The sequence below is a fragment of the Sylvia atricapilla genome, chromosome 14 (genome assembly GCF_009819655.1).
Source record: "Sylvia atricapilla isolate bSylAtr1 chromosome 14, bSylAtr1.pri, whole genome shotgun sequence".
NCBI lineage: Eukaryota > Metazoa > Chordata > Aves > Passeriformes > Sylviidae > Sylvia > Sylvia atricapilla.
This window is the reverse complement of record NC_089153.1, coordinates 9477569-9621747: the sequence shown is the minus strand read 5'-3', so window position 1 is coordinate 9621747 and position 144179 is coordinate 9477569. Positions and strand designations below refer to the sequence as shown.

At 41.8% G+C, this 144179-nt stretch overlaps 1 protein-coding gene across 4 annotated transcripts; it reads left to right on the top strand.

Annotated features, from left to right (window-relative positions):
- The first annotated feature begins 32928 nt into the window (after positions 1-32928).
- Positions 32929-75580, top strand: MACROH2A1 (macroH2A.1 histone). 4 transcript variants are annotated; one of them, XM_066329052.1, is made up of 9 exons: positions 32929-33048; positions 40694-40894; positions 53397-53503; positions 54947-55144; positions 56961-57068; positions 63746-63836; positions 67593-67682; positions 70701-70875; positions 74849-75580. In XM_066329052.1, the coding sequence occupies exons 2-9, from the start codon at positions 40723-40725 to the stop codon at positions 75012-75014; spliced, it is 1107 nt and encodes a 368-aa protein (XP_066185149.1). In that variant the 5' UTR covers positions 32929-33048; positions 40694-40722; the 3' UTR covers positions 75015-75580. The 4 variants fall into 4 exon arrangements, with proteins under 4 accessions (XP_066185149.1, XP_066185147.1, XP_066185148.1 ...); XM_066329050.1 differs by lacking the exon at positions 63746-63836 and adding an exon at positions 62181-62280; XM_066329051.1 differs by having other exon boundaries at positions 56958-57068.
- The last annotated feature ends 68599 nt before the right edge of the window (positions 75581-144179 follow it).

Genomic DNA, 144179 nt, shown 5'->3' with positions numbered 1-144179 from the left:
GCTGACCCTGGTTAATGTGAGCATAAATACAAGGTTAATACCCAAAGGAAGGTTGATGAAGGAAAAAGTGAAGAAAAGTAATCAGGATGAGGAAAGTAATTCAAACAATTCCTTGAAAAATATGCACCTTTGGCTTGTATCCTGACAACAAAGGGTGAGGATTACCATGAAATAGGAGAGTAGCATGTGTTATGTTACTTACTCTTCAAGAACTAAATCAGCAATGCACAGAAGATGTTAAATCTCTTAACAAAACTAACTCAGCCCCTATTTTAAATCGAACTGTGTGCCCCAGCTCCAAGCAGAGTATGCAGGCTTCTCTGTGGCTTTGCTCTGTGGATAAATGATGTTTTCTTGCAGTCTTAACTTCTTGCAGTCTTGCTGGGTTACAGCTCAGCTTACCCTCAGGGATTTCCAAACTCACCACACAGAAATGGAGCTCCTGCTGCCTGAAGCACTTGTGGAGCCAAGTGCATCCCAGTGCAGCACCTGTGGGTGCAGCTACAGGGTGACCCCCCACACCTCCCCATGCAGCAGCCTCCAGACACGGCACAGAGAGCACAGCTATTTATCACACTGGTTTGGAGAAAGCCACTATTGTCCCCAGGGTGTCTCCACCGGGAGCAGGGAACGAGGAGTGCAGAGCTGCTGTGATTTCACTGTCAGGACAGGTATAGCCAAAGATCTGTCAAAAGGCCAGGCAGCTCCACAGGAATTATTTGTTATCTCTATTCACTTTCTTGTCTTTTTTTTTGTTCCCCAATATTATGCTTGTGTTTTTTAAGGGAGGGAAATTCCTGCTCCCTCCCCTCCACATATTCAAGAAAAGCATAATCTGTCCCAAAGCCTTAATAAAGTTTTACAGATACTTCAGGCCAGTTTTGGCTCTCAAATCCATCAAGGTAAATTTGGAAGGAGCAGACTTCAGAGGAGCTGCTCCAGCTTCCTTGAAAGCAGATTTGCCCTCTCTCTGCTCAGTGCAATAGAATAAAACCAGTGAGAACCACATCTTTGATATTCCCTTTGCAGGCTGGATCTCCTCAGCTGACCCCCAGTTTGCTTCATTAGCTGTGACCTTCAATCAGCTTCTCAGCTCTATTTCACATCCCAGACATGGGAGGAACTGCAGGGCATGAAGAGCAGGCAGCACAAGCACAAGGTTGGGCTGCAGAGGAGACTCCAGACCCTCCTGGGAGCTTCTCCCCACGCTCCAGCAGGATGCCAGGAGGGCTGCAAGGCTCACCAAGAGCAGATCCCCAGCTGCCTCCCAGCCCTCAGGGCAGGATGCAGGGTGTCTGCAGGGAGCCCTTTGACATGGCCACAGCCTGTTTGTGGCAGGGACTCAATTCAGTGTGTGGTTCAGGATTGCTGCTCACTCTGGAAACATCCCACAGCATCTGCTCCACTCTGCAGGTCTTTCCACGTAGGGACAAAGCAGATCTACTCCTGAGGGATCAAGATAGGAGAAGCAGCTTTTTTCCCATAAAAATAAACATTCCTAGACCCTCATGGCTAGTGTAGGAGAGGATGCATGTGTGCTCATCCCCACTCCTGATTCACAGTGCTGTGGGCGAGCATTAGGAAGGGTAATTCTTTTTCCAGGACAGAGACTTTCAGCACAAACAATAGGTGAGGACATGAATACTTCTAACACTGCCTATAAATTCTTGCTGAATGTGCAACAGTGATAGTTAAGAATGAGCTTGGTTGGCCATAGGAACATATTTCAAGTCGCTTCAGACAAAATGCAATGAAAATTAATGCAATATATGTTCTCAACCTTCTGTAAGGCAGTAGTCTCATCAAACAGAGATTCTGCTCCTCTGGCCTCTTTGGAGGCAACAGACTATATAGAAAAAATAAAACCGCTGGAGTCATAATTTCTTTAGGGTTTAGGTTCCCTCTATCCATTGCAGCCCCTCTGATTCAGCACTGTGTCACCTTTTCTGCTTTTAGACTGGGTTTGCTCTACTTCCTTCTAACCACATCAGCTTGGGAGCATGAAAAGGAGGGAATCTAAGTCAGAAAAAATCCTGTTTAAGGCAAAAGTCCAACTCAAGGCAAGTTCCCTGGTGCCCAGCCAAGCCTTGTGCTGTTCTCCTGGCTATTCTCTCCCTCCTTGTTTCTGATGGATCAGCGTTGCAGCAGCAGCAGCACATCTTTGCATGGTCTGTGAAATGAGCCTCATCAGGTCTTACCAAGTCATCCAACCACCCCACAGTGCATTAAAACATATCACATCACTTAAAATCTGTAGCTGTAGACAAAGAGCCTGCCTAAACCCACTCTTCCCGCGAAGAAAACCAGACGCATTTGCAAGACCTTCAATTACCCCTTAAGCCTCCTCCTCTTCCCTGCTCCACTCATCCCTGAAGTCCCTGGAAAACAGATGGTCCTTGCAGCTTGCCTGTGAGTTTTATAAACCTGATGGATCAAATGAGAGGAAGTACATTGCAGAAAGCAGGACTGTGATCAGGGTGCCCTCTCACCTACTCCCCGAGTCACCACGGATTTTGGTCTGAGCCCCTCCAATGCCCTCTGCTGCTGCAGGTCCCTGGAGAGAAGAGCTCCCTTTTCCCCTCCCTCTCTTTATTACCCAGGTCACGAAACAGTGAAGGCTTTGCAAGCTCTGCTCCAGACCTGGAATTTCACCCAGAAACCTAACGGCAGCTGTGCTGATCACAGAGCTCTGCCTGAAATTCTGCTTAAGGAGGGGGCAGCTGCAGGCTGTGAGGGTTCCCTGAGCTGTTCATTCCCCAGGAACTGCAGCATGGACACCTTGGAGACAAAGGACCACACTCACATCCCTGAGTATTGGCAACTGGGAGTTATGTCCAAGATGTACCTGCTGCATCCTGGATAACTCCTGAGAAGGAAGAAGGCTCAACTCCTCTCCTGCAGATGCCCCAGGGAAACATATTCACTTCTTTATTTGACTCATTGGATACATACATAGTCCTGACATATTTCTTCATGGAATAGCCTGATTTTATTCTTAGGTTTTGTCTCCAGGAACTCATCATGATCATTAGGCAGATCTCCTCTAAAACCACCCATCTGCATGTTGCTCATACCCAGTAACAGGGAAAAGCCACTGCATGCACAGATGTGGGACCACTGACGGGAGCAATGGAGCAGCTCAGGAACAAGCACTGCAGACATTGACATCTAACTCTCATCTGTAAAGATTCATGGATTAAACATATGCCACAAATATGAACATCTTCAGCCCAGAGTAATGACAAAACTTATAATCAGCTCATAAAGGGGACTTTCATCAGCTCTTCATGTGGCTTTGCTGGATGTGAGACTGATGCAAAATGACTCATTCAGGAGCAGCGCCTCAGGTGCAGCAATGGTGGAGCAGAAGGAAGAAAGAGGATGGATTTTTCTAGTTTACATGTAAATCTCAGTTTGTTACAGAATATCAAATATCTCTTACAGATTTATCTTCCTAATGCAGCTCCTGGAAGAAAGCCCATTTCCAGTTTAACCCAATGGGCACTGAGAGGTTCCTGTGTTGGGTAATGAACCCTTGATTGCTTTTTTACAGGATAGGGATGTCTGTGCAACTCTCAGGTCACCAGATTCTGCATAAGGACATAAAATCTCAGCCGAGCTCTATTTCCTTCCTGGTTCTGTGGTAACAGAAGGGAGAAACAGCAGTGATCTCCAAACCCTCTTTGAACAGAGGGCTCAGACACTGTACTTTAATGAGCTGCTATCACCCTGACTGGAGAGCTGAAGTATTTCAAGACATCTCTCAGCAGCTGCATTGCAAAAGTTAATGATCTGTTCATTGCAAGAGCACATACAGATTCAGGCTGAATGATATGGAGTCAGCCTTCTTGCCTTGTATCTTTTGATTTTAACCTTTTCCTGGTATTTGACCTCAGAAATGTGATCAAGGAAAGTCACCAGCATAAAGACAGAGACTGGGATTGCAGTGAGGCGGTGAACTGCACATTTATGGAGTCCAAGTAGAATGGATGTAGTTATGGATGTCATCACAAAAGAGTCTTCTTGCTTCAAACTTGGCACTGATTTTCCTCAATCCTAGGCTTGATAGATCAATGCAGCTAAAGAAAGGTGACTGATGTAAAAAAACAAAAATTGTATGTGATAATAAAAGCTAGACTAACAAGACCTGAACTAGCTTTGTTTCCATGAGTGGACAGTGCTACAAACCGAAGCAATACAAAAAAACTCACTAGGCCTGAGACGGGAGTTTATAAGAAAAGAATTGTTTTAAAACACTTAAGTGTTAGCAGAGGAAACAGGACTGGGCTCATATCTTCAAATTTACCTAAAAGAAAACTTGAACTTGCAGTCAGGAAGTTATTAAGAGAAAAGTTTGTTATATAAAAGAACACCATCTGAGTCAAAGGTACTTAGATGCACAGAACACAAGATCATCTTCATCAAAAGCTGTTTTGCTAATGTACAAGTATTTCAGTTTGTTGAAGTAATTTTGAAGTGTTTATATAAGAAGAAGAATCACAGTGAACTGCTTTGAAGTCACCTCTAAGCACCGAGAACTGAGCACTTGAGCCTCTGAGCTGGCAAACAAGGAAACTTCAGGAAAGAGAAGTTTGGAGTAGCAAGGACATTTCTCCATAGAGGGAAAATTAAGCAGCTAGGACAAGAAATGGGAAAGGCTCTTGGGCATGTCTATGAAAACAGCTTCTTCACAGATCTACGTCCTTGAGGACAAATAACTTTCAAGTACTCTTGCAAGGATCTGAACAGAGGAATATAGGAAAATAAGAATTTGGAATACAGGAAAATGAGAACTATTAAGATGGTTATGACAAGCTAGAGAACTTGGCACAAACACAGCTTTTCTCAGCAAAATCTGAAGTACTCCTTTGTTGAGTGAGTTTTTGTAGGAGGTGAAGCTCCAAGCATACCGAGACAGGGCAGTTGCTATTGGCTTCCCAGTAGATGATCGTGCAGACCCTGATCCAAGGCCTGTTAAAGCCATGAGGAAGTCCTTCAGGAGGCAGTAAATCTGGCATGTGATGCTTAAATTACTTGCATTTTAACTGATATTCTGTGGGAAGTTCAGGAATAAAAAAATTGCTAAAGGGAGACTTTTATTTTCTTGCATGAGGTAAAACGAATGCGTGGTGCAATATTTTAAAATATTTATTTTTAAAATGTCACACTTTAGTTCTTGAGAAAGGCTTGCTTTTCCAGAATATCACGTGTCATGCAATTCGTTGTGAAACATGTTTCATTTTTAGACAGAAAACCCTTTTACTGACAGATTCACATGGGTAGAAAATTTTGTTTCCCTGGATGCAGGGACTCCAGAAAGTATCAACAACCAGAACCCAGAGCATTTAGAGAGCTCTTTCTGTTGGGTGCTCTGGCGAATAGTCAGCTTTCCAAACCATTCACAATGGCTGAAATCCACAAGAAAATACATACAAAACATGTTCTCCTGAGGTTTGTATCCTGTTGATCAGCATGGCACAATGATAAGGACATGGTTTCATGCCCACATGCAGAAGAAAAAATGTGTCACCCTCCCTACAGTAATCAGCCATCTCTCATCCCCAGCTCCCACATTTAACATGTCCCCAGTAACACGGAGATTTTGAGTGAGTCACAACTGTCATGGAATCATAGACTCATAAAATAGTTTGAGTTTGAATGGACCTTTAAAGGTCATTTAGTCCAGGTTTCCTGCAGAGAGTCTTCAACTACACCAGGTTTCTCAGAGCCCCATCCAAAGAGACCTTGAATGTTCCGAGGGATGTGGTGTCTGTCCCCTCCCTGGGCAACCTCCTCCATTTTGCCTTGTACTGAACACTGCTGTCAATATTGACATCCTCCAAGAGTTCATCTCAGATGTGGAAGCAAAGGAAAAAAAAGGAACATTAAATAAGCATTTATGGCTTCAAGCTGAATCTCCTGCCAGGTGCATGCAGCCAGGGGCTGAGGTTTGCACAGTGTCTCTGAACCAGACCTGCCAAAAGGATAAACAAAGGCTTAGTGCACCTGATCCTGCAAAGTGGCCAGAGCTCAGGTCCCAGCTCTGCAAGGCAGTGAAATGAAGACTTAACTGTAAGCACATCAATAGTCTCTCCACTTAGTTGAAGCTCTTTTCCAGAACATATTTAAAATGAGATTGGACAGAAAACCAGAAATTAAAAAATAAAAAAAAAAAAAAGAAAAAAGAAAAAAAAGAAAAAACCCTAAGCTCAATTCCCACAGAAAGTGGGAAACAGCAAAAGAAGATTGATATATGTTTATCATTTCTAAAAGGTGCATTTGAATTGGTGACTGGCTTGGAGAAAGATCTCATCGGGGTCTGAGCTGACAACGTGCTGTGTTTCTGCCAAGCCCCCCAGTGCCTGAGGAACTATAGCTGCTTTTTTTCTGGGCCAGGGAGGAGAGGGGGAAAGAAGAAAGCATTTTTTATTGGGGGCAGGAGGGATGGGGGGTGGTGTAGGCTTTTACAGGTCAGCAGAAAGAAATATTTCCCAAGTGTTGCAAGATTTTTTCTCAATGTACTTGGTCCCTGGAAGTTCATGTGCTGTTGTCCTTGCTGCACCCTTTGAGCCACTTCCCAGTTGGTTTTGCCTTCAGGAGCACCCTGGAAGCTTTCACATATGAACAGGGCCAGGGCTTCCTCCAAAAGGAGCCACGGAATTTAATTAACTCTACTCCATGTTTGCAGTCCTGTGATTTCTCTTACCTTTAACGTGAACTCACATATGGATTAAAGTGAAATAAACCCTACAGTTTGAGTTCAATTCAAAGCTGATTAGAAACATGTATTACCTTTCCTTGACCCGGCAGTGGGAAGGGAAGTTATTACAGTTCTTTAGTGAGTTTGTAAACTCTTTACTGCTGTGGCAGTTTTAATCCTGCTGAGAGAAAATTTGATCTCGACAATAAATTGCTCCCATTTTATTCTAATATTTTACAATCACAGGTTTAGATAGCAAACAAGCATCAAGTTTTTTTGGAATCAACAAGTGAGAGTATTACCAGAATCTTCATGGCATTTTTAGGTTAAACAATAAACAGCCATAATAAGATGAAATGAATGCTTCGGATCATGCAGGTTCTAATATGCTGATGCAGAAAGATTTGGAATTTTTAATGGTTTTATTCCACCATGACTCAGAAAAAAGGTGCATATCTGAACTAAAGTAACTGATCCTGCATTTCCAGACAAAACAGCAGATCTTCACCGTTCTTTGGAAATCTGTAAACATTTTGGGGTCACACAGGAAAAAAAAGTCACAAATGAGAGATGCAAAAATACTGGCAGTGAAAATGTGAGTCTACTCCAAAGGAGTCCAGAGCAAACTGCCAGCAGTTGAAATGCTCTAACGAGCCCTAATGGCTGTTTGCATGTCAGCTAAATGGAACCGGAACCTGGCCCTGGCCTGACTGATGGGGGTGATTACACGTTATAAAAGCAGAATTGGATTTTCTAGCTCTTGAGCTCTTCAGATGAAGGCAGGATGTCTTCCTGGAAGACGTGCTTTGGCAAAACAGAAGTTACGAGGTTGCAAACAGAAATGAGCTGGGCAACGTTTATTGGCCAGTGATAGATGAGTGGTACCTCGTCTAATGTGCTTCCAGCTTCCAGTGCCATGAATCTCCCAAGAAAAACCCAAGAAGAATCTCACCCAGGAAGTCTAAATCAGATCTCTAAGGTCTTTGCTTAAATTAGGCAAACAAAATACTTTGTACAGGACTGATGTCTCCCAAGTGTTTGCATTTATGCATTCGCATGGCGATAAGGCACAGATCTCCCATGCAGTGTAAGGTTTCCAACTTTTCCTTTTAATTTAACAGGATGAGCTGGTTCTGTGTATTCTGACAGAGGACAGACCTCAGGCAGCCCAGCATGTCACTGTCCCCAAGAAAGGAGCTGGCACTGTTGGGGTAGAAGAACTGGATACAGAGTGAAATGCCACCTGTGAAGCATTTTTCCATAGTTCCTTAAAAATAATTGAACAAAGAAGGTAAGAAAGGGAGAAAGACATTTTTCCTCTACTCTTAATTTGCTTGCCAAGCTGGATGCTGTGTAAGCAACCTGAGCACTCAGGCTCTTGGAAGGGCACAGTCCACTAGCAGGACTTTCTATCGCACCTGGGCACCAAACATCCACAGTTTCTAGATCCATTTGCTACATTATTAAAACTGAAATATTAAACACTCCAGGGTATTCAGCTGGAAAGTGGGTTTTATTATTCTAAATGAGCTTTAGACCTACCAGGCAAAAATGCTCAATAATATTCCCTTTTAACTCAAATAAATTATTTGTTCTACACAGAAGAATCAACATAATATTATTCACAGGAACATAATCATGCCATCCCTTTTACTATCTCTGGCTTTTCACATGGCAAGGATAAAAAAGGAAAAGTCTGGATGCTGAAGTCAAACCAGATAGAAGATTATCCAGTGTAAACAGAGTATAAGGGAAGAACTTTTTTGATTTGTTTTCTCTGCTGGCATCCATTCCTCCTGACACATAAAATTAAAGAGAATGATAGCCTGTTTTCATGGGTGAACAAAGAAATAACTGCAAAACAGAAATAATATCAAAAGTGTGCAAGAATGTCTGTAATGGGTCACAAAGATGAACCAGCTGACAGTGCCTTATGGAAAAGAAATGAGGAAGAGGATGAATAGTTCTTCCAGTTCTTCCATGCTGGCATGTAGGGACTGCCAGACCTGAGGTTCCAGGTTGGAGCAGCATGTTTGCCACCAGCCAGCTAAGCTCCAGGACTGCTTCCAGGATTTTGTTACACATCTATTTGTTCAGGAGTGATTGCCCTGTCACTTCCCTGAGCACTCCCTCCTTTTGTCTGAGGACAGAAAGGACAAATCACTCCTTGCTCAATATACCCACATACAGTTTTACCAATCCCTGTGTTTCTGTTTAGATTCTTTTTATGGCAGTGATTACATATTCCCTGTTCTCTGCATCACTCCCAGACAATCCCCAGTTTGAAAGGTCTCCTTGAAGAGGGGTTACCAGCCTCCACCCCTGAGTACTGCTGAAGCAGGAGGGATTCAACAGCCTCTCCTCACCCATTCCCCTCAGTTTCCCATGCAAGAGGTGATGTGTCTTCGTAAATCTTATTTTACAAACTTCAGAAGACTTGAAAGTCTGAAGGACGAATTATTTTCCCAATCAATAGATGATGTGAGGCTGAAGAGGGTCAATGTGCATTTCCCCACAAGCATCCCTGATGCTCCCAGCACCCTGGGCCATACCAGAGGCTCAGTCCTTGTCCCTTGGCTGTTGTCCTCTCTTCCCAGTCCTCCAGCCCAGGTCCCCCCTGGCATTGCTCTACTGAGTCTGGCTGAGCAGAGGGTTTGCATGCTCTTTCTCCAACATTACTGTAACCAGCTGACTACCCTCCCCTCAGCCCCAATTTAATTTTATACCATTAAACAACAAGGTACAGTCCAGAACATTTAAAGCCTTTGAGTGGTCAATGTAACCTACAGCAGCCAAAAGCTCCTGATCCCCAGCCAAAGCTAACTCATTAGGTACCAGAGAAACAGCCGTGGCAACACTGTTTTTCTTTCAGTGCTGACTGCAGTGGGGATATTATATGAGGAATGTTCAAATGGAATATAATTTTTACTTGGCCAGTAATAATTCTGTGAGGTTTACAGTCGCTCGGGTCTTGCAGGTCAGGAGTTATTAAATGAAGTTATGAATTTTGCATACCTACCAACATAGGAAATGGGCAGTGACCTCCTACACCACTGAGACACACTCAGGTCTGTGGGGCCCCATGGGATCCACCCAAAGGTACCCAGCCACTTTCCCCCATTTCTCATCAGTCCTGGATAACTGGGGAGGCCCCAGCTGACTGTAAGCGAGTAGATGTGAGATTCAGCCACAATTCCTGGCTCCAAGGGTGCTGGGCAGTGCGACAGCAGGGTGGGGTGAGGATGGAGATGGGGATGTGGATGGGAGCATATCCTTCCCTGCACTGCTCCCTCCCTGCTCCTGGCCTCCCCGCTTATAACTCAACATTTCAGCCAGCCTTTCAGGGTCACTTTTGTTCTCTTTCTGCCTCTAAAAACCTTCCAGGGAAATGCTGTGCTAACAGGCTGGCCGGTGCTGTGCTGAGCACAGGGAGGGAGCAGAGGGGGAACACACAGACACCAAAACCCAGAGGTCACCGCACCGATGGGAAGCACAGAACAGGCTTTGTGCGGATTTGCCCTGCCAGCTCCCTTCATTCTTGACTTGAAACACTTGCTGATAATCCACTCCTTGACCTCTCCTACACAGGATGCAGTGTCACTATATGGAAGCCATATGGAACAAAGGGATCACTCTCAATACACGCTGAGCATAAAAAATAAGAGTTTACAATGGCACTGTCACCACAGCAGCTGGGTCAGCTGTTTGCCAGCGTGCCCTCATGTTGGCAGCTGGAAACTCGTGTGCCTGGTATGACAAAGCACAGACTACCAGGCTTCAGTAAGAGCAATTTCTGCCAGGGAATGTGTTTGAACCTCTAACTGAGCTAGCTCCTGAATTTATTGTCCAGATTTTTTTTTCCTCCCATTGAGTAATCATTAAACCTGTGAAATGTTTTCTAGAACATGAGAAACAGATACGAGCCTTGATGGTCCTGTTCCTTTGAAGGAGGATACCTGGTTCCCATTAATAACCTCTGTATTATGGGATGGAGCTATGGACAATTTGCTTTCTAGTGATTACAGATTGGAGTACAAAGCTCAGGAATAATCAGAAAATGCCTTGAGTTTCTGCTCCAAATGCTTTAAATGTGCATACATATCTCATGTCTAAAATTTAGATTTGCCAATAGAATTTAATAAACTTTAAACAACTCCCACTGGGATAAATGATCTACTTGTGCTTTGAGAAGAAGAAGGGAAAAAATCAACTAAAAAGTTGAATTACTTTGCAAAGAAACAGTAAGACTTTGCCCCCTCAATACAGAAATAAGTACAAGGCTTCAAATAAGCCTTAGAGGGATGGAGCTACAGGTAAGGTTTTGACCTTCTTGTTCCATATTTCTTCCCTAATCTGTCTCCAATAGCAGAAAAGATGTTCTGGCAGATGAAAAAGCCACATGATGACCAAATCTGAGCCGAGGTTTCCACGTCTCTTTTATCAACAAGGTGCTAGTCATGCCCTGCCCTGCATTCCCAGCGCTTCTGGAGCAGATGGCTGGAGCTGGATTACAACCAGCGTCTTGTCTCTACCTTCCTTTGCCTTTCGGGAAGGTTTTATTGGAAATCTCATCTGCTCCCATTGGTTTGGTCCTGTGCCAGGTCTAAATGAGAAATGGCCCATTTCCCGCTTCATTTCCCCTTCAAAATTCATGGGGAGTGCTTGCCAGTTTTCAAACCAAGCCCTGACCAAAAAGCCCAGCACAGGCTAAATCCACAAACCAAAGGAAACCCAGTTACTCAGCCCAGTGCTGCTGCACTGGCACCACTGCAGGGAAAACAAGTTTTGTTTGTTTTCAGTATCTGTTGCAGAAACCCCTCTGCCCACACGAGAAAGCAACACATTTTGCTGATCATCTGGATGCCTGATAATAAGAAATTTCTCATCATATGGCAGAGCAAAAGCAGAGGTTTCTTCAGCATGACAAGCTAAACTCTTCTCCAATTTTCAGCCAAGGAAGGAGGGTGGTTGGTTTGGAGTCAATTATTTAATTATTAGGTTTGAGAGTTCAGTATCCTTTATGAAAATGATAGAGAAAAATGTGATGGGTTTTAAGATAGAGATTGAGTGGCCTTCCTTGCACACAGATCCCAGTTTGCTACTCCACACTTTTGGGTGGTGAAAAAAGAGAGTAAAATGTGTCTTTTCTTGTATGCTAGCAGCTGACCTCAGAGTAGCCTGAGGGCATTTTAAACCTACCTCTGCCTTTATTATGTGTGTCATATGCCCCTATTCATCCTTTGTAGTTTAAAGCAAAAATGACCTTTTATAGCTATCTAAAGCGCAATTTTGCTTATGTTCTCCACTCTCACCATTTGTTTCCAGTTAAATATCAAACATATGTGCACCCATTTTTAACAAAAAATGTTTAATATTAGAGAGCATGCCCTCATATAAGACTGGGAAAGTCTTTCAGGGAAATAAGCCTTTCAAATAAAAAGGCATATTAGTAAATTTTAAAGTGATTTTAACTGTATATTTTCAAGCATTAAAGGAAACAAATCCAGCAAGCCATAAAGTGACAAGTGGGAGGTGGGGAAAGATATACGGTACTAGTTTGAAAGAGAAATTAGACCTGGAACAGGGTGGAAAAATCCACCTACCCTGGAGCTATTTGAATTCACAGGTTTGGAGGAAGGGAAGTTGGAGAGAGGGAGGGAGGGCTGAAGCCTGGATGGGTGTACCAGCTCCATGCCTCACTCCCTGGCAGACACAGGCTGCTGATGGTCAGAATCACACCATGGAGAAGGTGGCAACATCCAGGCTCATTTTATATCTCACAGCTAAGAGGCAAACAGCAAAGCTCAGGTTTTTCAAAGCCAGCTTTCAGCTGGAATGTTGTGTGCTGTTGCTCCATGAAGCTATTAATCAGCTCAGTACAAACTTTGCTCTCGTTCCTCCCCTGACTCTGCAGCACTGGTGGTGCAGGGCTGCATTAAACGTTCCGCATCTCCTAATATTTCTTGGCACTGCACGTATTCAAAGTAGAGAACTAAATTACCTGGCTTCCATGATCTGCAACAGCCATCTCCTCTGATGGTTAATGCTGAAATTAAAGTATTTCCATGTGGCTGCTTGAATTTCTTCTGCTGCAGGAAAGGACTTTCTCTGCTGAGACATGCCTGCAAATTACATTTCCATTTGGCAGCAAAGATGGTTTGCACAGATTTACTCTATTCTGGGACTATTTCATTTGCAGTTTGGAGGAGAACTGGTACCTCTGGTGTTTTGCAAACTAGGGTTGTGTCTGCTGGTGCAGTCCAGGAAGATGTAACCGGTTATCACTCCATTAGACTGCTGCAGCAATACCTGAAACCCTGAATAATCTGAAGTCATTTTCCTTAATGACTACTGATGGGAAATGGTCCTGTTTTCATCCACTTAGCTTTGACCATGCAACTGAGCCCAGAGATCTGCAGGAATTAGAGCTTTGAGAGCTTGGGGAAATGATTCTCTTGCTCCCTCACTTTGTTTCTTTTTCAAGCCTGACTGCCAGCTTGCTCATCACAGCAACCCCCAGAGTTGGCTGCTGGCTTCCCTGAAGTCCATGAAATACCGGCTCCTCAGCTTTGGGCAAAGGAAAGAACATTTCTCTCTCTTTTAATACACTTATTTTTCATGAATAGCTGAAGTGGGAATGGAGCATTATTACATTTTGAGAAGAGTATCAAGGCAGTAGAAGATTTATTCCTGGATATTCCACTCTTGCTGAGTGACTCTTGGCCAAGGTCTTACAGTTGGGAGGCTTCTGAGCCCAGGGCAGACAGCAAGTTTTGTGTTTGGGGAGCCTTTGCATACCCCTGGAATGGGTCATGTCAAGCACAGAGGTCACAACTGCCACAGGACTGGTTAAAGGAGCAGCTCCACCACATCACCACAGCACGAGGGATGTGCATTCCCAAAGCTGGGTGAGGAAGGGAAATCAGTGGGGTTTTTCCATGCCAATCAACCTGGCCTGCCACTGCAAGTAGGTCCATTGCATCATGAATTTTAAGGTCAGAAAGCACTGCTTTCATCAAGGTGTGTTTTTTTCCTCTATTCACCTACTTAGTTGAATTATGAAGCCTATCACCACCACCACAGTTCAGCAAAGGGTCATCAGCTCCTCAATTAGGACTTGTTTTGATTGTGTTCACTCACAAAAGAGCAGCACAGCCATTTGGAGACCTTCCAGCCTGATCCATCTCCCAGAAAGTCAGTGGAACTCAGGTTGGGCCTTCCTGCTTTCATCTGGAAGGAAAATAATGCAAAGGCAGGCTAGAGAACAGGAGCAGTAGAGTAGGCCACTTCATTGTAAAGGCAACTCAAATCACAATCCAAGGGAATTCAACAGTGATTTTTAAACTCAGTGCATTAAATCAGGACAACCTAATAAAACCAGTTTTCCACCCTTAGTGTTGAAAAAGAACAATGGAATTATCACTGCTTGCTGGACCTGTTGCCCAGCTCAGTAGGATTTCCCATCCTTCGCTGAGAACAAATAGAGAGCTGACAGAATGTCAGTGTGTGGTACTAGGCAATGAGAATCATTTAGATTCCAAACCATCCCATCCTAATCCTTGCCTCCCCACCAGCCGAGCTATTCATGGGATAACCAGAAACACCTGGGTACAAGGAATTTCCTGCTGCAATTCAGCCTTAATTTCCTCAGATAGTAAAAACCTAAGGCCCGCAAAGGTGAAAGAAACCAGCAGTCAATCAAGTAAATCACCACCACCACCACTGCAGCAGTGATAGTACATTCTAAATTAAATTTTAATTCCCACCTGATGGTTCACCGGGAGTTACTTATATACAAACCATTCATCTGACCCACCTTTGTGTTTCAGGCAATTTGTTAGGGTCCCATTAGTTATTAACACCCTCCTAAGTTTCAGAATGCCTTTTTTTATTTTATTTTTCTGTGATCGTGATCAGAATCAAAATCAGAAGCAAAGAGGGCAATGTCTACAGGTATTTGCTGCACATTAAGTCTGCACAGACAATCTTACTGTGGAAAGCAATGAACAACAAAGCCAAGAAAACTCTCAAGTTCAAGCACAAAGTATAAACAAGACAGGTTTGGGATCTTTCATTTTTTATTCATTTTGGGGTTACAAAGAGTTTATGATCCTTACTGGGATCATGACTAAGTGACAAAGGTCACCCTCTCCCTGCGGTCAACAGTCTTAGCAGCAAAATTATCTGAGAGTTCAGCACAAACACACAGAGAAGCTGTGGCTGCCCCATCCCTAGAAATGTTCAAGGCCAGGCTGGACAGGGTTTTGGGTAACCAGGTCTAGTGGAAGGTGTCTCTGCCCATGGCAGAGGGGTTTAAAAGAGATGGTCTTTAAGGTCCCTTCCAACCCAAACCATTCCGTGATTCCTCAAAGAAGGCCAGACAATAATTAGAAAATAATTAGGGCTGAGGCATGTGGCCAGAGCTGAGTGGAGAAAGGCAAGAGGGGGCATTTCAAACCAGCACTTTCAGTCTCTCATCATCTGGATTAATTAATAAAATAAATAAAAGTAAACTAAGTCCTTAAAGCCATATTAGTGGAATTTCCATTTTTACATACTCAGCACAGCATCTGCAGTCATTTCTGTTTGCAATTCTGCCAGATCTGTCAAAGTAATGCACACAATTAAAATATGTTTTTGGCAAAATTTATTGCAAAAAAAAAAAGCTTAAAAGGAAAATAAAAGTGAATTCAGTATAAGAGCCATCCAAAATTGCTGACATTCCTTTTTCCTTCTCAGTGAATTTAAATATGAATAGTCACAAATGCCTGGATTCTTTATCCTAGGAAGATGCTTTGCAAGGCAGCTTCTGACACAGGACAAGGGAGTTGCTGTGCTCACCAGGCAGGGGCTGTGTTAACAGACAGCTGCCAATACCAAAGGAGTGAGACCTTCCCAGAGAAGGTGCTGCTAGGTTTTATTGATGGGACCCATGAGACAGAAGTTTCAACAACATCTACTGGTGCTCCAGCACCCCAAGCACTGGGAAATGTCACACTGCACTTGTGTGGTAGGAGGGCCTTTGCCTTCTGGTGAGAAATCAGACTTCCTCTGTCAGCTTTGAAACTCTTTAGAGCTGAAAAATGCTGTGGGGATCAATGTGAATGCAGTAGCATCTTTAGGAAGGTATTTGCTCTGATATGTTGCAATGTGGCTTGTAAAGGAAATCTATTTTAAAACAGTCCTATCATTTGTGTCTGAAGAGCCACAGTGTGGCAACTGGAATGGGTCTTTTTAGTGGGTCACAGTAAGAGACTTTACACACCAGTTGCCTCTCACATCAAGATCAGTGCAATGCAACAGATCTTTCCAAACTCTCAGACAAAGCAGCAAAGTAAGTGTCAGTGATAGTCAGTGTCAAGCCAAAAATGAAAAAAAAAAAGAAAAAGATAAAAACCTGCAACAAAGCTGTATGAAATTCTGTCATTGCAAACTAGGATACAGAATGGGATGTTACAGCAACAACTGAATGATGTTCTGCCAGTGCGAAATTCATGTTGAAAAACAGGAATCTTGCACTCATAAGGAGAAAAAAAGCAGATACTACGTTCAGGTCTTTATCCTTTCTGGTTTCTGTCATGCTAAAAAGCTGACCACAGCCAGCAAAGGCACTCAGAGTCCTTGTCACCATTACATCTCATAGAAACTGCTGGGACCTTCTCAAAGAGGAAGATGAGTAGACGTCTCTGTAGAGCCCAGCTCCTCGTGGGTCAATAAACTCCTTGGGACCCTGTTGAAGTGAAGCTAAAGGGAGACTTTTCAAGCTACCTGGGCAGCATTTCAAATCCATTTGGTCCCTATTTCTCGAGAAATAAGGTCAGATAAGCCCTGTCTGGAAGGGGAGAAGTTCTGCAAGAAAGAACATTTTCCACAGACAAATTCCAGCCTCTGATGTACCCATTTCCCAGCAGAGAGGGATTCTTTTCCTGCTATAATCACACACACACACACAGACAACTGTGTCCAGCGAACAGTCTCTGAGAAGGGAAGGGTGACGGGTGGACTGAACAAGGACTGCATCAGGAATAACAAACACAGTCATATGGAAACAATTAGAGCTGTTTCTCAAGGGAGGAGATCTCTCTCTGCTTCTTCAGGCTTTTCTTTATATTCCTCCCTTGGAGTTAGCCTGAGCAGTTTTTAATTCATAAACTATATGATGTAGGTGGGATTTTCCAGCCTCCTGCCTGTTTATAGCAATCAGGATTGCCTCTGTCAGGATATCATGTCTATTTAAAAATGTTTATCACTCACTACTTCAACCAAATTTCAAAGCATATCTGTGTTGCCCAGCAACAGAGAAAGCTGCTCCTGTTTCCTGTACAGAAAATTAGGAGATTAATCACCTAATGTCATCCTGTTCACTGATAATTAGGCAAATTGCTTTCAAGGAAATGCCTTATATTAAGGCTACAGGAAAGAATTTTACTTCCACGTGTATGATCAGATTGTGGCTTCTCCTCTGTGGCTTGTGGGGGAACTTTAAAACTTAATGTGTGATAAAAAGGGATTCTCCTAAGTCCTGTTCACTCAGGACAGTCACAGAGCTTAATTCCAACCATATCATGAGAGAGAGGGAGAAACCACACTCAGATCTCTAGAAATTGATCTCAACACACCAACCACAATGTGAGTCCATCAGAACTTGTGCAGATATTTTCTCTGCTTCCCATGGCCAGCAGACCTGTCTGAGTCCACAGTCCTGCTTCTGGCCACAGCTCAATGGCACACCAGTAATGCTCTCTGAGGTCTGCCCTCTCACGTGGCCCTGTTGGCCTTAATTCAGGTGGATTGATCCTACATGTCACTGGATGAGACAGCTATTCACTGTCTCGGGTGGCACTGATGATCCCAATGAAGCCTGGTCCCACTGTGCAAAGGATGATCAGAACTCCAGCGCTGTTCTCAGTGCCTGGGAGAGAAAGCCACGGGCATCCTGAACAGTTTAGTCTTCATAAAATGAGAGCAATTAATTTTAATCCCCACTAGATGGTGCAGGAAGTCAATAAATGTCAATCGTCTGCTAACACTGGACTTGTCTTTCAAGTGCTTCCATATTCTCCTGAAGTACCTCATCAGATGGTTTCTTTCATTCTTTCATGAAGCCCTAAGCAGGGTTTGAACCAGAATCTGAACAGCACCTGAACTCCCTGCTGTGCACCAGAAAGAGTTTCTAAACACATTTTGGGCATAGTTCTGTGTTTGTACAACATATTATTATTTTGAAAAATAATAAAAACAATATTATTATTAATAATAATAATACCCATATAGGAGTTGCTTGCAAGATTTAACAGAAATCTAGTTGTGCTGACACTTAGAAATCCTCTATGGGATTTAATAGGCAACTGCATCCTTTTTCTATATTCAGGTGGTTTAACGTATCAGAGAACAAGATCTGTTGTCTTATAATTAGATTGTAAATGTACAGACTGTACAGCCTCTTGTACAAACGCTCTAATTCATGATTAAAGATCTCCAAGATGCTGAAATAACATAAAAATATACATAAAGATAATAAAATCCTGATGGATTTCGTAATTATTTCTGTCTTGCAAGATTATAATAACTTCATACCTTCAGTTCAGTATTTAGAATCTCAGGCCATAAACCAGAGGGCTCTTGCAGGATCAATATGCAAGTTATTTAGGAGACTGTTTGATGCACATATGATTTTCTGTAACACTGACACATGGCAGCACAAAGATCTAAACGCAACAACCAAACATGCACACGTTGGGGTAAGGATGAAAGAGAGAATGAGCATGGCAGATGTTAGCTGGATCACATAATGCTTGGCTGGAAGGCACTCAGATACTCTCTAGTGATGAAGGTGGAATAACATCCTGTACGGACGAGAAAGCAATTTACCCAAGGAACTTGCAAGCAAATAAAAAAATACTGTACCATACTCATTAAATGAGCCCTCTCTCTCTTCAGTCCTAAATTCTGCCATGAGGCAGTGCTCTGAAACATTTAAATCTGTATGGATCAGATGAATTTCCAGCTCTGAATATAAATCAAATCCAAAGAGATAATGAGCCAAACAGACATTAATTACTTTATGCTGTCATTTATTTTGTGACATTTAATTAATGTCATAAAAATACATAATATACATTTTCAATAAAGAATTTAAAGTACCATAATCAAAGATCACATGACCCTAGTTTCATTATGAAAAGTACCTGGATTCAATAAAAGGAGGACATAGCTTTATCCAAGACATAAATTTGGTTCAGGCAGCAATATTGAGAAAGGTTAAATGGTAAAGAAAACTAATCTCTTAAAGCAATATGAATCATAGAAAAAGAGGTGGTGGTAAAGTGATAATAAAAGTCAGAGCTATAATTTTGTTCTCACAGAAGCAATGCCTGCTAGGGAATGTACAGCACTGCTGGTGCCTTCAGAGCAGGAACCAGCAGGGAGAGTAGGGACAAAATATGCAGTGTTAGGAGTCACACCTGGGAAAGGATGATGGGGGGGAATTTGGAAACAGGTTAGACTGCTTAACAGGGCTGCTTTGGAACCTTCAAAGTGCCACTGGGGTTAAATACCGTGGCCACATTGTCTCCTGGTGTCAAAGGGTGCAGAACTATCTGTGTGGAGCTGAGCCAGTTTACCCCAAATGGACAACTTGGTGCCATATATTTCCAATTAGTGTAATTGCTTATTTATATTTTTGAATCCAGTTTAATCAAAGACAATTTAAAACTTCTTTACTCTTCACTGTATATTCTCTTTGTTGTCAGCCTGAAAATGCAACCACACCAAAGGAAGTTGTTTTCATTGCCATTTGTCCTAGAGCTTTAGACTTTGATGAGTTCTGAACTTTGAGTCCAGCTGAGGAGATCCACCTCTCAGTCAGCACATCTGGCCAGTCACTAAGATTTGTTAGCATCCATTTAGAGATATGTAGAGTCTTCACGTTGTTCTGGTTTGCTTCTCACTTGTTTCCAATATTTAATGTAAACCCTGGCATGTTTTGGGTTGATGTTTTTTAATTGTCTCTTTGGAGGGGCAAATTTGGTCTGACTTATTTTGGTTTACTTTAGCCTTCCTGAGCCCAAACTAGAAAATCACAATGATGTGTGGCAAGGCTGTCAAGCCACAATGATTAAAAAGGCTGTGTTTTGAAACCATTGCTTCCTGAAAGGTGGAACTGCAATAAGTCTTCTCAGATTCACTCTCTCATTAGGAAAATAAAGCCTGGTTTCCCTCCTGTCATCAGAGAAAGACTCTGATTCTGAAAGCCAGTGCTTGTGAAAGTATGAAAAGAAGACTTGGACTAATTCTGCTTCTTTAACAAACCAGTTTGTCCCTGTATTTTTCTGACACCTATCCAAAAATCTTTGCTGCACATTCATTATCCTGCCATCAGCTGCCTGAAACCATAACAAGTGTCTCTGGCACCAGCTCTGTCTCCTATCCAAACCTCTTTGATGAAAACTTTAGATGCACAGGCTGGAATTGAGTTGGCTCATGAGGAAAGGCTGATACTTCCCAGAAACAAAAATCCCAGCTCTGTTACTCACCAGCTGGATGTGGATAGCATCAGCTCATATTCCTAATAATTTCATATATGGGCATCAACCAAACCATGAAATGGATGAAATTTGAAACCTCCTGCAGTGAAGCTTCTCTGGACTGAAAAAGAGAAAGAGCTGAGTGGGTCCCAAGTTTTTTAAGCTCTTGATCAAACCAGGGATCTCCTGGCATGCTGGCTGTGCATGGGACAGGACTTTCTGTCATGCCACTTGCCCCCTCATCAACCCTTAAACTTGCAGCAAAATATTGGATATATCCATAATTTCTCTAACCCTCTTACTATTTCTTGCCAGACCCTGTAGAAACTGTTCTGATATCCCTTCATTTCCATTTCCCTGGCAGCTCTGTAGCTACATTCAGGATTTATTTCTTCTTCAAAGTACAAACTAAGTCTTACACAATTACGCTACATCACTGCCCTGTGCAGAGGTTGTCTTCACATTCTGCTACATTCTCTGCAGTTTTTCTATTATTATTATTATTAACACTGATTTTTTGTTTAATTACATTAATTCATCTTTTATAGCTGAAAGCTTTTCTGATAACTAAAATATCGATATTGGGGTTGCACACTTAAATGTTTTAATGTAGTTCCATGTGTCCTGTATGCCTTCTGGAGAAACAGATTTAGCCCTGCTAATACTGTCTGGATAATGGAGTCCAGGAGCCAGGGAGAATGAGCTTCTTCAGCATGTTTTACACAATTTAGAGCACTGACAAACAGCATTACAAGGCAAAATAATAAATACTTCATGTGATACACCACAAGTACTTCCTAATGAGAGATACACATCTTTAGGATGCATATTTGACAGAGGCCTTTATTTGATAAAATCACCAACCTCTTTTGTGATGAACCCTCCTGCAGCCTCAATGGATCAAACCTGCTTATTCCAGTTGTAGTGTTCTATCCCTTTGCTTCCCAAGCTATAATAATCCTCTCCTCAAACCAGTCAATAGCAATTCTTACACACTGCAAACTGACCATAACCTCCTCATTTTAATTCAGTAATTACCTCAGTCAGAGAGCAATACTGGGGTGCCCTTTGCCTTTTGAACAACTGCTTTCACAGTTGTGGAGCTGTTTCCCAGATTGAAAGAAAGGAGTGTGGCAAAGCAGAGCTGTGTGTGTATCACAGCCACCTCCAGCAGAGCCATCTGCAGGGGAGCTGCACAGGGACATGGCACAGCCACAGCAACCACGCTGCTCTTTGCAGCAGGGGGGGACATTTCAGCCTGAAGAGAATAACCTGAAAAAAGCAAAAGACCTTGGTGATGGGCCACCATAGGTATCCTGAACTCTTAAAGGTACGTGATATGAGAGCAGGAACTCCTGCAGAACTCCTGCACAGAAACAATGGTCTTTAACAAAAAATACTGGGTTTCCTACAAACCAAAGTGATGATCTCATATAATCCTTTTTCACAACCACTTCCCCAGCTTAGATTCCTCCCTCCTTATCCCCTCTGACTGATAGAAGTCAGCAAAGATGTGATAATAATAAAGCCCCCACTCTCTGCTTTGTCTTCGGACTGAGGTGATGGCAAGGATCTCTACAGAAAACAAAGCCTCGCTGCTGATGAAGTCATTTTAAAACCATCTGTCGTAATTTACTGACTAATGAAGTGAAGGCTTGCTCTCCCCAGCCTCACTGCAATTTGCCTTTTTTTGGCACATATATAAAACAACACTTGCCTCCTCTAGCAGTCTCTGTGACAGCCTGGAGGTGACTGTCCAAACAATCCTCAACCCTGGCAAATGTCAAATCACCAAACTTTGTTTGACCCTCACTGAAAGACATTACAATAGAGTTAATTTTGCAATACTCTAACAGCGATTTTTCTCCCAGCGGCTGTGTGTTGGCAGTAAAGGACAAGATCACACAGAATACACAGCAAATCCAAGTAAAACTGGAGTTCATTGCAGAATTGATTGATTGAGGTTCAGATGCAACTCAAAAGGTGAAATCATGTGTTACCTCACCATCACCTCTTTTATCTTGTAGAGCAATTCACTGTCCTTGACTTTGAATCCTTCCCTTCTTCTCTTTTTTTTTTTTTTTTTTTTTTTAATGCTTGTTCATTTCTTTTGATGTCTGAAATAAAAATCATTGTGCTGGAAATACTGCAGTTAATGTGTGGGAATCCAAGCAGCATATTACTTGTGGAATCCCATCTGATTTCAAGTGCATCCCATTGACCTCATACCTTATACTTTGGCAGCTAGATTTTGTTTAGAAACTGAGGAAAGAAAAATAATATAGAATCATAAAACAATTTAGGTTGGAAAAGACCATTAAGACCATCGAGTCCAACAGAAATATGAGAAGAGTTTATTTAATTAAAAAAGAAATAGCCTGATCTTGCCAAAATTTTCCACTTCTAGTTTAGAGGTTTATAGCTTGCCAGTAGCTCGGTCTTCATTCTTTGCATTTTTCTTCCCTTATGTCTGTAATTCCCTTCCCTCCTGGCAGCTAACACGATGTTGGGACTGTAAGCACCGAAGTACACAAGTATGCTGACATCAGGCATGAAGCATTGCACCACGAGGCTGGAAAGCCTGTTTATAGTGTATCATTTCAAGAGTGGAATGCCATGTATTTTCTTTGCTTTTTGTAGCTTTCTTTAAAAAGTCTTTGTGGAGTGAGCTGCTGATTCAGCATTGCCTCCTGGTGAGCCACAAGAGGGTGATGATGTGAAACTGAAACACGAGACCCAGCACTGGAACACATCCTCGGATCAGCAGAGTCAGCCTTCTGCTATGGCAGAAAGCACATCAAGGCCTTTGGATTGCTGAGGTTCTCTAAGGCGGCAAGCAAAACGCCGTTAATTTTTGCAGTTGGCGAGACAGCAGGAATCAGGCAGGGCTGGCTGTCTGAGCCCACCCAGGCAGGGATGACCTGCCCCCTGGAAGGCTTCCCGGTGTTATTTACGACGGCCTTCGTGGCCACAGCCGCTCTCCTTCTCCAGCATCAGTTGCCAACTTTCCTTTTTTTGGCACTTAGTAAGGAGAAAATTATTCTTTTTGCCAGGTGAAATGTATTCACTGAACTCAGGGTATTTGGTAGTAAATTCTGGCTCTGGTTTTGTTTAATGCTACTTGGGTCTAGTGCAGTTTGTCCATCTGCTCCCTAGTGCTGCATCTATCATGGGTGCTGAGATGCTCATTTTGTAGCTCCTGCTACTCCTTTCTCTCTCCTAAGGCATTCTGCTGACTGATTTGAGAATACAAGCATGTTTTCGGATGCAAGGATCTGACAAACATTTCAATGCTTTCAAATGTCTGGACATTTTCTAGAAGGTTTTTCCAGCCTGTGTCATCTGCTTTGAACATGATCTTTATGGTGCTTTGCACCTCTCCTGTGAGTCCTTTGTCCCAGGTTCAGTGTCACTAGTTCAGGACAGAACTGATTTAGATGAAAGCAGTAGTTTTTCTGTCGCCTCTACAAGCGAAATTTCAGTGTATAATTTGCTTCAGTGTTTTGCCTGCAATTCACATTGTCTCTGCAGCAGTCGAGTTGTGTCATCATGTGATTTCAATGGCTGCCAATTCTCTTTCTTCTGCTGCATAGCTCAGAGGAAGTCAAGGTAACCTGGCAGTCCCTGATCTGCCCATCTGGTTTGCTTTCCTTTTCCTCTTTGCATATTCCTGCCTGATTTGTGTCCAGTAGGACTCTAGATTTTATAGACTCCATTTACATGAGGTTCGGCAAACCATTCCCGGCCCAAAGGATGCAAAATTTCACCTTTAAATCACCACAGCATAGTGTAACAATTTCTTTTCAATAAAAAATTGTGGCATAAGGTCTTCCCTGGATGCCAGTACCACTTACAACTCGATTAACCGTCATTGTTTTTCTTCAGTGCCTTACACACCGCTGACACTGATTCCTGGATAACAGCAAAAGCTGCCTTCAGGAAAGAATAGCTTATCATAGCAGCATTTATGAAGGAGTTCCTGTCTTTAACCTCAAACCAGAACTCACAGTGCAAGATAAAGTGATGCCAGACCGCACAGCTCATCTCTAAGACTGAGGTATAAGCCTTGGCTCCAGTCCCAGGCAGATGCCAGCCATAGCCATATCCTGCTCAGAAGGGTTGGCCAGCTCCAGTCTCTCTTGCTTTGGCTGTTGTTCAGCACGAGGTTCATAATAAAGCTCAGTGACAGATGCAATAAACCTTGCTCTCATCTACCTCCCATTGCTACCAGTGCAGTGTTATGATTTTTGTCAGATACTTCTTGACCCTTCCATCTCTTTCAGTGCTTAATGCAGCTTCTAGTGAAGCACTGGCATCAAATCCTACACTGATCTTATCCTAATCCTACTTTTTTTGCCATTAAGGCAAAAAAATAAAAGAGTTTGAATTGGGAATTCAGTTAATCTGAATGCTCCTTCTCTCCTCATGTCTGTTCAGGTACACATAAAAATGACAGATTTTTTTTTTTAATTTATGCATAATGACAATTATTTAGCACTCCTCCACATTACTCCAAATTTAAAGCAAGCAAGTTAATAAACTTGTGCTAATAAAAGGTGCCCATGCCACCTTTGCAGAAGCAAAGTGGTCTACATATAAACAGTCTGACAAGCAACAAAACTTTATCGACCCAATGCCCTTCCAGAAGTGACCATAAGAGGCATTTCCAGTAGCACAGTTTCAGATAAACCTTAATCTAAGTCTAGAACTGCTGTTTAAATGCAATTTAAACTCCACCTGCTGGCTGAGCTCCTTAATGGCATCATGTCTGCACACACAGATGGTAAAGGGGCTTAAGGATGTTCCCCTTCCAGTGCTAAGGGGCTTAAGAAAGATCTATGATACATCCCATTAAGAAAAATACCAGGCAAGACTTTCTAAAGTGATTAATGATCTCTATGGCTCTGTTTAATAGAAACATGTCTAAAAGATCTGATTTGCAAAATCACTAATCACATTTGAACATGTTGGCAAAAATAACCCTGAAATACTCTGAAACGCAAATGGGTCTGAGGAGAAGCAACAAATGTCCTCTCAGATAAAAAAAAATGGAATGTATTTCATAAAGAAGGGTTGAAATAGGGGTTTGAGTGACCAGATGTTTTGTTTCCCATATCCAGTTTCCAGAGATACATTTCAGGTAACTGTAGAACACTGGCTGCACATACATACACACAGAGAACACAATGCACACACGTGACAATGAGAGATTTGTGCACAGAGTTCACATTTAATTCCATTGGGACTCCTATACGCCTGCGTTTTTACAAAACCATACACTGAAAGAAAATCAGGATTTTGTTTTCCTCTTTTATTTTAGTACCTGAAAACCAACTTCAGTGGCAAAACAATCTGTAGAGCAGTTTAATATGAGGTGCATTCTGGAAAAATGTTGGGCATCAGTAAATTTTTTCATGTCTGATAGGGGTAATTTAGCATAAAACAATGTACCTTCTATTTTCCTTAAACTAGCCAGACTTTAGAAAAATTTTATGGCACTAATGAGACAGAAATCTCTGAGAATTCAGTGCATGGCATACAGGGAAATCAAAAATTAATTTAAGAGGCATATTTCCAAGCTATGAGGGTTATTGACAATAATCAGTACAATCAGGAAGTCATCAAACACTGACTATTCTCCTTCCAAAACAGTGCATAGAAAGATATTAATTTTGTTTCATATTCGTATTTCATATTAATTTATTATCCAATAAACAGTTTATGTGATTGTGTTTATATTGCATGAATTGTTTGGAAAGTATTCACCATAACTATCACCCAGAGAATGTTTTACTTTCCGTAGCTCAATTTGTGGGGCAGGTCAACTGACACTTGAGACTAATTCTGCTTGCCTGGTTAATCCACAAGCTTCAGAATGACCCTCTAAGCACTTCCAAACAAATACCCTGGCACATTTCTCACTGATATTCACCCCAGTGCTTTCCATAAGCCATTTTTTATGGATAAAAATGTCATCAGATGAATTAGTAAGAAGCAAGTAGAAAAGAATAACATATCCTGACATGAATTGTAGGGTGTTATGTAAACACACACACACACATATACAAAATAATATATATGTTACAGGCACCTGCTGATCCTTATTGTGCCTAGTGACAGAAACCAAACATGACAGAAGGATGTTCAGCTGGTAATACCCTGTTAGCTTGATGCTGCTTACCCCTTCAAATATAGTACATGTGAGGACAACCATAGTGCAAAGCCTGTTAGGAAAAAAAACAAAAAAAAATGGAAAGCAAAACCCAGCAATAATCATAAGGTTTCTCATTAATGTGTGTAAACTCTTTAACAGTACAGGTTCTAAGTAAATGCCCAGAAACCAAGACTTTAGTTAGAAATATTTAGTTATGGTTGATACCCTCAGCATCTGCACCCTATCAGCCCACCCAGCCTGTCTGGAATTAGCAGGAGCAGTGGAGGCCTGGCCAGCCAGGTAAGGCAGCACTGCAGATTTCAGCTGCCCAGAGCCTGGGGCTGCAGTACAGGTGATTCCCATAGAGGGAGATGTTGCTTTGTTTCCTCCTTATTTTAAAGTTTTCCTGTCCATATCATGGGAAAAATTTCATGTGCTTCAGTCACGGCACAGACACTTCCCAATGTGAAGATTTTTAAGATGAGCAAAGCATTCACCAGAACTTGTCAGTCATGTTTATTACTGAATTAATTCTTTCCTTTGTCCTGCCATATGGCTTTTTGAAGCCAGCATTACTGAATTTAGAATTCCTGATTGTTTTCTTAACCTGTCCAAAGGAGCCCATGAGGACGCTCAGAGGGCTGGAGCCTCTCTGCTACAGAGACAGGTTGAGAGAGCAGGGAATGTTTAACCTGGAGAAGAGAAGGCTCTGGGGAGACCACATTGGGGACTTATTACAAAGTCAGATGTCCTTATTACAAAAGCCGATGTCCTATCCCTAGTGATAGGACAAGTGAGAATGATTTTAAACTAAAAGGAAGGAGACTTCGATTGGATGTTAGGAGGAGATTTTTCCCTGTTAGGGTGGTAAGCCCATGGCACAGATTGCCCAGAGAAGCTGGGATTGCCCATCCATGGACGTGCTCATCCAGGCTGGATGGGATTTTGAGCAACCTGGTCCTAGTGGCAGCTGTCCCTACCCATGGCAGAGGGTTGGAACAAGAGAGCTTTCAGGTTTCTTCCAACCCAAACCATTCTGTGATTCTGATTCCTAAAGGGGGATGGAGATGGAAACTGTTCTTACAAAGCAATCAAGCAGATACTGCACCCTTTGGATCCTTCAGCAAAAGCCAGGCTGACCACATCACTTGACACTTTTGACAGGAACATACTTCTCTGTCCATCCCAAATAGCTGGTACCATCACTTCCTCATTCTGCACCTCCACACAGAGAATACACTTCAAACTAAACAGAAGGAATGATGGGCTGTCTCTGATATAATGAATTTATGAAGCTCAGGTTAAACTGACATCATCACCCTCTGGTAACCTGTGGTTTGCTATGACAGCACATGATCTTTGCATCTGCAAGAGAAGATTTGTTTAATTTAAGAAGTAGGGTTTGTCTCATGAGATGGGTGTGAAATTGGTATTATGGTGGACTCTCATTCTCTTGCCTCCTTCATGAGCCATATTCTATATAATGTCTGCTGTCCAGCACAGGAGCTTTTTTAATTAATATTCCTCAGAGAGGTGATCTGATTTTGCTTTTGCAGGCAAAGAAATGGGTCTGCTTTAAAAATAACCTCTTGTATGAAATGATGCATCATAGCAATCCCATGCAGAACAGCAGCTAGGAAAATATTCCATAGCAACAGCCACATCTTAATAGAAGATCATCTCCTGGACATCTCCCTCTGCATTTCTGCAATTATCAACTATGTCTCCTACCATCTGCAATTATATAAAATCCCTCTGGCAAGTACAGCTATTGCTTACATGGAAAATTAATGTAGTGGAGCAACGGGACCTAATAACTAAATATAAGAAATGTGAGTTATTACCACATTACTCTCTGCCAAGCTTTACACCAGCTACCAGGAACCATTGAGCTGATCATCATGTGAAGTAATTTTGAATTATTTGACTTAATAATATAAATCATAGCTCTTGGATTTAATATTTTCTTTGCACTATAATGCAGAACTTTCCCCTGCCACTTGACATTAAAAATGTAGCAATGCAAGAGGCCGTTTTGAATACCAGAAAGGAAAGAACTGCTCTGCTCAAAGGTGGGAATCAGGTTATGCTGGGAGCAGCTGTGACCACAGGAGGAACAGACAAGTGCCCCTGTTCCCTGGGTGGTTCAGGGTGCATTGGGCTTGTTTCAAAGCACACTTCCTCCACATTGCTGGGAAAGAGGCATTTATGTTTCCTGATGCCCCTGTGTCATACTGCTGTTGGGCTATTTGTTTTATAAAACAAAAAGCACTTAGACTCTATTTAGAAGAAGCAGGTTTTGAAATGTGTTGTATCGCAGGTTAATATTATTATTATTTAATATTATAAACCTACAGATTAATAATGATTATACAAACTTTGGCTTTTTCTTTTGTTCCAGCATCCATTAACTGTACGAATAACTTCCTAATCTGAGTTTAAAAAGTGCAGTTATCATAGCGGCTCTCATTTTCTAGTTTAAAAATGTAAGATCTTTGCCTTCTTTTTTTAAAAAGTGACATTTTATTTTAAGTATTTCGAAAGCAATTAGACATTTTCTGACAGTGGATATAAACACTGATAAAAAATTTCCATAACTGACATTTTTCTAGAAGAAAGCAATGACAAATGGCATATGTTTGAAAAAGTTGCACAAATATCATCTTGGGGAAAACAGTAAGAGCCCTCCTGCCTAGAAAGCTTTGGAACAAAGTAAATTACTGGTACGAATTTATCTGTCTACCTGCCTGAGAAAGAAATCCCAGACATCCACTTTTTGTGCCCTGGAAGTATTAATCTCACCATAACATATCAGCATCAGTCAGCACTTCTGCCACAGAACAACATGCCTGGAAATTAATAGAGTCACCAGTGCCTTGACAATGCCGACGCAAGAGGAAATGTTCTGAAGAGGGAGGATATCCCAATTGTCATGACTTGGATGTCAAAGCAAAGATTGACTGTTTGAAAATGGAATTAATCCTGTTCACCTCCGGCTGATAAAGAAAGGCTGAGTGTAAAACAGCAGCTCAGTTCAACAGTCAGCTGTCAGGTTTTGAACTGGGCTGAAACCAAACTGCAATCCTCTGGTAGTCTAGATAAAGGAGATAAAAAGAGATCATTAAGAGCAATTGTTCTGACCCTGAACCATACACACTGTGTTTCCAGCACCAGTTTGTGGGCAACCTTAGTTGCAGCACTTCCTGATTTTGATGGGCCAATTTTGAAAACAGGGAAGCTGAGTATCTTCAGAGAGGCTGGAAAATAGAGCAAAGTGAAAGCAAAGGCCTGGCCCACACACATTCAGTCCTGTGGTGTTATTCCTTGGGATGGTAACGACACCAGAGGATTAGAGCAATCTGCTGGAAGGCCAGGTCAGCCCTCTGGAAATCACAGCTAATACTGCCCAGGACAAGCAGTAGGTCTGTGGGTTGCATGAGGAGCATGATGAGCACTGAGTGGATTTAGGACAAGGTCACTGTGCCCCTCTGATGCTGAAGGCAAGAATGTCACTAGCATGATGCACAGCACAGGTATATTTATCTGTGTCACTGTAACCTGAAGTTAAGAAGCATGGATTAGTCACGTGGTCTGCAAAGAGAGAGGAGGCTGAGCAGCCAAAGGAGGTTCAGATCACCCCTTCTGAGAAGCAGGTCATGTCTGAGGAATCTGTACCTCCTTTTGACCATGTGAAGGTCTGAAGGAAAACGGTAGGGATCTGCTGGTTAGGCACACAACATCCTGAAGGAATATTTCAGCGACCTGCAGGACATGCATTCTCAATAACCAATAAACACACAACAGCAAAGAAATATCAGTGACAAAAGAGATGATGCATTTAGAATTAGGATAGCTATCCCAAAGTGAAAATGCTTATCTACGTTTAAGAGGATTACCCCCAGCCACAGCCCTCCTCACACTGCCCTGCCCTCTCCCAGTGATATTTCCTTCTCCATCACCTCTGCTGCATAAACAAGTGTTTGTGTTCTCAATCACTCAGAACTTTCTTCTGCAAATAGTCCCTTGAGGTTGTTAGAATTGATTATAGAATCAGAGTGTCAAAATAAAATTAGAGTAAATAAATGTAAGAATATGAACTGCATATATTGGAAATAAAGACAGTGTAACCCTGGAAAGGTGCCTTTTATCATTCTATATATAAATAAATACATCATGACTGCCAAAGAGAACAAAATCTAAGCCAAGGTTTGTTTTAGTGAGGTAGTTCACGTAGTGTAGTTTCACAGGCTTTTGTAGAAACTTCTAGACTGTCATGCCATATTGTGTGCTCTCAAAATGGACACTCTTTGTAGACCCAGCAGATGTTCAATATGATAAATCTGTGCCTTGGTGGGAGGTGAGCCAGTCAATGTTAACATTACATATTATCAACAGCAGTCTTCATGCTAGCATCCTATTCCATGGACAAACTGTTCAGGCCCTCTGCAAACTCAGGCAGCTCCCACTCCAGAAATTCTCACCAACTGAGAAGGCTTTGAAAGTTAAAACTGAAAGTTCTGAAGGCTTTCTTCAAAAGCATAAAATCCATAGACTCCCATTCAAACCAGACAAAATGAACAATGATAGCAGAATAGCACAGAAAGTGACCTTTGGTTTGTAAGGGATCTTAAAGATCATCTAGTTACAACTAGTTACAACTCCCTACCCCTTGCAGCCTTCCATCAATCCCATTAGACAACGTTGTGCATTGTTTAATTTTACATGGGCCTTTGCAGCTCATTGTCAACAGAGATATTTGGGGGAGGGTTGGTTTTGTGGTTTGGTGGTTTGGGTTTGTTTTTTGTTTTGTTGGATTTATTTAAGTAAAGCTTGTGTGGGTGTCAGGACAACAGACTGTGAAGAGCCAAGCACTAGAGGACCAGTTCTGTTGGGTACTCTGCACAGCCTACAGAAAAGGTTTCTGTGTGGGCAGCTCTACCAGCAAGGCAAAAGGGAGTGGGGAAACGTGGAGGAGGAAGAGGAGGTGGGAAGGAGATGATGTGTGTGGATAGGAACACAGGGAAAGCAGAGTGTGTCCTCAGCTGCAGAAGAAGAGCCGCGGCAGATGGCCTAGTGAGGACAGTATCCATATCCCTGGGTTAAGGGCAATCAGGGACTACAGGGTACTGACTCAGCAGGGAGACTCTGTTAGGCAAAACTGCCCCACTGCATGGCAGCTATGGTACAATTAGCACTCAGGAATGCAGTCAGGACCAGGCTGCATTTGACTCTGTAGTGCACTCAGAAGTAATGAGACATGTCTCATGGGAGGCACTGAGTTTAGCTATGTTAAAAACTAGACCAGCTCTGGCCATTTATATGGATGAGAGTACCACAATTATAATGCCTAAAACACTTTTTGAGGAGATATCTCTCTGACCAGCCACACATTTTACATAGGCAGTCCCCACACCCATTTTCTTTTTCTTTTAAACCCCCTTCTTCGTTTCTGCTTTCTATTTTGCATTAGTAAGGCCTTGTGATGATACACTGATACTCAGAAAAATAAGGAGAACTGGAGCTCAGGGTGGTTGATGAGAACAGGAGAGCAACTCATAATCTAGTAGTAATGGCAATGTGCCACTTGTCACCTGGTACAGTTCTACCCATGAAAGAACAGCAAGGCACACTGAGGAGGAGGCTGTGGGCTGACATTCTGCTTTAGGTACTGGAGAAATAGGATGCTCCATTCAAATGGCTGTGGCCTATGAGTCTTGGGAGCATCAGCAAGCCAGGAATCTTCCAGGACATCGAAAACTCCAGCTGCTTCTAGTCCCACCATTGTAAACACAGTCTGTTGTGACTTGCCTGTCCTGCAGCCAAGATCTGCTGCGGCCGCTCTTCTTTTCCACTGGCAGCCGGTGGGACAGACAACTGGGGGAGGCAGGAGAGGTGGGAAAGGGACCGAACCCTCAGTCTGGCACAGGGCTGAGGGTAAGGGGCAGCGGCAACCCAGTGCTACCAACCTGCCAAGGTGAGCTCAAGGACTTCCGTGTGGCCCACGCACAAGCGCCTCCAAAGGCTCCATCTGGGGCCTTGGTAAAATGGCACTGAGCCATTTTTGTATAGCACGAGAAAAAAAGCGCGTGCCCCACGGAACAACCCAGCTGCTCATTCTCTTCCCTCCATGAACTTCGTTCTTGGGAGGAGCCCAGAGCGAACCCCTCGCTCTGACCTCCCCGTCCTGAGCATTTGGGAGCGAACACGTTTGCACACAATGGCCGGGCCGGCGGCAGCTGCGGAGGCCGCGGTGCCAAAGCCCAGCCCCACGCAGGGACCGGGCTTTTCAACAGCCGGGCCGGGCCAGCTGCCGCCTGGGGCCCGGGCGGGCGGGAGGAGAGGCACGGGGCCCCTGGGAACCTCCGGCATCGCGGCACCGGCGGCCCAGCCGTGAGGGGACCCGTGAGGCGATAGTGAAGGATCGTTGTGAGACGGTGCGGGAGTCGCGAAGCAGCGCGCCGCGCGGGACGGTGAGACGGCCCCGCCGCGAGGGGCGGGCGGTGGATGTGACGCGCGGGCGCGCGGGGCATTGTGGGAGCTCCGCCAGCCCGTCCAGCCGATCCCGGTGGCCCCGCGGGCGGAGCGGAGCGGCGGGAGCGGCAGCGGGGACGGCAGCGGGGACGGGAGCGGGGCCGCCGCCGGCCCACCGGAGACATCTTGCCCGCGCCGTAAGTCGCCGCCGTGCTCCGCCCGCCCCGCGGGAAGGAGGGGGCGCGGGGGGCTCTGTCGCGGCGCGGTGACACCCGGCGGCGCTGGGGGGGCCCCGAGCCGGCCGGGCGCGCCGTGGGACGGAGGGGTGCCGGTCCCCTCCTCTGACCAAACCGGGAGTCAGCTCAGCTGCTTCTTGCCGTGCCTCGGGTGAAGCCGGGAGATCCACCCGCGCCCCGCGAAATGGTGGCAGCGGGGTTGTATTTCCATGGAATCCGCCGTGGAATGACGGTGTGGGGCTGGCAGGAGCCCGGCGGGGGTGCGGGAGCGGCCGGGGCCGTGGAGCCGCGGTCCCCCGCCTCCCCGCTGCTCCACGCACGGACCGGCTCCGTCCGCGCCGTCCCCACCGCGGGTCGCCGAGCAGGGGAGGATAATCGAGGGAGACCGCGAAAAGCACACGGCAAAAACCAGCAGGACGCGTTTTCCCTGTGTTTCACTTCGGGGTGAAGAACCCGTGGTGTAAAAGTTACCTGCCTCGCGTGAGCGACTAAATTAAAAAAAAAAAAAAGCCCAACGATGTATTTTAAAGCATGAGCAGAGGCTTCCGAGAGTAGTAAAAAATAAATGTCTGTCTGGAAACGGGGCTCCTTATTCTTTTAGGACTGTCACTTGTGGTGGAGGCTGCAATATGTCTGCCTGCAGGGTTTGAGCAGCCCCGGTGTGGCTGTGCTCGGAGGGGACCGCGGGTACTGCAGGGCGCAGGTGAAGGGATGCGGGTCCTGAGGCTCCGGCGCCGGGGCTCGGGCTGTTTGTGCCTGGGGGAGACAGCGAGGGCAGCGGGCTCTTTGTGGGAGCTGCGTCTCCCTGCAAGCCTTTCCTTTTTATCTTCCCGTAATCTTTAAAAGTAAGTTGTAGAAGGCCGATAAAATTGTGTCTGAAGCCCGCAGTTGGAACTGGCTCCTGTGAAAGCAGGGTGATGTAAAGCTGAGGTTGATTCATTTGTAGAGATGAAAGGAGGCTTGTTGTTGAAATATACTTGGATGAAACTTGTTATTTATCTCTTGACCATGCAAGTGAACAACCATTTTTTTTTCCTCAGGACTGTGTGGCTGTCACTTAGCAACAGGTCTGTAGAGAACTTGGCAGATCCACTGCCTCCCCCATTCTGAAGAGTAAAAGAAATAAATGAGTGAAGGAGCAAGAGTGCAATTAATAAAAACAGTACCTGGGTTCTCAGGGACAGCCCAGAGTTGAAAGACTTGTGTTGGAACAAGACAATTACAGTTGCTTTGAAAATTATGTTTTAATGCAGTTGGGTATGAAAGATTTTGTATGAAGTAGTCCCTAGAAAACTACCCAGTGTGTTTGGGAATTTGGGGCTATTATTTTAAGTGTTGTGAAAGAAAGGAGTTATGTTGTTTACTTAGTAATGATTTTAGGTTATTTTTATTGCATTATGTTCCATAACCTTTCACACTGAAATCTAGGCCTTTTGGGTTTCTAAAGAGCAGCTTTGCTTTGCTCTGTGTTCTGTACCCTTCTGAGTGCCAGTAAAGCCAAATGTTGACAGTGTAGATTAAGCCACAACTGATCTAAAAACTAGTGGCAAGATTAGAATTTGGCTTAATGACAGTAAAGTCACTAAAGTGCCTAAGCACTACTTATTTTGTAGATCAGCATGAGCAAATAGAGAAGTCCACCACTGCAAGCTGAGTCTTAAACCAGTGTGTTTAAATTTGTTCTTAGGAGTTGCCTAGTTCTGCCAATACATAGCAATGAGCTTTGATAAAAGATATTCTCTTGATAAGGTAGGTGATATAATGACACTCTGGAAGAACGGTCATGAACCTTTGCTCTCAGAGAAGTGCAGAAATATTTTTGTGCAACTCTGTCAGCTAGGATCAAGGCCTGCTGCCTCTTCCACAGAAGAGGTAGTCCTTCCCCAGCAAGGGTATAAAATAGGGATAAAGGAGCAGAGATCTGGAACTGATGCCACAAGAGGAGAAAAAACCCTCCAGATAGATCTTCCACTGGGAGAGGAAATGTTGGTCCTGTGGATAGTGCTGAGCATTAGGTTTTGTCATCTCAAGAGGTAAAATTGGAAAAGAAAAATGCAGCACTTGTGGAAAGACTGCAGCGCTGGCTAGCTTGGTAGGGAAAGATGCTGTGAGCACATAAAGGAGCTACAGTTCCTTACCCAGACCCATTCTAAAGACAGGATAGTCAGAATTCAGCCCGTGGTCCTTGTTCCAGGAGTGATGCAAGAATCGCACCATTCATGACCTTCTTGATGGGTCAAGTTCTTGCAATCCCATCTCTCAGCAGTATAATATCTATTTTAAGTTTTGTTCTGCATCTGGATTTTGCCTTGGAAGCATCCACATGAATTCTTTATGATGTTTTTATTTTCTTACAAAAATGTCAAGGGACAAAGTTGTTTTCAAAATGTTATTTAAAACAGTTTTTCTGCATTGAATTCACAAACAGTCCAGTGACTTAAGGCCCTCTAGAAATTTTTATGCTTTCTATCTAGTATACAAAAAAATCTATAATGTATAAATGGTTATTTCAGGCCAGTTCTCCCAGCAATGGTCAGTGAAGACAATTGTATTTACGTTTTCCTGACTATTGGTGGCAGGATGCCCAGCAGAAAGTCTTGTCACACTCCCAGCACTGTTCTTAGTGGAGGTTTGCACATTAAGGGGTATTTGTTTTGGTGTTTCAGACCCACTGTGAGTGGGAGGGACTTCTGCCAGTTGAATACAATTGTGCAACAGTGTTTTGTTTAGCACACAGATTTTGTGAAAATGTTAGTCCTCCTTTTCCCATCCTTTATGTTACTGCTATAGGAATTTTAATTGTGTTAATCTTCAACAGAAGGTACACTTAGTGTTCATTCCTAGAACAGGGAGTCTTCTCTTGGTTTTCCAAATGAAAATAAGTGTATGGTGCTGCCTTCTCACATGAGAAGTTAATGGAGTTTTGAGAGAACTGATTTACAACTGGTTTCACTCTTCTGCCTGTTTCAGACCTCAAAGCATTACTGCTTTGACAAACAACTTGAGCTAAAGTTTGAAATCACATCAGGTCAAATGATAACTGAGTGATTGGCTCTTTTTAGTAGTGTTTTACCTGGAAACCACAGTCCCAGGCAGAGACACTGTTGTGCCAGGCAAGTATTATCAGAGATTATTCTATACCATTTTATAGCCTCTGATTAGTAGCCTCTGATTAGCTAAGAACAGCAAGTTCATTGTCACAGCAAAGTCAAATGCACCTTTTCAGCAAGAGTTCAGAGAGTGGCTATTATGGGACATAAATAGATTTAAGAGAGAATGGCTGCACTTACATTGTTAATCTTTTGAAACAATGGAAAGAAAACAGTATTGCAGTTAAGCTCTTGTGATACAGAAATGAACTTTCCAGCTTAGTCTTTGTACTGAAAGAAAAGAAAAATAATTACTACATCTTAGTATTTTTCCTATTGTAGTAATGATCTTCTGGATTCCACTGCTTACTGATATGATGATGTAGGTCTAAATTGAATCATCTCTTTGCTGAGTGCAGTTAATACACCAGTGTAAGCCCACGATCAGAGCAGCCTCTGTCTGACAGCAGTAAGATTCATAGTAATTTGTTTAGTCATTAAGAACCAGTACCTGAAAACTGTTAATAACAGACTGGGTTTTATTACTGCTGTTTGATCGAAGTGTCAGATCAACTGAACTAATGAAGTGCTGGTATTTGGAATTTGGGTATCGCTTTACCAGGATGTTCAGGCTGTACTTTAAGAATTATGTGATGTTAAACCTTTCAGAAAAACAGATGCCTATGTGCCTTTGAGGAAGATGGTATTTGAAAGTGTGGTTCAGCAGAGTATCTGTCTTCACACAGGCAAATATGGCCAAATCAGAGTTACTCCAACCAATTTCAAAGAGAAAAAAGTTAATTATGGTGATTTCATCACTACACCTTAAGGTTGTTTTTTAGGAAATGTGTTTCTGGCTTGCAAAGACATGACAGCAGAGGAGTCTTGTAGCTTGAATCTTTGCTGTGACCCAATTAATACACCATCAAATCTTGTTTATGCATTTGGAGAACTTAGAAAACAGTATGAATCTTGCCACAGTCTTTAAGGAGCTTGAAAAGGCTGTGAATCAAGTGCTAAATTCTGTATATAGGGCAATCTGTGTCCAAGCACAGCAGAGCCACTGAAGACTAGAACGTTAAATTTCATTTGGAGTCAAAGGTGGACTTAGATACTTGACTCCTCAGTGATATCCCCTGATTATCACAGTGATAATTTTATGAACTCTCACATTGAAACAAAATCATTTAATTGTCAAATCTTTGGAGACTTTGCAATGTATTTGGTGAAGTCCTCAATAATTCCATTGCAGGGCAGAAGAAAGAAAGGGAAGTACTAGTCCATTGACTGTGATTTATTTAAAAACACATTTACTTACTTTTATTACACTGCTCAAATCTTGTCTGAACTATGATGCGTGAGATAAGGTTGCCTTCGGTTGCCTCTGATCTGTAGGCTCCCAGTGACTCAGCAAACAGCTCTAGTTCATTAGTGTTGGCAGCATTCCAGAGTTTCTGGTGTTACAAAGATAAACCATTTTGGAACATGCAAGGCACACGGCTTTCTTTGGTTTTTGATCTGTTGCCATGCTCTTTGCATTTCACCTCAGTACATTTTCTTGTGGCTTTTGCAAGTGAAATCTCTTTCCCTTCCCTTTTTCAGTGGAGAACTAGAAATAAGGAAGAGACATTTGAGAGTTGATTGGGCCATCCTGCAGCTCAAAGGCAGGACAAACAGGTTCTGCAAAGTAATGATCCTGAATGCACAGCTAAGCTCTGAAAAAGGTTTCCATGCCAGGCTCTGACTTTCACCTTCCAAATTAGGTGGCTGGTAGCAGTAAAAGTGGTACTTGAAACCTAATTGAAGTTTTCTTTCCTCTGCCCCAACATCTAAACAATCTCAGCATCCAGTGATTCACTACATGCAGGAATGGGATCCTTGGGATGGGAAGGTCTGAGACTCATCTGTATCACACTTCACCTTTGATACTAAAAGTTTCAGAAGTTCTTGGTTTAGTCATTATGCAACCCCATGCAGCAGCACCTTTCAGATTCAGGCAAACTTCCTCCTCAGAAATAAACTTACAGCTAAAAAGGCCTTTATTGTTCCATATAAGGGGATCAGGTGAATTGTCAGGATAGGTCCAGGGTATCCTAAATATTAATGTGAGTAATGTGACCAAGTGCATAAAATAATGAGAGAAATTACTTGTAGAATTTGCAGAGGTGATAAAACAAGCTTATGAAAGAAAAAAAAGACACCATTTTATATATGGGTTGGTGTTACTCTGTATTACTGCCTACTTTACTACTGCTTTGGTGCAAATTTACAGCAGCTGATAGCTGATAGCTAAGATGTCACTATCCCAAAGAAAGAAAACATTAGGAAGTCAGGATTTCCTTATTCTCTTCCAGCTGTTCTGATATCCCATGAACACACTATGTGATTAATAAAAGTTTACTGCTTAAGGCTTGCAGGCTTTCTTTAGAAAAATTATGTTTTTCATCATTGACCTCTTAGTTACAAACCAAATATATTGCAGGGCAGCACAGATATTTCTTATGCCCCTTTCCGTGGTGTTTGATTCAATGAACCTCTTAACATTTGAGGTTAAACATCCTTAGTATTGTTAATGAAAATGGATTATGAAATATGAAAATAATTCCTGGCAGAAGGTCCATAGACAAGTCAAGGCCCCACCCAGCCTTTCTATTAACAAAGACAGAGCTAACTAGATGAGAAAACGCAATTAAATGGATATTTTTAAAATCATTGGTGAGCTGCATTTGGGTCATTTCTCAAGGCAAGAAAATTTGCTTTTGTCCTCTTCTTCACAGATTAATGATTGTTACAGAGCTGAGTCCATGGCAGAAGAAGGAGCCATTTTGATGGCTTTCCCTTCCAAAGATTCCTATCTGTTTCTGGACATGAGTTTCCTAAATATAGTTTGACTTTCACCTGATCTACAAAGATGGGATTATTTTGTTTAACTTTAAAAAACAGTAAACCCATTGCATTTAATTTACTTAATGTGCTGTGCAGGTGTAGATTCTGATGGATGGAATGTGGAAGTGGAAAAGAAAAGAAACCTCTGATACTCGTGTTCTGACTGGTCTTTGTTTGGCAGTTATGTAGCCTGAATCTTACTGACTCATTGGGGATTGAAGGACTGCAGGATGTGTCAGCACAGAACAGAAATTGCAAAACCTAGAAGTGGGATTGATGAATCTGTTTTGCCTAATTTTGAGATTGCTCCATTGTGGATTCAGGCATGTGGGAAATTACACTTAGGTTCATAAGGGTAAGGAGAGAATTCAGAAGGAACAAGCAAAAGTAGGGGAAGTAGAGGAATGGTGTGATGGGAAATCAGGATCAAAGGGGGTTTCATTGTGGAGTGTATAAACACATCAGTGAATTGGCATGTGTGCTAGGTAGGATTTGTGCCTCAAGGGAAAGAAGTGGGATGCACAGAGGTGTCTGTGTATCACTGATGCATTCTGCTGGTTTCCCTGGAGTTCAGACATGAGGGAGGGGAGAGGTGGGGAGTTGGGCACTGTCTCCTTTCCTCTGAGGTGATTTCAAAACCCAGTGAGTTGCCTAAACCTCAAAGACACCTTGAGAGCCTGTGAACCCTCCACCTCTTTGGATTTGTCAGTTTCTATTTACAGCCTGAGCAGAAATCAAAGAGAGGACAGAATATGTTTGACAGCTGTATCAGCAGTAGGTTCCCTCAGTGAGATAAACTGAGATACAGTTGTCAGATACATGCTGAGTGTTCAGATCACTGTGCTGGTAGGGAAAGGTGGCAGATAGAGGATCATCAGGTTCCTGGAGGGAATGTTGAAGCAATATGGGCTTCAGTGTGGAGATGAGTTTCTGTAGATTCAAATCTCAAGGGGGTCATTTCAGATCTTTCTAAAAATAGAGCACTTACTGTACAGGAGATGTATTTTCCCATTCAGGACTTTGTTCCGTCAATTCTCACACATCTGGAAAAATCGAGTTTTTTGAAGGAGGTGAATACACTTTATGAAAGCTTTAGTGGATATAGTTTCTCCTAATTTGGAATGAAATTATGCCTGAACATAACTGCCCTACTACAGCTGTTCAAATGCCCTTTCAAAAGGGCATTTTTGAATGGGGATCAGGGGGTTGTGTCAGTCTTCTTGCAGAAATATCTTCTGCTTCAATGCAGAAGTTCTGTTTTAAGTCTGGTACTTAGCACTCTTTGCTCCATTAGTTTAATCTGTTTGGGTTAAAATGGGTTTAATCTGTTAGGAATTTCAGGGAAGTAGATTTTTAGGAACTAACTTGTTTTATATATTTTCTATATAAATTTATGCCAAATTACAATGGGAAGTAAACATTCTGTGGGAAATTATTTCAGGTTCTTGTTGTGTGTACTCTAAAAAGGCAACTTGTCTGTATGTTTTAGACACTCCAATGCATTGCCTACCCCAAAATGCTGCTTTGCCTTGGAATTCAGTGTGTGGTCTTGTAGTACCAGTCCTTATTAATAACCTTTTATCGTTTGTTCCTTTTTTTTTTTTTTTTTTTCTTCTTCTTCCTAAATATAGAGTGCTGTTTCAGAGCTGATACAGACAAGATGTCCAGCAGGGGTGGAAAGAAGAAGTCAACCAAGACCTCCCGCTCAGCAAAGGCTGGGGTCATATTCCCTGTTGGAAGAATGCTCCGGTACATTAAGAAAGGTCACCCCAAGTACAGAATTGGTGTTGGTGCTCCTGTGTACATGGCTGCTGTACTGGAATATCTCACTGGTAGGTTTTGCTAAATTATGTGAAATAGTAGCCTCGGAGCCTTGATGACTTCTGTTCATTCCAGCATGGAATTTGCTTTCACCACTTGTAAACACACTCCTTCCACATAGACAGGCTTCCCACTGCTATCAGAGTGTGTGGACTATGTTGTTGCAGTCCTTGCTTTGATTTTGTGCCTGATGACTTTGTTTGGGTTATAATTGTCTGTTAAACATATACATTAATTCTAAATAGAGAGCTTGTCCATGTTTACACAGGGCTGAGACTGCTTGCAGCCTTGTTTAAACATTTTTGTTCAATTACAGATTTCTTTTCAGACTACACATGCTGTTGGCAATTTGTTTGATTGAGTCTGTGTACACATGGGCGCTGTTCATCTGCCCTGCATCTATGCAGTTTATTTGCTTACAGTTGTAGTTCTTGGTCAGTTCTCTTCATCACAGTTAATGGGAATACCTTCAATAACTATCTCATCCTCAACTTCTTGCAGGACAAAAGTACTACTTTTCCTCCATTTAGAAAGAAGCTTCAAAGGGAGAAAATGCTTTGCCCAATGACATAAACAACCATGAGGCATGCGAGTAAAGATCTTTACATAGCTGTTTTGTTCTCAGACAAAACTTAAGACATTGCAAGTTTACTCCCCCAAACAACATTGCAAAAGCAGTCTTTTTACAGAAGACTCCAATTGTAATAGCATCAGCATATGGGTTTTTTGCAATAATGATTTTCTTAAAATAAAAAAAAAATGGTTAAGAAGCTTCAGTCACCTTTATCTGGACAGGTTGACATCTAAGTATATACCTGTGGTGTAGGGATCTAGCAAAAAGCACAAGTGCCAAACAGATGAGTGTTTGGAGCCAGATTTCTATTAGCATGACTAAGGAAAAGCTTGAATTGGATCTTACTTCTCAAAGCAGTGTTTCTTTTTCCAGTCCATCTGCTTGTGTTGGTGTTCTTGCCCTAGGTTCAAGTGTTTCAATGGATAGGACACTTTAAGCTGTATTGGTGTGCTCTAAAAGGTACAGGTTTTTCTTTGACTCAAGCACAAAGTCATAAAGCATTGACTTTTCTGGGAGTATTTAAAACTGAAGCAACATGACCTTACCACAATTTTAGATGTGTTTTATAATGGCTCTTGACATTGCAGGACAGAAGATTTCTCCCTATAAAGTTTCTTCTTCCCCTAAAGACAAAGATTGGTAATCTTACCAAATAATAAACAGAGTGCTTGTTTTCTGTAGGGCCTTCATACCATCAAATATATTTTTTTCCCTTTCACTTGTTGACATTCAGTTTTCTTTATTTGGGCCTTTTCTTTTAAACTTCATAGATGGCCTTAAAAAATTAACATTTCCTTTAGCTAGGTTCCTGCTTAAAGCAATAACAACTCAAATAAAAGGCTCCTTAGGGTGAAGGGTGCTTTGAATGCTGTCCTTTTAAAGAAACAGAGCAATACAGGTGAGCTTAAGGCTCTGCTAATGAGCAGCACATGTTACTGGTCGACTAAGTGTTGAAGGAGGCAGTGATAGTTCAGGCAGTTAAGAATAGGCTGGGGAAGTAAAGCTGTTTCTTTGACTGCTGTGCATCTTGGGAACCAATCTGAGGACATTACCAACAAGAAGAAAAAGTCCTAAGGAAAAGTAACATACATCACTTTAGGAAAAATAAAAGGTAGGAGGAAAGAATAGCTAAAGGAAAAAGTACTTTCCTTCTTTATCACTTTAAACTATTTTTAGGCAGTTTTGCTGTGTTTTTTCTGTCTCCTCTGAAGGCTAGGTAAATAATCCTAGTAACTTGTAGCTCAGGGTTTTCTTTCATTCCTGTACGTAGATACATCTCAAAAGCACAGATATAATTTCTTTCCAGAGTTAGTAGTGGTTTTATCATAGAGTGTTTTGGGTTGGAAGGGACCTTGAAGTTCATCTTGTTCTAATCCCCCATCCATGGACAGGGATACCTCCCATTAGACCAGGTTGCTCCAAACCACATCCAGTCTGGTGGCCTTGAACCGTCTTGGCCATTTCCAGGGATAGGGCAGCCACAGCTTCTCTGGGCAGCTGTGCCAGTGCCCCAGCACACTCACAGGGAAAAATTTCTTCCTAATATTTAATCTAAATCTACCCTGCTTCAGTTTGAAGTGATTCCCCCTTGTAGTCCCATCACTACACGTCCTTTCCTCTCCAGCTTTCATGTAGACCCCTTACTGTTTCAATCTGGTGGGTTTTTTTCCTTTCTCTATGTTTTTCACACTCTGTATAGTATAATTTTTTGGCCTTTAGTGCTCAGTATGTTTTCTGAACTTGAGGTCATTCATCTTTTTCAGTGTAATTCAGAAACAGCCCCTTGAAATTGAATGCTTTGAAATTTTTTGGTTTGTATTCTTTTTACCTCTTGGCAGTTACTGCTTCACAAAACCAGAGAAATCCTGACTTCTCTCCAGGAGAGTTTTTAAAGATCCTCATGTCAGCACATGGTCTGAGACCAAATCAAAGCATTTCAACCATTTCAAAGTAAAACCAGGAACGTGACATAATAGGAAGGAGACCATGTGAAATGGCATGCTAATAAATTGGCTAAATCAAAAAGCAATCCTCTGCATCCAGGAAGGAGAAGTATAAAATATCAAAAGCAGTCATAGGAAAGAGAAACTTCAGAAACAAAAATGGGAGGGGAAATGACAGAGACATGACCTAATAGAAAGGAACCTACTAAGGTTTAAAAACTGGTTCATCAGTGTGTTGAATATGGAACCAACTTTAATCCTTTAGAAGGTGAGGTGCTAAATTTTGCTGGCCTTTGCTGATGTTTAACTTCGATGTAAATCTGAAATTAGCCCACAATGTGCTCAGATCTGGGATTTTTTGTTCAGTTTGAGATTCGAACTTCTGAAATGCTTCCAGCTGTTCAGACTTGAAGTTCTGTTCTGGATTAATCTGGAGTTATGACTTACCCACTTTGTACTTTGAAAGTAGCTTATTTTTATCATGTATGTACAACTCCTAATTGGAAAGTAAGGGTACATTCCATGATTTCTCATGTCCTTAGATTTCAATATACTTCACATTCAAACAAGCTGCAGAGTGAGTGTCCTCCTTTTCTTACTTACTCACTAAAGGTTCTTTTTACCTAGAAGTAACATTAGAACATAGTTCTCTCATCAGCACAAGCAGTGTATCCAGTTAGGTTTCTGAAGCCAAGTTGCTTTTTGTTTCCTGTTTTTTATCTGTGGAAATAATGTGTTATGTTCACTGTAAATAGGATGCAAGTGTGTCTTTTTTGGGTAAATGTGCAGAAAGTACCTTTGAGTGTTGCCAGTATTGAAGCAGGTGGATATACTTCCTTTCTTTACTCTGGAGGAATAGTGTGGATGCCAAAGAACTATAAATGCACAGTTCTTGTTTCTTTTCCTTCTTTGCAGCAGCAGTTCATGCAGTGCTTCCTGCCTTGCACAAGCAGAGGCAGCACAAGCAGAAATTATTTTAAGCATTATTAAGTTTTCAGTTGGCACGTTCAGTGTTGGTAATTCCTTTTGTTTTCTTTCCTTATTGCACTTACTTTCCAATGGTTTCTTGCCTATTTGTCTTCCCTAACATGGACTTCAAGAAACTGCAATCCTCGCCTTAATTTCTCTGCAAGTAGTGCATCAGTATCAGTTTAGGTCAAAAAAGAGCTCTAGGTCAGTCAGGAGAATGGCCACAGACTTCACTGGGGGCATTGCAGCCACTTACGTGAATTTTGGTGGTTAGTATTTGTCAGAACTGGTCCTGCCATGCATCTCATCAGGTATGGTCTTTTCAAATGCAGAGTTTGCACAGGTTACAATATGTAGTCCAGCCTTTCTTACTAACAGAAAAAGATAACTCCTTTGCCCTTGAAAAACAGAAATCTCTTGAGCATATTTAAAGGCAGAAAGAGCCAGGCCTGCAAGTGATTTCTGCTCCCTCTTCCCCCATCATCTGTTCTACACTGTAAATAATTTTCAATTGCCAAAATGTCATAGCAAATGAGGAGAAGGAGAAGTTTATAAAACAGCAGGAGCAAAGGAATAGAGAAGAAATGAGACTCTGATTTATATTTCTTACATGCATATGAAGGTAGGAAAAAATGTTAAATACCTGTTTTCTCCACTAGATCTTTTTCTCAGCTGTGTTTTTGGGTGGGTTTTTTTTTGCACAGGGGTACTGTTGATCATATATTTTCTTGATGTGTAAAATAAGCACTTCTTGAACTCCACAGTTAGAATTGCATCTGAGACATGGCTGTGTTTACCCGAGTTTTTGTTCTCAGTCTTTCTGATATCACCAAAATCAAATAATGGGGGTGCTGGAGCTTGGTTAGTTGCATTTTTATCTTGATTATCCAGCTGTTGATTGGCTGCAAAAGGGAAGTCCTTCCTGAGAGCAGTAGATTTAACTGCTCACTTCAGATGCTAACTTTGCAATGTGCAAGCTGAGCAAATTGAACTGCTGTTCACCTCTTGTGTTCTGCTCACTGACCAAAATCTTCACAGGGTCACAGAGGAAAACAATGATTTGCCCTCTCTGTCAAAGCAGATGTTCCACTGAACTCCTGCTTGGAAGCAGAGGGGAGTTCAGGGGTCCACAGTAAAAAAGCATTAGGTTAAAAGCAGATTCAAGTTCCAGGCAGTCTGATAGTCCCATAAATAACCATCCTTAGAGAGTAATGAAATTTAAGAAGATAATTAATTGACAATATCTTTTTGATAGCATTGAAATGTGCATTCACTACCAAGATACATTTCTTCTATTTGTACAGGCAACTTTAGAAACACTACTTCATTTTATGATGGTACCACAAACTCTGTCCCAAAAACACCTGAAGTAAATTAGTGGCATGTAGGACCTGTGCCTTCTCTGAGCAAGCATGAAAATACCTCTTTGTATGTAGTGTGCTTTTAATATGGATTAAAACTGCACCCAAAATGCAGCAGGGCTGTTTATGATAATACCTCACAAGCAAAGATATTTTGCCTATATCAGTAAAACTTCTTTGTAACATTCCTTTTACGTGAGACTTGTGTCATGCTCTCAAGTGAAGTATCATTATCACAGTTTAAAATTGCTCTACTTGTAAGAAGTGCATCTTTAGATATAAAACTTTGCACTGTTATCAACTGAATGACCAACCTTCTGAATTATAGAAGTATGAATCAGTGTATTTCAAATGTATATAAATGAGGAGTTTTCTTTCACTGATAAGCCCTTCCTTGGCTCCAGCCCTGTAACCATTAATGTACTGTCTTATTGTGTAGTCCCATAAACTTCCATGAATCTCTGAGTTACAAAAGCTCACTCAATGCAAAATTACTGACTTGATTACAGTCCTAATGTATTCTCCAAGCTGCACAGGTCGGGTTTGATGAAAAATTGTAAGAGCCAACAAGAGTGTTTTCTTGTAATAAAAGCTCTAACAGTGCATACTGCTATCTCAGCATAGTTCAGAGAGGTAAATATGCAGCATTGTGACATGTGTCTCCTATTGCAATAATGTACAAAATGGTGGATGGGGCTGGTTTAGTTTTTATGGCATGGTTAGTGAATATTTCCTCCCTTGAAAATGTTAAATTTTTTTGCTACATTTCGGTTATATATTAATATCCTTGTATCTAGCATGAAACACTTACTATTCTAGTAAGTCATTTCATCTGTTTATTTGGCTAAGTTGCAATAGAGTAATGACTTTGTCTATATAATGCTGCTCAGTTTAATAGGTATCAGCCTTTGTTTGGAAGAATGGAGTGTAAGAGAAGTGTAAAACAAAAATGTGGCTGATTTTGCTACAGACTATTTTTTCCTACCCATACCTTTGTCTTAACTGGAATTCCTTGTTGAGAAGAATAAAATAATTCTAAAGCTTAAGTATTTTCTTCTTTGGGCCTTTATCCTTGGAATGGCAGTTGTAGCACAACTGAGTAGAAGCAGGAAGACATCCTGACTCCACAGTGTTTTTACCAAGCAATATCTTTCAGATATTCTCAAATTTTAGAAGTTCCTGCATCAAGTATTGTAAGCATGATTTTTTTTTCACCTTTTTTCCATAAGGATTATTTAGAATGCATTAGTTCAGATAATGTTCTGCCTTTGGTCTTCAGTATTTTTCCAAAGTATATTTTTCCCTGAATTACCTTTAGAAATTAAATTCCATGTGGATTCTTCAGTGCTGTCGATGAAATGCTCCATCCTCAGTATAAACTTCACTGGGGAAAAATAAATTTAGGGGATATATAGTGAAATACAATATTTCTAAAGCAAACAGGAGGTACTTTTCTCCCAGATTGCAAAAATGTCTGTGGTATAGCAAGCCTTGTTAGTGCAAGATGTTATGGATACTAAAAAAGGTGTTAAACCTTTCTGAATTGGTTCATAAAACAATTAAACGCATCCATGGAAGTGAAATCTGTTGAGGAACTAAACAAAACCACAGCATTTCTAACTTGGGGAGCCACTCAACTGCACATGGCTGAAATCAGAGGGAATGTTCTAGAGAAATAGCGTTTTAGGTTTGCTTGTTCCTTTGATGCTGCAGCCCACCTGCCCTTGGCCAGGCTGGGCGTGGGCTTTGCTCCAAGGAAGTTACAGCGAGTCTTCTCGATTTCTTTAATGCTTAGAAATGCAGCATTAAAGACTAAGCCAGGCCTGGGTCTCAGGATGTGAGTAGTCTCCTGTGTTCTTTAACAGCCAGACCAAAGCATACATGGAACCATTTAGATTGGAAAAGCCCTCCAAGATCATCAGGTCCAACTGTTAACCTGGTGCTGCCAAGTCCAACACTAAACCATGTCCCCAAGTGCCACATGCTGCGCTTGATCAGGTAACGTCTGGCAGCAGTTACTTTATCATGTTTGAATGCATTTCTAGAACATATGTAAGCTGTTACGAGGGAGAAAAAAGTGTACTGCCAGGTAGAAGAAGCTCCACTGAAAAAAGAATAAAGGCTGATTTGAGTTAGATCAGGATTCTTGTGAAGAAGAGCTAGGCTACCTCTTTAAATTAGTACTGAGGGTATGGCCACTGTAGCAAATCACCTCTGAGTTGAAATTCAGGTTTCCCTGACAATTGAACTCTCATATCTTTTACAGAGCAATAGTAAACAAGAAATTAAAATCTAAAAAAGAAAAAAAAAAGGAAGGAAGTTAAATAACATTGGATCTGTTACAAAAAAATAATGGATGATATTAAAGTGTAGAAAAAAAGCTGAAAAGACGTGTAAGTCAGAAGGCTCTAAGTGGAAGTGGCTTTTGTGGCCTAAATTTGTGTTTTATGTAAACAGCAGTCTGTCATCTGCCTCAGAGAAATGCAAAACTTAAAATAACTTGGCAAAGTTAACAGTTTTCCCTTTAAGGGGCCTAGTTTTGATACAGCTCAGACACTTGGGACTGAAAGGATTGGGGTTTTTATCACATCCTAAGAGAACGATTGCCCTGCTGAGAGTTAAGGTTTCATCACAGCTTGTTCAAAGCAGTAAAGTTTCTTGAACTGATTTTCACTGCATCAGATTTCCATGACTTTGAAGCAAGGCTGAGAACTGTTTTATTGCAATGAGAGGGAAAGTGTTGTTAAATGATTCTACCTTCACTCTTGCAACTGCAGATTCCAGGGGGATTGGGTGGAATACACAGAGAGAAGAATGCAGGAAACTCTTAACAGCCTTGGTTGATTGGGTTAAAACCTTCCGGAATCATGTAAAATGAATCTCAAGTCAATAAAATGCTGATGGGAGAGATGATTAATTTGAAGTGCAATAAGCAGATTCCTTGTCATGTAGTTGGCTTGGTAGCAAATACATATTTTTCTCAGTAGAATTGTATCAACATCCATTTTTCTTTGATTTCTGGATATTGTTTTCAGTTTTCTTTTAGGAGTGGCTTCACAATTTTTTTAGAAACCCGTGACTTGTTTCTGTTGGAATTTCCTTCTTCAGAAATTGGCCTTGTGTCAGCACATCACCTGTTAGTTGTTAAAAGTTTAATTTTCAAAGATATGATTTCACCTCCCTGAAGACAAGGTAGACAAATAGATTCAGTGCAGCAACTATAATTTAGCTTGAGATGTAAACCAAAAAAAACAAGCAGAGAAAAAAAAAAAAACATTTTGGGGATAAAGTCAGACCAATTGAATTGACTATTTACATTGAGAAAGTATTGCAGCCTGGAATGCATGATAAGCTAAAGGCTTTGTCATTTAGGCATGAGAGGAGTTTTAGTCAGTCATGACCAGTAATATTTTGTGCACTCTTCAGGAGTGGGAGGAGAATGTATTTGCTTTTGTAGCATCCAGGTCTGCAGTTTCTGCTGTGCCTGCCTTGTTCTGGCCTAATAGTAATTAGTTTCATTTTTACCACGTGTTGTGTTCTGTTCCAGAATTTGCAAGTGTTGTGAAATACCAATGTAACAGATACTCAGGGCAGAGAGCAGCCCCCTGTGAAGCAGGAAAATGCAAGTAGTGAAATTGGGAATTTGGTAGGTTGTCTAAGAGATGATCAGAGTTTCTGAAAGAAAGGATGAGGAAAACTGAAATCTGAATACTAAAAACTTCATTCAGGATTCAGATTTCAGTGGAGATTTCTGACACTTTTTGGTTGTATTTGAGTAGGAAATGTCTTGAGAACAGCTTTTCCTGTGGTCTTATCTCAAGGTTAAATATGAAGATACACAAGTTTGCTTTTCTCCTTTAAAAATACTTAACTGAACTTTTAAAAAGCTCAGCTGAAGAAAAGCAGTTTTGGTCCAAGTGCTGAGAACAGGCTTAGATCAGTTTTCACTACCCATATCCTGGCTGTAACTATTACAAAGAAGTTTTTCAAGTGATCTAAATAAAAACTGCCTTGGAGATAAATTTTAAGGAAAATTTCCTAACTTTTATGGTTTCCCACTCAATGCTTCTACTTTAATAATGAATGAAAAGAAAAATATTAATCATGACCATGTCTTTTAAATCAAATTGATATGCTCATGGTATAGTCAGATTTCTGAGGTATCCATGCCTTTTTTACTATTGAACAGCTGTCCATACATGAATATATCACATGCTGACATAACATTCCCAATTAATTTTCTTTTCCTCATTAGAAAGCTCTCAGGCTTTTTCTGGTTTGTTTTATATCTGTATTTAAAGAGTATGTGTTGGTTTGCATTTTTGTTTGAAATTATTCAAAACCACAGAAAAAGTCATTTGTGCAGATGGAGTTTCTCTTCATACTAAGCTGATTTCAGTATATAGTAATTGAAGGATACCTTCCAAACCATATAATACTGAAAAACTTGGGATTTTTCATAATTTTTTAAAAAACAGAGCTCTTCATATTCTGTAGTTCTGTAAAGTGAGTCTTGTAGTTGCCTGCTGCCTGAGTGGTGGTGATGTAATTATTCTCTAGGGGGGAAATGCCTTGAGTAAATATGTGAAATGAATGGAATAGACATTATGCAACTTCCATCCTTTTTGTGAGGCCTCATTTTTGTAAAACATTTTTGTTTTGGTCTTCTGGCTGGATAAATACAAGCTGAGTGGAACCTGATGTCATGGAAGCTCTTAACACTTTCTTTTGCCTCAATAATTCTAAGTAAAGGTTTCTCTCTTGACCCTGCTTAGTTGCTGGAGTTGATTTTTGAATGTCTTATTTTTTCCTACTGTGGGAAGATTACTTTTAATGAGGCAGAACTCCTCAATTGACTCAAACCTTTGAACATGGTAGAATGACACTTCCAAAGATGGATTGACCTAGGAGTTCAAGTCCAGTCTCAATTTTAAATACTTTTTCCCCACCTACTCCTTTTTCCAGGTAAATCCACAGTTACTACTCTGAAAATTTGAATCAGCTCCCTTACAGAGCGATCTAGATTTTCCTCTAATTTAAAATCGGTTTGAAAAAAGGGCAAAACGCCATTTAAATCTTCAGAATTAAAGCAGCACAAAACAGGTCTGAAAGTAGTGCTGTCTGCGAGAAAAATCCAGGCAAGTAATCTGAATCCTGTCTGCATCCAGAAAGTCTTCATTTCCAGCATTTCTAAGTGTTCTGATCTATTGGATTTGGATTAGGTTTGTCTCTTGTCAGTTCTAAATCAAAAAACTGTTGCCTATGTTGGCTTCAGCTTGAATACCTCCTAATCCTCTGTTTTTAAATAGGAGAGTCCCCCTCTGACCAGACTTGTGTGCATAGCCGAGTTTGGCAGTTCTCGGGGCTGTGGGTCTCTCTGCATGCACAAGCAATACTTGATTATTGTTGGAGCACTGAGAAGGCCAGAAGAGAAATTCCACCCTCCACGGCCTCCTCCTCTCTCCCTCTCCCCAAGCTCCTCTTTTGTGGTCCTCAGCACCAGTGCAAAGCGTCCTCTTCCTGAAGAGGAAGTGGGGTACCTCAACTTCCCTAAAGGACCATTAGAAAACTGTAATTTCAAAGCGAGTTTCCTGTCCAAGGAAGAGGGCTTAGCACTTACAAGAACAGTTGAACAGTTCTCCACTGTACAAGGCAGACATTTTAGTTTTATGAGGAACAAATAAAACATTCCTGTGTGCTTTACAGGCGTAACACTTTCTTAGAGCCTTTAGTTCCAGCATGAGCTGTGTGCATAGCTGTGCTGATCACTCACTGAGAGTAACACGGCCTGACTGTTCTGCAGGACCTGGTGCCGGAAAGCAGCCGAGCTGGGGGAGCAGAGGGAAACCAAAAAGCAGCAAAGCTTTCCCTTGCCTTTCAGCTGGGATTAAGTCTGATCTGATTAAACAGTTGCATCCCTGGTGTGAAGAGGTGGAGGTGGTTATTCTGTGACAGAGCCTGGCTGAGGGCAGTGGGGATGCCCGGGGTGTAGCCAGGATTTCACCCTGTGTGCATGCAGGGCTTTGCCACCACAGGCTGCAGGCAGCTAAACCTGTCTGGGCTGGGCCTTGTCAAAAGTATGTGAAAAGGATTATGCCAACTTAATTCAGTTCTTTGGAGGTGTGGAAAGCATGGTAGGCTGACCTTACCCTGCTAATCCTGCTTTAAAAATAATTAAAGCAGTTGTTGTCAGCATGAAATGTTGAGTTACTTTGGGGGTTTAGACTGATGCTATAATAAAGTTAACTGTGTGCTATGAACAACACAAAAATGGTGAAAACACACCAAAATCCTCAATGAAGTTTAGCTGTAGAATATCCAGAAGCAGCTGGAAGTTTTCCAGTAAGCATCATAGATTACTTGTTATTTGACTTAGGATGAAAAATAATTGGTGAATCGTGTTAAAATCAGTTAAATTCAGTGAGAAGCCATAGTCTGTGCTTTAGAGTATTACTGAAGATTTACTGTGTCCTATGGTAAAGGCATGTGATCACATGAACTTTGATTTTAGTCTTCTTTGTTTCCAGGTTGATGCCTTTATTAAGTTCTCTTTGCCTCTAAAGCAAGCTTATGGGAGAGCTCTCATGGTGTACTCAGTTCTTAAATGTGAAATCAAGCTCATATATTATTGCAATGTTACATTTTAATATTAGTGTGTAATAGATGTAAAAAAAAGCATTTCCTTTTATTTCTTTCTCTTTTTCTCCAAACATTACCAGATATGCAAAAGAAAATCTATCAAATGCAATAGTGAAACACAGATTGTAGAGAGGGAAATAAAAGGTTAGGTGTAATGGAGACAGAAGTAGCATGTAATTGCAAAGTCCGATAAACATGTTATGTCATTTTTTTTAATTGTTCCCCAGACTTTCTTGCAGTTAATTGTATCCTTGCCCAAGGCTTGTTGAGCTGCAGATAGATCAGTTAGCAGCTAATGCTCTAGACTTTATCTTCAAAGATCCTTGTAAGAGGAGCAAGTTCATCATTCCTAATTCAGTAAAAGCCGTTATATGCATAGTGGTTAAACATTTTGTCAGCGCTGGAAATATCCTCTAAGGAAATAATTTATGAGGAGCAAACAAACATGATTCATCAATTACTTTTTCTGGTTAAAAACTTCTTCTCAGAAAAAAAAAAAATCCTCAAATGAGTGTAGCAACAGAATTTGTATTTTTAGTGTCCTAACTTGGATGTGTGCTTACATGGTTCCCTAATGCTAAAAATGAGTCATTGGGAATACTGTCTTTTCCAGTAATAATAAAGTAGAAATGATGCAAGCCAGAACTCATATTTGACAGGTTTGAGAAAAAGACCTATAGAATTTGTGGATTTACTGTACTCTGTCCTCTGATAAGAGAGGGATCCTAAGAGATGAGCACACAGTAGCTTTGAGAAGAACTGAAAAGTGAGGAATCTAGGGAAACTGCTTCAAAAGAATAAAAAAATAATAATTCTAGTTTGAAGGACAGGATTAAAGTGTACATTTGTTCTTCAGTGATTAGACATACAATATTAGACATTTAGAGTTAGATGTCTGTTGAGCATATCTACAGCGGTTAGGAGTAACATGATGTAATTCCCATACCTTTTTGCATGGATGCTAAATAACACATTGACTTTTCTTAATGACCACATTGTAATTAAAAGAAGCTTCCTTTTTTCCCAGCGGAAATTCTGGAACTGGCTGGAAATGCAGCAAGGGACAACAAGAAGGGTCGAGTCACTCCTAGACACATCTTGTTGGCTGTAGCAAATGATGAAGAATTAAATCAGGTAAGGAAAACCTCTGCATGTGAAGGCCAGGATTCTCTTTAGGACTTCTTAAATTGTCTTTCCTTATAGCTGACTTGTGACTCAAGACCTCTGCTTATTGAGTAGCACACCAGGAAATGCTCACTGCATGCTGGCAGTGTAACTAACTAGAGCACTCAGCTTAATTATGTATTTCAGCACTCCTAAAATGTGTAAAAATGCAATGGAGATGTAAAATGATGTTTCCTAACACTATTACAACTATTTCTGTTGGACTGGGGTATTGTCATAAATTCTTCAAGGACACAGAGAAAATCCTGCAGATGCTGGTTTTTTGTTTGTTTTCAGTTTCCCCCTTAGACAGCTGAGAACTCAATGGGACCTGTCCTCTTCTCACTGAAGTCTGTTACTGTGATCACAGAAGAGCTCTAAACTGTTGCAAGTCTGTGTCCTTTGCAAACTTAAAGATGCCTTTAACCTGGCCACAAAAAAATTGGCATTATTATTACAGTGCTGTGGTGTCGGTCAGATGCAGTGGCTGCAATTAATGTTTGAGGTGCTGTAAAAACCCGTCTGAAAAGATGCTTTTTCCAAATCTGGTATCATGATGGAACAGGAAGAAAATTATATCCCCCAACCACCTCCCTTTGGCTTTGTCTGAAATTTGGTAATAGTTTCCATTCATTATCCCTTTGTAAGTTTAGAGCCTCACTGAGTTGAGACTGGGGAGCAGTAAACACAAATCAGAAGGTGGGAGTACCCGGGGGACTTGGATGTCACTGTCTCTATCTTCCTGAATAGTGAATTAGTCCCAGTTAGACATAGAAAATGGAGTTAAAGTGGTTTTAAATACAGAACATGATACATTTCACCTCTGCTTTTAAAGGCTTGGATGAACGACATACTTTTGAATATTGATCTTCAACTGCATATTTTTTTTTAAGAAATGCTTACAAGTACAGAGATTTGTATAAATGTTGCCCTCCATTTTGAAATTTCTTTCTCTAAGAAAGAAAAATCATTGCAATAACACGCTTGCAGGAAAACTCAGCACTTGGGGCATACACTGGGTCTTCTACAATGTGGCACCTGTTGTAGTCTCACACCCTGGACTTTGGGGTCCCATTTTTCTCTCACAGGCTGCCCTGCTGGGTCCTTAGGTATGTACCTGATGCTCTCTTGTTTTTCCTCGTTGGGTAGCAGCCTTCATGGCATGGATTCAAAAAAAACCATCTCAGGTGAGCCCTAGAGATACTGACAGTGACAAGCACGTGTGCAAGAAGAACACATGCAGCCTTTATAGTTAAAATCCATTTCATTCATTTCTCATCTCTTCTTCAAGGGTAATGGTGGAGAAACTCAAGGCAGTACACAAAATTTGCAGTAAATCCTATTTTCTGTTTATTGGTGAGTAAATACTGGAATTTGTCATGTATAACTTTTTTTTTATTTATTTTTGATTAGCTATTGAAAGGGGTCACCATAGCCAGTGGTGGAGTGTTACCCAATATTCACCCAGAGCTGTTGGCAAAGAAGCGGGGATCAAAAGGAAAACTGGAAGCCATCATCACTCCACCCCCAGCAAAAAAGGCAAAGTCTCCATCACAGAAAAAAACTGTATCAAAGAAAACAGGCGGCAAGAAAGGAGCAAGGAAATCCAAGGTAGAGTAATGTGTTCAAAATAAACCCAAACAAGCTTGCCAGCAGTAGCTGCAGGGAGCTTCCCACTGGGTCAGCTCTGCAGTGCCTGTGTTGTTACCAGTGCTGATTTCAGTCACAGTGTGAGCAGGGGAGGAGGAGCTCTGCCCTCTCCCTGGTGCATCTGGAGCCTGAACATCCTCAGGAGTGGCCCAGGTTTGCAGCACAGACAGATGGGCCATAAATACTCAGTTCTCTGTAAGAAACAGTCTGAGGTGGGCAGAGGGTGTACCAGGAGACAGAAGAGGAAAGCGGCTGTGCTGGTCATGCCTCACAGGTTTCCGTTTGTAGGAGTAGGGAATCTTTCTGATGTGTACATGTGTAGCCAAGGATGTTTTTTCTTCTGCAAAACAACTACAGTTAAGCAATAAGTTAAGCAAGTAGGAAGAAAAGTACAGGAACTTCACATGAAATGGACAAGGAATGTGAAAGTTGCCTCTGGGTCAAGCAAAGCTTCTTTATCCTGTTACTGTTTACTTGGTCACTCTTCTGATTGTTTCACTGTTTGGTTTTTTGAGCTGGTGAATTTAGGTTTTTTCCCTCAGAACACTTATTAATTGACATTTCAAATGCATTGCTTCCAATACCATGCACTAATAACTCCCCTAAATCTGGAATGTTTTTGCCCTGCTTGATTACAAAAGCAGGAAGTCTGTTGTGGGGTTCTGTTTTTCTTCCACACAATAAACTGTATTGTCAGCTTACTATATTGGTATTTGGCTAACAGTAAACTCCTGGGGAATTGAAATAAGACCCATGAAAATCAAATTTTCAAAACACTTGTGTAAAGTAAAGCATGGTTAGAGCTTCTAAGTACCCTTGGATTGAAGTAATTTTAGTTGTTCAGCCCCAGACTTAGTTTATATACTTTGGAAAGAGACAATAGCAGAACAGTGGCTTACTCAGTATTCCAGGTGCCTCTTTTGTGCTTCAACACAGATATTGCTGAGGCACCAAATATTTATATGAAATTGTAGGTAATAATTTTATTGAAAATGTGAAATTATTCTTGGCACCAGTTGAGTTTATAACCACAGCCTTTGTGAATTTACTTCCATTTCCAAATGTTCCTATTTCTCCTTTTTGTTCAGTAAATCAATTAATTCCTGAAACCTGTTATTTCACTGCAGTAATAAAGTTGAAAAAAGAAATGGTGATTGAGGGGAACTCCTCTCTCCTCCAGCAGTTTCACTGGAGATGAAAGTAGGTGATGATGTTAAATAAGACAGAAAATTGTTCAGCCCATTTCCTTCCTGCAAGGAGGCAGATAGAAAGTAGATGTATTCTTTTGACACTGCTGCTAAGGACAGCCGCATCAGAAAAGAGAGTTTCTAAAAATAAGTCTGTGAAATCTGGGAGCACCTCCCTTCACAGATAAAATTTATTCTCTGACAAGTCAGTTTCTAGCTTAGAATGAATAACTGCCCACACACAGAGATCTGTAATCTTTGTCCACACAAGCCATTAGAAAGCTGTTAAAAGCTTGGGGTTATTTATATGTTTTTCTGCAACATTTAAGACAACTGTCATCTCAACTGTGCACTATTGTGGACAGGAAGAGGTGCCTGTAGATCTGCAGACGTTGTGGTCGTTTTTTCTATTGATCCCTTTTGCTGTTATCAGGGACTTTGGTTGGACTACAGGATAAAATCCAACGCCACTGTTTGTACAGGCATTTTATTGCCTGCTAAGCATTTAGTGCATGTCATATATCTTAGTGTGATTAAACTGTTTTTCTCAGAGCCTTGAGTTAACTAATTAACTGTATTTCTGGAAGAAGAAGCAGGGAGAAGTGAGCAAATCAGCCAGTGCTGACAGTACAACAGAGGGAACTCCTGCAGATGGTTTCACAGTCCTGTCCACCAAAAGCCTGTTTCTTGGCCAGAAGGTATGATCCTGCATTTTTATGAATTAATATGTATTTTTCTGTGCTGCTTAGGGAATAGCCCCCTCCTACCTATCCCCTTTTCCACAAAATATCTAAGTACAATGGACATTTCCCCACTGAGCAATCAAGGAGATGTATGATATCAGTTGTTCTAATTTCAAAGAAATCCTCCAAAGCATCTTCTGGAGCATTTTACAAAGTATATAAATAAGTCTTCATGTGATCACACAGTTAAATACTTAACTAGAAGGAAAGCCTGTGTGCTTGTAATCTGTCTCATTCATAAACAACATAATTGATACAGATAAGCATCTGCCAAAGAGATGATTCTAAGCATAAAATGCATTTTTTCCAACAGTCAGCCCACTTCATTGCTGATGTAAATGATTTACAGGTTTTTATCAAAACCTGTTTTAGACATTTGTTCATAATAATGGTTTTATGCTCTGTTCTGCTTTGTGATTTAAAGAAGTTAATGCTGTGTAATAATGAATGATGCATTTATGAAAAGCTAGAGATCAACAATTCTTTTTTTCCCTGTGAATATGCTTTGGGATGTGGGGTTGGTTTAATGCAAATACATATCTGCTTAAAGAGGATCCATTTAAAGAGACGAGTCATTAAATTAATTTGGTCTTTTATCCTGAAACCTGCCTTTAATTTGTGATGCAAAATTTTCATAAGTAAAACGGCATCTTTCTGCAATCATTCAATAATCAGATCATTGTGTTGTAAGCCATAAAAGATGAGCCATTGTCCATTGTGAAATGTTACTCCTCTGACTCATTTTTATTTTGTACTGAGGTTGTTCTCCATTTATCCTCCAGTTTGTTTGCCAAATTTAACATGCATGAGAGCAAGATTTTTTTCAAGATTTCTGATTTTCCACATTTAATTTTACAGCTACAGCTAAATGGCTGGTTTGGTAGGGTTGGTTATTTTGGCTTTTTTTTTTTTTTTTTTTTTTTTTTTTTTACTCCTATTAGGGGGGTGGTTTTTCAAAGACATTTTGATGACTAAATTAGAACCCAAAATTTATAGTCTACATTACTGCTTCAAGAAAGCAAGTAACGTCAGACTTCTGGAGCTGATTTTGAGCTCATTTTTGTTACCATAGGAAACCTGTAATAAGTTCTAGTGTTGTGTTCCTGCAAGACTGACACAGCAAATCGGTGGGGCTTTGCTGTTGGGCTCAGTGGAAGAAAATCATGAACTCCAGGACTGCTTTAAGCTGTGGTGGGCAAAGCCAGTATCTGTTGTAGAGCTTCCCAGTGAGTCCTGGTACTGGGGAGTGGATTTTCTGGCTTTCTCATTCACATGGAGCCCAGCCCCCTGAGAAAATCACTGGTGTGACACGTCCATCCCTGCACTGGGTCTGTGTCAGTTAGCCCTACACATGAGGGAGACCAGGTGTTAGCCCTTTTTTGTAACACATAATGAGAAGAGAAATTAAAAGAAAATGAAAACTTGTTTGTCTCCTGTGAGGGAACACTCCAAACAGATCATTCTGAGGGTTAGAGAAGGCATTTGAAGAATTGCTGCTGAGATCAGTCAGGATCTTTCAAACCTCCTGTGACATTCTTGAATACCTTTTCAGCATGTCTCTTTGGTTTGCAAAACCATTATCTGCCAGATCAGAAAATCCTTTGCTAAAGGCAGAGAAGGAAGAAAATAATCTTGGTTTTGATATCACATCATTCTTAAGTGTTTAATGGGAAAAATCTTTTTCTTGGCTCCATGTTTACAGAAGAGAAGGAACTTATTTGCAAGAGCAGCTTTTCATCCTTCTAACAACCCCAGATTTAATTTGATGCAAAAAACACAAATGAGAATGTTGCAAAACCGGGTATTGTTCAATTTTTAAAATTATAGTTATTGCATTAAATCTTTAGGTAACTGCTGACATTCAGCTGGAAATTCTTAGAGGTCATGAAATGGCGAAGAACCCTTCAGTTACACCTGTAGGAGTTTATTAGTGCCACATTAATTATTAAAATCTAGTTAATATGTAAATGATTGCACATCCACAAGTGACATCCCAGTGGAAATGTGGCATTGTGCACATTAACTAGTTTGTTTTTCCTGAGAGGATTATAAAGTAGGGACAGAGCTGCAGGATTTCAAGCCTAAGCTTTAAGGTCTGGACTTTGCAAGCTTGTGGTCTGCAATAGGCATCTTCAGTTTTCAGTATGAAACTCATACCAGAAAAAGCTTCAAGACTTTTAAGGTAATTTTATCCAAAATTAGAAATGCCAGGCTTGGCTTAGAAAATACTCATGGATGTGCTAAGTGCCATCTGCATTTTATCTAACTAACATTTAATTGAAATGTTACCTCTAGTTATGTCCATTCTTTGTTGCACATGTATATGTAAGTTGTGTCTATTTATTATTTTAAAGTGGCCCTTTAGGGGATCACTTCTGCCTAATACATGCTTCATACTATTGGGTAGTGAAATCGAGCAATTACTCACTGGAGGATTTAATTCCACTGGAAAAATTCTGATTAATATTTTATTTGTTTTGTATAGCTAACAGGGCATTGAGCAGTAAATGCAGAATGTAGGAAAATAATATTTAGCTGCCAGCACATGCTATCAGTCATGGGCAGCTTTTTAAGCATTTTTTTGTTGTTGTTAAATTGAAACTTTAATTACCAGCTGGCTGTTATGTAAATCATGTATATGAGTAGGCTCAGGGATAGATTTAAGGTCCCAAAACATATAGTCTGTAGCTGTTAGATCTGGGGCAAAAACTTGTAGGGGACAGAATTAGAAATCAAAAAGATCACTTACAGAATGAGCAAAATATGTTTAGGAACATATTTTGTTCCACTATAATCCCCACAAAACAGTCATGGTGTGTGCATGTGTTTTGCTGTTCGTTTTTTGTTTTTGTTTTTGTTTTTATTTATTTTAAAATTCATTAAGTTTATTTAACATTTTGGTTTGATTTGATTTTTTTTAAACAGCAGTTGCTTGTAGTCAAACTCAAGACTCAAACTCCAGTATGAATAACTCACCACGTGTGAAGTATTAAAGGATTCTAAGCTATTTGGAAAGGAAGCTTTCTTGGATTTTATTACTAATTCCTGAACAGACACATACTTAAAACAGAGCTGAATTACACTCATTTTTAGTCAGAATCACCCTAGTTTGAGGTAACATAGTTTACTCAAGCAACGTATGCAAATTGACTGAAATTGCAAGTTTTTATAAAGAGAAAGAAGGTCAATTCATAGAACCAAATGAATGAAATGGATTTTTTTTTTCCCAGAAAATTTAAATATGGGGATGTGGCCTCCTTAAATGTCCCATTCATTTGTATGGGTTTCATGGACTGGCTCATATTCCCTGTTAATAAATTTACACACACAAAGAAAAGATTTGAAGAGTTAAGTTTAAGAACATGGGCTACAACAAACAAGAGATAAAATTCTGATATTGATGCTATAAAGTACCTTGCCTGAAGATGTATGTTATGCTTTGTAGGCTGAGGGCTTTGGATTAAAAGGAAAGCCTGGCTTAACTGCAGCTGGTTGCAGGAATTGCAGAAATGAATGAGAGCTTTCTCCTTCACGGTTGCTTTCTGTATCACCCAAACATCTACTGAAAAAGTAATTTAACATACATATTGTAAACACAGGTGTAGGTCATGCTGTAGCTAATATATTTCCCTAAATGAAAAAGTCTGGAAAATCTTTTGCACTTTTAAAGTATTTAAAGTTTTGTCGGTAGTAATCTTGGTGCCTGTGAAATCAGACTTCGAACAGAAGCTACAAAGCAGTGTCACAACCTGCTCAAACCCTGGTTAGAACTTCCCATACCTGCAGTTTTGACCTTTGCCACGTCTAGTATTCTCATTAGGTTGCCTCAGACTTTAGAGTTGGTTCTGTGGTGTGGGTCACATCCTATGAGGAGACACCCAAACTGTCTTTTAAGAACACCTGGTACAGATGTGAGGTCAATCTCTAGATCTCTGTGCTGCCTTGCAGTTTCTTGTGTGCCCACAAGAGATCCTCCTGATTTATAGCAAGAAAGAAATTGAAAGACATGCTTGAAATATATGGGGGTACTTAGAGAAGTAAATGGGCATTAATGGGTGGGGTTAAAAATCTCTGCTTTCATAAGGGACAAAAGGAAGTAAAAGAAACAAAATACAAACTAGAAGCAATAAGCACGTAATACCATGTGCCTGCTTACAGTCCCTCCCCAGACATTCCCAAAGGCTGCAGAACTGTAATGAGGACTGAAGTGCTGTAATACACAACATGGTGACCGCTGATAAGGAAAGAAAAAAAAACACATCTCCTTGTTGGGAAGGAGGAATTGCTGGAGACAAGTGTCTGCTTTCTCAGAGATAGGCTCGTGTTTGCTGGTTTAAAGAAGGAGGAGCAGCAGCTTTGATCCTGTTTCAGTGCGGAATGATCCCAGCACATCCCTGTAATTGATGCTTAAAGGATGCTTAGGGTGTCCTTCATCTTTACTTGGGGAAGAAACAAATACCCACATTTAATGGCAAAATTAGACTCACAGAATAATTTGGAAGGGATCTTAAAGCTCATCTCAGTCCAACCCCCTGCCATGGGCAGGGACACCTTCCACCAGACCAGGTTGCTCCAAGCCCCATCCAACCTGGCCTTGAACACTTCCAGGGATGGGGCAGCCACAGCTTCTCTGAGCAACCTGTTCGAGGGCATCACCACCTTCACAGGGAAGAATTTCTTCCTGATATCTAATATTAACCTCCCCTCCATCAGTTTAAGGCCATTCCCCTTGTCCTGTCACTCCATGCCCTCATGAAAAGTCCTTTTCCAGACTTCTTGTAAGCCCCCTTTAGATACTGGATAACAACAAGAATCCCAAATAATGATCAATGTAAAACCAAGATAGAGCTTAGTAGTAGGTACATTCATGTGCTCCCAGTATGAACAATGTTTGAGTCTTGTGTTTGAATTTTTTTGGGCTAATAACCCTTTATGACCTGCCTTTTATTTTGCATATTTGTTTGCAGTGATGCTATCTCCATCTGTGTTGCAAAGCTCACTTTTCTGCAGCTTCTCTGTGATTTCCCAGCTGTCCTGTTATTTCCCACCTCATGCTTTTCTTTTCAGCTGAACCTTATTCACAGTGAAATCAGTAATTTAGCCGGCTTCGAGGTGGAGGCCATTATCAATCCTACCAATGCTGACATTGACCTTAAAGATGACCTAGGTAAATGGGGCATGGGTTGACACAACTAACGGTCACATGGAAATTATGGAACCCAGAATTTATCCTCTAGGGCTTCGTACCTTTAATCAGAGCAGAAATTCAAATCTTGCAAGTCCTGCTTTGTTGAAGAGCTATATTCAAAACACTTTTGGACCAATTCTGAATACTTACAGCTATTGCTAGTCTTCAAGCTGATTTCAGTTGAAAATTTTTAAATTCTTTTCCATAATGATCATATGTGACTGTTAGCTATTTTGGGGGGTTTCTTATTTGGATACTTTGAGGACTAAAATACTTTTTTGTCAGGTTTCTCTCAAAATAAGCAGTTTCTCCATTCTACCTGCAATCTCAGGGGTTTTATTTCAATTAGAGTAAGCTTAAAAATTTTGGAAAGGGCTTATTATCCCCAAATCTTCCATGCCTTGATTTGATGTTTAATTCACTCAATAATTTGTTTCCATTATGTTTCAGTTCTTCCCACTCACTTTTACATTCAGCTGGAAACAAATACTGATACTATACCAAGTGAACTACTATCATGGGTGGAGAATCACTTTTAAAGCTTTTCTCTTGTTTCAGATTAATACGAAATCAAAAAAACCTTCTTTAGCAGAAGTTTATTCTTCAGCAAAACAAAAATTGCCTTTCATGCATTATGTGCTGCTATCATTCTTATTTGTGTATTCCCGCTGGTGTCATTTTTTGAAAGTTCCTTAATGGAATACAACCCTTAATTCTAGTACTGCTGCATTTCCTGTGGGAATGTAGAGAAGTAACTTAACAAGAAAAGTTGTTCAAAGAAGGCTAATTTTTATATCAGACTTTCTTAGCAATACGTATATTTCTGTATGTCTCGTAGCCATTCCAGCACATAATTAAAAGATATGCCTTACTTTTAAATTATACAAACAATTATTTGTATTTTTAAAAGCAAAATCTGTACAACCCTGCCTGCAAATACAGTTTCCTACATGTTAAGGAAACTGGCATTTTTAGAAACAAAATGATGAATGGCTTTCCATATGAAAATCAGTGCCTGTCAGCTTATTAGTGCTGACAAAATGGAGAAACTAATTATTTTGTTTAGCTTGATGATGCTGAATTTCTCTTTTTTAAACAGATTCCATATTTTAATGTCATGCTCTGTGGGGAACTGGTTGTTCTAGGTTTCTGCAAAGTGAAATGGGGCATTAGCTGATATTAAAACTTTGGAAATGATCTCATGTGATTGCTCTGACTTGTCATTTTAACATTTATTTGATCATGTCATACTCAATATTCCTCTTCCTGCTCCCTACACCCCTTTCTTTACACACACCTGCACACACAACTCAGCATACTCCTTTGGCGCAAGGTTTGGAGATGTAAAGGTAGGAAAATATGGACGTTGGTACATGTGTAAATGTAGAGCCTGTGCTGGGTCTCTGTCCAACGTGGTTGATATACATCTGTTTACCTGTTGTAGTTGCAAGTTGTACAGGCTGACATTGCCACGATCGACAGTGATGCTGTCGTTCACCCGACAAACTCTGACTTCTACACCGGTGGTGAAGTAGGTAATGGCAAGTTCAGTGCTGCGGAGTTTGTATGTGTGTGCATGGTCGATCAGCAGCCACCAGCTTGTTGTAGCTATGCAGATCTGCATTCATTTCTCACTTCCAGCAGTCCCGACTGATTAGAACAAGAAATGAACGATTACAAACCAAGTGGGCATTTTTGGTTTTTATTGCCAAATCGGCCTTTCAGAAGTAACAGTGGAGTGCACCACCAAAATTGAAGTGCAGCAACAGTGCATTAAATGCAGGCACGCCACCAAGGAAAATGAATTATGATATGGTTGGTTTGACATGTAAAGTGCCTAGTTTGAATGTGGTTTGAGTATTGATCTTTAGGTTTCTAACCAGTTCCAGTGCACCCTCTCCATGCCAAGTTTCAGATGTTCACATCTGGATTCACGGGCTGGATCTAACATGTCTGTATTTTCCAAACTCTTAAGATTGTCCTTATGGACCAATGACCTCCCTAGCCCTGCTCCACGGTCCTCACTCCCACAAGCCCAGGCTAGTGCTGCACACACATCGGTCACCTGAGCTATATGGATGAGAGAAGGCATGACAGGAAACAGGACAGACCTCTTAATTCAGCCATCTTAGCTATCCCCTGAGTAACTACTCCTAGTCCTTCTCTTATCCCTCTCACATACAGAATTGTGAAGGATTTTATAAAAGGGATTTTATAAAGGAGTACTTTGATTGAACTGCATTGGTAATTTGAGAAGGCAAATCAGAATTTGGGCCAAATGCTGGCAATGCTTAAGAACAAGTCAGCTGATCCCAGCCTCTATTCTGCATCTCATCTTGACCTCACCATCACTGTGAGAATGGGCTCCCCCGATGCCTGAGGCCTTGTTTTCAGCACTGACTTGGAGGGACACATGTCCTACACCACCTGCTTTTTCTGAAAGAGCTGCTTTCTGAGTAACAAGCAGAGAAATGTAGCTCTGGTCAGCCTGTTGGGGCGGAAGCACTGTGACTTTGCTGGCTAAATAATATGCAGAGTGTCACAGTAGCCTGTACCTGAAGAATATGCTTCCAAAGCCTGTCACACCCATTTAGACAATGTGCCTATCTCCTACCCTGTGGCAAAGAAATGCTTTGCTACCCTGCAAAGAAATTTGTCTCTTGAGGCTGGACTGCTTGTTTCTTAGTGTAGGTTCCTATTGCCTCTGACTGCTGTAAGAAAGAATAGAAGTGCACAAATGCTTAGCTTCCAATGATTAACTTCTACCCATCTAAATTTTTTATTTATTTATTTTTTGTTGTTTTGTTTTTTTTTTCCCTAACAATTTAAATGTACTGAGGGCTTATCCTGAGAATTTTAGAGCCTAAATTTCTGCTAACGCTGTTTTCAACACTGATACCAATGCCTGCTTGGAAAGCATGAGATAATGATCTTATTCTCATGGGAGTGACACATATTTATGCCTGTGAGCAAATAAGCTACTAACCTTGAAGCTGTGAAGCAAGACTTCCATCAAGAAATTTGCTAGTGTAGTGGAAAGTGGTTAAATACAGTCTGTCCTTTGCCAGATTAAGCTAATTTACGACATAGATGTCAAGTATGATTTCAATATAAGCTCTTACTATTAATCAGAAGAAGAGCATAATTGAGAAGTAAATGCAGAATATTTCACTCATTCATACCAAATACTACTTTTTCTCTTCTTTGTACCAGATCTGCAAGAAGAGAGCTCAGTGGAATAAACTGACATGGTTGTTCATTGCTTTTAATTATAAATTAATTCCCAGTAGAAGGGAAAAAGCTGATCCTTCTGGATTGAATTAAACCAAACTAGGCTAAATTCCATTAAATGTACAACAGCTTTGCAATGGCAAAGAAATGACCTACTTAATAGAACTTTGCTGTTCTTAGGTTCTGTACAAGGCTTAATTATGTTTCTTCTTAAAGGGGAAAATTAAGGATTATGAATGTCATGGGTTTTAGGACTGATCAGAGTTCATGGACTCATGGGGAATATAACTGGCATATATATAAATATAAATATAAATGATATGGAAATATATACAACTAGAAGGGAAGGCTGTTTCATTCCCTCCCCGTCCCTTCTCAGGGTGATTTTTTAAAACCCTGGAGTCAACCACATCTGCTGGATGGGCTCAGCAAAGGGCACAGGGTGTTGTGTTTTATTCACTGCTTTTGAAGGGCAGAGTGCTTCCAAGCACTCGGTGCTGCTCTGGATCTCCTTCCCAGCACTCGCCTAAGACACCTTGCTGCTACAAATAAAGCCATTACTGTCTTTTCTAAGAGATTTGTAAGGTGATCCTCCCACTCAATTGCAGTGGGATAGGTACCTTTAAGTTTCAGAAAACTCTTAGGAGTTTGGCTGAAGTATTTATACTTAAAAGCTTAAATCAGCAGAGAGAGCAAATTACACTCTGACCTACACAGTCTGACCTTGCAATCCAGTTTTTGGCAAACCTTGTTGTGAACTGGTTATGAAAAAGCCAAAAGAAAGGCATAGCTTTTGTAATTGTCCTCAGCCACTAACAAAATAGACTGAGGGTCACAGGGTCAGTTTTTGAATGGGAAAAAAAATGCATTGTTTTCAACTTTTTGGTTTGGAAGAAATTGAGCAAAACGAAACAAAAGCATCTTGCAGTCTTTTTAGTTCCTAGAGCTATAACCTGATTTAGTAACCAGAATCTTGGAGGAGGGCCTCTGCTTCCTGGAGCATATAGTATGTGCACTTCCATCAGAAATTGCATTTTTTTCTTTCTTCATCAGTGGAAGTAAGGAGTGTCACCAAATAAATGTCTAGATCTTTAGAGATCCTAGTTCTGAATTTTTGGAAATCAGTTTTCAAACCTATGTCTCAAATCAGAGCCTTTATGATATCATTGCTTTTTACTTATTTACCTTTATAATTAATATGCACAGTGCAAAATTATGTGGGATGCTTATGTAGTTAGGAAAATGCTTTCTTGGGCTGTTTTTTCTTTCATTAATATTTAAAACTAGAGCTGCAAAATAAGATCTAAACCATTTAGTGATGGACTGCCTTTGTAAACAGCATACCTTTTGGTTGCCCTGTTGCCCTGACACACTGCACAGCTCTTCTCTTCCCAGAATGACTTTGTCCAGCTCCTTAGTTGTAGTTAGAGAAGTTCATTGGAGGAATGTGTTCCTTAGAGATTCTCCTTATTTCTGAGGCTCTTCCTCTTGGTTAAAGGTGGCTCAACAAGCTGGGCAGTTACCAAGTAAAGCAGCCCGCTGCACTCACGAGACTGTTTCATTCCTGGGGCCACCTGTTGGGGTCAGGGACCAAGATCAGGTGAGTTTCAAATTCTTATTGTGGCAAATGGCTCTTTAAAACAATTTGTAAGAGAAGAGGGGAAATGAATCCTAGGGGAAGGAGTTACAAACCTTCAACCACTGTTGAGCTAGCACATTCTTCTGGAACATTTCACACTAAGAGATGCTCATAAGAAGGAAGGAGGTAGGGATGTCATGTCAAATGTCTGTTGACAGTAAATTCAAGTCTGAGAATGTTAGCAAGGGATACCAGTGTGAGGTTTTTGGGTTGTTAGGGTTGTCTTTTTGTTCTTTCTGTTGTTGTTGTTGTTGTTTTTAATGACTAGCTAACTCTCAAGTCCCAAAAGGTTTAGATCTTACTTTGCAGTCCCCAAAAAAATGTTTGGGCAGAAAACTCTAGAGTGATGTAACAAAAAAAACGAATGATGAGTCACGTGCCTGCTGAGACCAGAGGAGTAAACTAACAATTCTCTGTTCAGGGAGCACTTTGGAAAAGAAAGGCGGCAAGGAGTTTGTGGAAGCCGTCATTGAGCTCCGCAAAAAGAACGGCCCGTTGGACATAGCCGGAGGTGAGGCTGCGCTTCGGGACCCAGACACCCAGAGCTCTGCACTGCTGGGGCTTGGCTCACACAGCCCAGCTCCTAAGGGCTGTGTGTTTGTGTTCTCCACAGTTAAACTGCACTCATTGCATCTTAAGTAACCTTTCCCAAAGCGCCTGGGGAGTGGGCAGTAGTGTTACAGTAAAGCCAGGCTGTTCACAGGTACGTGCATGCACACGCAGCGTTGATCGTTAAGGCCACGGTTCAGAAAAGCGATTAATGAGATGCTTATTTTTGAGTCCTACTCTGTTAAACATCTGCTTTGCTGAAATGCTGCTGACTTTCACTGAACTTAAGCATGTGCTTAAAGTTCAGCATCTGCTTGGGTACTTAGTTTAATCAGTGCCAAAATCATCACTATAAAAGCTTACGACTTTTTGATGCCTAGTTATCAAAATTTATGTAATATCGGAGAAAAATCTACTATGTGAGTAATAAAGTTTGATAATGGCAATATATAATTTTACACCATCTGTGAAATTGCTGATCCATGTTGTTCATATAGAAGGCTGATTCTGCCATCTGTGTTTATGCTATAAAAATAAATACAGTGTGCACAGTTTTGTAAACGAATCCTAACTACAGCCGAAGGGGAGATGTAAGAATTCAGCTCTGACAGGAAAAATTACCACTGTTTACTTCTGGAGCTTAATACTTTGGGGGTTTCTCCCTTGCTTTTTAAAAACTTTAATAAGTTTTTCTTGGAATTTTTGTTCTGTGAAAATATGCAGAATCAATTACTCTCTTCTTTTTAACTAACTTCTGTACAAGATTGCTTACCAGCCCAAACCAAATAGGTGGGAAGTTGAAAAAAAATGTGGGCTTTTTTCTCATCTCTTAGTGCATCTCTCAGAACTGAGGGTTGCTTGGCTGTCTCACTCCAGGGCAACTCTGCACTGCAGTGGGATAAACTGGTTGTTAGGGACTTGTTGGAGGACTCTAAAACAGAACTAATACATCAATTTTTCAATCCTACATACACCCAGTGTTCAGATTTCTCAATTCTAAGGGCATCTTTAATCTACCCATAACCAGAATGTTTACCTGCAATGTGACCAGCACTGAGTAAGTCTGTAGTTGGCTTTCTATTTCTTACTTCCCATTTCAGTGCATTTGCATTTGAAGTAAGGGGCAGCTGCTCTTGGTAATGAACAGTTGTCCTCATCAGAATCCTAATGAGTTAATTAATGAGTACCTTGGAAAACACTCCCTGAGAAATATTGAAGTTGGTCATGTGTATCAATACAATATTTTATTCCTTCAAGATGGGGATGATATCCACATTTCACATCTGACTAGAGATATGTCAGCTGCTTTTAATAGATTTTTCTTGGATTTATGATGTATTCTGAATCTGCCAACATTTTAGTTGCACATTATGACAAATTAACATTGCCTAACACTGAGGCTATTCAACATATTGGGGCTCTGCAAACCCGTAAGAACATAAATGCTTGTGCTTCCTTTGTCCTTCAAAATGTTCTGGTTAACCCCTGGTCAGGATCCATATAACAAAGTCTATTTTCTCTTTCCTGCAGCAGCCACGAGATAGTATCCATATGTGATGATCACGTGCCAAGAGTTACTTCTACTATACTTAAATAGCAAAATACCTCATAAACATTCCAGAATTGAATAGAGGATTTCAGACCTCTAAGCACCTTTGCAAACCTGGTTTTTTAATTTTTTAAAAACTTACTGGTATTTTTATTATGGTTTTGTAGAGATATAAGCTGCCGTTTTGTACCTAGTCTTTTGTGGGCTATTTTAGGGGCTGACTCTGTGAAGACTCACTGTATGGTCTTGTGAGATTTCAGAGATGTTTATGTTCCCTCAGCTTGTGATTTGGGTGGCTTGCTTCCCCCCACCTTTTGTTTTTTTTAACGAACCAAAGTTACAACTTTTTATTTGCAACCACAGCCCAGTGAGTTTGGAAATGACAGAGATCCTCTTACCCTGGTTTCTGGCAGGCAGAGCACAGTCTGTTGTTGCTCTGTGATGGGAAGTGGTGAACCCAGATCATGTTTTCCTGCAGAGAAGGAGGCTTCTCATCTGGAGAATCCCTGCCTGTCACCAGTTTTGTAGGCAGGGTCTGCTGCATCTTCTTAGTCCCCACATGTCCATGATAATATTGTGGTGATAAGATATGATTAGCATGGTAAAAATTCTTCTTCATTTCTTTGTACTTACAAGGCCTGGCCTGTTACACAAACTGTTTGAGTCAAACACTGCAGATCTGTAAATGCATCCTCTAGACCCCTCTGTCAAGAATGTTATGAAAGAGAGAAACTAAGCCCAGCATTGTTCAAGTGATCTTGGATGACCCATACACAGAAAAGCTAAAATAAGGCCAGGCCCGAAGTCTTGAAATCACACAAAATGTCTTCATTATAAGTTATTCAGAGACAAAGCTAGAAATAAAGCCAGAATCTTAATTCACCTTTTTTCCATTCTTCCTCTGGGGTTTGCAGAGCACTAGTAGCTCTGAGCTGCTCCAGTTTGGGCTGGGGTATGATCAGAAGCTAGCTGAACACTCTGTACATTTAGCAGGAGTAGCTGAAGGTCACTGGAGTCATAACTCCTTGTGCTTGTCCAGCATCCTGGTATTTACTGTATCTCTGCAGTAAACCCAACCAAAGCAAGATCATCCCTTGTCTGGGTTTGGGTTCTAACAGTTACTGCCCTTCTCCTTACCCAGTCCTCAGTATAAATGTGCTTCCTTTGATGTCAGCCATGAATTCTTGCTCTCTCTCAAATACGCTCGATCCTAGCTATGATTTATAAATTATCACAACAAAATGCAGATGGAAATGGAAAACACAAAGTCTCTGTAATCATGTTATATTTTAAGACTGTGATTTGTAATCTAAAACATTCTCAGGGGCTAAAGGAATGTCTGTTGACTGTTTGCTATTTTAATCACATGTACACACTCCTTTAATCCTAAGGAGAGGAAAGTAATTATATTTCATTTTCAATTCTTCCTAGCTGTTGTCAGCGCTGGCCATGGACTGCCTGCGAAATTTGTGATCCACTGTAATAGCCCAGGCTGGGGCTCAGACAAATGCGAGGAGCTGCTGGAAAAGACAGTGAAGAACTGCTTGGCTCTGGCTGATGAAAAGAAGCTGAAATCAATTGCCTTTCCTTCCATTGGCAGTGGCAGGTGAGGCTGTCAGGCAGACCCAATGCCAAATAGGTCACATTCTCTATGTGCCATCTGGTATTCCAGTCCCTTCCCCATGCACAAAGCACATTGCTACAATGCTGGCTTTTTTCTTCCTTGTTTAAATCAGTTCCCTAAAAGAAGAGTTTCTCCTAGGTTTGTTCAGGCAGTGCATGGAGCCCGCAGTGTTTTCCTGAGCACTGGTTTAGTGTTAGTAGATCTCATGGTGATCCCTGCAAATCTTAAAGCATGCAAATGGGATAAAGAGCATAAAATGAACTTTCAAGAGAATATTAAGAGACTTCTTTCAGACTATCAGTTCATTCATATAAATTGGAGATGTGGAAAAGATCATGAAGAAAAAGGGTCTTTTTTGCCTGATTTTAGTGTGTAATGAAACTTACCGTCTTACAATGGCCAGAAGACATGATTTAGTGTTTGTTTAAGCAGCAAACCTAAAGTGCCTTGATTCTCAGGATTTGCAGAGTCACTTCAAGCTTTCATCCAAAATCCATAAGCTGAATTCCATGCAGTTTACATCATGGAACTATTCATTAAAAAAAAAAAAAAAAGACCTTAAAAACCCTTGCTAAAATCTTTGAATGCCTCAGTCTACAGTTCAGGTCCTCTGGTTCTGTACAGTGTGCTCAGTGCCTTAGAAAGTCAGATCATGTTAAGAGTCTCAGTTCAGACTGATTGCACCTTTAGTCTGAGGCTTCTGGGTTTGGGGTGCAGAGGGAGGTTGGGAACACCTAGGCCTCAGTGATGGCTCAATAGGAAAACCAAGGGCCAAATCTAGGCTGATTTACATAGTTGTGTCTCTTAACCCTGAGCAACTGACCCTCTTGACTTTGCTGTGAAAGAAGTTGGCTGGTGTACAAGAATATTCTTCCCATTGTGCTGTGTTGCATCAGTAGACTAATTCTTGCATATTCTGTGAGCTAGGGCAGAAAACATTTGAGGTTTTGAGTGAATGACAAGAAATAAAAGTTTCATTAGGATGCTAAATTTAAGCAGCATGCATCATACAAATCTCCAGATAAGGTTAATTTGCGTAAGTGTCATTTTAAGGAGATATCTTGAGCAAACTTTGCAGAACAGTAGAGAAATAGAGCAGAGGGTTCACAGTAACCTGTTGGATTTGCTGTCAGGGTCACAGGCTGGTCAGTACAAAGAGAAGCTCTGAATCACTCTCTGGAAGAAACTCTATTCCTCCACGGAATAATGTGGAGAGTGCAGAGTGACTGTGGAATTGGTTATGTAAAAGTGGGACCATGTAAAGTATCTTCCACACAACCCTGTCTTTTCTGGATAGCTCCCAGCCATTCCCAGCCTTTGTTGTGAAGTGTGTGATTGGTACTGGAAGATGATGAAGCCTTGAACAATCCTCAGGATCCACATTCTGTTCTGAAATCTGGTTACTGACAGATATGGGGCAAGTTCTCCACTTGGCATGTACATGTCATTCTTACTTGAGCCAGTTGAAGTGGTGCTTTTAAAAGATGGAGAGGAATCAAAAGGTCTTGAGTAATATATGAGGTTATGTATTTTTCCTTTTTTTCCCCTTAATTAGAGGTACTCGAGCATAGGTTAATTTTGGAGACAACGTAATCTATTCTGACAATACTCTCTACTTGCTTTTATGATGTCAAAAGCATTAAAAAAAGAAAAAAGTAAAACTTTAAAAGAGAGAAAATGCCAAAGACACCACATGTATGCAGCTGTTCTAGTACAGGCATCTGTCAAGCAGACATCACCCAATAAACCCACATAAACAGTTTCATTCTCTTTTATAGTTGAGGAATGGGATTACATGAGGGCAGTTCAAATAAATCACAAGGGGAAATAAAATAGCATACTTGTAGCATTCATTGGGCCAGATGCTCAGCTACAGCCAACTTATGGAAAGCACAACTTGGGTGCTGTTCAGAGGTAGCCTGGAGTTCAGTCTGGTAGGATCAGCAGGAGAAAAGGGAAAGGAGAGTTAGGGATTGAACATGAAATCATCCTCCGAGAAGGGATTTCATTCTGGGGCTCTGACTTTGATCTGAATTGACACTGGTTTGGCTGAAGTCCCAAACTGCCTTTTCACAAGAATTTAACTCAGACCCGTAGATCAATGCATAAGGCTTCTGTTTCTTGCAGCCCACACATGGCCATCAGGCCAGCACCTTTCTGCTGATTTTTCTGCTCTCTTGTGTTTCTTCTGGGAGAAGTGTCCTGAGCAATGGATTGTTACCAGCTTACCTGGCACTGTGCCTTCCTCTCACCAGGCCACTCTTCTTTCATGTGCCCTGGTGTGACCACCCTGTGTGACTTCAGAGGCCCCTGAGAACAGTTCAGAAACAGTGTATGTCCCCGTTTTGATGCTGCCCTGCATGACAGTTCAGGAGCGAAATTCCTGGAAGATCTCTTTGCTCTATGCAAGGATACAGCATTCATAAGTAACCTGCAAGTGCTCAGGTGTGGAGGCTACTGACTCCTCAGCAGCTCCTGTGTCAAAACTGCTTAGTTGATTAACTTCTCACACAGTTGATTATCCCTGACCAGCTCATTTAGCTTTAGAATAGCATGAGCTTTGCTCACAGTGATTTTTCCTTTTTTTTTTGCCTTCTTCAAAAGAAGAAAAAATTAGGTATTTTCACAAAAGAAAAAACAGTGTAAACTACTTCATGTCATCATTTTATATATATAGAATAATGCCACAAACATTATCTTCAAGACAGCACATATAATATCACATTACAGGCAGGACTGACACAGAATTGCTCTCTGAGAATGTTTTTTGGTAAGGCGATGTGCAGCAAGTGGGCTATGACACAGACAGTTGCCCTTCAAATTTGGTGTGTTGCAGCAAAGAAAAAGAGGGAGATTACAACAGCATTTTACTACCAGTGTGGTGCTTCAGTGAGAACAGAAATGTTCGCCTGTTAGATCCAGAGGTGGATTTAGCCCAGCTTCTTTGAACTACTCGCAAAATGCTGAGGAACTCACCCATTTGTGTAATCTGTAAATTATTTAGTAGTGTTAGTAGTACAGACTTTATAAGGGGGAGTATTAACTACCAGGTATCTCTAAGTGCCTGTCAAGGAACCAGGTGATGTTCAACAGACTCTTCCAGGTTCTTTTTGGGTGCTGCTCCCAAGGGTCATCATGTCCCACCTTCAAACTGACTATGGAGTGCACGTCACTGGGGCTGGGGGAGGGCTCAGAATTTGGCTGGGTAAAACCATGGTCTGCGTGAGTAGCAGTATTTCAGGAGGAATACAGCAACAAAGTTCAGGCCATATTCCAAGCAGTTACCAGGTGTAATTCCAGGAGTTTGCCATGACCTATAAAATTCAGGTCATAAAGTTCAGGTCATAGCTTTGTTCAGACCATTCTACTTGTGCTTGACTCATTATAAGATTAAATGGGTCTTTAAGACAAGTATTCCTGGATAAAAATGTGAAGAAGTTTACAAGAAAGGTTGCCAGGTTAGGTCCTGTGCTTAGTTACCATTAGTAGTGATAAGACCATATTGTACTTTGGGTCTTTTCATGTTTCATTCTCTATAGCAAGTTCTCTGTCCCTTTTTACTTTAACAGCTGCTTTGCTTTCAGGAGAGCTTTAACTTTGCAACTCCAATACATACGCTGCTTTCCAGAACACAGCAGGCTTTTGGTTTACTTACCTGTTAAATGAGAATAATTGACCCATCAGGTATCATGAGGTTCAACCCATCAGTTTGTGTAGATATGAAAATATTCGTATTTTGGGAATGCTGTACTTCTGTTTGAGCGTTTCAAGTCTTGCCTAAATCAAAAAGTTTGTAGTTTGTAGCTCCTAATTCAGACTGTAAACACTGGCTTTGCAGCTTTATTTACCGTGAGGTGTTGGAGAAAAGCTGGAGCCTTCCCTGGGAGGTTAAACCATCAAAAGTTGGTTCAGCAAGTCTTGATTTTCTTTTTTTTTTCTCTCTCTCTCCTTCTAGAAATGGCTTCCCAAAGCAAACAGCTGCTCAGCTGATCCTGAAAGCCATCTCCAGCTATTTTGTGTCAACAATGTCCTCTTCAATCAAGACGGTGTACTTTGTGCTCTTTGACAGTGAGAGTATAGGGATATACGTGCAGGAAATGGCCAAACTAGATGCCAACTAAGCCTAGAAAGCTGCAGTACCAGCCCCCTGTTCACCCATCAGCATCCCCAAATCGTTAACTCATTGTGAGGCAGAGCATCCCGTATTTTAAATTTTGCTCATCTAGGGAAATAAAGGTGAGGTTTTTGTTGTTTTGTTTTGGAATTTTTTGTTTGTTTTGTTTTTCCTCTCTAAACTGTTTTATGTTGGCACTGATAGTTGGCATTACTGCTGTTAATGCATTGTTATACCAGGCATTGTCTGAAGTTAGTGTAATCTAGAAGATTTTATAGTGTTATTTTAATGAAGTATGAATTGAAGCAGGAAGCTGTTAGGAGTATGTAGTCTTTTACTTGTGAGAGAAACAGGCCAACCCTATTTTGTAACTGTGTTGTGGTGCTTTATCAATACATCAAGTGGCGTTCCTTTCATTTTTTAAAAGAACAGATGCTATAAACCTAATTTGTGTTTGTTTATTGTCTTAATGATTCTGGAAGAAAAAAAAAAGATACAGAAACCCTGTTGTCCTTAATTATATTTACAATTTTGAAACTGTGTGAATTGATTTAGTAAAATGTTTGAACTGTTGCTCTTGTACTTGGATTGATTTTTCCTTTAAGCCTTTTATTTTTTTGAAGTTCTGAAAAGTTAGCTCTGAGAGGGATGAGAGCAGATCAGAATCAGTGACCTGGAAGCTTGTTTGGATATGCTGAGCATCTTCCCTGTGCTGGCTGCATGTGAGTGTGCTCAGTGACACTCACAGCTGGGATTTTTCCAAAGAGTGCTCACACTTCCCTGTTGTTGCTTCAGATCCTCCTGTTCAGAATATGCCCTAATTGCCTATTCAGTTTGGGAGGTTGAAGCCTTTTAGATCAAGCAAGGCCTAAGATTTTTTGAACTCTTTCCAGTCATCTAATACTGGCCTGTTTGAAGCTACTTTGTATTTTTTCCAGATATTTATGAGCCCTTTTTGTAGTGGTGGCCCTGTCCTTTGCACAGCTGAAATCCATACCAACCAACACAGACCTTTATGGGAGCCACTAGGGTTTGTGCTTTGAGAAAAAGAAGTTACACTGTTAAAAGCTATTGCATGTGGATGCTGCTCTGTGGGAGGCAGCTCTTCCTTTGAAGTTTTTAGCTGATTTCTAGGTAGGAGGCATACGTTTTCCATCTCTGTTGAAAACTTCATTTGCTAATGAAAGAGTATTTCACATCCAATCTGGATTGGCCCAGAGCAACAAGAAGATCAAATCTGACTTTTCAGTAAGTTCAGGAATATGAACTATTGAAAATGTGTAGCTTGAAATCCTGCAAAAGTTTGGGGTGTTTTCTGTAAAGTCGAAATATTTGGAGCCTTCCAAGTGTAGAGGAGAAATGGCACCAATAATAGAAGGCAAAAATTAAAATAAAAGTTAGTCTAAATATATACCCAAAGTTAAAAGGAACAGAGAGAAAATAATTTTTGTGCTTCAAATGCATAAAGTGTTTGACCAGAATATGAGCTCAAACTGTAAAATTTTTAGTGGCCAAAATCCATTTTGTGTATTTCTTAGACAGCAGCTTAAGGGACAGTAAATTAAATAAGGTGAAGTACTTTGGGCATTTAATTGTGAAGCATCTGCTACTGCGGTTGGATTGATCCTTGGAGTTCAACTGAACTTGCACTTTCCCCAAGTTTCACTAGATGTCACTAAAAGAATTGAAAAATATCAAAAAAAGTCTTAGGAGCAGCTAACTGGGAGTGAAATGGGCATGATTTTTTCAGCACAGGAAAGCACACATCACACTGAGCATTCAGATAACAGAATCCTAATCTGTTTGCAGTGTAGAATTTACTATACTATATTAAATCTCACTATTTTAAACTCTGAAAGTTTTAATGTCAGAAGAAGTGTTTATCCAAAGACATTTTCTAGGTAGTTGAAAATACCATCTTCAGCGGCATTTAACAGATCTCTCTTACACTGCACTAGGCTGGGAGGGCCAACTAGGTATTTCAACTAGAAAATCCTAAAGCCAACTGCATTGTAATTCAAATCACATGGACTTGCTTCTTCTGGCCTCACATCTCAGCTCCTTATTTAACTGTGGGCTCCATAAATATCTTGGCTGACTTCATTGGGATCACCTGTGATGTGCCATTTTATTTGCTGGGATTATGGTGCTTTTGTAAGGAAAAAACAAAACCAAAATCATCTGCAGTGTTGGAGCTGGCCTCATGCAGGGCATTGCAATAGTCTCTTCCCATAGAAACACCAGATCATCCTCTTCTTCCTCCTCCAACAGCCCAGAGCCATCCGTGTTCACCCACATCTCCCACTGCCCAAGGAATGCTGCTCCAGGGTCCCAGAATCCAGCAGGCTCTGTCAGGAGAGCCAGAGAACCCAGAACAAACTTGACCTCGGGCAGCCCGTGTAGATTATGGCACCTATTCAAGAACCTAAAAAGTAACATATCAGGTTGCATTCATAACAAGGAAAACAAGAGGAGAAATTCCTGCTAACATGTGCACTGGGGCCAGGACATTACTTTGGGAATCTCTGGGGCATTTTGCTTATTGGAGCTAAACATGCAAGCTTCACTTGCCAAAAAAAAAAATAAAAATTAAGTCACACTTTGGGAAGACCACACATGGAAAAATGTCAGTGAGGTACCTTTACACCTTCTTCTCTTACTGGTAAGTTCATTCTGACTTTTACCTGAACACAGCAGTTAAAATAGACATTCCGTAACTTTTTCAGTACTTTCAAAGTAAAAAAGTTAAAAAAGTTAAAAGCATTTTGTGGCCAATAGCATTTTCAACTCACAGCAGTAGAAGTCAGGTGGCTGAGCAAGGATGGCCCTGACAAGAGGTACAGACACGTGGCAGATACTTTGCCTCCCTGCTGTATCCTGGAGATGCCACTGCTCCCTGTTTTCAGACAACTAGGCAAAGAATAGGTGGGACTGCACTGCTTACATGTGCTTGACTCAGAGATTACAAGTCTGACACTACATTTTATCATCAGCATTTAAACTTACACCATAGTTGAGAACCAATAATTGTTCATTGAATGATGTATTTTTTTTTTAAAAAATTAATTTTAGATTAATAACTCAAGCCCTCTTAACCATAATATTGAATAAGCACAGTGTGCAGCAGGGTAACAAATGCACTAATGGGACAACATCAGGGTATCTCCAGAGATTTGGCATCAAAAATGCTTCCATGCACAAGATTTTATTGCAATTGAGAAATGCAATTCAAGGGTCCATTGGGAGCAGTACCAGCATAATCATAAGGATAATATGGAAATACAGGAAGAGAGATGTTAATAGTTAGATAGGAGAGTGTGTAATCCTACAGCCACCAAGTGTACTAGGGAAGAATCACTGAAGTGACTGTAGTTTTGTAAAACTCTGAGGAAGACTGGAACTGGAGTCATTAGCTGTGAGCAAAGCACTTTTAGAAATTTTTTTTCAGTAGGAAGGTGAATCAGAAACCTTCTTATTTGTATAAACTCTCCAGAAACCGGAGTGGAATCAGAGTTCTAGGATGGTTTGGGTCAGAGTGACCTTAAAAATCTTCTCTTTCCAACTCCCTCCCTTGGGCAGGGATACTTTGCACTAGACCAGATTGCTCAGAGCCCAGCCCAACCTGCCCTTAAACACCTCCAGAGAATTCAGAAAAAGCACTCCAAAAGGGAAATAATAACACACAGACAAGACATCAGAACAATTCGCAGACTGAAACAACCAGAGAGGCAAAAGTTTACAGAAAAATAAGACTCCAGGTATCCAGCATTCATTAGCGCCAAGTTTTTGTGAGCTCTCTTCCCCTTGATCCTAGCTAAAATTGGAGTTTCTAGCCTGAGAAACAGCATTGACAGGAGGTGCAGGTGCTGACTGCCCGAAGATGAGGTCTGTAGCCTGTGCTAACCAGTCACAGACTCTGCTCTGTGCTGGTTTTACAGAGGACGGTAATACCTCAAGTTGTAAGAGCAGCTCGGAGGGAGCAGCATAATTGATAGGCCTGAAGAGTGCAGGTAAGTAGGAGGATTGTATTTATATCCCTGGCATGAAACCCAAAGGGAACCAGGCTATTGCACACTGGCTAAAGTGCTTGAAAATTGCCACCGATTCCTTTTTGTGTCAAGTTCTTCAGAGATTTAGTTCACCCCTCCATAGAATCCCACTTAATGCCTCCACAATTCATGTTTAACCATTATCACTAGCAACCTGCTCATAAATGCTGCTTCTTTGTTAGATTCCACAAGCAGGAATCAAGGGGAGATGATACTGCTGTTTCCTAATACAAAGGAAGGAGCGACGACATTTCACAGCACAGCCCATGAAATCCCAACTCTTCCCCACTTTTTCACCAGCCTGGTTAACGGAAGAAATTTGATATTTTTGTACCTTGAAATGACTAACCTTCTTAGGCTTAGGAGAATAAATTAAAGTTGAACCAAAGTATGCCTCAGCTGCAGCAATGGGCAGATTGATTTGCTTTCCATCTGGGACATTAAATTCCACTGCCAAAAAAATGGCACCAGCATAATTAGCTGTCAGTCAAGTTGCAAAGAGACAGACTATGTGGGATAATTGAAAGCCCTGCAGCTTCTCATTACATACAACAGTAGTCCTATTTGCAAATTTCCACCTTGAAGAGGTTCTCCCAACATGGTCAGGATTGTACTGATTCCTCCTGGCACATTCTTGTGAAGTGAAACAGGAGTGTTGTGCAGGCATGGATTAATTTTAAGTAACTCACTTAGGTTAAGTTGGTTATAATATATTTGTCAACAGCCCCTGACAGCTCCACTAGACTTTAATTGCAAACAAATCCAAACAGCTAGAAGGAAATGGTGCAGCTTCCACTCTGGTTACGCCCAGGAGACACCTTTACAGGCATAAACATCACCTCCCTCCCTTTGCCTTTATTTTTTCTCGCTGCACTGTCCCTCCCACAGGAATCCTCCTGTTCAGTAAATTGTAATTCATAATGAGCCCATCAGTATGCAATATTACAAACATGTACCTTTCATAAAATAATGAACTCTCTTTTTTCCTCCCCTGTTTCCTGAGGCTTGAGCATGCTTCAGCAATTGCTGAGTGTACAGGAAAGTTTAAAATCATAGAAGAGAATCACAGAATGGTTTGGGTTGGAAGGGACCTGGAAGATCACCTGGTTCCAACCCCTGCCGTGGGCAGGGACACCTTTCACTAGACCAGGTTGTTCAGAGCCCCATCCAGCCTGGCCTTGAGAAACAAGGAGCTCTGATGATAAAAGTCCAAGCCTTACTGAAAGGTGTGGGGTAATCTTGGTGGTGAGGCAGGAGGCAAAAAGGATTCTAAAAGTAAAATATGTTACAGCTTTCATCCTAAAACTATAGGGAATATGTAATCCAAATTTTTCCTCTGACTATAATGGGAGTCAGCACTCTCCTTTTAGGGTGAGATGTAATTTCTGTCCCTCTTCCCCAATAAACTAAGGAGAATTGGGTCCATCACTCTCCAAGCTCCCAGTTTGAAACAAGTCACAGTTACCATCAGCTCCTCTCCTGGCCATCCTTCCCTCCCCAGGAGAGGAGGCAGCCGTGCCCCGCCTCACAGCCGGGCGTATCCTGATCACATCGACAGTAATGTGATTTATACCCATGTCCCGAGGTGGGAGGGATGGGGGAGGTTTCGGGGGCTTCAAAGTTCTCCAACCCAGAAAAGTTACTGGTTCCCACAGAAGAGGGAGCCAGTGTCACACCTCCCACATGGCTGTGAACCCTCCGAGCTAATAAAGCCCGGACTAATGCACTAATAACCCTTCTTAAACCAGAGCTTTCATTATAAATGTAATTTATGTTCACCTTTAAGAGCACCACAAACCTGAGCCCTCTCACAGGCACAGATTTGCCTCTTGCCTGCCTGCAGCACTTCCTCAACGCTGGGACTCACTGGTGTGAACTGGGAGCCAAACTGGAAACAGAGCAGGTGGTTCATAAAATGAGTAAAGCCAAAGTAATGAGTTTGCTGCTGTGATGTGGGAGAAGACTGGGTTGACACAACAGAGCAAGATAGAAACTGCAGAAAATGGTGTGAAACTATTCCTGATTATTCAGGCTCCATCAGAAATATAAAGACACCAATCCACTTCTATGTCTAGAGGGAGTAAGTCAGGATTTAGCACACAGACAGGTCTCATGCTGGCTTATCCTCATGTATGCTAGGAATGGGAAAATTGCCCCTCTTGTCTGTGCACAATGCCCCTTTATGATTTATTAGACAGTCCTCTTTTTTTGCCTCAATTACTCACTTCAAAAGAGGGTGGAAATGGGACATTCCTAGCCCTAATACTGAATGCATGTAGTCAATAAAAAAGAAAAAAACATTGAAAAATATTTAAAGGGAGGGTGCTTAAGTTATTGCAGCCCTTGGGAGCATTAATGTATGTGCCAACAAGTTACTGTATGTGGCTTTAACATGCTTATTTATTCTGCTGTGCAATAAAACTCTCTCTTAAATAGTGCCAAAACCTGTTTGCCATGGCAACCCCTCATCACACGTGTTCCAGTAGTACTTACAAGCACCTTCTTAAAGAGAAATACACAGCAGGATGAATGTCTTGTGACCTTCAGGGCATTTTACAAAGTTTTAAGCACCCAAGTAAATATTACTTTGGACTGAAATATTTATTCCAGGGTTTGGGTTTGTGTTTTTTTTTTCTTTTTGAGCAACATTAAGCAGTGAAGCAAAGCTTGTTCCTTGCTCACTTCTCTCCAAGTGGAGCTCTAATGACTTGGACAAAGCACAGAGCCTGTTTTTTACCTGGCAGGGCTCAGGTGTTGTCAGCTGGCTGGGGAAGCATGGTAGGGATCAGCTGATCTTCTATAGTTTCAAGTGCACTGCAGCTGTTCCTGGTGTAATTAGTCATCCTTTGTACTGTCACAAGAAAATAGATGTTTTCCCTCCTCCCAACCACACAAATGTTTGCTCAGTGTAGCCGCTGGCCTGGAATCCAATCATGCACATGTCCATAATAAAGCCACTAACACTGGTGTTACTCTTCCAGTCTACAAGTGCCCAGGTCAGTCCTGCTTTCTTTTACCACTGTTCAGTTTACTGCTGTGCCTTAACAAAACTGGCAAGACCAGCTCATTTCCCACATCACTGGGAGACACATCCATGGACCACTGCAGGAAGCTGCATGGAGCAGCTCTGGGTTGTCCTGCTAAGCCATCCTCCCACGACAGGAGGCTGCAGTGTGGGAATCTCTGTAGGAAACCAGGTTCCTTGGAGGGCTGCCCTTTATCCTGTCCAGCCATCATCTCTCAGCTGGAGACCGCACTAAACAGAGGAGGCTCCTCAGCCTTCCAGATACAAATCCCCAGTGACTCAGCAAGCAAAACCTGACTGATAATGGCCTTTTTTTATCATCATTGACTGTTGTCACAAGCAGGACCAATGGAAGGAGCAGCCAGGCAGGTTCTGCCCAGGGAGTGGGGCTGCCCCCAGGAAGCCTTAATTGCCAGGAGTTACCCTATCTGCCCTTCTCACCAACTTCTCTTTGTGGGATTCCCACTCCTTTCCTTTTCATTTCAAAGAACATTATTTAATATTTACCAAACCCACCGCAGGACTGTACAGGATGATGAAACACCTTTATTCCCCAGATCTGGAGACGGGGCTGGCTCAGGTGGCTGAGCCCATCAGAAATGGCTGCTGGGGCCTCCTGAGAGGCCATTCCCCAACAGCTACAAGGACCCTCAATAACAGCACGTCCTGAAAAGCCCCCAGAGCCTCCAAGAAGGATTCCCAGTGCCCTCCATCCTGGAGGTGGTACTGCCCAGATGTGAGCTCACACTTGGGGTATCCCTGAGGGCATGTTCACTTCACTGAATTCTGCTAATAAGATTGCTTTTCTTATTAGCAGAATAATAAGGGGGAGAAATAAGAGATATTTTAGTCCTGTGGCATCATATAGAACCAGACAATCTTCTGGGTTTGAAAAAAAAATTCAAGGTGAACAAGTCCAACCATCAACCTAACACTGCCAAGCCCACCACAAAATATCATGACGTTTTGCACAGTGCAGCTCAGTTGAATCTTTACAGAAAGAAATCCATGAACATTATCAGCCTCTCCTCCATGAGCTTTCCTCAGACCTGACAAACTTTGCCCACCTAAATTCCCTGTCCCAAACCCTGCTGCAGACTGTGGAGGGAAAGGACTGGTCCCAGCAAGGCACAGGAATATTACCAGATATGGCTGTACAGACATTCCTTCTCATAGCCAGCTCCAGGGAAATGCTCCCTCCACCACCCGGGAAAGAAATCCTAGAAAGCACCAGAAAACAGTTGTTTTAAAAATAAATAAACGTATATAAAGCAAGAAAAGAAAACAGCACATTCTTAATGCTCCATTATTAACGGTGCTCAGGAAGGGATTTTCTGCTTTGCTGGAGCATGTAACAGGCTTAAATAAGAATCCCTATCAGAATATAATTTTTTAATTATGCAGATAAAATTTTGTTCTTGTAATGACAACATAAACACTCACAAGCTGCATTGTTTACACATTTCTCTAAATGCCAGGGCTGTCTCTCAGGTTGCACTTACATGAAGACCACAAGTGTGTCACCCTGACAAACCACAAATCATTTAAGGCTCCAGGCATTTAATAGTGTTGTCCTGTTGGTTTACTGAGGGTTTCAGCTACTGGCTCCTGGCAGGATTCCTGAAGCAGTTGTGCCAGGCAGAAAGCTGATTTCCCAACCCTATGTTATTAATTAACCATTTCACCACCAACTCAGGTGCATCCTTTAATGCCCAGTGGAGGCTGTGGAGAGCCAACCATCCCGAGGGCTGTTTTGAAATGCCTCAGTTTTACTCTTCATCTCCCAAAACAACAATACCACACCTAGAAAGAAATAAATTATAGAATAGTTTGGGTTGGAAAGGACCTTAAATATATCTCATTCCACACCCTGCCATGGGCAGGGACACCTTCCACCAGACCAGGTTGCTCCAAGCCCCATCCAACCTGGCCAGGGATGAGGCAGCCACAGGTTCTCTGGGCTTCCCTGTGCCAGGGCCTCACCACCCTCATGCTGAGGATATACCCTCTTTTTTCTTCTTAATTTTCTCAGTGACTTACACAGAATATAAACACAGCATTTGCACGCCTGCAGCTGTGACAGGACATAACTCAAAAATTCCAAATGTACAGAAATAAAGTCTAACAGCTCTATACAGTAAGTGATTCCTTCTGGTAAACTGTGACCCACTTCTGTGCTATCACAGCAAATATGTGTTTTACTGCTCTGGCAGTGGGATCGATCCCTTCCACAGTAAGTGTTTAAACAGATACATGCTTTGCTGGAGAACTGTTTTTGGATCAGCTCCATGAGAACTCAAATTTGTGCTGAAATGTCTAATTATGAACACTTCTGTCATGTCTTACAGCTTCCTAAGTCCCAACTGGAAAATATCTTTATTTTATACTGGTGTCATCGGTTTAGACAAACATATAAAGTTCCATTTATTGAGCTGCAGTTTTGCAGTGCATTTGCAAAATTCAGAAAATATGTTAATGTGTGATTCCTCCAAAAGACAGGCCTAGAAAACACACACTGATCTACTTGTGCATGTGTTTATAATTATTTCTGTACATTACTGTGTCCAAAGAGCTGTTAGAAAAAATTCCAGGCTAGTGTGGATATGTTTAGTTTTACCCCAGTGTCCATAAAGGCATGAGAAATCTCTGCTGCCTAGAGATTTCTGAAAGTTTCATTCTAGCTGGAATCAAATATCAGGAATGATACCTATTACTGCATCCCCCTTGCCTATCCCATTATAACTTGGAGGCATCACAATATTTTGTGTCATTACGTAGTGCTGAAGGCATGAAAATTCTCCAGGCTGATTAGCATCTTAGAATTTCTCACACAAGCACCTAATCCATCAGAAAGGACTGTTGAGTCTCAGCTGATCATTCATTTGTCTCATTGAAACACTATGACTCCGTTTTAAGAGCTTTTTTATAGACTCGTATAAAGGAGAAAGTGAACTTTTTAACATGTTTGCACTTCACTAAGTCAATACACATAAAAAGAAGTACAACTGGGGTTCCTATATGGATATACAGCCCAGAAGTGCTAAGCTGGTAAAGAGATACATCTACTAGCTAGGCAAGAGATTAACTTTATTTATTTCCTTTTCCTTAATTTGCTAACTTCTTGCTAGAGATGCAAGGGACATTCAGGAATGTGACAGCAGGATGAGTCAGATCCCAGACTCCCCAGACAGATGTTTTACCCAGTACATTCATATGTGAATTTATTTTTCCCTTGAATAATTTTCTCGGAATAGTCTGTGTTACTCTGTGGATTGTTTTGCTGTTGCTTTTCTGTCCTTTGAATGCCAAATCCAAAACCAGAGCAGGATTCCCAGAGCACTGTCATTCCTGTCTCTACAGAACCTCACATACAGCCCAACACACACAATCTCTGTCCCAACAAGTTTTCTGGGAGCACTTTGCCCAGTTACCTGACAGGAGGGTCACAGAGCACTGGTGAGGATCAAGGGTCTGTTTCTCCTGCATGAAAGTCTGGTGCACTTGTCCATCCTGCTTCCTAAATATCTAACAGTAGTTTATAAAGCTTGATGGGGTGTTTGACCATCCCAATTTACTGGGAGCACCTCCTGCTTTCCAGTATCCCTGGTTGTTGTCCAGATCATTCCCACACCAACACAAAGGTCTGAGTGATACAAGGGACAAGATCAAGTTCTCTGCAATGGTAATGTTGGAGGCACTTGCCCCCCTCTCTGATGCCTGTGAGATGCCAAGACAAAGACTTAGAGGAAGCAAGACAAAGAATCTCAGCAGCTGCAAGATGCAGCAAACAAAAGAGACATGTTTCTTAAATAGAAACCATCAGTACCAATACAGTTGTCTTCTGCACTTTGCCCAAGTGAATTTTTATTAGCTCTGTAAAAGCTTCCAAATCTGAAACTTTAAAAACCATTTTTTTCTGCTTAAAATGAAATTTGAAGTGGCAAGTTTTATTAAAAACTAATGTTAAAGCAAGAGCATAGCCAAGAGAATCACTGAGATGAATAATGTTATCAATTATCATTTAAACATCTACATCTTCAATAGTCATCCAAAACCTGTCAGAAGGAAGACAATCAGGATCTCCCAGCCAGATGGCTGAAACAGCACCAGCCAGCCTTTCCCATGGACAACTGCCTCCTTCATAGTCTAACTTGCAAAATATTCACATCTCTGACAATGTTTTAAAAAATATATGTTTGGTCCAAAATTATTGACCTTGGTGTAGCACCATTGATTCCTGAGTTTGCAAGAACCTGAGTGGCACTCAGGAAAGTACCAGAAGAAAGTGTGAAAAAAGAGGAGAAGAAACTGAGCAAACAGATTCAGACAGTCCAGTTGTATTCAGAAAAGAAGAACCCTCACATCAGCAACACAATCGAAGTGAAAGTTGCAAGTTGTCTTAGACAGTGTTTCAGTTAAAGCCTTTCCAGGTTGGGGTAGGGTTTTTTTGTTTTCTTGAAAAGCACACACAATAGCCCAAACCCCAAACAAGCCCGAAGGGTGGTGAAAGCCACAAAATTCCCAGCCATTGCCAAGCACCATCTTTTCCTAAAAATACTGTTCTAGGCTGTTATTTGACCAAAAAGTTGAGAAGATTTAAACCAGAGTGAACCACAGGCTAGAGACAATGCTTATTAAAAACAGCCTCAAATTATATGTATAGTTGGATACTGTGATCTTGAAGTTATGTAACAATAATTCTTCTTGGAAGATAATCTTCCTGGAAACGAGAACAGAAATCTATGCTGCCCTCTCTTTTCTGACACTACATTGAGAAATATCCTGGCAATTCATGGTTTATTACCGTGAAATGAAAGTTTAAAGGAAGAGATCTGTCAGGGCAAGCAGACCTGCAGCTGCTGGATCAAGATAAATACATACAACAGAGAAAAAGTGTTCATAGCTAAGTCTAAAATGTGAGGGAACCCAACTCTTTACCCAGCCTCCCAGGTTTAATGCAAGTAACTTATTGTAAAAGCCATAACTGTATCAAGGGCATAACTGCTGCTTGAAATAACCCAGAGAATCAGGCATTCATACTTGGATAAATCTGGAGCTTCATGATGGCAGCATTTCCATTTCTGAAGGAGGGATGTGACCCAGCTGGGAGCCACCAAACCCAGTGCTGCGCTCTGCCACGGACGAGGTTTCCGGTGCCGGGCCAGTTTGCTGTGGAGGATTAGGGATGAGCAGGGCTGGGCCCCAGGAGCTGGATGACAAACATAGTGACAGCAACCCTAACACAGCCCCAGAGCGTGTTCAAACACACCAACGTCAGCTGTCAGACATAAAAGGGGGCTGGGAGCACTGGCATGCAGAGCGTTTTCTCCAAGTCTACACCAAGCTTTAGTCTTGAGGGGAAATCTTAATTTATATTTCTATATACTCCATAATCAACGTCATGACCCAAGAATTAAGGGAATTCTGAAATAATTGCAAGCTTTTTGTATAAATAGGGGATTTGCTTTTCATTTCCACCCTCCAACAAAGTTTTTGACTCCTCTGCTTCTACATGATCCCACACCCTTCCCAACAACAGACTTAGTAACTTCTGATCCCAAAAGGATGTGAAGAACAAAAGGACATCAAGGTCTTTGGGTGCATGAATTCAGGACAGCAAGCCACAGGAAAGCAGTGTTTGAGTGTTTCTGCTGTTCCCCTGACTCCCAAAATTCTCTGAAAGACCTGCTAGAGCTTATGTTATGATAGGCAATTTGACAACAATCTGAAACATGTCCTATCCAAAATACAGTCTGTGACTCAAGTGATCTAGGCAGCAAATGCAATGTTTGCCCATGTGTTATGATTCTATGTCAAGTAGCATAAAATGAGATTTTGAAATGCTTTATGGCTTAACTTCATTACCTCACTCAGTGCCTCATTAACTAGGTCTAATTTTAATCAGCCAGCAGTCCTTATTGAGCAGAGCTCTCTTCCAAGGGATGGTGGGAATGACATCACTGGCCCATCACATTTATTCAAGATGCTGCATTCCTGGAGTGCTTGTCATTCTACAGGCTTTGTTTCAGAAACCAGGAGCAGTGTGATTTTACCCAGCCCTGGTGAGTATGGCGGTCCATTTCATCACACTTCTCACAACAGGGCTGTTGGAGATCCAAGTTTCTAAGTGAGATCACAGTGACTGCTCCCATCTCACAAAGAGGTGGGAAGAGAAAGCCATCCCAAAGACAGATTTTGGGGCAAAATACTCAGGGCTTTCGGTATTGGCACTGCTGATTGAAAGATCTCTAATTATCATTAGTTCTAAGAGGCAATTTTTCCAAGCAGTTCCTTACTTTTTACTCTTTTATTAAGACAACCTATTTCCTTTTAATTAAGAAGCCAGTGGCTTTCTGAGAGATAAACAAAAGTGAGAGAGACCCCCAGCCAAGTGAACAGGATCCACTCTCTGATATGCAGTTTGTGCATGGTTAATGGATGTTGGCCATTAATATTTCTTACCCTTTTGTCTGTGTTCTCTGTAATAGAAACCCCTGTCTAGACTGAGTGGCTACTACAAGTAATCCCAGTAATATCCAATAAAATCACTCTGAAATGTGATAGCTATAGTTATCAAGGAGCACCAGGATTAACTTGATTGATTGAACAATGGACTTCTGGTTTTTAACATGATCTATATGTATCCCAAAAAAAAATTCAAAAATACACATAAGGTTGTAAAACCTTCAATGCTGGCCAACTTATCATAGTCTGTAAGTGTAGTGACACACCCTGAAAGGAGAGGGATTAGTGCTGCTCCAAAATTAAAGGATAAATGGCAATGGTCATAAAGAAATACTTTCACTTAACCAACTTCTGCAAGGACAGGACACATCACCCTCTCACTGACAGCCAGCAAACAAAAAAACATAGATACTCAATCTTTTCTTGAAAGTCCTCTGCTGAAAATACTGCAAAAGTCTTCATTTGTTATCCAAGTCTAACCATGAGAACCACCTGCTTTTCCTAGAGTGGACTCTGAAGTGTCTCAATAAATACATCTTTAACTGAACATGGAGAATTAGGTTCTTCCAAGAGGTCTGAGAGCCCATGGAATGCATTTGCTGAATTTACATAAGCAGCAAAATGTCTAAGCCCAGGTGTAGAGCATCTTCCACTTCTGTTATGAGCCCAAGATGCCTTTCCTGCTGACCTACGTCTGCCACTGTGCATGCAATACCTTTGCTTTGAGCTTGGCTAGTTTTTGGGGGGTATATCTCATCTTTCTAAAGACTGGATTACATCAGTGGATAATTAATTAGTCAGAGGTACCTGGAAGCAAAACTCCTGCACTCATTTCCAGCTGTGCTCATAGTCCTCTTTTTAGTTTGTTCAAAACCTTGAGTCCTTTGCATGGGTTGGTACAAGTGTGGAAATGAGCAAAATGTTTCTGTCTACTACAAAAGAGAGAACATTCAATAACTAAATGCATGCTTAAGTTGGAGATCAATTACTTCTCAAATTAGAAAAGTATTAACCTTTAGGAAAGTTGCTCAATAAATCAGTTTAATCTAAGGAATTCCCACCTGAAGAACCACATTTTATTTCCAGAGTTCATAATCAGTTCCCAGGAAACGGAAAGGGAAATATCTTGAGTTTGCAGCAGCATGCAGCTGTAGAAAGGCAACAGTATTGACACCAGGAATTTTAGTGAGGCATAATCTCTTAGGAATAGGTTTTGAACGACCTGGCAGTAGAAAGGGGGTTTTCTTGCTCATTTGTGGTATACCAATAAGCAACATGTTTGCAAAAAAATAGAGAGCTACTAACCTTAACAAATTTTTCTGATGTTCAGGTTGTTTCTGCACCAGACGTGCAATGACACAGACCATTCAGGCCCTGGCGCACACTGCAGCAAAAAGGCAAGCTTCCTTCCCCTGTACCTCTGCTTTCCCTTTTATAGTGCACCTGTGGATCACATTTCCCTTGGTTCCTGCCTTAAAATGGCAGAACAGGAGGGTCAGGTTTGTTTGAGAAAACAATTAAAGGAGTTGTCTCTGTACTGCCACTTGTTAAGTAGCTCAGCCTTACTCACCTGGGACTGGTCTGCTGCAGCAGAGCTGCTTGTTCCCTTTGTTCCTGCAATTAATCCAATTTGAGCAGGGCAGGGAAGGAAAGAGAATTCCAACCAAAAGTCCTCCATTCAGTATTAATTTTTGTTTTTCTGGTGGAAGCATTCTTATTGGTGCCATCTGGGACTGTCTGCCCAGCTTTGCTCAAATTCCAACCAAATCCAAGATTTAAAATGAGCAAGAGGTAAATATTTTCAATTACTTCCCATCCACTAGCCACTGTGGAGCTCTGACAATTTCTTAGAGGAGGATATGGTCCATGTCTAACAAAACATGGTTAAAGAGCTCCCTTTGCTGACCTGACATTGAACCTTTCCCTGAGCTGTTCTCAGTGCAGGAAAATATTTATTTTATTACAGCCCTGCAGAACTCATCCCACTGCAGGCACTCAGATTAAGACCAAATGTGTTGAGCTTGCATTAGGTGAAGTTATGAGATCTGTATTTGGGATTTTATCTTTTTTGTAGATGCTGGTGGTGCTGAAAAGGCACAAAATAAAAGAATTGCAATAATAACTGTGCTCGTGGCTGTGTGCAGGTTCCATTGGGGACTTCATAAAGGGGACAGCCCTACCCTGTGTCAAATGTTGCTTTCAAAGCCTTATGTAACACAAGTCTCCCTGAATCCTAAAAACTTCCTTTTACAAGGAGATTGACGAGGCTCTCCTGGCTGGCTGAGCAGCATCCACCCTTCCAGTCTTGCCTTACATCAGCTCCCTGCACATCACAGACTTCTCCAGACCCAGCTCAGCAGCACCAGCAGCACCCCAACAGCAGGAGGGAGGCGGAGGAGGGAACCTCTCCCCAGCCAAAACGGAAAGGTGTCGAGGTGGGGAGAGGTCACAGGGCACACGTGTCTCTAGGCATAACCCAAATCTGATCCTGGGAATCCTGCAACGTGAGAGAAGGGAGCATCTGACCTGCACTGAGACCTAACTCAGGGGTGTACATGCAGACACCAACGAGCCACGCTCATTTATTTCTGATTTTCACTGCATTAATAGCTATTTCAATAGCAGTGAGAGAACTGAAATCTCGTGGGGTTAGACATTGATGAAACCATTAAAGGGTTTTCTCACCAAAATTTCTAAGTAATCCATGTTCTCATAGTAACAGCAAAATCCCTGTTTAAAATATAATTGCAAATATCCTGTTTCTTTTTATTGCTGAGTTGATATATCAGACCTGGGATATGAGATATATGATATTTCCATTACAACCATAATGTCTCCTTGGGACCTATATGGTGTCACTGTGTATTACCAGACTTCAAGAGTGATCCTGAATACAAGGATTTTATTTACTAAAATATCACATATACCAGTTCCTGATCCATCTATTGTAATACAATGAAAATGAAAACTAATGAAAAATAAATGCTAATTCCAGTATTTTAAAGCCCAAGTGTAAATTTCCACCTTTAGAAAATATGGTAGGGAAAAAGAGAGGGAGAAAAAAGCGTGAAATCATAAGTTCTTTTATCTGATCACAAGAGAAATGCCAAATTAATAGCATGAGGGTTTATTAGTATCTCTGGGCTTGTTTCTGAGACTGTGTGAAAGGAGCCTTTATAAAGGAGGCTTTATTCGATGACGCCCCCCAGTTCTCACACAATTTTCCAGAAGTGTAACAATAGATCACTAATACAGAAACTGAGATCTGCCACAGTATTATCTGCCCATCTATTTGAAAGCAGCTTGAGAGGCAAGGAAGGGTGGTGAGGTGCAGATGTTATCAATTAGCCAAAGAAGTTAACAAAACAACTTCAAACCGCAACAGTTGTTCCAGCTGAGAAGGCTGAGGTTTGAAGTGGGTATTGAGCTGTTGCTGTGTGCTCACTGCTTTTGTATGTGCTGATAGGAAACCAGTCAGACCACAGCTGTGAAATCCCAGCTTTGGAAACCAGATCCTCACTTTCAAATCCGAGGGGCAGCAGACAAGGCTTGTATTGCAAAGGGATGCACAGTCCTAAGGTAAAAATCGCAGCTAAAATACAGCAGGGCTTGTGAAATGGTTCTTGATGAACAAAGTGACAGAGAGACAAAAGTAAACCCACTTCTGTCACAGCAAAAGCAGCAGTGACATGAAGGTTATGTAAATTGCTATTTAAAAAATTTCCTTCAAATCCTGACACGTAGGCAAATGTGTGGATAAGGATGACCAAGTCTAGAAATAAAGAGAAAATGTGTTTGTTCCATGCCCTGAAATGCCACTGAGTGAGGTGCAATTGTACAAAGTACACAGATATTTGCAAGCACTGCTTCATCTCTGGACCGTGCTGAACCCTCGGCACCATCTACTGATCACCTGCTAGAACATCCAAACTCTGGCAGAAGGAAAATCAGGGATCTGTATTTCCTACTGACAAAAAATAACAGATGTCCAGAGCACAGGAGAGCCAAGAACCTCCATTCCCTAGGGCAGACTCCCAGCCTGTGTCTCTCTATGGGTTATTTATTGCAGCTCATGGCCATCCCAGCAGGCCCATTACCTCCAAGCAAACGTGGTGCTGAAATCTGGCCTGTGGATGCTCCCAGGTGCACTGAAGTGACTGCACTGGCAGCAGCCAAAGGCACTGTGGCTCCAGAGCAGCCTGAGGACACTGCAGGATAGAAGGGCAGTGTTTGAAGCCGGTTGGAACAGGCAGTGGTGCTTTCTGTGGAGCCTCCACAGCCTGAGCAGAAGCTGCTTATCACCTCTGCGAGTACCATTCAGCCAGAAATGGTGAATTTCTGAGCATTTCTGAGCTACTTCTGCAAAAGTCAAAGCAGAGTCTAATAAACAAGTAAGCTCAAGATAAATACAGCTTGCCTGCAAAGTCATGATGTCTTGTTTATGACAAGCCTCCTGGGGATGTCCTTGGCCCAAAATCTTGGGTGAGAGACAAACACATGGTGGTATTCAGCCAACAAGGCTCTGTGGTGACAAGACCAAATGCAGAGTTAACCAGGGAGAGAGAACCAGGGTTACATGGCTGGAAGCAATAGGAGGCCAGAGCAACCAAGGGCAGCTGAGTAATTGATCTTACAACAGTTAATTAAAAAATCAGTGTGATTCGGAAGAGTGCAGCCAGAGGTTTATAAGGCAGTGTGCTGTGGAGGGCGTGTGTTGGCGTGGTTTGAAAGAAATAACAGCAAGAAATACAACAGTCTCTAATCCTGAAGCGACAAGAGAGAAACAATAAAAAGTTGCTGTACCTGCAGTTTGTCAGTGAGCTCTACAAATGGGAGTGAAAGACTTTGTTTCATTGCCTTGGAGCACAGAACCATCCTGTTGTTTCCATGAGTCCTCCATGAGATGGCCACTAGCCCAGAGCTGCAGCCACCCCTGGGGTGTCACTGGGGCTGCATCTGCCCTGAGTCAAACACTGCCTTCACTGAGTGAACTGGCAAGTGGCTACACCAGCAGGCAATCTGAATGAGGTCTGAGTCACACAGCCCTGGCATCTGGTGCAGCAGTCCTCGCAGAAAAAAAGGGCTGAGACAGGCCTCCTGGGTCGTCCAGCCTTGTCTCCTGCTATCACAGGCACCGTGTTGTATAATCCCCTTCATAAACAGCAGCAGCTGTTGGAGAGAGGCCTGGAATGGCTGAGGATGCTGAAAGTGAGGTGTTACAGGGTCCTGAGTCAGGGGGATTGGGAGTATGTGAGGAATGCAGCTATGTGCTGTTCAGAAGAGCAACACAGTATTTTATTAATGAAGCTGGAAAGTCATGTATCCAGGGAAACACCCTAGACCCTAATTATGCCAGAGAACCATCAGGGTAATGCAGTACTTACTTTCTACTTCTGGCCTAGAGTTCAGAGAATTATTTTCTTCTGTTTCAACATTTGGTTGAGCACAACATGCCAGCGGGAGAGGAAAAAAAACTGGTTTCCATTCCTGTGAGTGCTGTGTCTGGTTTAAATCATGAGAGAAGGAGACTTCTAATGAGGCTGATTCATATAATGATGTATTTTACAAGCTATTCTTAGCAGATTCACTGCAATATGTCATTCTTTATGTACCATGAGAGATATATGAGCACACGAGCTTACGAAGGGTGGGGAAGTCTCTGAATAACTGGCCAGTTTTGCACCTCATGTGCTGGAGAAGGGGAAGTTCACACAGACTATTGCTTCCAAACCCTTCAGACCTCAGGTCAGCTGTGAACTTCACTCCAATAAACCCCAACATTACAAGACTCGTGTCTTAAAACTTATTTCCAAGGAAGTGTCTCATTTTATTGCAACACGAATAGGAGACTCTAAGGTAATATTTACTTTGGTTTACATTTCATAAAAAAAAAGAAAACTGTAATTTCATGGAGACTAACAGAAATTCCTCTTTCCATCCAAGCGGAAGAAATCATGTTCAGGACCTTTCCCCAAGGGCTCAAGGAAAGCACATTAACATGGCAACTCCCACTTTGCTTTATTTGTGAGTTACCCTTGCAGGAGGATGAGGCTGAAATTGAGACAAGCTATAAGTGAACTAACAGGCCAAAGCCTGTGACATTAAGGGGTAGGCAAAGATGCTGAGAGGATAATCCCAAAGATGCAGCTCTCCAGCTGACGACAACCAGAAGAGCCAGATAACCACTGAGAGAGATTCTCACCTAGACGGAAGGCAATGGCAGAGGCTGTAAGCACAAGGGTGCAGTGGTTACTTCAGCTCTGCCTGTCACCCCTGCCACTGCTGACCTTCCCAGCACTGTGTTTTAAGATGCTAGAGGAGGGGCTGAGGCCTTTTTAATGCACTGAAAGGATGAGCAGGAGGCCTGTCCAGAGCAGCAGTGGGAAGAGAAGAGACGTGCAGCGAGCCCTGCGCAGGGGGAAGCAGAGGATGGCGAAGCAGAGCTGCAGCCTGTTGCACACACAGAAGCTGCTCCAGCACTGGTGGCCCCAGGAACTCTCCACACTGAGCCTGAAGGAGCTGTGGCCAGGTGGGACAGTGCCACCCCACAGCCACGGCGGTGCCCAGCTCTGCCCAGGACGCTCGGACAGGTGAGTGGCCCTGGCTCTCGGGTGTGTCCTGGCCAGCCCCATGGACCAGGGGCCCTGCTCCAGCCCTTCCCTCGGCGCCCGTGGAGCAGCCTGAGTTCTGGCAGGGAGACCTGGCTCTGGCCCCTCGCTGGGTTGCCAATGGACCTTCTCCTTCTGGCCCGAGGGGCCACCAGAGAGAGATCCAGGCTGCTGCCAGCTCCGTCTGCCGGGGAGCGAGGGACGCGGCATGGAGCCCAGGCTCAGATCAGAGCTGTTCTCTGCTGCTCGCCTGCAGACCAGCCCTCCTGGATTTCTTCAGGGCAGGCTGCCCTTACTGACTAATTTCCTTCATTTTTTTGTGGCCTCATCGATGACTTTGTCGTAACACCAGAGTCAGCCACCAGCTGCTGCCTATTCCCACGGTATAACCTGCCCCTTCACTGTCTTTCCTTAAATGTAATACGTGGTACATTTGTGTCTGCTACTTTCTCTTGTTTCTGCAATTGAAATTTTATCTCTTCATGGAGTGCCCGAAATTCTGCAGAGACACTTGGCCTGAATACTCATTTCATTGCTGAAAGCCAATACTACTTTAACAGATGCAGTAAAATTGTGAGAATCTAAAGTTCACTTTTCTGCTTTAACTGCCCCAGATGAAAGAAGTCCACTCCACAGAGCTGAATGCCTCTCTTGCCTGCTGGCACATGAGCTTTAAAGGTGTTCTGGCAGTTTTCAGACCTCTCTGTTGCTGGAGTACTTTTGTCCAGACCCTCAGCTGGAGGAGATCGATGCAGCTATGCTGCAGCCAGCAGAGCTATGCTGATTTATACCCCCAGGCATACTTTTTTATGTGTAGATATCCTTAGAAAGTAATCACCAGGCTCCCTCAAGCTGATTCCTCATGACTTGCAAGTGCAGTTTCAAAGCAGTGCTATTCCTGAAGCCTGGGTACCCCTCCCACACTGCATAGGAATCTGTCCAAGACCTGAAGGAATCCGGACCCTCACCAGTGGCCAATCCTCAGCCCCTAACACAAAGTATCCTTCATCCTTAGACATGCTTGACTGTGTAATTATTGTATTGCCTTGCACAATTTCAAACAACATTTCACGGCACAAAAACCTCCAGACCAAGCTGTCAAATTATTTGCATTGCAATAATTTAAAAAATACAAAATCTGTAATTTCTTCACCTCAGGGAAATGAAACCAGAACGAGCCAAAGCTTTAGCACTGCATACCCTGTCTTTACCTCATGTCTTTAGATTCTCTTTCAAAATCATTTCTGCCATGTGAGTTAGAGCAGTACAGACCAGTTCCCTTCTGCGTTTGCAGCAGTCAAACACCCTGTGGAGATGTTAGGCTCTGTTTAGTGTACAGAACTCACAGCCCTGAGTTACAGGACTATCTCCTTCCAGCACCACAGCCCCTCTGTTCTGTGCCGACCTTGCAGGTTTGTCACCATTTGAAAACAATTATTTTCCCCTGACTTGGCATTTTTGGCTCCTACCCAACTCTTTGCAGGCACTTTAGGATTTATAGTTAGAGCTCCTCAAAGGAACAGTTATCTTGAAATTTGAAATTATATCCGAAAGGCTAAAGCCTATCTTTCAGCTGAGTGTGCCAGATTTTTTTTTTCCCTGCCAGAATTGCTTCAGATGGATCTAGCCAATTCATTTTCCTGCAATGTAGGGGTTACAGGAATACCTAAGGGCTGTGGCAGAGGGAAGATTGGGCTGAGTGTCTCTTACCACCAGGGACTTGACAAAAGCAGCACAATTTACTTCCCTTCTGAGATGCTTTACAGAGTAGACAAATGTGAATCAGATCTTCTGACTGAATAAGTTTGTATGAAGAAATAATGTAGAATAAAGTAATTTAGCTGATAAGTAAAGGTAATAAGTGTTTTTAATGCTTGCAAGAGAAGGAAGGAGGAAGATCCAAGAATTATGACCAGACCCAGGTACCACTGAAGCCTTTAGCTCCCAAAGACGGAGACACTGAAAGATCCCAACCCTGGCAGCTCTTCCACTCTTCCACCATGCACCATGAGGCTGCTTTGCCAACGGGAACACAGGGAATGTGAGCTCAGCATAAAATTACCTCAACTGTACCTGAACTCCAGACTGCAATCAGGATCTTGGCATTCTTGCATGCTGTATGGTGCTAAAAATGATTGTGTGTAACCCAATGGACATTTGTATCCTAACTTTCCTTTCTAGTGTTTAGCTGTAGGGAGGCCCAAGCAAGCCTCTAATTTTGAAAAAGGGGAATTGTTTGTGTAGCAAAAGTGAGATTCCAGACTTGGAATTGGTGCCATTTCCCTAGCCAAAACTTTCCAGGCCTTGGTTTCAAAGGTGACTATTTGATAGATAAAAATAGAAATAAAATTATGTCAGTGTTTATCATTCAGTCACCTCTTACTCAGTGCAGTCAAGACATCTTTGAATCACTCCTCACAAACACACTAGCAACAACAACAATAACAAAAACTACAAAATAAATAAAATCCATGTTTCTGCTGTACAGAACTTCTTTCCTGGGGTAAGGCCTCTAGCACTTCATGCTGCTCTCAGTTTTTATAGCTGTGGAAGGAAAGATGTTAAACAAGATTTGGAATGTGCGCTTTGATCACTAGTTATGTCATACAGGAGGATGTGCCAAGTGGAACTTTCTACAGTCTTCTTAGAAACACCCTTGCACAGATCCAGAAAGACCTGGACCTCAGCCTGGCACATTTCAGACTTGCTGATTTCTAAAGCTAAAAAAATAACAAGAAGCAATTCTGCCAGCAGCAGTTTGGATGGTTTTGGTACCCATCCTTGTCACGTAGCTTGTTCAGGATGCAGTCAGCTGGATGGCCTTGGTCAGGACTCCCAGTGAGGCTCCTCCTCACATTTCTACCTCCTGTTATGACCCACACATTTAGTAGGAGACAAATATTACAGTCATCCTCCAAATCTGGTTTCTCCAGTTGCAATATCTTCCTGAAGTGTTGGCTTTCACCTGCTTGTTAATAAAACATGCAGGTGACTTGGTAAAAGAAAGTGAACCCACTCCCCTTTTCACTGCCAGTGAAATGACAGCAATTTTTGGTAATGACTTTAGGACAAAACACATGAACTGAATGGTCAGTGACTGGTTTGGGTCATTATGACAGTGAGGGTCATGCATGGTCTGGAATAGAAATGGTACTAGACTAAAGAGGCTAACAGGAAACAGAATAAATGAAATAAATTCACACTGGGTTTAAAAAGGATTTTCAAGGCTCTGTCATTGGATGAGTTTATTCGTTTACAATTAAATGAGCCTTTTCTCTCTCCATTGACAAAAATATTACATCCTTGTAGCTGTTACAGGAAAAACCCCTGTATAAATCTCACCTTTAAATAGGTATATAACAGTATATATTACATTATAACAGGTGGCCACAAGGAGGAAAGCTGGGACTACTGAACTATAACCTTCACACTGCTCTACAGCTGCCAGGGAAACATGATCTGGGAAAATACTCACATAGGAAAACTGGTCAGAGATAGGGGCTGATATAAGTTGAACCTCTGCCTTCTGCAGGGTACTCAGACTTACCCAAGCAGGTACATCACGTGGAGCTGAGCTCGCCTGTTTTACAAAAAAAAAAGGTGTCCTACTCACACTTGGCCACACTTCATCCTGGGGAACAATTCCTACCATTCCTTCTGGTTATTTCTCTGCTAATCAATGCCTGAATGATCTCCCTGGAAAGCATTCCTCACAGGGAGTGCCATCCTGCCAGGACCCTGCCAGGACCCTGCCAGTGCTACCTGCATGAACTGATCCTATAGAAGTGTCTGCAGCTCCTTGGGATTCCTTTCCCATCTGAGAGATCATCCTGAAAATTCATTAGTAAATTCTGTTTATAAGTGGTTAAATCTGTTTCTTTAAAGAAAAGTGAAACCACAAGCAAGATAAGAGGGTCAGAGGAAAATTCCTAACCCTGGAATCCAATGCACTTTAGAATAAAATATGATAAACTTGCTTAGTGAGTGACAGCAGCACCTGGTAGGAATGCAGTTGTAGCCCATCATTTATCAGAGCTGTGCTTTGCCTCACATCTTTATCAGACAGATTTCTTTGCAGAGCTTGGCTACATCATCATTTGAAAAGGTCCAGTAAAAATGCAAAGTTTGTTCTTACCTGCCTTTGCCCTCCAAGCAGTCCCTTGGTTTGCATTGGATTCCTGACACTCTTGCCCCTTGCAGACCAGAGCTCCCTTAGCACAAGTTTTAGGTGATACTCAGATTGCTTTCGACACCCAGAGTGCTTAATTCTTCAGGCTGTCTGGAATATATTGGCATCAGTGGTGAATAATCCCTCCCAAGTCATCACATCAGGCCAGTTTTAGTAAATCTTTCCACTTATTAAGAACAAATTTAAACCATCTAAATATGCTTATGTAAGGAGTCCTTTAAAAATAGTTCATAAATTTAGGAGCCAGCATAACTGAAAAAATACAATAAAAAAAGAAAAAAAGTCAGTGACATACTTTAACCCAGTTTAAAGTCAGCTGTATCCTCGCATCTTTTAGAAAGCAAACAGGAGGTTTTGAATAAAAGCAGCCAGCAACGTCCTGCTGGTGTTAAGACATTCTTTCTGAAATGCAAGGCAACACTTCATCTGCTTTATGAGCTGAGCTGGTATCTAAATTCCTGAACAGGCAGCCAGGATTTAGGGAGGTACATGTGCAGACCAGTGACTCCCCAGCTCTGGAGGGGTGGAGAGGGTGTCCCCTGGACCCAGCTGAGCACTCAAGCTTCTTGCATGAATCTTTGAGAGAAAGAATTCAGCTCAGAATAAGCTGCAGGCTGCTCACGGCAGCCCTGGGGAGCAGCTCTGTGTGCCAAGCTCTTAGCCAAGCTCTGGGGCCAGGATGCTGTAATGTTGGCTAAGAGAAATCAGCAACGCTCAGGAGAGTTACTGTCAACTCTTGGTTGGAGCTGTATTTCACTGAAATCCAGACTTCCTGCAGAAGCATCCCTCTCTGCATCCTGCAGGGCCTCACACCCTGCAAACACAGGAGCCACTGCCAGGCAAAGGGACCTTATCATCCTGTCATGGGTTGGTTTGTGCAGGAAGAGACCCCAATGCTCATCTCATCCCAACCCTCTGCCATGGCTAGAGGCACCTTCCACTTCCCAGGTTGCTCCAAGCCATGTCCAACCTGGCCTTGAACTCTTTGAGGGGTCAGGCACCCACAGCTTCTCTGGACAACCTTCTCCTTGCTCTCCCTCCTGACACAAGGCACTGCCCTTTGACTGCTGCTGAGACCTGCCCTCATTTGTGGGTGTGCAAGAGGAGGTGCAGGTCCAGCCCCAAGTATTATCATTCTTTGCCCTGAGTGTGTGCATGAAAATGGCAGCGGTTTGGCCAGTTCTTAAATCGATGATCCTATTAAAAAACCAGACTGCCAGTGGATGGAGAATTCATTGGTATTGCAGGACTGTCTTTTAAAGATGCTCCCCAGGGCTGACTTGAAGCTTCTGCTTGACAGGTGTTTGTAATGTACCAGGATCCAGGGAGAAATCCTGTCTTGTCAATTCAGCTGAAATGAGGCAACAAGGAGAAAGGCCGGAGTCGGCAGGTTCACGTGTGGGTTAATTTACAGCATCTCTAAGTGTCTGCCAGTTCAGTACTTGGAAATTCTGTCACATTCTGTGAGATTGTATGAATTATAAATTCCCACTAATGGCCTCACACATATGGATGTTTCAATAGTAGTTCCTTATTTTTCCTTTTGTGCGGAACAAAAAAGACAAAAGGAGTTGCAGCATATTCCAGAGTTATGCATTGCCTGATTGTGATAGTACTTCCCTGCTCCAGTAGGAGTTGTATTTATCATTCAGGAGGGTAATCCTCTACACTTCCAATATAAGTAAATATAAAGCATTTTGCTCTGATTCTTATTTGGGCAGATTTATGCCTTGGATAAACCCCACTTCCAAATGTACAACTAATACTTAGGCAAGTCTAAACAAAATCTTATTTTAATAAATACGTAGTTTGAGGTCTAAAAAGATTTTTCCTTTTTGCACCAAAACGTATAAACAGCAACTATATGCCTCACAACATTTCCACTGAAAGCAAGCATGATTACACTGCCTGAGGTGCAATCGAAGCAGAAAGATGTGTTTGTACAGCACAGAAAATGTACTCAGATGTCCACAGAAGATTATGGTGTCTTGCTGCCACACTGGCCCTTAGCTTTAACAATAGCAGAGTGCTGGGATTCCATCTCTGATTTTCTACTGGCACCTTCTGATAGAAAGAAAATCATACAGATGTCCCCCCTATGAGACAGTGGGGAATGGTTTTAAACTGACAGAGGGGAGGTAAGATTAGATATTGGGAAGATATTCTTCCCTGTGAGATGGTGGAACAGTGACACAGGTTGCCCAGAGAAGCTGTGGATGCTCCATCTCTGGAAATGTTCAAGGCCAGGTTGGAGGGGACTTGGAGCAATCTTAATGACCTATGTACTGGGGGCAAGGGAGGTTAATATTTTAGTCACTAGTTTCCTGTGAAAATATCCTCCACAACTTTTAACAACATGTTAAATTATTCCCCAACTTTTCTATATTCACATTATCCTAGATGCTCTGTATTAATTACATTTAAAAAGTTGTCCACACACAACCTTCTGATACCATGGCTGGTCTGGAACCCAGCCACAACCCCAGCAACCTGTGTCAAGTTCAGCACATTTATTGTTGCTGCATGTCATCTTCTGGTGCTGCAGTGCAGGGGACGGATGTGACACAATAAAGCCAGTTTCTATTTAATTCCTGGAGTCCCTCTGCTTCATTTTCTCCTGCCAGCCCCAGCCTCCACAAGGCTGTCATAGGGGAGCACAACTCAGGAAATCTTTCCCATGCTGAACTGTGTGACTTCAGGATCCATTTCTTTGTAACAGCCCCTCTTGCTGTGACTGCATCAGTAAGCTGTGATAACAGCTCTGCTCTCCAGGGCCACATTAAGCTGCTTCAGGGCAGACTTTTTTATGTCCTTTTTCTCATGCCATTACGCACAGGCTTCATGTCCAAGAAAATCATCTGTCACTTCCAGTTCCTGCAGTATTATTCTGACAAAAATCAGTCACTACGAAAGTCCTTGATGTCAGAGGTTTCATGAAAGCAAAGTAATAAATTTTGCAGCAGTCGGCTTGTCTTCGGAGTCCTGGTGGTTTTGCCAGAAATCTCACTAACTCCTTCAACACTGATTCGTCAAAGGAATTCTGTTTGCTGGAGTTGTTCTCTGTTCTTCCACTGCTTTTACTTTTTTCTTTCCTTCCTTTCTCCTTTTTCTTTTTATTTTCTTCCCAAGGAAATGGGGGCAAACACAAATGAGATATTGTACCATCTTGATCACTCCACCATCTGCAAATGGTTTCAGTCTTCTGACAATTTCACATGCAACCTTATAAAAAGACCTGGCTCACTTAAGCTGAGAACTTCAAAGATGTACAAAGCTGTGTTGGACCAGTCTGTGCTGGTGGAGCAGTTGATAAGAGGCTGTGTTTGATTTCTGTGAGAATCGCTCTCTGGATCAAATGGCTAATGGGTGAGAAAACATTTCTTCCAGTTGTATAGCTCAATCTCTCTTCAAAATGATGGCAGAGAAAAAATTAGTGGCCAAGGGAGGCTAAGCAGCCCTTCAAGTAAGGAACCTCTGAATTTTCCCCTCCATTTTGCAGAGAAGGCCATGAAAGGTTGGACTAGATGATCTTGGAGATATTTTCTAACCTCAAGGAATCTATGAAAGCTTCTGCCATCTTTGCAAATGCCTCAATTGGGTTTAACATTGTTCTTTTCTCCTGTCAATAATTTCTCTCTGCCAGCAGTTTTGTCAAGTGCATAGTGCCCATCTTTCCCCAAACCCTTTTTTCCTTTGCCTGGGGCAGTGGGCAGCACTAGGGTGAAGCAGCAATGTCAGGCTGGCCCTGCCTGTCTTTTCACAACTCCATGCCATTGATTCTAACTGGCTCTGCCCTGCACTCACCCCTCCCAGCTCCCATCAAAATTTCCCAGGCTTTGGGGATGCTCAGAACTTGCAGCCCTGCGCTTGGTCTTTCCTGCTTCCCTGGAGTCCAGGGTCCAACACAAAAACCTTTGTACCTGACAGAAGGTAAATGAAAATGAGTAATTTTTGCCTCCTAAAGGCACCTTCCTGAATGTTCCAGTGGCTGTTTTCTTTGCATGAACATTTTTCTATTTTCCATCTGTTAGACAAGGTCATGACATTGCATTTTGCCCTGTGGAAATTTTAAACAAAAATAAAGCTATTTTTATTTTGATTTCCAGCTTCTCTGAATATCAAGGGAAAGTGCATTAGCCCCATTTCTTTCAAAATGACTTTTTAATAAAAACATTCATGTTTTTCCTAATACTGAAAACATGGCTATCTGTTCTCTTGAACATTCCTTGTTTTTCTTTTAAGTAGTTCTGATGAAAACGACTTTGGTTCTCTTTTAGAGAAAGCTTGCATGTAACAAGGCAGAACATTGCCTTGAAATGAAGAAAACATATCTCTGATTTTAATCTTTTTATAAAAGCCCGACAATTCTCCCCATCTCATTGCTCATATTTTAAAAAACTATTATCAAATAAAGAGCAGAAAATCTTGAGTATTACTCTTTGGCTCTGTGTTCAAATTTAAGGTTTTTAAAATTCTTCTTGGCTGTTCACAAGCCCAGAGGATTTCTTTTGATTTTTTAAGCCTCTCTAGAAAGTGCAGCCTTTTCTCTGGGGACAAGTTCTAAAAGAAACAAATCAGAGACGAAGAATTTTAGTAGTCAGTTCACTCTCTGGCTCATTCCTTTGTCTCTCTCCTGTCAAGCCACTTTGATTCTGCATCCCCCACATATCTCAGCCTTTCGAGGCATTTATAAATTATAGAAGTATTTATTATTGTGGGGAAAATATGATCATTCACTGAACTCGTGGTGAACTTTGCACACATGCTCACTCCTTTGGTCCTGAGATTTTTTTCATAGCAAGCAGCCCCCTTTGCTTTAGGTCTGCAGGCTGAGAGCTGGGCAGGTGAGCTGAGACTCGTTCTGCAGAAAGCAGAGCAAGAGGGAAAAATGCCCACTGTATCCTACTCTTCGAAAATGAATCTGCAACTTTCCTTCATGTTTGTCCCATTTGCCTTATAAATACAGCAAACACCATGTCGGTGTGTAAATGTCTGGGAAAAAAAATTACCCATAGTCCCACACAGTTTTATAGAGACATTTTTGAGAGATTTTCAGTTCCTTTGTTGCTAAAATATAAATGTGTTGATGCCTTGGGAGGCTACCTGAAACAGAGGCTAGGCTGTGTTAAAGGAATAAAGGAGGTATTTATTAAAAGACTTTCAAAGGATACAGCTTGGGCAGTACAAGAGGCGACACCCAAGATGGATGATGGGTCATGAGTTTTCACACTTTTGTAAGTTTTGGTCCATTTCCATATTGGGATTAATTGTCCAATTACAGCTTCAGGTTATGAAGTCCCATCCTCCCAGATAACTCCCCTCAATCCTCTGTTGTTGATACTTTTTGTGCCTGAAGCTGCAACAGTGTCCTTGGTTTTCGGGCTGAAAAGGGATTGTTTTGTCCAACTAAACTGCAAAGAGAACTTGCTAACACTTTATAGGCAGTTCAGAGTTATACACTAATGCAGTACAGAATCTGGAAAATATGAAAGCTAAAACTTCAGGCATCAGTGGGATGTGACAAACTTGTGAATAAAATTAAGATGTAGTTTTCACTTTCTCGGGTAGTATTGAAAGAATAAGTTGGTGTGTATTGAACAGGGATCTTGTAATTCCTCCACTCTTCCAACACCAGGACAGTTCAATGCCAAAGGATTTGGATTATTTCAGTTCATTAATTTAGGATATTTGGGCTCACACCTGGATATCCCGCCTGGGAGATTGATAATTCTTAATCAGTGGGATCTGTTCCACTGCTGACTGTGCGGATACAAGACCACGTCACGTTTCCTTTCATACTCTTCCTTGACACCAAAAAGAACAAAGTTCTCAGCGTGTGCTGTTCCATTGCTGCAAAGACACTTCTCAGCACAGACACTCTGGATTTGAGCTCAAACCCCCAGAGAAGGCCACTTAATCCCCGAAAACACCTTCAGTAGCCCCCTTAAAGACTCCTCACTTACTATGTCTTCTGTGATATCTTCCACTAACGCTACCAGGGACCCAAACTCTGCCTGATCACTGAGTGATCTGTTCTCCACCAGGCCAGAAAATGAATGCATTTAATAAGGATTAACCCCAGCTGGCACGAGGGAGCAATAAATATCACAGCATTCACAACGCTGCAGTTATCATTGTGTCAGCATTTCTGTTATAAACCAGGGGTTGCAGTGGATTAGAACTCAGCCATAAAATTTTCTCCAGGCTGAAACTTGGCATAAAAAAGGAATATCAGTCTATGATATCTTTTATTAACCTTTTTTTAAAAAAAAGTATTTTCAGTCTATTTTAAGTTGTAAAAAGAAAGAATATGAGACTCTTCCCAAATTCTTTAAATCATCATCCTGGCCTCTGGGGAATGAAGAAAGACTCTGGCTGTGGCTGCATTTATGGGTGAGTTTTCAATGGGGTATCAGAAGTTCAGAGATTAAGAATGTTTTTTGGTATTTCTTCAAAGTCAAAACTTTTGTCACATTATATTAAAGAGCTCAATTCTTTAGCAATGGGGCTTTACAAATATTTCTTGCTCGCCTTTTGGTTCAGAGAAGGGGATAATCTGAAACTACCAGGACCTCCAAAGCACATGGAGTACCCAGAGCAAGCCCCAGGTTAGGGGTCCCACCATTCTCTCTCCTTGTGCAAGGCTGGGGTGGCTCAGGGGACAGACTGGGGATGCTGAAATCAGGGTTGTTCAGATTCTATTCTGAGCTGAAACTCGAGGCTTTTATCAGAATCAGTTCCCTCTCAGAAGCCAGCTGTGAGGCTGAGGGTTCTGCCATGAAGGAGAACATCCCAGTGCTGGTGGTGCTGGGAGGAGGAGCAGTGGGATTCCTCTCGTGGCTCTGAGCTGTTCCCAGAGCAGACATCCATCCCCCTGCTCCTCCTCGCTGCCAGCAGCACAGCCTGGGGTTCCTGTGTCTGCACAAGCTGCTGTTTGGAGAAAAGCACAGTTCACCCTGCAGTGTACGAGCACACACTGCCAGAAAGGTCACCACTGTTTTGTGTAGACCTCAAGAGAAGAACATGAATTAATTTGTTCCCCCCAAATAACATTTTATTTTAGAAACAGGAGAGCTGTTGGTTTTTTTTTTTTTTTTTTTTTTTGGTTTTTTTTTCTTGTGCAGTCTGAGGTATAATATTGAGTTCCAGTTTCCCTTAAGAGCTGAACTTCATCCTCCTACTAGGATGGTTTTATTTTAGTTACCAAATATTTGAGGTTAAAGTGAATAGTTCATCTTTAATGGGATTATCTCTTTCAATGTTTGCTTTCATTACAGTTTGAATTGCTCTGAGCATGAGAATCTAACCTCACCAAAAGCATATTTTTGTAATTTGATACAAACTAAATTTAACCTTTGACTCTCATCTATAAAGACGTTACTTTTTTCCACTGAAAAGCAGAATGTTAGATTAAAGATCTGCCAGTTTCAATTTCCAGGTTGCTAACCTTCCTGTGATTTGGTCCTGCACTGTGGAAAGCTGTGTATTCAGTAAAGGTATTTAACAGTAACAGTTGAGATGGCCTCATACCTGCTACTTTTAATGGCTAGCTGGAAGTTCTCTACTGATTTTTACATAGATGATCATTTCCCTGACCAACACTGTGCAATACAGGAGAATTCTTTGAACAGAGGTATTTAAAATAAAATCTTCACTTTGAGTCCCTTTACCATGTCATCATAGTTCTTTTGTTAAACAAATAAATTTTATTCAAATGCTTTGGAATATTAAGGATGTGCTTAGGTAAACTAGATACTTGTTCCCTCTCCTGAGGGCTCATTTTAAATGGGATACAGAAAGGGAAACAGTGTCTCTGTAATAGTCTATATATTTCCTCCAGTAAATCATCAGGAAAAGTGGAGAGGACTGGCTTCTTTTTAGAAAAAAATTATATCCTTTTTCTCTGCTGGGAGAAACCTCCTAAATATGTGGAGTTTTCACTCCTGCTTTGATAAGATGAAGTGTTGAAACTTTCACTGACAAAGCTTTTCAGACATTTGTCAGGAATTTAAGGGTGGGTTCTTTGGAAAGAGCAATTAAGTGTGAGTGAAAAATTACGATGTCTCCAGTCCTGGAGGGCAGATCCAAAGTGGATCAGCTGTCAGACTCCTGGGGAAGGAATGGTGCTTCCCTGCCTTTCTGCAGTAATGAAGTAAAGGGGGAAATGGCTCAGTGCATACGTCAGGACACGGAGAGGAATGTGAGTGCATATATCTATTTATTTAACCACGAAAATTCACTATGAATTCTACAAAATCCTTTCACTTGATACGCTTCCTACGTCTCTGTTTTTCACACTTCAAAGAAAAGTCTTTGTGTTCATACACTTACTCAAGTTACATAGGGGAGGTTGGTTTAGATGCACAATTTACACTGTTAAATCTGTCCATTCTGTGGAGGAAAGCAAATGAGGGGAAAAAAACCCAAAACAAAACAAAAAAAGAAACCCACCTTTATTTCAGCTCTGCAGTCATCAGAGAAGAATCCTGCAGCTAAAATTCAAATTTCAGATTGAACACATACTGCACTAATAAATGGTCAGCTTAGAAGCATTTCCTGTTTATACACTGTGTTAATAAGCATCCATCACCCATGTCACATATACGGGATACCAAATTCAAATGTCAAACAAAATGTAAGAGGTCACACATTTTCCTTTGCTAACTAAAAGTGTAATTCATAAATATTATTGCTACCAAACTCTCCATCTACAGCACTTGTTTAGAAATATGCACATGTAATATAAATTGTGATTAAGTTAAATGGGTATATTATTTCCTGTTTTAAGGGCGAGCAGCAGCATGAATTATGTTTTACTCAATAGGCATTTCAATAAAAACCTACAGCCTAACAAGCTGCTATCATACAGTTCAGCTGCACAGACTAACATGAGAAGGGGCTTATGATCCACCACTGATATTTCAGCTGTTTCTCTGTTATTTCTGCTGATGCAGAGAAAACACAATTTTCTTAGCTTGAAACCTCTTCCCATTTTTTGCTATAAAAATTAAGCTTGTTTGGTCATAGGGGGTTTCTACATGCAGAATAAATAAGATAAAGATAATCAGCTAATGGCAGTTTTTTCATTTTTACTGACTTAAGAAATGTAGGGCTGGAGGAAATCAGCCTGTGAAAATAATAAGCAACTCCCATGTTTTGAAATTACTTGTTTTCATTTGTAGAAATCAAACACTCAAAGGACAAAATAATGGAGAAGTTTTAGAAATTATTTGAACAGATTTTTGAAAATTGGAAATGTACTTTCAGTGTAATGTAGTCACTAGATTTTCTAGCATTTTTTTGCTAGCCTGTGGTGTCTCTTTTTGCTTGATACTGAATTTTCAGTTAATTTGAAGCCTTTTAGGACCTGATTCAGAATTCTCTGGAGTAATTTTAAAGACTTGCAAAGCTTTAAGTAGAATAGACTTAAATGAATTTGAAGAAAAAACCCCAAACTCTGATATCATGAGTAATATTGTTACTGTGACAAAACATTCCCCCTTCAGGTCCAATGAAAGATCTTGTTCACAAAGACACCAAATAATGATATGAAAATTAAATTAAAAATATACAATTCCCCCCACATTTGCATAAAAACTGCCAGAATTCCTTAGTTTTCTGTGTTCAATGAAAGAATAGGAGCAAAAGTACATTTTGCTTGGATTTTATGTGAAGAGAGTCATTCCCACCAAGGAGCTGCAGAGCCCCAGATAAGCAGACCCAGTTACTGCTTGTCTTGAAGCACTGCATACGAAATGTGGTTGCAAATACTGTCAAATCAAAGGCTTTTGAGGCAAATAAGAATGCCACACATTCCCAAGTTATCTACTCCCTTTTTTTTAAGCTTTGGGTAAAAAAAGGAGGTTTACCAAGTCACTGGAGTCTGGTGTTCTTTTAAAAGCTTGTAAAATGGGAGTCTGAATATTTTCTTTTATTAGGAGGACCGTAGTGCACAGCAAACACAAAGAAGATTACTAAAAAGGAAGGGGTGCTAAGACCTCTAAGATACTCAGAAATGAAAATAAGTTCCATATTCTGAGACTCCTAAGAAAACAGCCCTATAGGAGCACTGAATTATATTTCAGAGTTTTTTACAGTAGTGTAAAATCTTTGATGTGTCGCTGTTTATGAAGTGAAGGAGACACCAAGGCAGATACTATCAAAAAAGGAAAAATGCCATTCCATTTAAGTATTCCAGTAATGGAAAGAGAGTATTATTCATTAAAATTTCAGCATAAATAAATAACTAATTGTATAAATCTTACCCTCCATGTTTTGGCCGCTGAATATCAGTAGTTAAAAATATAATGGAATGAAGTTATTATCATTAATATATATTATTGAGTGATTTCCTTGAAAACAGCCAACAAATACAGAAGAACTCCAGAATCAGTTTATAAATCGCTGTGTTGAGTTTGTTTTGCTGTGGGGTTATATCCTTTAGCTTTTTCATATTCCTGAAAGCTTCCCAGAAGGAATTCCCGAGAGATGTGTCTGTTTTTACACCACACCACATGTGAGCCTGTATTGTCTTTCCATCCTGGAGTGGGAAGAGAAGCCCCCAGGTGGTCCAGGGAGCAGCCTCAGCCTCAGCTGCCAAGGACAAGGCTGGGCAGCAGCAACCCCCGAGCCGTAGGAAGGATTTGGGGAAAAAAGGGTCTGTCCAGGAAGCAACCAGAACCCTTGGATCCCAGGGGATCCCTGGAGCTTGTGAACCACAGCTCAGCCCACGAGGGAATTCACAGGGATGGAGCTGGGGGAAGAGGAGAGAGCAACCACTGCCCTCCTGACTGGATGATGCATGGGAAAGTCCCCAGGGAAAAGCTCTCTCAGGGTTTAATAGGGCAGGAGTGGGGGTGCAATCCAAGCCCAGTCAGAGCCTCTGTGTGTTCAAAGGAAAGGTTTTATGAGCAACGACAACGTCCTTCCCTGAGTGAAGATCAAACCCTTCCCAATCTTCTGTTGCAACAGACAAATGACTTAATAACTGTCTGCATATTCTCCACATAAGCTTTTTAAAAATAACTGGAAGGGTTTGTAGAATTGGTGTCCCTAACTGTTGAAAAACAGGGACTGAAGTAAGAATGTATTTTCTTTTTTCATCAAGAGGCTAAAACATTGCCATTTTTTTTTCCTTCTAGTAGTAAGTAGTACCATATTCTTGGGAGACTAACATTTTCCTGAAGACAGAGACAATGCAGCAGCATGTCCTTCTGGTCCAAAAGTGCCCTGTGCATGCTCCAGCTGATGCCAGGTGGTTGCTAGATCTTCTACAAAATTTGTCCTTTTGTTCCATGCTTATTGCTAAAATCTCAATTAATTCTTATATGAAGGTTTTGTAGAATTCATGAAACCTGTTCATCTTCTAGGCAGCTTAGGAATTGATGATGATGATGATGATAGTAATAATAAGTAAATTTTGTGGAAAATTAACCAGTGTTGCCACCATGGGTATTACCAGTACAGTGGTGTTTTAATGATTCTCCGTTCCCATGCTCCACAAGATCTGTGTTAATTAAAATTAAACATCAGTAATGCTAATAGATTGCAAAAGAGCTTTATGTTGTTGTTGTTTTGTACACAGAATTTTCTAAAGCACTTCTACTGGCAGAGGTAATAGTCTCAACTGTCAAGTTCCCAATTTTTTGGATTCCCACCTGTGAAATTTTATAACTAAAAAGAGATAACACAACATCTAGTCACTAATACAGGAACATGGATTTTTAAAGGGCCTGAGGCAAGGATTTGGGAAGGTATCAGCAGTGGATTCAAGAATAAAGGAAATTCACTTAAGAACCAAACACAAGGCAGCAGTGATTTCTAATACCTACTCACAGTGTGCATTATTTCACCAAAAATCCAATTAAACACCATGCATTAACCACAAGTATACCACACACAATTTCCTCTAATATAATTTGGTTTTTTGTCTAGGTGTGACTAGCAGAGACCTCTGTATCATTGCCATTTAGTGCACTAAACACCCCACCAGTGCTGAAAGGTTCAAGGTCCAGGGAATAGAGGTATGCAATGAACAAAGACTGTCTGGAAAGGGCTGTCCTCTTTGAATCCCTTCTACTCCTATTTTGACTGGAAAAATTTAAAAAGATGGCAAATATATAGTTCTTCCTTCAGAGCCTAATACACATCAAAATGTAAATAATGAAGGACTCTGTTTATCACAGTCATTGACTGCTTAAAAAAATGTGTTTGAAAGCACCCATCAAAGAGACAGAGAAGATCAGAACAGTTGTGGTGACCCTATGGTCCCACAGGGAAATGTCACTCTGTCACCTATGCATTTAACCTTAAAAAAATGTCACTTGGCCAATGCATTTTCTTACAGTTCCAGGTTGCTTAACTTTGAGCACTTTCCCTTTGTGTTCACCATGAAGAGCAGGATATGAGGAGCCCATTTGAATTCACAATTAGTGGGCCTCTTTTAGGACCCAATGCAAAGGAGCAGAAGGTGTTGAGCACAGAATAGGAGCAATAATTTGTTCTCTGTGGATGAGTGTTTGGCTGTATTTTTTCTCACTAGGACCCCAGGACTGCCCTGTATACTGCTCAGAGAAGCTGCTCCAAAGTCATTTAGGTTCATAAGTTTTGGGTTGGACAAGATTGTCTATGGAGTGTGAGCCACCTTTGCTTGCAGACAACAGTGAAGAAAGGAGTGCCACGTGAGGCAAACGACAATCTCCAGGGTAAAGGTGATTCATATGTTACTGCTGGATACAGCTGTGGGAAAGCTGATCAGTCAGCTGGAAATCTGACTTCTGTAGTTACAACTGGAGTTCAGCATCCTGCTGTCCCAGGGCACAAAAGCTGAGCTGGAGCAAAGCTGGAGAGAGGCCATCTCCAAAAAGGAGCAATTTCTCTCCTTTTCCCAGTAATTCTGTGGTTCCTCCTCTGTGTCAAAGACAAATGATGAATTCTGATGGGAGGAAGGCTGTGGGACACAAATTTTACATTAAAAGCCAAATTATATTTCTTCCTGTTTATAACTGCAGAATTCTGGCTCAGCAGAGCACCAGCTCCTCCCAGGCACTGAACATGTGCACAGCAGAGACCAAAAGCTTTACTAAGCCCTTCAATGGTGAATGAAACACAACGGGTAGGTAATGAGAGAAATTTTATCCATCTATGGTCAATTAAGCTAATTTAATACCCCAGAAACCCAGTGTATATAACGCTTAGCCCTTTCCATTGCTTGTTTTGTTCCACTGACATTCAATCACTTATTTATCTCTGTTGCTAAAGGGCCACACCTGAGCTCTGATTTACAGAGCACAGTTGCAAAGGAAGAGCAGCCAGTTTCACTGCTGATTATTACATTTCTGCTTAGTGAGTAACAGGTTCAACCTGCACAGGTAGCTTGGAAGGAAATTGGCACAGAACCTTCTGTTCTTCCACCTGTCCAGCTGTATCCCCTGCTTTTGTTCAAAGTGACAAGCTTTTCTTGTCACCTGTGTGGATTTCCCATGCACTGCTGGGTTACCTTGCAATGTTTCTTTCCAGAAACCAATTGAGGTTTTCACTTTTTGGCATGTGTTAACGAGCCTGACATTTCTGGGAAGCCTCAGTCCTTGTGTGCTTGCGTTGGCACAGTAAGCCCATCGTGTCTTGAACACATCATGTTTATCACTGGGGCAGGCTGTGCCTGCAGCTCCTGAGCTGAAGGTCTGACCATTCCCAAAGCACATTCGGGGTTGCTTTGATCTGTTCACAGACAATGGACAGAGCTGAAGTTTCAGGGTGGTCAGCAGCCTAACTGGCACAATAACCCAGATGGATTACTAAACATCTGGATATCCCCTCTTAAATTTAAAAAAAATAAAAAATAAAAAATCACAAAGTAGAACTCAGGCAAAATTTCCAAGCGAAGAGGGAAAATATGTCCAGAGAAACCCAGATGTTGAACAACTAGGTTGGATGTGGTTTAGATTGGTGGTGCAGAGGTGAGGCCAATTATTATTTTTTTAGTAGGAAAACAAGATTGTGAATCAATCTGAACCAGCAATGAGCTTCATTAATAAATGTAGTTTTCTGGTTTCCAGCCCTGTTTGCAGAGGTTCTGAGCATTTACAATTCACATTTAAGGCAAACAGAGCTTCAGATGTTCAGCAGTGTTAAAGTCATTGAAGCCTATTGTGTCCCTTGAACCCCAAGACACAGCAGCCTTTTAACTGTAACTTCCCGTGGCTCATTTCCAGTAAAGAAACATAAACATGTGAGGTCTGCTGACTCTCTCTCCATTTAGACTCTGGGAACTTGATAAATGCAAAACATTTGCTTACCTTATGAAGAGGAAGTCATGCTCTCTATTGCAAAATTTTGATGGCAGAATGAGGGACTCGTTGCTGTAAAGCAAGAAAAATAATGTGAGAAAACTGTCTTTCCAGACAGATTGTGTGGATTATATTTTATGATTTCTGACTGTTTTAACTTGGCAAAGCAAGGGTCTAACAAAACAAGTGATGAAGGCTCCTGGCATGTGACTTCTCAAATATTTAGCAAGTATTTGTACATTTTATTAAGTCAGGATGACTCATCCATCTTTACTTGCTTGCATGTATGTTTTGTGTTGTATGCTATGTAGACCAATAGAAAGTGTTAGTCATTTGTTTTATTACTGCAGGGTTTTATTTCAGCAAGACTATCTAGTTTGGATGCTGTTTATTTTCAGACCAGCTTGGGGTGAATTTTGTAGGTCTGCAAAACCACTGGCCTTTCCATCTTATTTTCTAGGCAGAGGAGACATAGGAATGTGAAGTAGAATCTCAATTTTCAGTTTAAAATTAAAATAATAAGTTGCTCTCCCTTTTATTCAAGGGCTGTATTCTTGGAAATATAACTCTGATAGACTAATTATTTTTCAGAAAATTCTTCCTCTGCTTGTTTCCTCAAGGCCAGGTCTTCTGCAGCCAGGAAAAAACAAACCCATCACCATAGGTGTTTTGATTTTGGGAAAGCTTCAATGAGAGGTAAAGTTTAGAGGAGGAAGTGACAATGGCACAGATATTTACTACAGGGGATGAGGACGCTGTAATCTGTTCTTTAACTCTGATTTGTCCAACTTAAATGAATTTAGACTCTTCAGATCTGTAACAGCCCCTGGCTGCCCAAAAAACCCAAGAACTGTTGGGTTTGCATGAGTCACCTTGAGGTATGAACTTCGTAAAATCACTTCCAGGATGCAAATATGGGTTTTCTGATATATATATATATATATATATATATATATATATATATATACATGTAATTGTGCCATGTTATTGTGCAACTTTTGGAGTGGGGTTATGTCCTTCCCTGCTATGGCTGCACAAAGTTAGTGCTTCCACAAGCAGTTCCTCACTCCTCTGCTTATCACAAGAGAAGTGAGCAGTTTTTTGACCAGAAAAAGGGGTCAGCCCCCTCTGAAGACAGCAGCATGATCTAATGAGCTGTCTGTCAGTCTGACAGAGGGGTCACATTATGCTGCTGAAATATTATGATGTCATAGAGGCCACAAGGCAAAGATTTGGGACATGAGTGTTTAACACATGACCTCAATCTAACTTAGCTTTGTTCATCTAGACAGATATTCGTTTAAGCCAGTTTTGAAATTTCCATCTGAAGACAGAAAACCACACAGCTAGACCTCATTAAAAAAAAAAATTAAAACTGGGGGGGGATTCTGTGGGAAATTGTTATTCCAACTAAAAGAAATCCATGAACAGTGCTTTTCTTCTGCTAAAAACTTCATCTTTTCACTGGAAAAAGGAAAACCTGGGTACTGAAATACGGCTCCTGAAAAGCCCAAAATTTCTGTTTTAGTTCCTGCCAACAAATTGCTTTTAATGAAAATTGTGTTTTCATTGCATTTTTTTCAGAAAAAGTCTTGCCTAAGCTTTTTTTTATCATCTCCACACATCACTATTTTCTATTTCCAAAGTCTATGCTACCTTCATGTCTTGTTGTGCAAACATTTTTATCATGTTTTCTTCTGCAGACCAACAGCACACCCTCAGGAAAGAGAATAAGGGAAAAATAACTTATCACTAAATATGTCTTTTCCATCAGTAAAAAGGAACAGATGGAATGACATGTGAGAAGTTCTTGAACTGAAAAATATGTGCTAGATACATAATATACATGTCTTTAAACCCATATATAGGAACACACAGGCCCATGTGCATGCAGAGATGACACACCAACATCATGTACACTCTAAAAGGTAAATAAATGCAGATGGAAACAGATTTATATTCCATAGTCAAACACAGCAGCATCCAAAAGAACCCCGAGAAGGACTCTGTAGATGTATGTTGTATCTGCAATAGCAATCTCCTTAATTCCCTAATCTATTCTGAGTTTTGGCTGGTGTCTCAGGGTTCTCTAATGTTGCCAATTGTGCAGTAAATCTGCTGGGTCACATTACCAGACATATCAATAACCATTCACGGTACAAATGAGCCATCAGCAAACTGCAAACACCAATGCAGATCATTTCCCAAAAAAAAAAATTTAAAAAAAAAAAAAAAAAAAAAGACAGTAATAAGTAGGAGTGCCCTATCCCCTTACAGCTCTAGGAGTGAAAAATGAGTTATAATGCAGAACACCTGTGCCACATAATAAAAGTCCTGGAAAGCAGTTGTGGCTCAGAAAAGCTGCTTGGGAGCGTAACATAACCCTGCATCCACCATCTAGGAACATTAAAGCCAAACAACCAAACCCAAAACAGCTCAGACCAGACACTGCTTTTGCCCAGGAGTTTTTCTGATGACAAAGAAGCAGGAGCATCGTTCAGTGTTTGGGGGTGTTTGGGGCAAACCCTGACGAAAAACCTTTCCCAGCCCAGTCTGGAGAGCAGTACTAACACATGGGGAAGAGTGGCCTGTTTGGAAGGTCCTGGAGATCATACAAATAACAAGGGCTTCCCTTCTCTCTCTCAAGTCAATTGTTCCTGCACCAGGGTCTGCAGCATGTGGCAGAGCCCCTTCATGGATTTTTCCAAATAAAAGATTTGAAGAGGCAGAGTCTGAGAGAAGAGTTGCTTATTCATTACACCAAATGCCCCTGGAAAACAGAGGAGGAGCTTTGGGGCAAAAAGGCCTTGTAGAAACAGTCAATGTCAAACCCAACACAGGCTTAGAAAACCATCTCTGCAGTGTGGAATTATGTTGTCCTGTTAGGCTGAGCAGAAAGGGTGATTGGAGCTGAGGAGATGAGGAAGGTGGCCAGGTTTTAACTTTGTGGGACAGAGACAGGAGCTGTGGAGGGTTACCTGGAGAAAAGGCTCTTGTGATGATTATCCTGATGGACAATAAGACAGAGTTCAGGTGATGGAGATTCTATCAGGTCCCTTGGGAAACTCTTTTATTTATAACTTACACTGTGTTTAAAAGTCCACCTCTTATTTCCAGGTTTAGATTTTCCCTTCTTTGACTTGAAGCCAGAGGACTTTGTCTGCCAACCCTAAAGAGATTTTTATTTGTGACATTTAAGGATTGGTAGAGTAACCCAGGATTTAATTTCCACTTGTGGATATTCCTTTCAATTTAAGGGTCTTTCCACTCCCCTTTTTTTAACACAGTGCTTTCTTTCATGTCAGAAGGAGTCCCTAATTTCACTCTTCTGGGATCACACATAATACAGCACAGATTGGGAAGGAAGGTACTTAGAAAATGCGTATGGAAGGTCTAGAGATCCTGAGAAAGCAATAAAGTTCTGCAATGGACACAAACCAGAGCCAGTTCCTGGAAGCTTCTAAAATAAAACTGCTGCTTTATTAAAAATTAGCATTTTAAACCTAAATCTTACTTTGAGTGGCAAATACAGAATAAACCCAGGAAAACTGAGAAGTTAATTGGTTTCCAGGAGGGTTAGTCCTGCATGGTCAACACACTGCTCAAGTAACTGGGGGTTTATGCTGTTGTAAATAGCAGAATTTTCCCCCTTATGAGGAGATTTCACTGTTTTGTGCTTTGCAATCCTGTTGTTCTTTGGAAGGTTCTTACGTAACATTACTGGTTGTCCTGCAAAAATTGGGATTAACTTGGAAGACATATATTGCAGATTGGATTAGACTTCAAAGAGGTGTTGCCAAAGAGAACTTTTTAAAGGCTTTAAAAAACGAATCGCACCGATACAGGCTCTTTTCCTTTGAACATGGGGGGGGAAAAAGGCAGAGTTTAATATTACTTAAATGCATCCAGCAATTAAGTTGCTTGGTACTTAGGCAAACCACATGGGGAGGTTTTCAAAGGAAAGAGGATATTTTAGTGACTTTTCAATGATTCCCTTTCTCCACATCTCTTCTGTGCCCATGAGACAGCTGACACCCATCTCAGTGCCTGTGTCTGAATCTGCCCTCTGTACAGAGCACCACAGCCCTGCCAGCCACCCAAAGGGGAATAGCTTCAGACTGACAGAGGGATGGGCTGGATTGGATTTTAAGAAGAATTTCTTCCCTGTGAAGGTGGCAAGGACCTTGCAGAGGCTGCCCAGAGAAGATGGGGATGCCTCATTCCTGTCAGGATAATGGGGCTTGGAACCACCTGGTCTAGTGGAAAGTGTCCTTGCCCAAGGCTGGGGGTTATAACAGGAAAATCTTCAGGGTCCTTTCCAACCAAACCATTCTGTGATTGGCCCAGGATTGCCCTTTCCTCTTTGGGTATCAAATGGCCCCCTTGGTTTTTGTACCTTCCCCTCAGGTTGTGCTGACTATCTCAGGCTCTGTGAAATGCACTGGGGCTGGATGAACACACCTGCCTGTAGCAGCACCTGTGTCTCTGGAACACCATGAAGGGTTTAAACTGGGGATATTTTAAAAGTGATGGGCTAATTTCTGGACAGAAACCTCTCTGTGTGCCTTGGCTCAAAGGAGCTGAGGCAAAGAGAGAGGAGGGACAGCTTCACCCCCCCATGTCCCCCAGCCTTGGTGCTGCTTTCCCTTGACCCTCCCCATGCCATTGCTGCAGGGGACAGCTCAGCATGTTTCATTCAGGCAGCATTGCACAAGGGATGCCACCGGAGTTCCCAGACAAACATTTCTGAGATGTTGTTGAGCTGTCAGTGTTTTTGGCCAGGCCCTGCCCTCATACAATGGTCAGCTTGGAAGCAGCAGGCATGGGGAAGACATGCCCAGGCTTCAGGAGCTGCTGGGCACCCAGTGGGGCTGCCCTTCTCTCTGCTCCCAGTGTCCTGGGGAATGGCCCAAAATGTGCCTCCAGCAGCTCCTGGGCTTCATATCACATCTTTGAATGGTTTCCTATTCTTCTCCATCTATTTTTAATTTATTTAGGGTAAGAGGATTTATCTGTCAGTAAGACATGGGATAGTTTGTTTTACTGCAGGGAAGGTGAAGCCCTGGCTGGTGGATGAAGTCAAGTGCTTTTCCAAGTGGATTTGGGTGTTTGTAAGGGCATGTGGAAGGCAGGGCGGGAGAGCTGCTGTGATAAGGACCTTGGCCAACTGCAGATTTTCTATTGGGAGAGTAAATACAGAGGGTAAAATGTCATTGTTTTTGTAGAACATAATAGATCTCTTTCTTTTTCTCCCAAGAAGCCTGGCAACTCCAAACAAATTTGGGGGCAGTTTTATTAAATGAAAATATTCATGCATTAAGCTAATTTATATCTTTCCAGCCCAGCCCAACAAAAGGTCAGTTGAACAAACCACTCTCTCAGGAGCTGGGGAGGAGTTAGGAGCTCACAGTAATCCTCCTAATTGCACTCTACCTCGGTTTCCCATTTTGTTAATCAGCAGCCAACAAATCCCAGCTTTCAGAACTCATTATCAACCTGCTCCGTGCTCTTACCCCTGCCCTCACCCTTTGGATACACACTCTGCACAACCCTCTGCCTTAGGCATCCTCCAAGGTTTCATTCTGCATCTTTCTGGTGCACAATCATAACCAACTTTTGAGTATAAGTCAACTATAAATAACCAGGGTGCTGCTGAACCTATGGGTTAGTGCCAACAGAGCAGCAGAACAGAATGAACACCAGTGGCCAGCTTTGCTCCTGCTGGGAGCTTTAAAACCCAGCCTGGGTTCCAAAAGATCTCTGCCAGTAGAAACTGCCCAGGCCCAACACTTCATCACTGTATCTCCTGGCTCCTGGATCCACCCCACAAAACATAAATGTTTGACAAAATTTTACAATTGGAAGCTCAGGTCAATTTCTCACAATCAGCAAATTAAAAAAAAAAAAAAAAAAAAAAAAAAAAAAAAAAAAAAAAAAAAAACCTATTTGAATTTTCTCCAAATTTTACATGACCCTTCTCTCTTCCCTTCGGAGTAGATCTGGCAATTTCCAGGCCTAATGAATTTTCCAAGTTCCAGTAAAAGGGGAAGCTGCCTGCAATCCTGCCTACAAACTTTGACGCCTGCCAGCTCCTCACAGCTCAGCAGTGCTTTCCACTGTGCTGCCTCGTTGTGGTATGTGCAGTAAAGATCTATGATTCCCCCAGACTTCCTTCTCCCTCCTTTTTTTTTTCTTTTTTTTTTTTTTTTTTTTTTTTTACACTCTGTCTCAAACACATTAAAAAAAGAGGATTAGAAGTGGAGTTTGGATGAAGAACAGTGACATCTGTTCTAGTGCCAGGTGACTTCCATTTTTTCAATGTTTTGTGACAAGAACATTACTTAAGACGATGTCTAGATAAGAACCATGTCCCACCTCCATCCTGTGTCCATATGTTGGAGTTTGTCCTACAATGGCCATGAAATATCAATCTTTGCTGCTCTTTTGGTGTCTGGACATTACAGCATATACAAGAGCTACCCTAGAATGAGGTCAAAACACCATGACGGCAAGATTCAGGGGGATTTTCTGCCCCCTTATCTGCTTGGGCTTGTGGCACAGCTGCATTGTCACACTCAAGAGAATGGAGATAGTTCAATTCCTCACACTGGGATCTGGGATGTTATACGTGGCCAGTGTTGTCTGGCTTCATGCTGGCTTTGCTGGGCAACAAGACTTGGGTAGAGTAAGACACATGGGGAGAACCTGCTCCAGTCCATCCTTGGAATGAAGGTGATGGGAATTCCTCCGGAGCTGAGCATCTAAAAACTCACACGGATTCATTGACAAGAGAGAAATACCCAGCAGTGTTCACAAGCAGATGTCTCTCCACCACTGCTAAGCAGCCACAGACACTGCACAGTCATATGGATCCCTCTACCACAATCCAGATTTATGTACATGGAATCTCATAACAACCTAACGCACAGATCTCATCACCAGACCTGGCTGTAGTTCCTCCCAGACACTCTTTAGGCCAGGCTTTCTACAAATCTTCCCTTGCTTCCTGCCCATGGAGACTGAAATAAATAGCCACCTGCAAGAGGATTCACTGAGCATCTCCCAGAAGAACCTGTAAACATACATATGCTGCATATTTGGAAACACTCCTGCAAATCTAAACACACCAGTGTTCCCTTTTTATATGTGACAGGAACGCCACGTTGCCATTTGTTCAAAAGCAAAGGAAATTCTCCACCTCATACGCAGAAGGGCAGACCTCACTCATCTCACTTTTCCTCCATTTTGATTCAGATTTTTACCGTTTTCTCAAGATGAAGGTAGAAGTCTGAGTGAGCTGTTTCAAAGTGTCTGTGTACCTCCTTCTGCAACTAAAATACCTTCCCCAAATCTTCCCTTTGCCTATCTGCTGTCGAGGGGTTGCCTCTATCAGAAAACTGCCTTTGTCTGTCACCTCTCTTTGGAGGCTGGTGCCATGGAGGCCGTGTCACTTGTCACCTCATTTCTTCACCAACATCTGTTGCACCACCAGCCCTCAGCCCCCACCGTATCACATGAACTGCAGACTCTGCACCAGAGGAATTACGTGGAGCTTGAGGCAGCCCTGATTTATGTTGCAATACAAATTGCACTGTAAGTTATGCTGCCCTCAAAGGCGAGGGATTCTGACAGAGCACCTGTTGTCCAGATTCCTCCCTTCTCCCCACATCAATCTCTTGGAAGGTCACCTCATGGCCAGCATGGCTTAGGATTCAGGACTCTGAAAGCTGAAGGTATCAAGATGATTGTTTACCCAAATCGGGTATTTCAAAGATGCTTCATTTGAAGAAATAAAGAGAGGATGAAAACAGTAATGGCTAAAAGTACCCTGGCTGTTTAGTATGAGTGTTCTTGAAAAGAACAGAAATTATAGTAACAAATACCCATTAAGCAAAATATGAGACAGATAACCTGTGCACATTAATTACTTCCTTTTAACTGTTGTTTTATTTAGTTGCCAGCACATCCTGATGTACACGGGAAAGTTGACAAGGCAGACTTAGCAAATGTTCTTTCCACATTTGTATAATTTACTCTCACTGTAACCTTTTCTGCCTGTTAAGCTTTTTGTGCCAATACTGGTCACAAGTTCAGAAATCTGAGATGAGCAATGGTCAGTTATAACAGGGGAGGTAAATATTCTGTTCTAATGAATCCTCTCCCCTTTTCTCCATCACCTTATGGGAGTGTTTAGTCCTCATCAGCCTGTCAAAGAGGACAGTTTCTTTTTCATTTGGCTGGTTTACATCTCACCTACATCAGCTGGAAATGAAAGAGAAGAGAGATGACCTGCTGCAATGTTCCAGTTCTCACATGGCCCTGCAAACCAGGACCTCCCATTCAGGCCAGAACAGCAAAGGAAGGGACAAGACCACTGCTGAGTTTTTCCATATTATGGCCTCTTTTGCCCCTGGGAACTTTCTGCTTGGGTAGAATCTGAGAATCTTTTTTTCTTTTAATTTCTCTGACATACACAGTTGATTGAAGTGACCCTGCTCCCACAATGATCTGTTGTGGTTATTAATGTGCCCAAAGCAGATATTTGAGCTGCTCAGTGCAGCTGGTCCAGCCTGTCCTGAATGCACTGAGCTTTGCAGTGCACACACCCACTTTTTTGTCTGGCCTACAGTGCCCAGAAGGACATAACAGCACGGCAGAGGGGAGACACAGCACTAACAACTGCACTGAGAATCTCAGACTTTGAGCCACAACAGTGTCCTTTGGACTCCCCCGTTCACAACATGCCTTTGCAATGCACAAAGATTCATACCTTGGAGGGGAACCATAGGAAAAGGTGTGCTGTATTTGTTCAAAAATTAATTATTCATGTCAGTCAAACTCCTTAGCCTTGAAGGTGTGAAGGGGAAACATTAAATCCGTGCAAAGGTCATCTTTACCAGGACCTGCCTATTCAACAAAAGGAACTAAGGCAGAATGATAAATTGCCAATGAGTTCCTGTGTGTTCAAGCAAATGACAAACAATTAACCTGTAAAACTGAACTTTGCAATACAGGAATTCAGCTTTGGGATGGAGCCTTCACTGAAGTAGGTAATCAGAACGTTTTGTGAGTTGTAGATCAATAACTGAGCATTAAATATGGAGAAAAAAAGATCAGGCAAAAGCAGAGAGCACTTTTGCAGACTACCTCTGGTTTTGGTTAAATTCCTGTGGATGAACAAGAAAATGCTGATAGTATATAAAAGAAGAAGTAAATGGATCTTCTATTGCTCAGTACTGGAGTCTTTCAGTATGGAACCATTTGCTGAACCAGGATAGTAAACTACTCTTTTGTTTATTATCCTCTTGTTTCAAAAACAGACCACTTGTAAAACAGGAAATCTCTTGAGGTCAGGTCTTTCTCTGAGTTATGCTTATAGATTAAGTGCAACTAAGCCCAGTTAATTACACAACCAAATATCAGTGTGGATGGAAGAGCAACTTAATAAAAAATGGGAGCTTCGACAATTATGTACTTCAAAGCCCTGAAAATATCACTCTTCCCAGTCTCCCCTAGTTATTGGGATGAAGATTCTTTTATGAATCTGTTTTTTCTGCGATAAAGTTGGAGCATTTGTTAAAGGAAGACTCAGAGGCTGAAGTAATCCACAGCCAGCTGCCACATTTCCATGAGATCTATAGTCCCAGCTCATGGAGAGTTTTTAATGCAATGACTTTATAGCCCCAGGGTTGCCACACTTCTTTGGCTATGAACAGACACTCACCCACTTGGCAAGTTAGGAACCTAAAACGGACCAGACATTTTTTGTTTAAGTCCTTAAAAGTTGTTCCCTCTATTTGCTTTCTTTAGTAATCCATGAGTGTTGAACATCTGGGACTCATCATCTGTTTTGTGATGACTATGAGGTATCTCATTTTTTGAGCTAGCCCAGTAAACCTTGGTGGGTTTATGTCAGAAAAAGTCAGAGGACACTCTGGTGAGCCTCTGGTCATCCAGCTTCATATGGGCAAGGTCTACCTGCTTTGGATTGAAGTCACATTTGTTCCACAATCTCTATATGGTTTTGGTATGCAACTGCTGACACTAGCTTGATCCAGGACATAAGTGCACACCAACAGACTCACAAAAAAGCCAAGAAACATTCCATTTCCACGATAAAAATAAATTTTCAAGATGCTTCATGGAAATATGCATACATTTTAAAAATAAACCACACCAAAGAAAGCAAACAAAGCAAAAGGCTCTGCTACTTTATGATACCAATTTCAGTTCAAAGAGAATTCAGACCTATGACTTGGGCTATGTCTGCTCTAAAGCTCAAGGTCTGTCAGCAGGCCAGTGTTAGGCAAAATTTCCTGTGTGTCCAGAGAGAGAATTTGCAGGCACAGCTTCTGCAGGTTCCAGAGTAACTCTGTGTCCCCCCACAGAGTATGCAGAGATCTCAGTCCCCTGCCCCTGTTTGTGCAGGTCCAGCTGTGTGCAGGGGGTGGCTGGGCAGTCACCTCACACTGCTCTCTCACTGAGGGTCCCAGGCAGCAGTGCCTGAGAAGCAGATTCGGATGCAAAGCCAGGCCTGCAGGACTTGAAGGGGAGATGTGGGTATCACCACCTTGTTAAACATGGCCCAAAACTAAAATAAGCAAGAACAAAAATATTTCCTATTCTCATTAGGGTCTGCTGGTTTGGCCTGCCTGAAAACTGAAATAACTTACTGTGTTGTGGCTAGAGCTGGGTTGCATACAGAGGCAAACACTTGGATCCATACTTGTACTTCACATCTTTTGCAGGTACAGAATTAGGAAGATCAGCTTAGTTTGGCTACAGTGGTAAACAGCAGACCAAACCTGACAGATGCAAACACATCTGGTAATGCCACTTCAACGTGCAGTACAGCACAGTCAAGTCACCTGAGTCAAATTTATTCACGTGTTTCTAAAGAGCGGTTCTCAGCTGAAGGCTCAGGACTGAAGTGCTGACACCCTTAGTGGAAAGACAATTTAGCTGGCTACAAACAGCAGTGACTCTATTTGCATCTGTCATCACAAATATATTTCAGTTTTAGATTGGGGGAGAAGAGAAAACAAACACAACATTTTCTGGTTAAACAGAAACAGAATATGGAATCACTGAGACCTTCTGGAGATTTTATTTAATTTATTCTTCCGTACACACAGCTAGTTTGCTAGGATATTATAACTCAACTCATTTTTCTGGTGACCCATGGCAACCTCTGGATCAAAAGGATTACTTGTGACTCATAACTTACCTTGGCTAAATATAAATATAGGGCTTTAGGTTAAGTAATCTAGGCCTTAATCAATAAAACATTTAAAGTGACAGTACAAGGAGGGATTTCAAAAGTCGTGCTATTATAATGCTAAGTCCTAATACCTGAGTTTCTTGGGCTCTCCTTTTCTGGTTTAACACAGATGCCCCACATCAAGGATTTTCCATGCATTTTGTGCATGCAAGTACAGCTGCATACCATTTGAATGTTCTCCTGTTCCACAGCAAACTCATGCTCATTTTTCCCCACAGGAAATCCAAGCAATTGCCCCTGTGTGCAATACCACAATTAGGTGACCATAATTGCATACATAATAAGCTTGTATATGTTATAGTGCCAGTTTCTCAGATGTGGCCCCCTAAATGGATATCTGAATCTAACTTTTGGTGGTGAGGTTGAGAAAAAAATGTGTGAAAGTCTTATTTCGTATACCTAAATTGGACCCAATTTAAATCCCCAATTCTTTTTTAAGTGCCTGTATTTCAATATCAGACCTTACGTGCAAATCAGCCACCCTGTGGGCTAGTGCTGGCAACTGTGAGATGGGAAAACACAATCTGAGTAAAACATGACTCCTTTAAAAGAAGTCTGGAGGCTTTCCAAATAACTGCAGGAATGTAAAGATTTCAAAATTATTTTTCCCAGTCTGGGGAATCTGCAGGGTCAGTCCTGTTTATAGCTGGGGTGGCCACTTGAGGGAAGTGGTTGCCAATCCATGGTACCAATCCAAAGCCTGAGCATCCATTGAGCAGAGAGTGGATGTAGGGCAGGACTCCCCACTCCCAAGGTAATACACCTTCTACACCCCACAGATGGATGAGACAAGGGGAAGTTCCCATCAAACCATCCAATAAATGATTTTCATATCAAACCATGCAATAGTGATTTTTAAGTGTACAGACATCAATAGATTAGATTTGACATAAACATTTAGCCGGTAAGAAGTTAAAAAATTGGAAAGAATCTGTGTTTATCTGTAATTATTTTACAAGCTGGGACTTCAGAAATAATAAAAATTCTGCTGTCTGCTGTCCATAGTTCCACTGATGTCAGTGGAGGGAGTTTGGACTAACACACCTTCCTCAGAGCTTGTACAGTCCAATTTATGAACATAGAGAAACTACTAGTTTCAGGTATTAAATAACTACTTTTTTTTCCTTTCTGAAGGAAAGAGCCAAATTTGTATCTGGCTTTTATTCTTGCCCAGGGTAATGGAAAAGAGAAGATGAATTGTAGCCTTAAAAACCTTTCCATGAGTTCTTCAGTATGAATTATTTTATATAATTCACAGAGAAGGTGACATGATTTACATCAATATATACAGTTAAATTGTTCTATATTGTAAACCATTAGCAAAGAGGGATGAAGAGCTTAGGAAGAAGAGTGGAGAGACTACACTGTTATGACAGAATGAAAAATTTCTGGACATGCAAGAAGACATCACACTGTTTCCATTGGAAGATGCTTGTGTATGTTTCCTACAGCAAATATAAGATCTTTGGCCTGTGCACTGGAGGCTGTTCTTTGTTTGTTTTTGTTATATACCAGAAAGGTTTGGATGGAAGAGAAGACACATTGCACTTCAACTCCCAAAGTACAAGGTGGGGTCGGTGGTGGAGGTATGTGTCAGAGGGATGTAACTCACAGCTGATTGGTTTTATCCAGCCTACATCGTTCATGAAGTGGTATCAGGGGAGGTTTAAATTGGATTCCTCCCCCAGAGGGTAGCTGGGCACTGAACAGGCTCCCCATGGCAGTGGCCACAGCCTCAAACCTACCTCATGAAGTGTTTGGATGACACACTTAAGACACTTGGTGGGATTTTGGGGGTTGTCCTGTGCAGGGCCAGGAGCTGGACTCAATGATCCATGTGGGTCCCTCCCAATTCAGGGGATTCTGTGATTCTATGATCCAAGTCCTCATCAATGCAAGAAGGATTTTTTACAGCATGGGTTGGTGCTTGCCAAGTTTCGAGGCACAGTTGCCCCCTGTGTCTCCATTCCCAAATGAAGGAGATACATCAGCAAGTTGGTCCTCAAAGCCAGTGCTGCTGGGACATGAATCCCCTGAGTTAAGGGATTATAAAAGAACAAATGCCTCTTCCTCCTTTTACACAAGATCTTACAAGCAGGGTGCTGCATGGTGCAGGCTAAGCAAACCACACACTGAGGTGGAATCCCAGGGGTGGTTTTGCTGTAGGAGGTTCCCACAGGTGATTGTGGTCAGGGGAAAGGTGCAACAAACCCACCACATGGTTTATTTTGAGAAACAGAACTCACCCTGAAGAAACAGGATTGAATACTGTGACATTAGGAAAGGAACTGCTGACGGACTCTCTTGCTGCCACAACTTCGTCCTTTTCATCACCTAGATTTGCCATCTGCTACAACTCTTGGGAAAAGAGCATTTGCCAAGCCAATACAGGGTCTGATACTCTTCATCTTAGAAGTAACTTCAGCCTTGCTTATTTGTTGTTGTCTTCTGTCTGGTGCTGAAGATTCCTGAGGAAAAACAGCCAGTTTATCTCTTAACCATTATTGCATCTGTTTTGAGAAAAATTCTTGTTTTCCAAAAATTGTTTAATTTCCCCCACTATAGACCTATTTAACTTTTCTTTCTAATCTCCTAACAATCTGGAATGAGGTCTTTGGTAGTTCTGCTTGTTGTGAAACAGCTTTGGGAGATAAGTCCTTGTCCATGTTAACCACACTTCAAATAATCTTTGTGTAACTGTGATACAAACCCATAATCTCCCAAGGCCCGTTTATAACCATTTTAATGACTGAGACTTAAGGATGTTATTGCAGGATGGGCAGGGAGAGAGGGGTGAAGAACTGACCAAGGAAGCACAGTTCAGTTTGTCTTCCAAACAGCTCCGTATCATTCACAGCTTTACAAGGATGAAGTGACTGGTGAACAAACAAGGAGGTCTAATCTCAGATAAAGAAAGGGGGGTCCCACTCTGACCAGCAGCCTTCTTCTGGAAGGTCATATAAACCAATACTAGTTTCTTTGCAGTGAGAGAGAGTCTTGAGTTTCATAGGACTCGACACCTTCAAACATAAATGAAATGTACCCTTGGGATCACGAATATACCAAGCTCTGATATCTGAATGCACACACAGAGCAGTTGTGTGCTGTCCTTGGGGACATCAGTGGTGAGGGAAAAAAGAGCTAGGAACTGTACTGAACGCTGCAGAACGTGTTGCATTAAACTGTTCTTTAGACAAAGGCATTCTCTCACTACTCTCTTTCAGGCTGCCTCTTAGTAAAAGAAAATCTGGACATATCAAGGACAAAAAACAGAGTGGGGTTTAAAAATAAGATGGTTTCAACATCCCTTCAAATAAGTCTCCCAAAAAATATAACAAAACACACAGTAACATACAGGGGCAGAACTCCTTCTAGAGGAAGATAAAAGCCTCTAAATATAATTTCTGACTACTTTTTGTTTGCTCAATTGCTTTTAATTAAGCCGCACTTGGTTTGGGGAGCCAGCCAAGGGTGGAGAACAAAAAGGAAAGCAAGAAATCCAACCCCTCAAACCTTTGCTCAGTGGCTGAATTTTCCCGGCTTTAAGGCACAGTCTTTCTCCATGAAGGCTCAATGCTTCTCTCTGAACCTGCTTGGGAGAATTTATTATCCCTGTGTGCAAGTCTTTGAAACCATGATTTTAACGGTAATAATTCCTAAGCAGTGAAATTTGTGAGAGGCTGTAATGTAATGCCAAGTCTATCCTATTATGGTTTTAATTCAAATGTACATTTTATGTGTTATTAGAGAAATGTTACTGTCCTTCTTATGCTTAATACTATATGAATAGCTAAAGCCTTCTAATGACCATGTAATTTATTGTCCCTATAGTTATGGCATTAGCTACAAGGCACCTAAGACTTGCAAACATTGTAAACTCCAATTACAGCTACACCAGTGATCCTTCTGTCAACTGAGCTAAAAATGACTGAATGATAAGGTTAAGCACTGAGCCTCGTAACGCAGTTATCTGCAGCTCAGCACCTGTACTACAGAGAAATGTCCAATAAACTGTGCTTAAACAGTTTTATGTTGTTATCAGATATAAGTACAGCAAATACATTCAGCTTCCAGAAGGATGCTGATTGCTCTGATTCCACCAATCTTTCATGGGTTTGTCAGCTTTAGCCTAATTTGCTGTTAGCAGTAAATCAGTGATTCTCAAGAACTTGAGAGATTTCACAGGCACCAGAGTGGATTCTGTCCAACCCTTCAGAAATCTTGGAATTCCACAAAAAATTGCCAGGAGTTTCTGTGCAAGGTGGGGTCTTCTTTTCAAATATCTACAGCTGCTTAGGAAAGTACCAAACTAACTGACAACAGAATTCAGAGTATTTGGAAACAGGTTAGACTGCTTTTGCTTTTTGAGTGACAGGAACTAGGTACCATCTGAGGGTAACCTTCACCTCAAAAAAAGCTGGCCTTCAACAACGTGGTAAACTGCCAGAGTCAAAAGCAGACCTCTCACATTAATGCTTTTGTCTGGCAAAGGAGTCAAGAGAAGTCAGTGCAAAAAGATACTGTAAAGACCAACCAGAAAAACCTCCCCAAAATTAATTACCTCAAATATGACAACTGGAGATATGTCAGAAGACATGTATAATATTGATTCTTCACTGGCATTTTCTAAACAGGAAGAATATAAATCTAATCCACAAACCAGAAGAACAGCAAGATCCATGCATGGACTAAATTACCTCCATGCAAGGTTTGTTAACAGTACAAATGGCTCTTTAGATTTATCAGTTCTGGTTTTCTTTGTTCATAAAAAGAGTTGGGTGGAAATAAAAGGAGCTACCTAGATTGATCTCCTCTCTGAATCATTCTGTGCCCCATAAGTTTTAAGCGGTTTCCAGAACCTCAGCCCTAGTTTTACCTTTTCACACCTCTGTATTCCAAAAGGAGAGTTGAATTCATCTTCAGAAGTCACCTAGGGGTCCAGTTGCTGTCCCAGAAAGAGAAAGCAACTTTGAAAATTCCCTGTATTCAGATACTCAGCACTGTATTCCCAGGTGCCACACCTGGGTCATGGTCATTGTCATTCCTGGTGAGGCTGTAAATAAAACAGAAACACACATTCCACCCTCGGTACATTCTGTTTCTAGGTAGAAAAGCCTTTCCTAAACAGTCTATTTGAAATATTCCTGAGATGTGCTGTAAGGCTGAGGGGGACTTTCCCCACACTATTGAGTTTTATTTCCTTTGTAAAGGTGGAGATGTGTGGGAATTATCACCTGTCATGCTTACCTGCAGAGTCACTCCTGCTGCCCAATTTGCTACTCATCACATGCTTTACAACACCATGGTGCACAAAAAATACTGTAAACCCCCATTTTATTTCCTATAAAAATACATATATTATATGTGTGTATACGTATTCCCACTAACTGTAATTTGTATTTGTTTTGGAGGGCTTTACACCACACAAGAGGTGATAGTTAAATAGAATCCTGGCACCAGCTGCATTAAGGGTATTAAAACATTTGCAGAAATTCTCTCCTGGATGATCTGTGGTGTCTGTGTAATTCCTCTGGCTAAGCATTCCTCTCAAAAGAGTGTATGCAGCAAATCAAGTGCATGAAAAGGATAAATCACCTTTCCTCACCTGTGATTTGTGTTTGCTCGCTTAAGCCACCTCACATTTCTGCAGCCCAAAGAGGAGGACTAAAACCTGCTAAAAGAGGAAAACTGCAAATCACACATTTCAACGACATTTCAAACTACATTTTGGAAAGGAATGAGCACTCAAGCTGCATTTTGTGACACATTTGAGATTTGTGTCGCTTCATACATTTCCCATGACCATCCAAATATTCATGAAGAATTAATAACATGGTCCTGCTTTTAGCAAGTTCCATCCATTCTTATTTGTATCTGGCTATAATCAGCGCTGAGACCCCAAATAGTAGATGACTGCATTTGATTCTTGAGTCCTTTTCTTTTTGTTTATGTCAAAACAAATTAGCTGGAAGGAGACTGATGAGGAAATCGAGCAAACTGTGGAAGGTCAAGAGGGCATTTCACTGAAATGTAATATAATAAGTACAATTTAAACAGTGACAAATCCCATTCACCTCTTTTGTTTTCTTGAAATGTTTAGAATTATTTTTAACTATCTTTTTAATAAATAAAATTGTTCTATTAGCTTGTTGTACATTTGGATTTCATTAATTTTAGAATATTTTCCAAGTATCTAAAATTAAACAGATGTCATTGGGCTCATTTAGACCTCAAATAACCCTTGCAACAAAACCAATTATTCAAGGGTCAGTTGGAAGTTGGAATTTTATAATAAAGGAAAGTTTAAAAGTTAAAAAATAAAATTAAGAAGAAGAGAAAGAAGAAGAAACTATGCCAGTTTCATGTCAATTCAATTGTTAGCACAATAACTGACGATCTGTTTTATTGTTGAGGAGAAGGGTGGAACCAAAGAGTGAAAGTTCAGGAAAGCTGGTTTATTCCAAAAATGCCCCAATTATTCCCTTTCCCATGACAATCAGTCACGAAATATCTCTCCCAGCTTTCTAGCTCTGCCATGGGGATGGAAAACGAACAATGAACCGGTTTTGTTCCGAAAGTTGGTCCTGTTGGTCAAAGAAATTTCAAGGACATCATGATCATTCCTGGCAAAGCACAATCCAAGGACACAGGACAGAATGGACAAAGGCAAAACCTGGGATCCTGACCACAATGTCATACTCTGAACAGCACTTCCACCTACTTTAATAGTGAATGGGGTTTAATTTTTTCTTGTCAGCACAAATTGCAATTTTTTGACAGGGGGGAATTTTAGGCTGGGGAAAAGGTTTTCAAGGACAGTTGGGAAACAGGCTGGATAATGCACTGCAGGAGTGTTTCCCAGTAGGTATCTCAGGGGCAATGCTGAGCCAGTTCAAGGTGCTTAAGAGGAACAAATGACTTCTGCCAGCCCTGTAGAAAAGGAAGCTTGAAAACATGGTATATAGGCAACTTCTTTCCCCTCCTCACACCTTACCTAAGAGGGAACTGAACTCCCAGCTCTGTAAACATCTCCACATTTATAGGGGTGTGTCTGAAAACAGACACAAAAAATCCAACCATTGGGATCCCTTGGCTGAAAATTAGGAGCTGGGGTTTACTTTACTGAGAAGGAGGGAAAATTAAAATTGTTTTTCCTGTAGCCTGAGAAACTTTGCAGAATTCTGCCAGACTGGAAAGATATGCAGTGGTCCCTGCCCTAAATTCTACCATCCAACTTAGGTGCCAGGACTGCTAAATGGAGACAGAGAAAAATGAATAATGGATTGTATGGAAGCTGTATTACCATAACCTTAAAATCCTGCTGCTGGAGGCTGAAGATCTTTTTGAAATACTATCGAGCACTCGAGCACAGTGGAAAGGGAGTAGAGGGCTAGCATCCAAAAAGAAATTTAATCACTGACCTCTGAAAATAATGGTTTAGGTTTTACTTTTTTTCTTTTTTTTCTTTTTTTTTTAAGAGACAGTAGCTGTAACTCTCCTTCTGACCCAACATTAACCTTCTGCAAGTTATAACAGATGATTTGTAAAAACACCCCTTTGTTGCCTTGACCTGTTTTAGGGCTGCTCCATCCTCCAACACAGCTGTATCCTCTGGTCTCAGTTAGCTGAGTAGACTTGCTGGATTGTGGCTTTGGACTAAATTTGATAGCTCAAGACATGCAGGTTATTCCCAGAGAGGCACCACAGCCCAGCAGAGCATCTGTCTCATCTTGGGGGATTTACCCCTAATGTGAAAAAGTAAAAGTTTATGGGCGATTCAGGGGGAAATTCACCTTGCTGAGAAATGGAAAGAAGCCAGTTGAAGGACCTGGGCTGTTCTGCTCACAACAGGGGAACAAGAGAGTGTTCCACTTTGAGGATCCTTCCAGACCAGTGTCAGGACTCTGGCATCCAGCCAGCCCAACCATCCTGAGGACCAGTGTCCTAAAGAGCAAAGAGAACCTTGCAGCACACACAGATGCCAAGTGAGTAGAGAGCTCCCTAAAACAGACACATTGCTGCAGAAGCTTTCAGGCACAGTGAAGAACCTGAGCATCCTGCCTCTCAGAGCTCCTTCCAGCAGCTGACAGGGTCTGCCCTGCCTTCTGCTTCTGCCTACCCTGGGGGTGCTCCCAGCATTTAGGGCTGGGCTCAGCTTTGCAAAGCCAAGCTGCCAAAGTGATGGCATCAGCAATGGGCTAATCCAACCTGCCAGGTCTTTGCTGCTGAGCCAGCCAGAGGTTTGGTCAGGGGGGGCAAAAGGGCAGCCAAGACACACAGGGGACAGAGTGAATGTGACAGCAATGTGGCAAACACTGTTCTAGTACAAGGAGCAGCCTGGTTCTTAGTGCCCAGCTGCTGCCATGCTCCAGGGCATCAGGGACTCTTGGTCCTGAGGAGAAGGAGGCTCAGGCAATCCTCATCTTCCTCTGCAGAGAGATGGCAACCAGCACTGTGCTCTGGGCTTCAGCTGTTCCAGACCTGCCCAGCTGCACAGTGACCAGGGAAAGCCAGACATCCACAGCAATAGTAACTTCCTTCTCCAGGACACTCCTTCCACTGAGAGTCCAAAGAGCAGGAGAGGTTTAAGGAAGGTTTCATGCAGGGGGTTTCTGGGGACTCTGTTGGCCTGTGCCAGGCTGCAGACCTGCAATAGCCCTTCTGCCTGGAGCTGGGGCCAGCACAGCACATCACCAGCCCGGGATGCTACACCCAACACCAGTCAGAGACTTTGCTTAGCACAGCTCTGATCAAGTTATCAACCCACTGCTTGTAAATAACCTCCAAGAAGATATGGCAACAAAACAACGATTATTGGGAACTTGTACTGAGTTTATCTGGCAATAAGATCACCAGACCCACTGGCAGTTTGTTTCATTTAATGCTGCAGCAGAGAGAAATGCATTGCACTAGCATCAGCCTCCACAAAAAGCAAACATACTCCTTCAGATTTCAGGTTTTCAGCAGAGTTATTTCTTTGGTTTGTTTTTACATTTTCCTCCCCCTTTTACTTAGTGCTTTCCAGGTTTAAAAAACAAAGGCTGTTCATAGAGGAGGAGCAATAGTGGCTTTCATATTTAATAACTCTTAAATCTTGCTCAACATGTGGCAATTGTTAGGTAGATTTGGGCTGCAATTAAAGAGGCACCCTTCTTTCTCTTCAGCAACAATATAAGTTCTTAATCCGACTAAAACCATCATATTTTAAGAGCTGAGATCATCCTGAGGCAAACGGTATCAAACTTAACATGGATCTGTTTTTCATAGGGAAGTTTAAAAGTTAAAGTTCACTTTCCTGAAAGTCTTCCATGAAAGAGACAGCACCTCTGAGCACTCTTTTCAAGTACCCACAGGTACCTGTATCAGGCATCAACATCTGGGGGATGGAGGGGAGACCGTAATTACTGAAATTCCTTTCTAAGTCCTATTTTCTGTAAGAGCCTGAGTTGGGACTCTAAGTAGAAGTGAGGTGAGGGGGTTTTGTTGCCTGATTATAGATTTGACTGCAGATAAAAGCCTTATTTGTGTGACTCAGCCTCCGAAGTGCTCACAGGTCTGATGGGGATAACTGATAAAGGCTGTGAAGGACAGGAATAAACACTGATAAAACAGCCGAGTGCACTTTGGCTTCCAACCAAAACACACTTCATAAAACTGCACAGCTGATGGAGAGACGTTTGTTTCCTTCTGTGGTTCGGAGGTGGCTGTGAATCTCCACCAGGAGTCAGGGTTTGAAGCTGGTTTGTGCTGTCACTGCAGGCTGGTGGCTGGGCTGGCAGGCTCAGCTGTGCTGGCTCTGTGGCAGTGTTGGGCTGGGGTCAGGACACCAGGCTCAGAGCTCCAGTTGGTTTTGCAGCTTTGGCGTTTACAACTCTATTTTTTTTTTTTTTTTTTAAAATACAGCATGAGAAAATACCTGCCAGGAGACCACAGGCATGTAGTGGAGCTAAAAGCAAGGGTGATGTACATATCAGGGTCACATAAACCCACCAGTAGAGGGAAAATGTTTCCTTTTTTTGGCCACATTCAAGTCCCCTTTGCTTCTCAGAGCATTACTTCAGGTACCACAGATTCTTATTTTCCCACAGTAATTTCCACTCCTTATTCAGCTGTTATTCCTGATGCTTCATTTCCTTCCCCTTTTCCTTTCTTCATTTTTCAGACCTTACTCTCAAGAGCAATTTTAGCAAAGCCTGACTTGCAGCCTTCATCTGTGCAAAAGTAAGAAAGCCTCGGTGACAGCAGCAGTGCCTTTCAGAGGATCTGTAGCAAGAGGTGTTTGTTAATATCTGCTAGTCCTGCTGCTAAACCGCTGCATCCTCCTTTGAAAAGGCAATCCTGTATTGTAAAGGCTCAACAAATGAGAACACCAAGGGACTTTCCTCATTTATAACACCTGCAAATGACTTGAATGAAAATACCTCCACAACTATCAAAGTTTGTGCAGGGCACCAAATTGGAGAGGGAACAAATAACGAGGAGCAAGGGATTTCAATCCACTGGTTGCCAGGGCCAGTGAATGGAAAATGCAGTTTAATGTAGAGAAACATAAAATAATAAGTCTGGGGCCAGCAAACCAGACAGAAGGATATTATACTGAATGGTGATGCATCATATTGACCAGTGAAGGGATTTAAAGGTCAGTGCAGAAAAATCCTTGAAGCCTTAAACTTGGCATACAGCTAAAATGAAAATAACTCCAGGAAAGCAGCGCAGCAGTGGAGGCAAAGGGAAGGACAGGAGCCTTCCTACACAGTCTTGTATAGCAGAACAGCAGCAGGGCTTTGCTCTAAGTGGCATGATATCATCTCCCAAGGGCTGTAACATGTGGGCACTCGAGCGCCCCATTGCCCACATAGCCCAGCTCCTGTCTTTGCACAGGATGCCATCCCAAAGCTGCCCTCCCACAGACACAGAGGAAAAGGCAGCCCAGGCTGTTCCCTTGTTACCAGTAAAGCACAGGGGACGCTGCTCAAGTTCACTATTCCAAGGCTTAGTGATGCTTGTCGGCAGGAATGCGGGGTCCCAAACCCCCCAGCTCATTTGTTCTTCTGCTTGATCTTTGCTTTTGGCACTGACAAGCAAGAAAAGCCAAGGCAGCAGAGTCCAGGGCCCCCATGGGCAGAGCACATTCACCTCTGTGAGCACAGAGTAGCTGCCTGGATCCTGCAGACACCCAGGACTGGAAGGAGAAAGGATGTAAAACTGAAAAGGCAATTCATTCCCTTCCCAGTGCCCCTAATGAGCAGTCTCATTTAGTGATCCTCCTTCTTCTTGCTCAGCCAGGGTACTTCATGCCTCTTCCCTCACAGCTTTCCTGCAAAAACATCAACTGAAAGAAATATTAACACCTGCTCTCTTCTCAGCTGGTTGCCTGTCCGAACCAACACCTTCCCCCATTCCTTCTGTCACTGAGAGTACAAAGACTCTGCCTTCACTCTGCTGAGCTGCAGGTACAATGCTCCATGAGATCAGCGCCAGTATCCCTGGAGCATCCCAAAGCCCGGGAGGGATGACCTGGGGCAGGCAAGAGAACAGACAGTTCTGCTGGTGGGAAATGGGGAGCAAACTTAGCATCAGCCTGAATCACCGATTTCACACACAGACACAGATACACACACAGACACACGGACATACAGACAGACACAGAGACACGCAGAGACACAGACACACAGATACACAAACACACAGACACACACAGACACACAGACACACAGATACACAGACACACAGATACACAGATACACACACAAGCACAGACACACACACACACAGCCTCTGAGACGGATTTTCCGAAGGAGCTGATGCCGAAGTGTATTCTGCGTTCTTGGCTGCTGGGCAGTTGCCTTCCTTACCTCTGCCTGCTGCTCCTGAGTTAATTCTGGCTTTTCCCACCTGGGGGAGCAGCAGCAGTTCAAAGCCAGACTGCCAGAACAGGTCCTTCCTCTATCGGAAGCCCAGACAGGGAGGAGGGGATAAATACCCCTGGGGTCACAATGAGCATCCGCAAGATGCAAGCACAAGAAGACCCCATTACTTACCCCCTCGTCTGTCCCTCTTCAATTAATTCCCTTTTTCTTCTCCAACCCTCCCCACCACTTCTGCTCCCCCAGACCTGCAGAGGAGAGTGGGCAGCAGGCAGATCCCACAGCTGTGTCTGGCAGAGGTGCCTGCTCTGACCAGGAAGGACAAGGCTCTCAGCCAAGTGAGGATCTCACAAGACCTGCGACATCTGGCACTCACCAGCACTGCCTGTTCCTGGGCTACTCTGCCTCTGGCTCTTTTCTTGTATAAACGAACAGATAATCTGGTCATATTCCAGCTAAATTAGTGTACACATGATGCTCAAAATGAACCTGGGGATAGAAATACATTACTGTCCTATTATGATGCCTACAATACAAGACCTGGAATTGCTTCCACGTCCCAGGCCAGATGCATTTCCTGGCTCTCACCCAGCTCCCATGGCAGGTGAGACAGATGTCAGACCTGCTTTCTTGCCCTCCTCCTATGCTTCCATGGGATAAAAAAATAGGCCACAGGCCCAAAACCACAGAAAAGCCCTAAAGAATTAATGTGGCCACAGTCCCAGTGTAGAGACTTGCCCACAGCCGTGGTAGAGCCCTAGAATAATCCCTGAGCTCTAGACTATACCACGCACATTGCGTGGAAGTTTTAATACACACCAGTTGATAACCTGTCAGTTTGATCTATAAGAATTTCTTATTGAATAGATTAGATTTCCATGCTGTCAGTACGTTTTCTTTTCAGAGACAGAATGACTTGTATCCTGCATGAGCATCAAGGAAAAGAAAATGTTTGGTGCCAAAATATCCCATCTCTGTCAGCTGCCTTGCTTGATACCCCATTTCTGCTATCACCAAATTTGAATCCTGTGTGTAGCAGCTAAATTCATTTTTTCTTATTTCTCTTTACTTTTTTTGTGTTGCCCCTTCAGCAAAGACTTTCATCTCCAGTCCTTTACTACAGAGCATTGTTTTCAAAAACAGTCTTTAAAATGGAAATCAAGCAACACAGAAATATGAGATTAAATGCAATCTTCTGCACTCAGTTTTCAGAGATTTTCTAAAAAGCAGTCAGAAAACACTTAAGAGCATGCAGCTATTTTCTGTGTCACTACTGATCGCATCAGGAGCTTAAAACCAGCCCTTAAGGTGCTTTACTGTCTTAAGGAACTCATTGCAATGGTAGAGCAGAGATGAGCAGTTTCAGCTCCTGCTCTTCCATTAGTGTACAAACTGTTAAAAGACAAGAAAAACTACAATAATAAACATGAGCAAGCTTGCTGCAGCTGTGCTTGTCAGCTCCAGACATTAGTGTGCCTAATTCCAATTGGGAACAGTTCCTGGGCTTGGTGATAAATTAATCCCAACTCTGATAATATGGAAAGATTTCTGTATGCATAAGCCAAAAGAAAACTTCCCCAAACTGCTTACAAAATCCTCTTTACAGTTACTTTGGTGACTACACACCAAAATATTTAGTCTGTATATCTATTTTGGATACAGTGCAATCTATTTTTTATTTTGATTAAATTATATTAGAATAGTATATGCTTCATTGAAAAGACAAAAGAATTTATGCACAGGCTTGCACTGAAATTGCAGAATGATGAAGTACAACTGATGTGGGGTTATGCCTATTTTCCTGGAGATACACTGCAACTGCTTTGTAGGAAGAGGGCAGTGCCATTGAACACTTCTGAGAGCTGCCTGAGTTTTATTTCAGATCACTGTTCTTGGAAAATCCACAGGCTGACTGCTAAAACGAGAAAACATAATACCATTCACTGATTATTTTTTTTTCTATCCATGTTGTTGTCAGAAGGATGTGACCAAAAGGATAAGGAAAGGATCCGCTGGCTGTATAAAAATCCCCAGTGCAATGATTTGGCATGACCAGTGCCTGGGAGAGACACAACAAGGATGCTGGAGCAGCAGAGTCCTGGACAACTGGACATCTTCTGCCAGCTGCATCCTGCCCTCCACCATCTCCAGTTCCTGTGCCTTCTCCCAGATATTCAAGCTCACACACCACATTCATCATGCAGTTGATTTTGGTTGCACTCCTGCAGGAGCACTGGGTTTCAGGAAGTTGTTCACCTGGGCAGTTTCATCTCAGCCCCAATGAATAGCTTCATTCTGGAATAACAAATATATACAGAGGGAAAGCTGCTTGCCACAAGGATTCCTTTATGCTGCACCATGAATTGTTGGCCAGTGGCCATTTAACATTGAAAGGCAAGAGCCACCTGTGTCAGGTGTGTTTAAAGTTCATATTGACTCCTGCCCACCCGTATTTGCATGATGGACAACATCAGAGAAAGGTGCATTTAGTCATTAATTTTTGCCTGACGTGGGGAACAGAAATGAAAGGGAGCCCTTTTCTTCCAGGTACAGCTTTTGTTTCCCAGTGTGATCAGTCAACTACGAGCCCTGTGACACCCAGCATGGGGCAAACCCAGGTCTAGAGTGTTGGGGGTGTTTTGGGGTTCCCTCCTGCCCTGGCAGCCACAGCAGTGGGACCACACAGATGTGTGGTCCCCCACACCCTCCTCTCTGCCCCTCACTGCCTCTGACCTTGCTGGATGTTAAGATCCGCTCAGCCTCACACAATGCAGCTTCCTGGGAATGGATTAGAAAGCGAGCTGTGTGGGATATTTGTTATGGCCATGCCTTTCATGGAGAAAACTGTGACTTCTAGCAGTTTTTGTAGATTTTGTAACCCCAGCCAGCCTGCTACTGATTCCTTCATGAATTTTTACAGCTTTGGCTCCATTCGTGAGCGGTAGAGTAGAGATCACAGTTTTTAATGGGTTTATGTTATTAGTTACGTATTACCAAAGGGTGTAACATTCTTTATGTTGTAAAATAAAGTCCGTTTGTCTTCTCTCCATTTCCCACAGCACACAGTATTAAACACAGTGCACCATTGTTGGGCTTCTCTCTGAAGCTGGCTCTGGGCAGTTTTGGGTCGTGCCAGTGCATCAGCCACGGTGGCAATGATGGCTGTGGGTGTTGGAGGACACTCATCCCATGTGGGAATCCCCTTCCCATGAAAAAGGGGGGACCATAGGTGGGAAAGTGCATGGCATGACTCAGTCAGGAAGGCTGCAGGGATTTGCAGAGGGTTTTGGACCTGAGGGCTCAGCGATGGTATGTGCTGCTGGAGGTTTTATAAGGTTTCCTTTCTGTTCCCAATGGGAAACTTTGGCAGGGGGAACATCAGGAATTCAACTCATACTGGTATACATCTCCACTGACCAAAACTTCTTTTGTCCACACAATTCCAAAGTGGGAAAGTTTGCACTGTCTGGCTGCAAACTTGGCCTTGGCCTTTGTGCAGATGTCATGGAGGGCAGAATTTGCTGGATTAGTACAAATACCCTCTGTAGGCTTGGTTCAGATGAGTGCAGTGTTTGAAAAACAACCCATTTTGCTTATACAAGGGCCAACAGCACAGCCAAAATCTGCAGAACATATCTAGTTTTCTCAAACAATTATTGGTGGGTAGCCAATCTTTGTTACTTTCCTCCAGAACAATGCATAAACTACAGCAGAGACAACTGGTCACACTCACATCAGACCAGAAACCCCATGCTCTAAATTACTCAAACCAATTTATCTTCCATTTAAAAATAAAGACAGGAAAGAAAATCCATTTAATTTATGTTTGATACCACCTACAGTACTTTCTAGTGTTGATATCCATTGGAGGTGGGAGATAAATCCAGCCCTCTTTCATAAACCTAGGTTTCTTTTATAACTGATACAGATTCAGGATTTTTGTTTTGTTGCAGTTTTCCTAACTTAGTTGTTTTTAGTCTTATAGTATAGTATAGTCTTTTAGTCTTAGTTGCTTTTCTGTCTTATAATAGTGTATCAGCTAAGCTGCAATTCCAAACCTTGGCTTTTTGCACAGTAATATTAAAGGAAAGACTCCTTCAGCCCTCCTACAACTTCTCCCCAACCATCATAAACACAAAATCAGGCCTTGCATTAAAAGCAAAGCTCTGTAGGAAAGGGACAATTTTATGGTTGTTGTCTGTCTGTAATGCATGGGATTTTTAGGGACTGACTTTTACATGTCATCTGTCATTTGGAGACTGAAAAGAAACAAAAGAAACCAGGGAAACTTTCTCCCAAATCATTCCAGGCTGATCCTGGAAACATTTATTACGGGGCTTTGGTGGGATTATTCCTCTCGGCAGTCAGACATCAGTCCCACCGACACTTCGGTGTGCATTGAGCACTGCAGAGCTCGGCATTTGCATGGGCTGTGTGAAATCTGGGGGGAAGCTCACCTACCCGGGGCTTCCATGTGTGCTAAAGCATGTCCTGGCTCAAAGCACCGTGTGTTTCCAGAGCTGCCCCTTCCACTTGGAACGAATCCACCTAAATATTTACATGTATTTTGCTCCTATAGTAACAAGAATATTGCAATGGTATGTTTGACATAAACGTGCTGGTATATTCTATGTTGATTTTAAATAGCACGGGAGCCATGTGTGCAGTTCCTCCTTCACAGGGAAGGACGGGGCTTACAGGAAGCATCCCGTCAGCTTCCGACAATTGAGGAAAAAAAATTAAAATAAATAAAATTAAAAAATTAAAAAAAATAAAAAAAAAAGGAAGGAAAAATTAATTTTCAAAGGGTGTTTTTTTTCGGGGCTGCCCGGGGGGAAGAGCGGCTGCCGGCAGGCGGCAGTGGCCGGGATGGAGCGGCAGCCGGCGGGGAGCGCCCGGATCCCGCCCCGCTCCGCCACCAGAGCGAGGACCAAGGGGAAAGGGAAAATTTTAAAAAAATTAGCGTTGATCCCGTTAGCTCCTTGAAGTGGAATTTTCAGGAAAGCCGGGTTTTTCCTGAGGAGATCAGGGATTCCCCTATTCCCTCCGAATCCTGCCCTGATTTAAGTTAATTTGGAGGTTTACCCTGCATTAGTAACTGCACTTTTCGGTATGGATTTAAAAAAAAAAAAAAAAAAAAAAAAAAAAGGGAAAAAAGCCTGTTATCCTCAATATTTCCAGGTTTACTCGGGTAAATCCTGTATCTCTGCTAAGAGGAGTTTTGCCTGGATATGGTGGTAAAATCTGAGCTTTTCTTAAACCGTGGCACAAAGCAGAGTGAGAAGAGGGGAGAGGTATTTGAAGAAATTCCTCATTTCCCTGTGCAGAGTCTGAGGGCTAAGCTGGATGCCCTAAAGTTGAGCAAACTACACAAAAATACTCAAGTTTACAACAAGGTAATTTGCAAACTTATCTCTGCTGTACTCAGTCCCCTTACTGACTGACACAGTTATGGAACTGGGTGCAAACCTTGTGGGGGGAGAAGGCAAAGAAAATTTCTGAAATCGTATTTGGACAAAGAAACCAAATTTGTTGAATTTCCAACAGTAAATGCTAAGAATAAGTCCTTCAAATGAAGAGTGGCATAAAACAAAACAGGTAATATGACAAATTGATTGGAGAAAATAATGTTTTATGCTTAGCAAAGACAAAGCTTCAGAAAGAACTGCTTTTTTATTGCTCACTGAGTTCTGATCCTACACCCCTAATACAATTTCTGTTCCGCAGTAGCAGTACAGGATCGAGTCCATCATTCTCTGAGTACTAAAATCCCTTTCTTTTAAATAGGCGGTTATAGATCTTGTTCTTACACAAAATTTCATGCTTTTATAAAAGTAAATTCAAAAGCAAATGTAACTTTTCAGAGCCATCATTACCCAGGGTTTTATTGCCAGGCTTGTTAATTCTCTTGACAAACATCAGGTCCAGCCTCTCCACTCCGTGACTCCTCTTCAGAGGCTGGGAAGATTTATTTTACAAGTAATACTAAGAACACACGGCTCACTTAGTAGCTCTTTCAGTGAAACTCTAGACAAATAAGTCCTCTGTTTTGGTGGCCTTACCTGGCATTTTACAGGTGTAAGGGAGGGTACCAAGAGCCCCACAGTTCCTCAACAAGGGAGATTTTTGGCTTTGCCAGAAGATAATTGCTTCAGTAGTGAGCTGCCGTTAATCCCAGGCTGTGTTCTCGGTGCTGACCTGCAGTCCTGCTGTTTACATCAGTAGGATTTTAGGGCCAAATTTTGCAGTAAATTGCAGCAGTATAAATCTAGATTCCTGAATCTCCTTTCCCAGGCGTGGAGCTCCTTTGGGTTTGACAGCAAAACTCAGGGCTGATCCTGCGGCCGCCGAAATCAGTGGCCTTGTCTTGCAGCAAAACACAGGAAAGACCTGGGCTAGGCCCTCTCCCAAATTTCCTAATGGCAATAAATGGGAGCAATTAGGGGCTCTGCTTGCTCTGATGAGCAAGGGCTGCCTTATCTCCACCTGCCCCAAGCCTTGGGCCCGCTGAGCCTGGGTGGTATGAGGAGGTGTCACTATTAGAGCAGCTCTAGAGGGGATTAATACTGCTGTGAGCTATATTATGTCCTGTCAGGAATCTCTGCAAAAAGAGCAGGAGCTGGAAATGCAAGCTTTCAGCTCTAAGCCCTGAACTTGGGGCTATACAGCAAGATTAAAGCATCGGTCTTTTAATGTTTTCCCGTCGAGAAGTGAGAAATTTCCATGCATTTAAAGGCATTGCCTGTTTTTTAAATAACCAGTTGAGTCAAGAGACTGATTTGATGTCAGTGCTCACTGTATTCCCTGAAGTGCTGCACCACCCTGGCAGCTGCTGAGAGAGAGGCTAAAAAAACGCAGAAAAAGGAGACTGGACTGATATTACAGACCCAGGGATCACGGCTCCAGCTAGATTCCTTCCCCAAGTCTTGCTGCACACTGTGCAGGCTCTGGCTTCTGCAGAGGGACCTGGTTTATAAAAAGACATTGCAGGCACACGGAACATCGAGGTCTCTGCTGGAGGAAAGAGTGGATTAAACCTCTCGCTTGCTGAGAAATGAGAGAAACAGGTAGACAGAGAAATGATGAAATAATTCATTGGAAGGAGGGGATTGATAGCTCTGTGGGATTTCCTCATTTGTTGATAAATCTGCTTTAGTCTACTCACCTTTGCTGTCACCCTCCACAAACAGGGTGGACATGGGAATGTTTTGGTTACAAGTGATTTATTCAATAAAAGCCTAATTCTGTTCTGAATCTTGTATTCATGATCACAAATTTGCCCCCCACACAGAAAGAAGCACAGAGAATACATCTTTATCTTCAGCAAATCTTGCACCTGAATCAGACACATTTATCCCTACCTAGGAGGGATGAAATAAGAAAATATAAAATGGGAGTTT

Excerpts from the sequence above, each read along its gene's own strand:
- MACROH2A1 (XM_066329049.1), top strand. The coding sequence starts at position 40,723 with ATGTCCAGCAGGGGTGGAAAGAAGAAGTCAACCAAGACCTCCCGCTCA. Across the intron at positions 53,504-54,946 it reads ATGATGAAGAATTAAATCAG|CTATTGAAAGGGGTCACCAT; the intron begins GTAAGGAAAACC and ends ATTTTTGATTAG. Across the intron at positions 57,069-62,180 it reads GCCTGTTTCTTGGCCAGAAG|CTGAACCTTATTCACAGTGA; the intron begins GTATGATCCTGC and ends TTTTCTTTTCAG.